General features: G+C 39.7%; 5 protein-coding genes across 18 annotated transcripts; 4 read left to right on the forward strand and 1 right to left on the reverse strand.

Moving 5' to 3' along the window:
• Positions 1-20216: 20216 nt before the first annotated feature.
• Positions 20217-25239, reverse strand: RMI1 (RecQ mediated genome instability 1). The gene is made up of 2 exons (XM_074857312.1): positions 25113-25239; positions 20217-22987 (listed from the first exon to the last, which is right to left on the reverse strand). Exon 2 carries the CDS (start codon positions 22967-22969, stop codon positions 21086-21088), a length of 1884 nt encoding a protein of 627 aa, XP_074713413.1. The 5' UTR covers positions 22970-22987; positions 25113-25239; the 3' UTR covers positions 20217-21085.
• A 49-nt stretch (positions 25240-25288) lies between these two features.
• On the forward strand, positions 25289-46720 carry HNRNPK (heterogeneous nuclear ribonucleoprotein K). Of its 8 annotated transcripts, none has more exons than XM_074857316.1 (15): positions 25289-25407; positions 28341-28420; positions 29320-29417; positions 30787-30843; positions 32327-32370; positions 33270-33342; positions 33907-34020; positions 35039-35167; positions 36253-36560; positions 36910-36964; positions 40629-40679; positions 43886-43907; positions 43985-44067; positions 44542-44711; positions 45501-46720. In XM_074857316.1, exons 2-15 carry the CDS (start codon positions 28372-28374, stop codon positions 45532-45534), a joined length of 1287 nt encoding a protein of 428 aa, XP_074713417.1. In that variant the 5' UTR covers positions 25289-25407; positions 28341-28371; the 3' UTR covers positions 45535-46720. The 8 variants fall into 8 exon arrangements, with proteins under 8 accessions (XP_074713417.1, XP_074713420.1, XP_074713414.1 ...); XM_074857319.1 differs by having other exon boundaries at positions 45562-46720; XM_074857313.1 differs by having other exon boundaries at positions 28341-28419; positions 29307-29417.
• A 972-nt stretch (positions 46721-47692) lies between these two features.
• On the forward strand, positions 47693-55455 carry QNG1 (Q-nucleotide N-glycosylase 1). The gene is made up of 5 exons (XM_074856453.1): positions 47693-47773; positions 47926-48273; positions 49257-49516; positions 53527-53722; positions 55103-55455. Exons 2-5 carry the CDS (start codon positions 47940-47942, stop codon positions 55333-55335), a joined length of 1023 nt encoding a protein of 340 aa, XP_074712554.1. The 5' UTR covers positions 47693-47773; positions 47926-47939; the 3' UTR covers positions 55336-55455.
• Positions 55456-55893: 438 nt separating this feature from the next.
• KIF27 (kinesin family member 27) lies at positions 55894-87747 on the forward strand. 3 transcript variants are annotated; one of them, XM_074855526.1, is made up of 19 exons: positions 55894-56271; positions 57605-57999; positions 59864-60064; positions 61364-62322; positions 71886-72029; positions 74378-74584; positions 75091-75266; positions 75628-75761; positions 76309-76464; positions 76755-76892; positions 77466-77671; positions 78532-78729; positions 79080-79193; positions 80221-80397; positions 81046-81261; positions 82770-82976; positions 83776-83974; positions 84448-84612; positions 86858-87747. In XM_074855526.1, exons 2-19 carry the CDS (start codon positions 57690-57692, stop codon positions 87316-87318), a joined length of 4368 nt encoding a protein of 1455 aa, XP_074711627.1. In that variant the 5' UTR covers positions 55894-56271; positions 57605-57689; the 3' UTR covers positions 87319-87747. The 3 variants fall into 3 exon arrangements, with proteins under 3 accessions (XP_074711627.1, XP_074711625.1, XP_074711626.1); XM_074855524.1 differs by lacking the exon at positions 76755-76892; XM_074855525.1 differs by lacking the exon at positions 76755-76892 and having other exon boundaries at positions 71889-72029.
• A 1667-nt stretch (positions 87748-89414) lies between these two features.
• GKAP1 (G kinase anchoring protein 1) lies at positions 89415-114843 on the forward strand. Of its 5 annotated transcripts, none has more exons than XM_074855528.1 (12): positions 89415-89434; positions 96529-96792; positions 98944-99087; positions 103895-103972; positions 105538-105661; positions 106715-106737; positions 107405-107557; positions 107952-108053; positions 110046-110109; positions 111622-111692; positions 112586-112663; positions 114535-114843. In XM_074855528.1, the coding sequence occupies exons 2-12, from the start codon at positions 96574-96576 to the stop codon at positions 114580-114582; spliced, it is 1104 nt and encodes a 367-aa protein (XP_074711629.1). In that variant the 5' UTR covers positions 89415-89434; positions 96529-96573; the 3' UTR covers positions 114583-114843. The 5 variants fall into 5 exon arrangements, with proteins under 5 accessions (XP_074711629.1, XP_074711631.1, XP_074711630.1 ...); XM_074855530.1 differs by lacking the exon at positions 89415-89434 and adding an exon at positions 89964-90073 and having other exon boundaries at positions 110046-110103; XM_074855527.1 differs by lacking the exon at positions 89415-89434 and adding an exon at positions 89965-90073.
• Positions 114844-121896: the final 7053 nt, after the last annotated feature.

The following is a 121896-nucleotide window of genomic DNA, read 5'->3' on the forward strand; positions in this document are numbered from 1 at the left end:
CTCTGGTGTTTACAAGTGGTCCCAACACCCAGTCCAAAGCCCAACGCCTGGTGTCATGTTGTTGCCCCTTGGTTCACATCCCTCCCACAAGGCAACAGCAGCTGTGATTAGTTAGTAAATCTATACTGGGCCCATACTGGTAAAGAAAAACATAGTGAGACCTTGAAGGACTAATAAATTTAATCAGAATCTGAATCCTTTGTAACAGACCTGCCAGAAACTTCTGCTGCCTGACTACCAGCTGAATTATTTATCTTCTCTTGAGTATAAGAGTAGCTCACAGGAAATTCCAGACCTTTTGTCAGAAAAGTCTGCTGACTGAATTATTTGGAGAATTAATTTCCTAAGGGTAAGTTCACCAATGTGCTCCTCCTCTTCTCTGCATGAGAGAGAGAGAGACTGGAAAATATGATCCTTTCTGATTACTGCTTTTTCATGGACTCCTAGGAAGGCATAGACTTCTGCGTGTGAGATCAGTGTGGAAGACTGGAAGGGCATGGTCGCTGCTCAACAGCCAGCCCCTGTCAGCTTGAGTCTCCAGCCAAGCCCTAATTAGTTTCGGGGTTTGGGAATCAGATAAAGAGTCACAGACACAGAAGCACATCTGCAGTCACTTCTGAGTGGAAGCTACGTGGAACGTAGCTTGGTTTCAGGTACAGTATGTTGAAATGTATGTAAAAAAGCTGCTGATTTTCTTTATGAGGTGATATTAACCTAGGGTTGTGGCTGAGGTCTCTAAGAAAGAAAACATGTCACCCTTCCTAGAGGTTGATAGTCACGTATCAACAAACAGGTAAATAATTCAGTTCCATAACTCTCCTGTTTTTCTGGAACAAATGGAAAAATGTACACATCTGTATTTATATAAATATGTACGCACCTATACACCCTCCTGCTTTTATGTACAGAAATCCACACTTTCATGCTGATAAATGTGGTGGCAGCTAAGCTAAGTCTACATCCCTACTTAACATGAGTTTCAAAAGATGCAGTAACATTCTTCAGAGCTCCCATACTACTGGTACTAAGTCCTATTGTCTTCTACCTACCTACCTGCTTGCTTTTCTTGACCCACCTTATAATATACAGGTCCAATATAATGTAGACCTGCAGTCTTCCACCCTGGTGCAAGGAATGCTAATATCACCTTATTTACATTCCAAATTCTGTTTCAGCTCCAACCAACCCTTTATCTACACTCATAAACACCAATGTTTACCAAATATTTCTGAAAAATCCCTTCCCACACTTATAAGCAATATAGTATCCTATCTGGAGATGCAGGTGCACTCATTAAAGGACAACAAACAGTATTTCTCAACTGATGTTTGAGACCCAGATTTGGAGGCTGTGTGACATAACAAGAGAGCACCATGACAAATTTTTGGTAACATGACTGACTGCTCAGTCCACATCCCTTCTCCCAGCGTTCTGGAGAACCAAACAGACACATTCTCTAACCACAGCCAATCTTTAGGAATACTGTAGAGCATGAATGGCAACTTTTATCAGTATTAGATATGAGACTCCACAGATTAGAATCTGTTTTTTCCCAAGCCAGCTTGCACTGGCTGTGAAAATAAGCTTGGAGTATATAGAAATTCCTACCGTTGTTGTGGGACACCTTCACCTAAAAAGGCTAACTCACCATAAAGTCCCATTCTAATCAGAAATTTGCCCTATAAAACTTCCAGCACAAACTTTCTTTCTGATTGCGTCCAAGAGACTTCCAGTCTATATCTTTTAGCCTTAAAGATTCAACCTGGAAGTTATGAATTTGGATTTTTTTTCCTTTACTTGCATGCTGTTGGCCAAGCAAACCCTGCAACTGAAATATGAATTTTGGTTGCCCATATCCATCTACAAGTTAGGATGGAACCTGTTCTCTTGCTCACTGCTCAGTTCTCCAGTGGCAGGAGCAATAAGCTACTGCAGGCATTAAAATCCACACAAGCAATTTTCACACATGCTGTACAGAATGATTGCATTAATTTACTTCTTAAACAGTTACAGAAGACATCTACCTATCTTAATGGACTTCTAACTTTCAAATATTGTTATTGCATACCAATAGGAATATTATGACATTCTGAATATGATTTATTGGCAGTGCCACTGACTTCAGCAAAATTAAAAATGGATACAGAAGCCACAGTTGAACAACCTTAGATCATAACTTCTTTGGGAATGTGTGCAGGTACATCACAAGTAGGATATAATTGATCAGTAAATATTTAAATCAGTAAATCTGGTTGCAATGTTTTCAAAACACATTTTTGTGAAAATATCCTGATTGTCCAAGCTGAAATGTATGAAAGACACTAACTTAGCTTTACAGAGTTTCTGTTGGAAAGGTTTCATAGTGTCCTAGGTCAGACAGTTATTTCAGATGAGAGGATGAAACTGAAAATCTGAATATTTTATCCAGAAATTGATATTTCAATGCAATTTTACTTGTGAAAATGCTTTAAAAGTTTTGCGTTTACTCCAGTGTATAACAGAAACAAACTTTAAAAGCTTGACCGTTACAATGAAATTGAATTCTCATCTTTCACCAACTCTAACAATTTTATTATCTTCCAGAGGATTACAAAACTGGACTCAAAATATTCATACAGACAACAGTAGTTTTTAGAGCCTCTTTCATCAGAGGATCTCAAGTGTAATTAGTTAAGCCTTCCAATACTCAAGCCATGAACATCATGCCTACATACTACAGAAAATACAGCACAGAGATTAAATAATTTCCCGCTGTCAAACTAGGACCCTGTCTTGGAAATCATATCTCCTGATTCGAGTCCTTTTACCTGAACATAATGATCCTGTCAAGTTGTGGGAACTAATGACCAATCCAAAATATTAGTGTCTGCAAAAGCAGAAGTCACACTGTAGGTCTCAAAGGAGACAAAAGCTAAAAAGAACCTGTATTTAGTAAGTGACTTGGTATCTGTCAACACAGAAAGTTCAAAAGCATTTATTTTCTTTTTCAAAAAATAAGCTATTTCAGTATTATTGTCATCAAGCAATGCATCATTTATTTATTAGAGACCACTATTACATCTGAACTGTGGACTAATTATTCTAAAAGCATTAATTAATTTGTTAAGAACTCTTTGGTAATAATATAGTCTCTCTGTTGCTACCATAGTAAGATTTACCTCACACAAATATAATCTGCTTACTGATACAAACACCACCTCCTTTTAGTTAGTTTCAGGAAAACATTTTAGAAGTGCTCTAGGCTGAAAGGGATGATAAATAATTTTTAGACTGAAAGTTGAAGTGGATTGATTAGGAGCAATTTTTTATGTTTTTCACAATAAAAAAGATGAACTACATGGTTCATGGACCCAATTTGCAGAGCAACCTCTTCTCTCTAATTGCTGCTAGACTAATGTAGAAGCACACTCCTAGAAAGTAGAGAAATCCATTTACTCAATCATGCCTTTTAAGTAGCGAACACAAGTAGTGGATTTTTCCATTACCTTTCATATTAGCCTTGCTACATTCCACCTGTAACCCTCATTCTAAGAGTGCAATGCTCTTTTATACAATTTTGTAACCATAATAAAGGTCCACTTCAAAATTTTTCAAAGTAGGCTAAGGACATTTTAAAAAAAACATGATTAGGGACATAACCAATCTCACTAATTCCTGGTAATGTATTGTAAAACCAAATTATTTGCTAAAAGGTCTAATAAATTCCCATCTTCAGGAGTAGAAAAGAACATTTCCTCTGTTTCCTCTGGCACGAGAATCTAGTGACTATTCTCTTCCGACTACTTACTCTGGTTGTCCCAGCTACTGCAAAATTTATTTTAAGAATTGTTTGGAGTTTTTTTAACAGGAAATGGACAGACTCCTATTTAAATCAAGATAGGATTCTTTTTTAGTAATGTTGACATCAAAATAGGTAGTATATTGTTGTTGGAGATAAAAAAAGCATATCCTTAACTCTGCTCATTATAGCAAGTCAGAGTACATGGAATAATTAGCTTTATGTTCCAGGTGTCTCCTCTAAGGACCATTTCTGTTAATTGCTAGAACTGCATCAAAAAAAATAGCATAAGTAAAAACAACCCCAGGGAGCAGAAGTTGGTTCTGTGAAATGCTTCTAAGTTTATTGAAATAAGAACATGTTTTAAAAGTTATTTTCATAAATACCTAGAAATGAAATGCAAAAATGTTTGAAGAAATTATTCTTCATTATTTCATAATAAAAGCAAATAACGTCATCGACAGTGTTAGGTTATAGAGAGTTTCCTAATAGACTGAAATACTTTTACACAGTGTTTTCTGAACTTTGGATGAAATGTATTAAATAAGTCCGAGGTGTGGTGACACTGTTTCCACAAAATATTTTCTGTGTTATAGCAAGACTAACTAAAGGAATGATTCAGGAATAACTGCTCTAATTCTGAATCACACACACAGAGGTTCCAAAATCTTAAAAACTGTTACAGCTTTTGCTGCAGGATACAAATAAAACAACTGGAAATGCCAGCTTATCTCTTTTAATTACAAAAGTGCAACTTGTAACACATTAATACAGGTGACAACATTCTCATTGCTTAATGCTCTGCTTTAAAACATAAAGAAACCTGCCGCTTCCTGAAATCCGTGTTGACAACATTAACTGCAGTAATTCAAAACAAACGTTAAATATCTGCTACTTGTCTAAATACTGACTTGAATGTATTATTTAGATACCATAACAGCAAGGCTAGCATGGATACATTTGTGTTGTAAGTATTTCCTGGTTTCCAGCAGCACTTGGAGTTTTAAGGCAGGCATCGCAATGACCTGGCAGGCATGTTTGGGAAAAAGAAAGGAGTTAGTAAATACATTTTTTACAGAGGCACATATTAATGAATATACTGCACATACTGATAAAGACAGGGCATAATGCTTTTAAAATGATTAACATTTTGAAAAAGGGTCAATAGTCACAGTCCGCCTGCTGTGTGCGCTGGTAATCCCACTACAGATACAGGATTTACTGAACATTTAGATAAAATGAGCTAAGTAACCCAATCTTCAAAAGAATATGAGTTCTCCAAACCATACACAGTTCATGACCTATTCTAGGGAAACCAAGGAACAAGTGAAAAATGGGCTATGATGTCCTATTTGAAGAGCAGGAACTGAATTAGCAAAGGCTGTTATGGCCAACATCTACAAATTACCTGGAAGCACAGCTGCAGGTTCAGCTTCACCATGTAATAGCAAAGTGGGATATAGACAAGATGGCTGTAATTTTCTGCCGGTGAATTCCTTCTAATGGCCCTTCTCTTCTGCTCTTACCTGAAACCCTTCCTAACAAATGTTTAATATTGAGTAGGGAAAGTTGTCTCCTAAAATATTTACTGATTTTTTTTTTTTTTAACTCTGTTGCAGCAGCATAATTTCACTGTCTTTTGTTAGATTTAAAATTGATTTTTATCAGTAAAACTGGGAAGGGAAGTATTCAAGCATATTTACTTAGCATTAATGTAAAAGTCTTAAGCAAGAACAAACTTTGCTTCTATGGTAAAAAAAGAATTCTGATAACCAAGGTTTCAGACTTGCACGGTGTAGATAATATAAGCATTTTGCCTACTGATTTTTAAAACAATTTACTAAATAAGCAACTTTTGCAAAATAAGACATATAGTGTTTTAAAATCAGATTGTGATTTTGAAAAATGGAAACCCTCCAGTTTTCTAGTGGAGAAGGTAGTCATCAGCAGTTAGCTTCTTTGTGAATTCAATTCTAGGTATCACAAACATTTCCCTTTCTGCTAAGTGCACATCTTTTTTACCATTTCTCGCTAATGTATTGCAGAGTTTGCAATCCTAAAGTTAAAACTACCCAAATAAGCCCAGTTTATATCAGAGATGCCTGCCGTACGCGAAGTGGTACAATTGCTGAGTGACAGGAGTTGTCCCAGCAGAAGTCGCTAGCATAAATAGGACTCCACTGGCAAAACTGCACTGACGATTCAAGTAGTAGATACAGAAAGTATACAGCTGTGAATAAGCAAAGATGGCACACTTGCAGATTACAGTTCACTTCTGTTACAACAAAAGCAAGCCTTTTAAGATAAGCCCACTTTTCCTACTTATAACTGCATCCACCGCTGGGACAGCTTTAAGAGTATTTTAAGCATTGGTACTTAAGCATCAACAGAAAAACACTCTGTATTTTAATCCTAAAAAACTTTACAGCTGCTTATAATTTTACAGTCACAGGAAAATACATTTGAAGGGATCTACCTCTGTTCTGTAGCTCCAAACCACACAGCTGTGTTCAAAGCTTTCCCAACGGATCAGGTCTAACCTGTTCGTAAAGGTCTCCAGGCCATGGAGCCCACCACCTCCCCAGGTTCAAAATAGATCTATTTGTCTGCAGATAGTACCTTAAGAAAACTTTCTTCTAATCTGAATCTTTTCTGCAGTAATTTAAGTCTATTACTTCTTGTCCTCCTGCAGACACAGAGAACAGATTAATTTCTTTTGGTGTGTAATAATCTTATGTAAAAATCTCATGTGTATTTGAAGACTATCATGTTTCCCCATTCCTCCCTCCAATCTCATTTCAGGTAAACAGCCTGATTTCTTTCAACCCATCCTCACCACCCATTTTCTCTAATAATGATCATTCTTGCTGTGGCTCAGCTGCCCACCAGGGTTAGCCTACTGCATGCGTCTTTCACGTTTTAACCCTTTTCTTATTTCCCTGTCCAACACCTGTTGCTTTCACAGTCACAAGAGGCTGTGGCTCACCCACTCTGTGGTCCACTACACCCTATAACTCCCTTCCTGTAGCGCTGCTGCCTAACCAGTTATTGCCCATGCTTAATTTGAGCAGTCTGTTGCTTCTCAAGTGTAACACCTTGTAGTTGTTCTGATTGAATTTCATTGTTGGTTGTTTTACAACTATATATCCAACTTGCCAAGGTTGTTTTGAGTCATACTTAAAACATTCAAGTGTTATCCTAGATTCCTACCCCAGGCTAAATTCAGAGAAATTTTAGCAGAAATGGTTAAGTAATTTCTGAGAAGATGACAGAAACAACACACTATTTTGGAAGTGACTTGAAGGATGTTTTAGAAATACTGGTGCATATTATCCCACCTCTCTTATCTCTATGCTCATAGGCGCTATATCCCCAAGCTGACTGCCTGTCCTTTCTGCCCTACCATCAACTTCTTTTCTTTCCAGCTCTGTAAGTTTCCAGTGTCCCAACTTTCAGCTTCTGCTCATCTACCTTCATCTTAGAGTTCATGCTCAGACCCTTTCTCACATCTACTCAAGTTTCTTACTTTAGCTGTCTTTTCCTTCTGCCTCTGCACACCTCCACATCCCTAATTTCCTTTTTCTCTATCTACCTGACCCTTGGCTCCATCCTACATGTATCTCCAGTTTTTGCTTCCTGTTCTTCTGTCCAGGTAGTCAGAAACTCAGGACTGTCCTCTGGCCCTGGATATCCCATTACAAAAATATGATTTGCTGCACCTTTCGTGCTTTCACTTCCTCTAGCCTCTGCCTTTCCCTTACTTTCTGTCTTCTGAAAACTCAGTCCTCTCTGCTGCATTTGCCCCTTTCCCACTCACAGATGTTGAGGTCTGCAGGGCAGGAAATACTCTCAGAGGGTGTGTTAAGTGCCACAATGCCACTAGCAGCCAGTGACTGCAATTAAAGGGGAAAGTCCTTCAATGATTTCAGTTTTGAAAGGCAGCACACAACATGCAGTTCAGTTAAAACAGCCTCTAAAGGGAGGGGTTGTGTGTGTAAAGTGGCTACTATCAGACACTCTACTTTTAATAGTGTATCTACAACTATAGGGGGTATACTACTAAAGTGAGATGACTCACCCAAGGGTACTGAGAAAGTGGGCAGAAGTGCTCACCAAGTCACTTTCAGTCATTTATCAGCAGTCCTGGCTAACCAGGGAGGTCCTAGTTGACTGAAGGTTAGCAAATAAGATGCCCATCTACAAGATGGACCAGAAGGAGGATCCAGGGAACTACAGGCCTGTCAGTCTGACCTTGGTGCTGGGGAAGGTCATGGAGCAGATCATCTTGAGTGCCATCACATGGCATGTACAGGACAACCAGGTGATCAGGCCCAGTCAGTATGGGTTTATGAAAGGCAGGTCCTGCTTGACAAACCTGATCTCCTTCTATGACAAGGTAACACGCTTAGTGAATGAGGGAAAGGCTGTGGATGTTGTTTACCTGGACTTTAGTAAAGCCTTTGACACCGTTTCCCACAGCATTCTCCTGGCAAAACTGGCTGCTCGTGGCTTGGACAGGCTTACTCTTTACTGGGTAAAAAACTGGCTGGATGGCCGGGCCCAAAGAGTTGTGGTGAATGGAGTTAAATCCAGTTGGCGGTCGGTCACAAGTGGTGTTCCCCAGGGCTCAGTACTGGGGTCAGTTCTGATTAATGTCTTTATCAATGATCTGGATGAGGGGATCGAGTGCACCCTCAGTAAGTTTGCAGATGACACCAACTTGGGTGGGAGTGTTGAACTGCTTGAGGGAAGGAAGGCACTACAGAGAGATCTGGACAGGCTGGAGTGATGGTCTGAGGCCAACTGTAGGAGTTTCAATAAGGCCAAATGCCGGGTGCTGCACTTGGGCCACAACAACCCCCAGCAGCGCTACAGGCTTGGGGAGGAGTGGCTGGAGAGCTGCCAGTCAGAGAGGGACCTGGGGGTGTTGATTGACAGCCGGCTGAACAGGAGCCAGCAGTGTGCCCAGGTGGCCAAGAAGGCCAATGGCATCCTGGCTTGTATCAGAAATAGCGTGGCCAGCAGGGACAGGGAAGGGATCCTGCCGCTGTACTCAGCACTGGGGAGGCTGCACCTCGATGACTGTGTTCAGTTTTGGGCCCCTCACTACAAAAAGGACATTGAATTATGTGAGCATGTCCAAAAGAAGGGCAATGAAGCTGGTGAAGGGTCTGGAGCACAGATCTTACGAGGAGCGGCTGAGGGAACTGGGGTTGTTTAGTCTGGAGAAGAGGAGGCTGAGGGGAGACCTCATCGCCCTCTACAACTACCTGAAAGGAGGTTGTAGTGAGGTGGGTGTCAGACTCTTCTCCCAAGTAACAAGCAATATGATGAAAGGAAATGGCTTCAAGTTGCACCAGGGGAGGTTTAGATTGGATATTAGGAAAAATTCCTTCACCAAAAGGATTGTCAAGCATTGGAACAGGCTGCCCAGGGAAATGGTTGAGTCACCAGTCCTGGAGGTATTTAAAAGATGTGATGTGGTGCTTAGCCACATGGTTTAGTGGTGGACTTGGCAGTGCTAGGTTAATGGTAAGTTTTCTGTGTGATTGAGATACTTGTTCTCAGCAATATAACTAGTTCTGCATATTTATTTCTCTAACCTAATGAAGATTTTCCTTAGAATGGCTCTATCTACCCTCACTGAATTTAACAGTTCTCAAAAAGATCTTTCAAACAAATACTATCATTACTATTTCATATAGCATTGCTATGAATTCCAAACAATTATTAATTCATATTATGATTAATCTAATGCTACTTACAAATGTTCAGTTAGTGGTTTAAATTAGTTGGTTTTCATGCTTAGACAGATTAACTTGTGTGGAGGTTTTTGGTGGTTCTTGAGGTTTTTTAGGGTTATTTTTACAGTTTAAGAAATACTGCCGATATGTAGATTATGGCATTAACTGTACTTCTGTTAGTGCCTGAGCATATCAGATCTTTTAAAACAGATTATCCTGAATAAGGCCTATGTTATAACAGAAATGAATAGCAATGCCAAAATACTAAGGATACATCTTATATTGACAAAATATTTGTTCTTTGAATATAATTTTTGCAGTCCCTGAATCAGATGGTAGACAAGAATCATATTTTTAGCCAACATTTGATATTCACCAAACCTTCTCATGTAGGGTAGTCCAATTATTGCATTGTCTTGATTTTCACCATGGACTATTATGTGCAAAGGTACACCCTCTGACTGAAGGGGTCCATGAGCCTAAGACTGCTGAAAGAATCAGGGAGGCAGCACTATATGCTTTCCATGCTACCCTCTGTACCCAGTACTAGACATTTTCAGGGACAAAATACTGAATTACATGGGTTACTGATGTCAACCTGTATTTTTGTTTATACAAAAAAATGGATTAAAAATTTCATGTAGTTGCCATAGTATTCCAATATAAGTTAATATTTGAATTCTTGCATATGAGTTTATTTTGTTTTCTACACAATGGAGGTATGGAAAAATCACATTTTGTGTTTACCGTATCATTTATATATTTTTAGTAATGTATTCCGAGAACTCATTAGGACACACGGGTGGAAAATTCTCATTTAAAGTCGAACAGTTGTTAAGCAACTTTAAAATTTAATTAGAACCCTTTGCTGCATTTCATTATGAGGTTATTTCATAATTACTCAGCAGGTCCTAGGTATTTACTAATGCAGAAGTGACAGTACATGATACTGCTGAATTATAACTGCACAGCTGGAGAAGATACTTACAGAAATGAAGAACAGATAAATGCATTGTTTAAAAAGCATCAGGGGAAAACTCAGCATTGAACATCCTTCCTCTCATTCCTCCCCCCAACCCCACCCTTTGCAGTTGTAAATAATGCTACAAAATTCAGTATGATTGTCTCTCTCCTGATGACTTAAGGAGCTGACCACATAGAACCAGTTGTTTCTCTACTTATGCAGTTTACAGGAATTAGGATATTAGTACCTGGAAGAAAGCTATGCTCCAAACCAGTGGAGATAGGGGCAAACTGCTGTAATTGGCCCTACACTTACTGTGTTGAATGAAGTGCAGTGAGTCAACAGGATGGGGTAGATTTTGGTGCAAAATATGCTGAGACACACTACCTCATCACACACCCTCCCAAATTCTGCCATGAAAAACGAAGCTACCACCAACCATTCAAGACTGTTTAAAGAATACAGTAATATGTTACTACTTCTGAGAGAGATAAAGATGTTATTATTATGCAGACATTATCTGTGCACTCATTCACAGAAGTACAGTTTATATTTTAACACTTCCAGACATAAGAAATTAAAGTTTAATGGAATACTTATGAGAAAATGATGATTCGCTGTGCCTTCCTTTCTCTTTTGACTAGGAAAATTCCAACAGGAAACACAGTGTAGATACTAAAGCCCCTCAAATTAAGCAATTTCTTCCAATTATTTTGCGTATCTTCACTCATACCTTTAGTATAAACATGTATGGTTTTCATTTTTAGCTTCTCCTGCAGCTGAGTTCTGCAATCGCTTACTCTTTTTCAACGTCCCGGACAGCTTTGAATTTCCCTTTCTTCACTCCTCCTTTGTTCATTATTCTTTACTGCTTCTAACAAAGTCATTGTTTGATTCATGGAATAAAACAGGAAAAAATAAAACATGGAATAAAACAAGAGTAAACTTTTTCTCATTGTGATATTCAAAGCTCAGCTTCCTTCCTTTCTGTTCTTAACTTGGCTTGTTTCGATATTTTCATCCTATTTTCCTCTTACTAGTTCTAAAGGATGCCTGTTGCTATCCATCAGTAGAATTGCAGCTGTGGCAGGGGCTTTACATGTATAAAACCAGCGCATGAAGCTTTCCATGACCCTCCCCCTGCTTCTTTCCACCCCTGCATCATTTCCTCCTTTGTACCTCAGGGAACTGATTCAAGCTAAAATCCAACTCAGTAACTAAAGAGAATTTTTAACCCAGCAGCATGATGGTGATGTTTTTGACAGTTTTTAACCCAGCACAATGAAGATGGTGTGCAAGCATGAAAACAGGGGCAGGAAAGGTCTAATAGATTCTTTTAATGGCCAAGCTGTTTCATACGGATCTAAAGCAAGTGCAGAATTACCATGTATGAAATGATCAGGTCCCTAATTTTTTTCAGTGAGCCAAATTCCACCTAAATCTTAAGGCACAATTTATTAACTGGGGTTATTACACAGCTTCTTTATACCAGTTTAAATATCTTTATACCAATAACACAATGTCCAATGATTGTCAGTCTGTGTCACACAAGTAATGTAGTAGCACTGAACCCGTCCCCCATAAAAACCACACAAATTCACTTTCTGTGTCTGAAAGGCATCAGGTTAGCCCAGACATCTGAATGGTTTTCAAGCTTCCTCTGTAGATCAAACATTCAAGTTTTTGCTTCCAACAATACGCTGAATGAGACAGCACTGTCAAAAAATACAAAGCAGCCTTAAGTTTTGACACACAGTTTGTAAGTACTATGGGAAATATTAAGGAGTACTTCTTGTAGACGAGTTCTGCTATGAGAGGGTCCAATAAAAATTTTGCTACTGATTGCTCTAAGTACATCACTAGCACAATATCAAATACCATATGTGTAAAGAACATTGGTTCCTTGCCTAGAACAGCAACCTTAGTTTAAATATATTTTTCTACAGAAATCAAATTAAATTAAAACCAGCAAATGATGCTTTGCTTTTTTAATGCCATTTTATTTAATCTTTTGGTTTTTTCTCTATTTAAGGAAACATCTTGCTACAATACACCGCCTTTAAGATACCTGACTTTCTCATCAACCACCTCTTCCTTTTCCACTAACAAATTCTCTTTCTCTAACAATTTTACACTCCCAAAATGAACTCAGAAATGCAGACAATTTCCCAATATCAGACCAACACAACTCAACATCTTAGCTGACAAAATGCCTCTGATAAATGAACATGTCTCTGATAAAAATTTGGTTTGCTTACTTCCCTCACAGAACATCTTTCTTAAACTTTTAAATCCTTAGTATAATACAATATGAACAAACTGAATGTATTTCTCAGGAAGATCTAAAGTGGTAAATTACACTGAAGACATAACACTGGATTTTTAGATTCAAAACTATTCATTTCACAAAACAGTGAGACTTCATAAATAATGCTGAACTGCACATTTATATCAGTTTGTCAAAACATTAATATTTTTTCTTATCACACATTTTCATATATCTGCAGCTGAAAAAAGACTGTTTTAAAGAAAGCTTCCCTCTACAAAGAAGAAGCAACAGAGGCTGTAATAAATTCCTATCTACAAGACAGTGGTTTTGTAAGAGCTCCATCAATATATAGTATACTGTTGAAGCATATCACATTCTGTGTTACAAGAATAAACTACTATTAGAAAAATATGTTTAAAATGGCTAAATACATAGCCATGCTGCATTTTGTACATTTGCTTCTGACTATGCAGACTAGTAACTCCACTTACATATGGATAAACAGTACTTAGCTATGAGTATTCACAATTATTTTTAATTTTTGCACATGTACCCAGGGCCTAATTTACTGGTTATTATAAAGGCTCTTATATAGATATCGTTAGATCAAACTAATTCCCAGTTTTGTTTTTTCAAATAGCAGAAATGGAAGAATGATCACTGAATCAGGATTGGGAAAAGAATAAGTCACCTAACTGGTATTACCTGACAGAAGAAAATCAGACTTTTTTTTTTGTCTCATGATTAGTCACCTAACATCACCAGTATTAGAGACAGTAGACATAGTATTTTGCTAGAGATAGAGGATTATTTCACATCGCTCTCTCTTATTTTACATTAAAAAATATTATAACCTATGTTCTATAACACTAGTATTAGAAAATAAGGTCATAAATAAAAGCTAATGTAGTTACTAAAACCATCATGTAGCATCAACCTTGTGTCCTTTCATAAACAGCAACAGACCCTATAGGTAAGACATCTGTTTTTCTCCTATTTTGGTTTTGCCTGGACTATCAGATATGATCACATTATAGTACTTAACAGTTGATGCCTACCAGCTTTGTATCGAATCACTTAGGAAACAAAAAGTAAAACTTATTTCAGTGTTCTTGCATACCTTAATGTATATTTTAAAGTGGTGTAACATTTATTTTATATAGGCCCTGGTTGCACATATACTTGGTAGCTTAGTCTTGGCAGCTCAAGGGTATTTTTTATCAATATTTGCATTTTAGTAACCTATCTGTAAGCAAAAGCTTCCAGGCAATACACATATGTTTTCACAAAAATATATCTATTGAATGATTATTCCAATGTTTTAAGTTACAAGTAGATCCTTATTTACACTTTCTATTTAATGGCATTTTCTAGTTTGGAGAAACTGTATGAGAGCAATTACAGTAATAGCTGGTACCCGAGGGTAAATAACCTAAGCAGCACTGGGGCTGCTAAGTCTGAGTTTGTTTACAATAAAAGCCAGATTTGTGGTTTGGTACAAACAATGTTTGCCCACATTTTATATATATTACACATCTGTTAAATGATGATGTAAATATTGAAAGAAGTTGTCTTAAACACAGAAAAATCGGTTATGAGTATTTAGCTCATAATTACATTTATTTCCTAAATGCTGTTAGTAGAATAAAACATTTCCTCTTAATTATTGTAAATCACACTCTTTTCCATTACTGATTCTTTGAACATATGTATATTTTCACCTCAGCATTTTTTTTTTTTAATCCCTGTGCAGGCTGTGCAAGGAGTTAAGTGCTTCTGAAAGGCTAAATCACTGGGCAGGGAGATGCTCATTTAACTAGTAAGAAGCATTAAGTACTGAATGTCTCCCAGCTCCCACCTCCGCCTGCAGACAAGGTTCTTAACAGAGCTGAAAATCAGATGCTTTCAGCCACTTGGACTGAAATTCCTACTGCTCTTTGAGTAGCCACAGAATTGAGGCAAATCTCTTTTTCTTTGCTGCAATGACCTTGGGAGAGCTCCCTCAGGAAATGGGGAAATACCCTTGCCCTGAAAGGCCTCTAATCTGTAACTCCTTGTATGAATGTCTCTCTCAGTTCATATCCCTGTTTCATGCTGTATTACCAATACAAATGGTTTTCAGGCAGCCTGCATTTTGCACTTTTTCATATTAGTGGAACTCTGTTGAAATCAATGACAGTTTTGTCCTTGAAAATAGTGTAAAAGTTAATTTTTTTTTGTATTCATCTGCCACAAAACAATAGGCTGTACACTGCCATTGCTTTTTAAGCAGTATTGTCCAGTCAAACAAGTCACATTCTTCCACCATCCACACTGCCAATATAGTAAAACATATAAAATATTTTAAAGCCAGCACCAACTGTGACTCGTATTACAATAGGAAACCTATGATACAGTCCTTCTCCTAAATAACTTAGATCTTACACAGGCAATACAGATACCAAAAGATGATGATGATCCATGAGCAGATGACAGGAAAAACTCTGCAGGACCTGCCATTGGTAAACAAGAAACACCTAAAGATGGAAAGGCTGAAGGCAGACTTGGCTGCAGTGATCTTGACATTGTGTTGTTTTAAATGCTCAGAGAAGTGAGCAAGTTAAATAACACATCTCTGAGCTTTAGGAGATCTGACTGCAGTTTATTTAGGGATCTACTTGGATCCAACAGGAGACTGCCCAGGTAGGCAGAAAAGCCCAGGGCAGTGCATTACTTTTCAGGATAACCTCTTTGTAGCACACAAACAGTGGACAGTGCAGAAAACCAAGCTGGCATGGCAGGACACCAGCACAGATGGGCAGGCAACCCATGACTGACCTCAGATGAAAAAAAGGAAGTACATAGAAGGAATTTCAGTAAGAACATAGGGACACTGGTCAAGCATATAGGGATGAGAAGAGCAATAAACAGGGCATCTGTAAGTGCATCAGGAACAGAAGGAAGACTGAGGAAAACGGGGCTCACTGTTCAGTGAGAGAGGGCACCTACTGACAAAGGAAATGGGAAAGACTGAAGTACTCAATACTTTTTTTCACCTTGGTTTTCACTGGTTAGGTCTGCTTTCTGGCCTCCCATTTCCCCAAGCCTACTAATAGGATCTACAGAAAGGTAGTACAACCCCTCCAGCACAGGGAGTGCAGCGATCCTGACCAGAAGACCATCACACACGGAGCAGTCAGTGATCCACGCCACAGTTAAGCTGAGCAGGCACAGGCCCAAGCTCTGCACACCCCGTGCATTCCTTGGGCTATGTTGGGCACACAAATCCCTTGGCTGCAGGACAGGCTCTGACAACACATGGTGTCAGAGGAGCCAGCAGGCAGCTCCCCCTTGGTGCCAGGGATTGTACTACCTGCATGGCCTTGCCTTTATCCAAACGTGTTAGCTCTAATAACTAGCATTTTAAATGGTACTTTACAGAGTCTGAATGTCTTCCTTACTGACATCATAAGTACCAGCACCTCCTGGCAAAAACGGAGTACTTTACCCCACAGACACACATAACTCTCCATGGGACCAGGCAGGGTGCTGCTGAGGGTGCTGGCTTAGGTCACCACAACACCACTCTCTATGACATTGCAAAGGTCACAGCAATCAGGAGGTTCCTGATGACTGGAAAAAGGCAAGTGTCACACCCATCTTCACGGAGGAAGATCCAGGGAACTACTGACTGGGCAGCCAGACCTCAGTCCCAGAGGTTAGAGCAGATCCTCCCTGAATCCATATCTAGGCACATGAAGCAGATGGTGACTGGGAACAGACAGCATGGGTCTACCAATGGCAAGTCATCTCTGCTCAACCTAATTCCCTCTAGGAAGAGGTTGCTGATTGCATAGATAAGGGACAAGCGAGGAAGATGCTACCAGACATGGCAGGAAGGGGCAGAGGGAAGAAAAGGAAACCAAGCAGTCAGTGCTAAAGAACCAGCAGTGCATGGGCTGGACACATGGACTGACAGAAACCTCCTTAAGTTCAACAAAGGCAAATGCAAAGTCCTTTATGTTAGCAGAAATAACCCCATTCAACAGTATGGCTTGGGAGCCAACTAGTTAGAAAGCTTTACATAGTAACACCTGTGTGCCCTGATGGACAGCTTCAACATAAGTCAGCAGGGTGACCCTGCAATGGCAACGACCAGCCACATACCAGGCTCTATCAGAGCAGCAAGCAGGTCCAAGAAAGCACGCTGCCTTCTGCTTTCAGCACTGGTGAGACTGCAAGTGGAGTACCGAGTTCTCTAGCACAAGAAAGCCACTGACATAGTGAAGTAGGTGATCAGCAGATGTCTGCCAAGGTAGTCAGGAAGCTGGAGCACATGCCACTCCCTAGAGAGGACAAGAGAACTGGGTTTGTTCAGCCTTAAGAATGAGAACCAGGACAAATACTGACAGCAACACACCACAATTTTGCCCTGTTAGAAAACTCGGTGTAAACAGGAAAAAAAAATCCTTAAGGAAAAAAGATGAAAAAGTGACACATTGATATAAAAGTATACATTTAGATGAGAAGCTGATTTGTAGAAAACTTCTAGGTGTTGAATTCAAAAGAGTTGCAATGTCAGGCTGCCTTTAACCTCTCATTTGCTGTCATTACTGTTGGCATTCTGTTCCTTCTAGGACCATAAGGCAGAGAACTGGATCTGAAATGAGAGATACTATTTACATTTTTAAGTTCTTTTTGACCCTTCCTCCCAGGTAAATATATTTAAGTTTGCCTGCTTCCAGATAACTCTGGTGTACTGTACTACAAATCACTCTTCCCTCCCTATAGCAAAAAGCTTAAGAGTTACTGCCTTTTTATTCTAAACAGAAATGTTTGATATTATTATAGCAAGACATTAAGAAACAGGGATTTATATTTAGAAGCAAGTGTTATGTTTACTGTTCTAATCATGTTCCATACTCAGCCACTGTGAAAATCTTTCCTACTGATACGACCTGAAATATATAGTTCTTTTAGTGTTAAGTCACAGTACTGGAGCAGTACAGCACACCCTTTAAGAAATCCCTTAAAATTCTTAACTGATACTTTAAAATTACATTATCTAAACTAGCTGTTGCTTCCTTAGGACACTGCCTTCATTCAACAAGGAAGTTGCTGGGTTATAATGACATGCATCGTTGTGGCCAAACTAGTATCCCATAGGATTAGGCTAGTCCTCAAGTTGTGCTTGCCAGCCTCGTTTACTTGGAAACCTGCCACATTCTTTGGTCTAGCCACTGCCTTGTTCTACAGTTTGAGAGCAAATACCTTTAAAGGAAGTAGGGCGCAGCAAAGTTTGAGAACTTTCTTTTTTCTACAACCTTGTCTTAGTGACAGTGCTTTTAAATGGAATATTCTGATGCAGCTACCTGGCACTGCCATAGCCAATTTATTGTTTTCATTTTCTTTAATAGCTGTAAGAAAGGCAGGAAGAGCAAATTTTCATTCACTAATATAATAACATCCAAGCCATTGCGTGAGAATGTTGGTTTCATACTTTAAAACTGTATTAGTTGGAAGTTTCCATTGTTATCAGCAATGAAAAAATGCTGTTTATTTTTGCCATTAATATAAAAACATTCCTGAAGAATACAGCTTCTAAAACTGCACACAGATACACTGCAGGAGCAGAAATCTACTTAGCAGCCGAAACAGTGTTAGCAAGAAAAAGTGAGTTTGTAAAATAGCAGGAGATGACAGAAAGAGCAGGAACTGCTTTCTCCTAGAAGGCTACAAGTAACTTGTGAGAGCAGCTGCCATGACAATTGCCTTCAGCAGCTGGTACAGGAATTCTGTTGCACTTCCCAGCAGGAGTGGGGACACACCTCTGCTCCAGATCACTATCACAGTCAGTTGGGGTTGCAGCCTGTTCTCTGAATTCAGCCTGTAATAACTCTGATTATCTGAAGTACTGTGATATGCACCACTGCTTGGCAAACTGAGGCAATATACACACACAATACACACAGCACAAAAACATTAAGACTGGTAAATAGAGAAGTTGGTGCTGAGAGCCAATAAAGTGGATAAGGCATGAACCATGCAGCTACATATGCCATTTTCTGTTTGATATACAGATCTTAGAGTGATTTTGAGAAAGCATGTTTAGTTATTTCATTCCTTTTCTTGTCTGAAAAACTATGCAATACTTTTCATTAATCCTAAAAGCTTAAACATGTATCTGGAACCATTATACACCAGAAAATTGCACCGAACTATCTGCAGAGCAGTCAAGCTCTGAACAGCTAGCAGTACTCAGATTTACCTTCTTGCTTGCACTGAAGAACAGGCATAGGAGTAGCCTTCCAGGAATAACATCCTGAAAATGAAGACAAGGACAATGGGGAAGAGGGGGAAAAGAAAGAGTCAGACAAATAGCAGTGCCTTTAAGGTGGAGGGGTGGGGGAAGAGGATGGAAAACACCTGAACTTCTTTTAGCAGAGATGACTAAACCTTAACACAAATGAAGAAAAAGAGGGGCAGGTGTGACTTCATCAGCTGAAACAAAGACAACACCTATGTGATTCCATGCTTTGAATGACATTCCTCTTGCTTTGCACAAGTAGAATAAAATCTGTGGATTATTTGTTTAGCTTGAATTTAACAACTCCTATCCTTTTACATTGTAAGGCTAAAACTTCAAAGGAAGTTTCAGTAACTCATCATAAAACTGCACTAAAGGTTTACAGTCAGCTGCATTACTTTTACAGGAATTACATGAGATGAAGCTTGGTCAGTTTCTTACTAACAAGCAGTCTTTTCTGAAACTGTAACTAAAGATGCGGCAATATAGGTTCCACACAAGCAAACGCTTTTGTTGTTACTGTTCTAAATGATGCACAATTCCCAACAGCCTCAGAAAATAAAAACAAAGATGACTCATGGGGTTATGGTTTGCTCAGGTTCTCTTCAGAGCGGGGAGGGAAAGGAGAGGAAGGAAAAGGACACAGGAATTTATGCATTTCTAAACTGTGTAAAACAAAGCCTGAAAAAGCTCAAGATTCCCCCTCCTCCACTTTCCTCCATTTTTACCTTACTTAGCAAATTACCTCTGGTTTTCCTTAGGTCACCTGAAGTCTCAAAGGATGCTTCCCAACTGGATACAGGGCAGTAGGGCAATACTGACAGTCTCTCACAGCAGTTTCCAATGATCTAACAGACGTTGTTCAGGGAAAGAAAATGCCCTGAAAAAATGATACCGACAGTCCAACTGAAAAACTCCTCTCCTACCAATTTTATATTCTTTGCAAATACTATCAACACTGTGCATACTTCTCCTGTCACTGGTCCCCTAGCCCTGCCAGAATTTTAATGCTTCTAATTTCAAATTAAAAAAAAAACAAACAAAAAAAACAAGAGAAGGGAAAAGGATAGGAAGAAGGAAAAAGAGGAATAAAAAACCAAATCAAACTATTTATGATACTCCATACATTCAACAAGGTGTATATTTTTCTTTTAAAGTGACTAAACAGCTTCCGCCAAAGTTTAAATGAAAACTTTAATATATTTTTATACATTCTAAAAGCAGAAATTAAAAAAAAAAAATCAAGACCAACATTAAATATACATATACAACAGATTTGTAGCACAAGTATTTGACTACTCTGTGAAAAGGCTAGACAAGTAATCATAAAAGTTAATGAATAAGGTTGTCTGTGGGTTCAAAACTAGTAGCAGTGATTAACATTAACATTAACATGACAAAAAACAGGTTCCCCATACCTCATAATCGTTCTATTCTGTTAATATAAGATTGTTAAATATTTGGCTTTTTTTTTTTTTTAAATATACAGCTTTTTATCTTATTTACGTACAGGGCTGTTTCCCCCCACACCTGAACATTTATAAGTCTTTCATTTCTCTACACTTCAGGTTTTTGCACACTGAACACGTATTTGAGTTTTCAGGTTGGTATAGTCAGAAGTGACCGTTTATTACTCAACTGCTTTCCTCCAAGAAAAGACTGACAGTCTCCTATAGCTACCTTTTAAAAATCAGGTAAGTATTCATCCTTGAAAAAGTATAATAATGAGCTGGCTTGTTCGTTGTTATCCATTTCCTAACAAATTCTGCTACTCCAGATCACCAGTCAAGGACACGGAGGGCTTTGCAGAATGAAAATGTTACATGAGTATTTTAAATCAAGACAGAAATATTTGAACACTTATTTCAATACTATCACCATAAGAAACAAACTATTTCACTCCAACAAGTCATCTCCCTCCTCTCACTTTTCCATTATTTTTCCTGAGAAAAGACACAAAACTTTAAAATTTAACTTTCAACAGTCCTTCAGGAGAAATCCGACTTAAATGTTTCCTAATATACAGTCTGTAAGTTTGCACACATTATTCATTCAAACGTTTCTTCAATTGTTCTAGATGCCTTGCATCAGCATCCTGGAGAATTAATACAGTGGCTTTAGACTGAAGTGGATTAAACTCTATAGTCATCAAACAACAGAGATCTATCAGTTGTTTCTGACACTTCTCTAAGCCATCCTTAAGCTTCAGATGTAAAGCTGGATCCTTTTTCAGCTTATTCATTTCAGGCACCGAAAAGCCAATCAAACTTGTTAGAATATCATCAGCAAAATCTACTTCAAGATAAGCTGAACCATCAGAAATTTTTGCCTTTATACCCCAGGACCCATTGTTGCTTGTGAGGTTTCCAGTGAGAGTAACAATAAAACACTTAACTTTCAGAATTGTAACAGCTTCTGGTTTTTTTGCAAGGAGAAGGGAAATATATGTGAAAGGTGGAGAATCTAAATCTAAATGTGCCTGTACTGCTCTGAAAGGAAAGGTCTGTGAATCATGCTTCTGCTGATCTGCTTCATGATCCGTTTTTGAGAAAAATACAGGATCATCATTTAACAGTCTGCTGTCAGAAGTGTGCTGGGATTTACATCTGTTCTCATCTAGGTCTGTATCATTCTGCCCTTCTTCAGGAGGATTTTCCAATGGAAAATCTGCAGAACTGCAGGTCTGATGTACGTTCTTGTGCTGTGAAAAGCTACTCATACTATTTCCATCTCCAGCAAATACCATTCTTCCAAAAGTCTCTTGCTTGCTGGTAGCTTCTACAGGCTTATCTCTTTCATTCACATCATCTTTTTCACAAGTGCCATTTAATGATGAATTACAGGAGCTTGCAGATGTATGTGGAGATCTCTCGGTAATTAAACCTATGTTTCTGTTTGTGACCACTGGTGGCACTTTTTCCAGCTCTTTTCGCATCTCTTCTTCCAGAAGAAAGTCATCTTCTAAAGGAAAGTCATTTAAAGAGCCATCAACATATTCTATGGGAGGTGAAACTTGTTCATCTGAATGAGGCAAAGGACTTCCGGATTCCCACAGCAAATCATTCCCATTGTGTGCAGTCAGTGAACCTGAGGCTGTACTAAAATTGTTGCTTCTACTGCCGTATCCACTTTCTAAAGATCTTTCGTTGTTTAAAGTAAACTCATTATTTTCATCAAGACTGGCTAAAAGCTCTTCATCTGAAGGGCCTAGAGTTTGTTCTAATTCATCCACAGGCCTTGAAACAATTTGGTCATGATCAGCTTGTTGGAGAGAATTAGGGTTTTCAGTTTCTCCAATTAATCTAGCAAGGACTTTTTCCTGAGAATATTCCTCCAGAAGAGCATCTACTTCACCCCCCAACAATTTCACATTTTCTGCTTTAAGCAGAAGGACTCCAAGACGATATGCAATATTACCCTGTACAGTGATTTTTGTTCCAGGAGGAAGATTACTGTGGAGGACGGGCACTGGTTGATACTCCATGCCCTGAATTTCATGTATCCCATCAGTTAGTTGCAGCATCAGCATTCGAGTAGACTTTGCTTCCCAGGGCTTCTGGAATGCCTGAGTACTGGCTGTTACTTCTTCATTTACAGTATTTTTCCCTCTTAGCTTCTGCAGCTGAGAATATGCTGGCTGGCTAATATCAACCAGTGAATCAATTTGTATGGAGTAGAAGCCCGACAACTCTCCTTTTGGAGCAGCTAAGATGCAGTCAGGCAAAACGGGATATTCCAAATCTCTTAGATCAGTAAGAAGCCATTGCTCAAATACCTGCCTGTTAACCTGAGCTTGACTTAAATTACTACCACTGTTTTCTTCCTGGATCCAACTAACACATGCTTCCAGCCATGTCAAAGGAACTTTAACATGCCACGTGGATGAAAGCCAAGTTTCCACTCTTGCTGCAATGTTAGATGTAGACATTTTAAGAGAGCGAATTTCCTAAAACAAAACCAGAAAGACATATTCACTCTTCTGACAACAGCTGAAGTTACGACAAGTCTCTCGCTTGTATTATATAGAAATTTGCTCTCAGTTAAAAGTTCTGCTATTCTAAGTGTGACAGCACAGAAACAATTTAAATTAAAAACAGGTCTACAGATACTAAAAATGAACATGCATTTCCAGTATTTAAAGTTTCAGTCAGCATAAAAACTATGTGCAGTTTACTCATCTTGGAGTATCATGAAGGTATGGAGACATCCACAAGCAACCCTGCTTGGTGATTTCTCCTTTTCTATTGATTTAATTAGAAACATATAACTGAAATCCTTTTTCTATGGATGAAAAGCAAATGGCCAAAAAAACTCCAAACAGAAGTAGGTTGTTATATATATGTCTTCTTTTTTTTTTTTTTTTTTATTTCTATGGGTGCTGCTGTTAACACCCAGTTTACTTTAGAAATTGACCCGAGAAGTTATTCCCATATTTCATCTGCACTGTTATGAACAGAAGAGACTCCATCTACAAAAGAACCAAGCTGGAACTTGTCAGCACTTGTATCACAGGGGTGACTTTTACACTGTAACTGGGTGAAAGTTTCAGGTAACTTTGTACCCGAAAATAGAAAGCTAGCTTGATACATCATTGTTATCTAGAGACCCAGTCCAAGGTTTGGCTGCAACAGTGCCAAGTCTTTGTAGTCATCACCTCAGGAACATCAGTGGCTGGAAAGTTCTAGCTTCTTGATACTTTAAGAAGTAGCCATGCACATATAGAATAGAGTAAGGACAGAATAAGCACATTTTAATTGGAAGGGGTCTACCATGATCATCTAGTCCAACTGTCTGACCACTTCAGGAGTGACCAAAAGTTAAAGCCTGTTATTAAGGGCATCATCCAAATGCCTCTTAAACACTAACAGCCATTGGACATCAATCACCTCTCCAGGAAATCTGTTCCAGTGTTTGACCATCCTCTCAATAAAGAAATGCTTCCTAACGTCCAGTCTAGACCTCCCCTGGTGCAGCTTTGAACCTTTCCTGCATGTCCTGTCACCAGATACCAGGGAGAAGAGATCAGCACCTCCCTCTCCACCTCCCCTCCTCAGGAAGCTGTAGAGAGAAATGAGGTCACCCCTCAGCCTCCTTCTCTCCAAACTCAAACTTCTTAGCCACTCCTCACAGGACATGCCTTCACCAGCTTTGTTGCCCTTCTCTGGATAATTCAAGGACCTTCACACTGTTCTTAAATTGTAGGCCCAGAACAGCACACAGCACTCAAGGTGAGGCTGCACCAATGCTGAGTACAGCAGGACAGTCACCTCTTTTGCCTGGCTGGTTATGCTGTGTTTGATGCACCCCAGGATGCGGTTTGCTCTCCTGGCTGCCAGGGCACACTGCTGGCTCACACTGAGCCTGCTGTCGACCAGCACCCCCAGATCCCTTTCTGCAAGTCAACTCTCCAGCCACTCCTCTCCCAATTTGTACTTGTGTCTGGAGATACTTTGTCCCAGGTGCAGAATCTGACATTTGTTCTGGTTAAATTTGATGCCATTGATGATTGCCCAATGCTCCAATCTATCTAGATCCCTCTGCAAGGCCTCTTGTCTCTCAAAAGAGTCAACAGCTCCTCCCAGTTTGGGATCATCAGTAAACTCGCTAATGTTGCATTCAACTCCTGCATCCAGATCATGGACACAAATACTGAAGGGATATTTGGCCGCCTAACTGTGTCTGGATCATGCTTAACCTCTTAGAAAGAATGACCAGGGAGCTCCACTTCCCACCGTAAAATAGTTAAGAAGCACCAGGTTTGGAGTTTTTTTGCCACTGTAACCCGCAGCAAAGAAAAAAAACACCCTGCCTCCAAGTTCTCCCCAAAGCTCCACCACTCATCAGGCACCATGCAGTTACTTAACAAAAGTAAAGCGCCAGGCAGCCACTCGCGCGGCGCTACCTCAGCGGGCCGGGGCCCTGACGGGCGCTGAGGGAGGGAGACGAAGGGAGGCGAGGCGAGGCAGGGGTGTGTGTCGGACTCCACAGCCCCTCGGAGCGGGTCGGGCCGCGTCCCGTCCCGTCCCCTCGCCGCACCGCACCGCACCCGCAGCTGAGCCACCCGCACTTACCGAGGCGAGCAGGCAGAACTGGCGGGGCGCGCCGGCTCCCGCCACCACCGGCTGGGAGAGGCGGTGGCCGCCCTCTCCGCGCAGCTCCCCTAAACGGCGCGCGCATCAGCAGCCAATAGGCGTCGCGCGCGCTTTTAAAGCATCGCGAGAGCCCTACTCCCCCGGCGCCGGGCCGCGAGCACAAGGCGGGGTTTTCCCAAGCGCCATTTTCTCTTCTCACGGCCGAGGTTGCTCTCGCTCTCCGTTGCCGCCCCCCGCTGCCTGCACCGTTTTCATCGCGGCTCTCACCGGGCAGGTAAAAAGACCAAGCGGCCGCAGCGGTGCGGGGCGGGCGGCGCGGGCGGATGGCGCTGCCCTCCTCCCGGCGGTCGGGCCCGTCTGGCCCCGGCCCTCACGGAGGGCGGGGCGGATCGGGGCGGGGGGGCTGCTCCCCCCGCCCTGACGGGCAGCGGCCTTGCCCAATGTGTCGGCAGAGGGCCCGCGCCGGGGGTAGGCGGCGGGGCCAATCGTCGGGTGGCGCTGGTGGATGTGCGCGTTGGCGGCGGGGGCTGCTCCCCTTTCTTTCCCGTACTCGGTAGGGCCGGCGGCGAGCGCAGGTACGCGCAGCCCACAGCGAGGTGTAACCGGGCCCGGCGAGGAGGGGGCGCTGCGTGCGCGCTGCGGGGGGGTGGGGGTGGGGGGGTGGGGCGGCCCGGCACGGCCCGGGCCTTGCTGGGGCTACCAGCGCTGCTATCGTGCCCTTCTCAGCGCTGTTGTGTGACACAGCGATGCGGGAGGTCCGCGCCTCCCCGGTCGCGGGGCTTTAACCACGTCCGGGAGCCGCCACCGCGCCTAGGGGCTCCCGTGGGCTCCCGCAAGGACGGTGGTGGAATGGGGTGAGCGCTGCGTGGAGAAGACCGGAGTGCCGCCGCCCTCAGTTGATGCTGGGGTAGCCCTTCAGGCGGCAGAGGGCAGCCTGCGGGCCCCACAGGCCTCTCCCGCCCCCGAGGGGAAGGCGAGAAGGGTGGCCACTGTCCCCGCGGGCGGCCCTGGGCTCTGTGGTCCAGCCAGCGTGGCTCCCGGAGGGGTGGTGCGGTGGAGGCCGGCAGCGCTAGCGGGTGCTCTCTAAGGGCGGGGGAGCGGCCGCCGCCTTCCTGCGCCCGCCCTTGGTAACTCCGTGCCCGGGGCGAGTTGTCGGAATTACGGGCGGAGGGGAGGGCGCTGTCGGCCACGGCCTGTGCGGAGGCGGCCGCGGGAAGCTGATGGGGTGGGGGGACGCCCCGTGTCGCGGGCGGTAGCACCCTTGGCGGCGAGGCTGCCCCGCTCCGCCGGTTGCGCTGGGGCTGGGGCCGGGGCCTCCTTTGTGTCTCCCTGGGCAGAGCAGGGTAAATCTCCCTGCGACCGCGTGGTGGTGGCGGCTTTTCCGCTACCGGCTCCGCCTAGCAGCGGGCAGGCGCCATTACAGCGGCCGCCATTTCTGCTGGTGCCCGCCGCCGGGGCGGAGAGGCCAGGGCTGCGGAAGTTATGTAACGCGCCGCTCCCCCACCCGGCAGCCAGCCGGGATCGCCGCCGCGGGCGGGCGTCCGGGCCGAGAGCGAGAGAGGCGGGCGGGAAGAGTCGCTGCGCCCCGGAGGGAGCGGGGCTGAGGCGTGCCGGCGTTTCCCAGCTCTTGTCTCGTGTCTGTGGTAGCCGGTGCCGCCTCCTGCCTTTCGGTGCAGGTTTATCCTTTCGGTGTTTATTAAAACATGGCATTAGTTTAATCCCGCGACCTCGATTTACCCAGCAGAGCGCGATAACTGAGAGCGCCTTACCTGCACGCGGCTGGGGAGGTTTGACTAGGCGGGTAAATACACGCGACTAGGGGAGACTAAGCCCTGAACAGTACGTGACAGTTCATTCACTGCTGCCCTAAAATTCTTGGATGGTTGGAAACAGAGTAACCGGGGTCCGAAAGGGCTATTTAAAACGTGTAAAAATCTGCCCGGCCCCTCCCTAAACTCCTTCACATAGCAGCGTTTCGAGAACGTTTGCCTGAGGTTTCGCTATCATTGAATCTGTGTGTGTCCGTTAGCTCACTTTTAAGTCCCTGCAGAGACCGGCTGGGAAGGCAATGCCTGCTGTTAGCCTGTACAAGCAGGGCAACAATTGCAAATTAGCAGCTGGCTGACAGTATGTTACAAAAGTTACATGCACCTCATTTTTTTTTCTCCTTTGTGGATATCAGAATGAGTGGCCACCATTTGTTGAGGCAATGGATATGATTAAAATACAGTTCTGATTTGCTGTAGTTTACAGTTCTGATTTGTTATCTGTAGAAACACATTCTTGAAGAGAGTAAGTTGCAAAATTTTTTCTTTTGTCTAGACTTCTCTCTAATGTGATTTACTAGTGCTCAGAGATTAACTTAACAAAAGCAGGTCACAAATAAGATTCCTATTTCAGAAAATTCTAGTGAAGTTCAGCTGCTTTTGAGGTTCTTGCTTGCGTGTGTGCAGAGGATTATATGTAACTACCGAAGGGGGTATTTCTAAAAATCTTGTTTCCCAGTGTGGCTAGAAGTTGTAATTTGTGTTTTGTTCATCCATTATACTTGAATGGAAAGCATGCTAAAATGCCTTCTAGTACATTGGTAGCGAATTTATAAACCTAATGCTGACAATGACCATAGCAGGACTTTTTTTAGTTTAAATTGTTTAGAACTAAACTGCAGGAGCAGATTGTTATGTGTAGTGTCCTTTAAAAAGTAAATCCAAGGCATGTGCCATATAACATATTGAAAACTGGAGCTGGATGCATATTAATTTTAAATATCTGAAAGTAATTTTTAGTAAATGTGGCTGCTTAAGACTGGCAGTGTCTAAAAACTGTAATTCAGACAGTAATTGTTTGTCTGAAGGTTTACAGACTTATCTTTTATTTCCTCTTAGTGGTGTGTTTGGCCTGGATATGCTTTCTCAAGAAAAACTTTGCAGCAAAAACTCAGGTCAAACCTCTGTTTTTTAGCTGTAGTGAGAATCAGAGCTGTAAGTGAGCAGGGTCACAACTGATAAATGCTGTTTTCATAGGCTCCTGAAGCAATAGGCTGCTTGATTTTGATCCCGCCCAGCATACTTGAGTTTTTCTCTGCAAGGATATATAATAGGGGTAGGTTCTAGAAGCAGGCATTTCTTCTCGCTTTTTCTGTTTAGCACAATGTACAGTTTGCCTTTTCTCAAAATAGATGTAATAGTTTTTTTACTCTTCCAACAGGTTTTGCCTGCCCACTTAAGAAAATAAGGCAATGGAGACTGAACAACAGGAAGAGACCTTCACCAACACAGAGACAAATGGTAAATTTTTTAAAGGAATATTTCTTTTTAGAAAGAACCTCTTTAAATTTCAATGTTTCTAAATATTTTGTAATGCTCTAATTGTATCAAATGTTTGTATCGGCAGTAGTTTTGCATTCTGCATTAATATTTTCTTTTTTAATTAGACCATATAATTACACAAGCTTTTGAAGCATAAATGAATAATCTTTCTGTAGGCATGTTTTAGACATGGGATAAGTAGCTGAAAGTTATGACTAAGGATTTGAAAATATTTCATAATTAAATATGTAGTACTTGTGTGGAGAGTGTGAATATGTAAGAATACTATCAGGCATATCCATTAATTGCATTTTGTTTATTGCAGTGTTTACATGCAGAAGTATAAATATGTAAAGTACCTCTAAAGAGCTTCATGAAAAACTTCTTGGGCATAATTAGTGGGGAAGTTAGGGTATTAGTGTGGTTGTTTCATGCCAGTTTTTTTCCAAACGGTATTTGAAGTGCTACTTTACTGTTATTCCACCAGTATTTCGGTGTTGGACAAAACTACATTTAAGCTTTCAGACTGAAAGGTTTTTCCCAGTTGTAAATTGTAAATAAATACTAAGTGTGTGATGCTGCACTGCTTTAAACAGCATGTCATGAATTTCTCACTGGCTGCATGCAGCATTCTCATTTAAACCATAGTTTGTAGATCTTAAAACAATTTTCAATAGTTAAATCGATGCATAAGCTGATGAAGTGAAGACCTGTTTCCATGCTGTGGATGCTCAGAGTACACATCAGTAATTAGTGTTGGGCTAATAGGAGAGAATGCGTTAAGAATACAGAGCATAACTTTGGCATGTGTTCCATTTTATTATGACTTAGAAAGTTAAATAAATGTTTGTGTTTCTCCCCTATGGACCTCTCTACAGGCAAACGTCCTGCAGAAGATATGGAGGAAGAGCAGGCCTTCAAAAGATCTCGGAACACAGATGAGATGGTTGAATTACGCATCCTGCTTCAGAGCAAAGTATGCTTTTTTGTTTTTACTGGTTTTGCTTATAGCATTGCTCAAGATGGTGGTGACAAAGTGTATGTTGGTTATATGTTTAGAAAGACCATGGAATTTATTTAATAAGAGATAACTTACTAGGAATAATTTTAAGTGTTTGTGAATGGTAGTAAAAGTGTATTGTGATGGAATTACCTTCAGTGGTTCTTTTAAAGGGTAAGTCCTTAAGAATCAACACAGTTATTTTAAAAAGATGTACTAGCTGAACACATAGAGCAATAGAAATTATAAGGTGTTTACACTGAGTGGAAGGTTGTTATTTTAAGGGGAATGACTGTGTATTAGTCTTTGGAAAGGAAGCAGTTTAGAGAATGATCAGCTAGTGATTGTAAATTAAATATGAGAGGTAAGATGAGAAATTCCTTAGGATTTTGGTAACTCTCCCAAAGGGATTTACTAAACTTCTTCAAATACAACAGCAGGAAGAAATGTGGGATTGCAGTGGTTTCATTAAGTGTGAACAGTTACATTAAAGTTGCTATGTATGAATTTCCTCTGGTGTTTCCAGTTGTTACAGATGATTTGTACTTTCTGAAGTATCTCAGTCTTGTGTGGGCATGGGAGAATGTTACTTTAACTCAGTGTGACATTTCTGATCAATAGTCAAGTTACATGGGCTATGGTTAAATGTTTTGCATGCTGTTAGCATAATGTATGATCTGTGTAATAAAAGTGTTACTTTTGCATGTAATCTTTGAAATAACCTGGTAAAAATATAGTTTTGCAATTACTCTTCTTGACTGTCTGCCAGTTTATTCTAGTTGATGTTAGAAACTTGAAGTTAGTGGCTGTTAATATTGACTTTAACCTTTTTCAGAATATACTGCCCTGAGAATTCGGTTAAGTTAGAGGTATAAACCAAAATTAGCACTTGAAATTATCAAGAAATGTTTGGAGTGCAAAAGTGGAATTTGCAAACATATTCCATAACAGAAAAATTAAGGGGGGGGGATTAAATTGGGGAAACATTGACCCACATTACATTCATACAGTTCATTTTTTTGAAAGCTGTAGTCTATGAGATTGCTTTAACACAGGCAGAATTGCCTAGAAATTTCCATTTGGAATTGAAGTATTAATTGCAACACTGGATATCCTTCTCTTCCTAAATTCAGTGGTAAAAGCTGTTGGGTCATTTTTTTCCATGAACAAACTACATCAGTTTGTTTCAATTTGATTTGAACCTTTCAAAAGCCGTGCCTGCCTCCCCCCACCCCCCAGGCCAACAAGGTAGTGCAAAACTAGATTTACCATTCTTAGTCTTGAGTTCAAAAATGTAGTCTTGTGCTGTGTTGGCATAACATAACTTCTGAAAACTATTTTCCAGAACGCTGGAGCAGTGATTGGAAAAGGTGGCAAAAATATTAAGGCACTTCGTACAGACGTGAGTATATATGAGTTTGAACTAATTTAACACCAATTCTTTCAGAGCACTACATCGAAAGCTTGATTGAGTGCATTTCTAGAAATGGGAGCAATTCAACTCTAGACATCAGTAGTCTAGTTACAAGCCATTTGTAATGATTGTTAGAGTAGATACCTTAGTTCTTCAATTTCTATTGTAATTAAAACCCAGCTTGACTCATGTGGGAGGAGAGGTTTATATTAAATCTCTTCACTTCTGAATAGGATTCCGCTAAATTACACACTTCAAGTGAGTTAACATCCTAATTAGAAATATCAACAAAGCTTAAAACCCTTAACTGTACCATTTCCCATACGTGTGAATCAATTATAATACTAAAACCATTGCAGGTGGCTGGCTTAACCCAGTAATAGAGGAATTCTTTAACTTCCTTTAAAAAAAACAACCAAACAAAACTGTCCCATCTGTTCTTTAACAGCTTGCACATGAAGCACAAAAGCATTATTGTTAAGACTGCTTGATGTAAATATGGGTATAGAACAGTAAAGGAACCTTCTGTTCCATTACTTGGAAGCATTTTTAAATGATCATGACTTACTACCTATTCACATTTTACAGTGGGTTGACTCTTGTGATTAGACACATGCTCAGCGTTAATGTTGTGTATTTATAAAACTTGGCAACGCTTCTTAAATATCATTTGTTTACACTCCTGTACTTAACATCAACTACAATTTCAACAGTTTTTCCAATCAAGACTGTTCAACAAAGATTTGGCAATATATCATTATAAATCAGTTCCAACTAAGTTCATAAACTACCACAACTAGAATTGAGGCTTAAGTTTAAATGGTCAGGAATCATACATATGCTCACTAACTTTGGCAGCCAGTTGGGTTTTTTTAGGGTGTTTTTTGTTTTTTTTTTTCTTTCTTTTTTAAGTAAATCAATACGTCACCTAAGTCCAGATAATTTAGATTGGTCTGGAAAACTTAACTTTCCCGATTTGCCCAAGGTTCTAGTGATACCGATCTTGACAGGTTTTGTGTCTAACCCTCATGAGCCAGCCTGCTACTGAAACATATGTTAAAAGTAAAAAGTAGTTTAGTCAGCTCAAGTGACTCTTTTTTAAGGTCCATACTGTTAAGCCACAGTTGGTGTAGCAATCCGTTATTGTGTTAGTCTTCAGAACAACTTAAGCTTGTTTCATTAATTGAGAGTAATGAGTATAGTTTGTATTAAATTAAAATTTATTGCTTTTCCCCCTTTTCCCTCTCCTTGTTTTTTTGGCCATATATCTCCGTTGCCCATGTACTGGATCGACTTGCCCCTGCGTTGCCCACCATGACGTTGGCCCATCCGCCCCTGAACGCCCATGTGAAAACCCTGGTTGGCTATGCCCAAAAATGTGCTCGTTGCCAAACGGGTACCATACTTGACAACTTCTGATTGAATGCCCATGCCCAATGCCAACATCCACGAACGCCAATGACCAATGCAGTACAATGCCAGTGTTTCAGTCCCAGACAGCAGTGGCCCCGAGCGGTATGTCCCAACAGTTTATGCCTCACTGCCTGATTAGAAAGAGAGAAATGTATTTTATTACCTGCCTTTGATATAATTAAATAGTATCCCCTTATAGACGGTGTATTGTTTTTTTTCAAGTTTTCTGTCTTATTTTCCCCATTAAGTCTTTTTGTCACTGAACTTTTACGTGAGTTGCCCACCCAAACAATCCACTAATTTTATTTCAATGGAAGGAGCACAGCTTCAAGTGTTGCATATTTGCTGCATTGTAAATCAAATTGTTTCAAAGTAGTCTCTCGCTCTGTCTTTGTGGCCCACCTTGCTCCCCTCAACATTGCCTGTTCATAATTATTTCTGATGAAATGCTAACTCCGGTTCACTTTTCTTCACTTCTCATTTGTTTTGTCTTTTTTTTTGTCTTGCATTTGTATTTGTTTTCTTGGAGAGCCCATTAGTAATCTGATTTCTAACTGGTCTCATAACCTTACTCCAGATACAATGTTCACCACTTGCATATCCCCACTTTTTCTATGAGAAGGTGTGCCAGTTTTACCAACGTAATAGCGAGGGTATCCTAAATTAGTGGTGGCGGGGAACATGAATATTCACTACTGCTCTCAGTTCTGCCTCAATTTCTTGCCCACTTAATCTGAGCCCTTCCAAACGCCAATTCTTGTCTTTCTTTCTCTCTCTCTCTGCAAGACCTACCTAATCTTAAATTTATCATGCATATATTGGGCATAAACAAAGATGCATGTGTTGTAAATTGAGCAAACAGGTTTACTTTAAATGGGGAATATTAATTGTAAGCTCTTCTGTGTAGTAAATCTTGTTAGAATATTGTGTGATGAAAAAAATTTACTTCTACTTCTTTTTTCCACCTTCTGCATATTGTCTGGCATTATGGCCTCCAACAGCATCTTGAGTATAAGTGCAGATATAGAGACAATTGGAGAAATCTTGAAGAAGATTATCCCTACTTTAGAAGAGGTATGTCTCTTAATGTTTGTTTCTTTTTAGATGTAAGAGATTAGCTTTTGAAACACGATGGTTCTAGATAATTTATTGCTTTTTAAATATGGTAAATTAGAAAATAAAACCCAAAAGCCTTTTAAAGAAGAGTTATGACTCAAACTGCTTGTTGGCATATTTTTTTTGTAGAGGATAGAGTCAGTTGCTATTAAAGTAACGTTTCAAACCGCCTCCCCCCCCTTCAGAATACTTGCCTCCTGACTTGTTTTGTCCCCATTTTGAAGTAGTTGTGTTATGACTTGTATTCTGCATTGACTTTGTAAGTAAGAGTATTGCACTTGTTTGTATCTTCTTAAATCTTTGTAGAAAGTTGTGCTGTGTAATGTAATAAGTAAGGAAAACTGATTTGACATCAGTTTATGTTGAGGTGAGGTGCTTATCGAAGGAAATACAGGATTACAATTTAGCAATAAATCAATTCATACCATTGCGTTTAGAGAAGAAACTTAACAAAACCCCAAATATTTTAAACTTCTGTGTGAATAATTTTTTATCTTTCTCCTGTATGCGTCTTTCTTACAGTATCAACACTACAAAGGCAGCGACTTTGACTGCGAATTAAGACTTCTCATTCACCAGAGTTTGGCAGGAGGAATTATTGGTGTCAAGGGTGCTAAAATTAAAGAACTAAGAGAGGTACTTGTTTCCTGTTCTTCTGAAATTTGGTTTTTGTTCAATAAAGAACTTGATGTTTTGTGTTCATAAGGGGCAAGTTAGCAATCTTCTGTGCAGTAATTCATTCAGAACGTACTGCATACATGATTTTGATGTTCTGAGATGGATCTGTGAGTTGCAACTTTCTTGCAAATGCTCAGAAGTAAAGTTGTTCGTGATAAAGCCTAGGACTTCTTACCAAGCATCTAGGCAATATTTGTGGTAGAGTAAGTTTTTTTTTTTTAAATTAAAATGGCATCCATCACTCTTAGAATGAACTGCTGCATAGATGAGATTTATTCATGTGGTTGGATGTACGTAATGGTTTAGGGTGAATACATCTCCACAAACTCTTGTGATGACAATTTGATAGATGTCTGAATTTTACTGTGGAAGGCCTTTATTTTTATATATAAATTTTTTTAATTCTACCTCCTAGAAGACCATTGTTTTCTTTCAGTGAAGGAATGGGATTAAAAAAAGCTAATGGTCTCTATGAACTTAAAACACCTCTGTTTTCGGTCCTTGGCATTGTGTTAGAGGCAGTTTCAGCTCAGTTCAGATATAAGCTGAGACCTGTTTGCATGGGTTGAGAAAGGCAAGATAACTAGACATAATCCTAGCAATATCACTGTCTTGCATCCAAAGCGTGTTTTCTTGACATGTGTAGGTTAGTACAACCTATAAGCTTGCAATGGATGTGTGGTCCTTTTGCTAGTATTTAGTTCAATGATGGTGTAAACAAGCCATAATTGAAAGAGAAGATTGCAACTTTTTTCCTCTTCATACAAAGCTATGTCAGCACAGATCTTAAAAAAAAAAAAAAAAAAAAAGTAATCCTAAAATTAAATTTGTGATAACTCAGAAACAAGCATGCACTTAAAATGGCTAGGAATTTTAAATGGTTTTTTGATTGTTTCTTTAAAAATGTTTTAATGGGTTTATGAAATTATTTAAAATGCTTACATTAGACAATCTTGGGGTATTTTTTGTTCAACAGAACACTCAGACCACCATTAAGCTCTTCCAAGAGTGTTGTCCTCATTCTACTGACAGAGTGGTGCTTATTGGTGGAAAACCTGATAGAGTCGTTGAATGTATCAAGATTATTTTGGATCTTATATCTGAGGTAATGTTTATTAAATTCATTTTATTCTTTCATTGGTATACATGAATGTTAGGGAATGTTTGGGTGAAAAATGGTATCTTTCAGTTCCTGTTTTGAATTCAGTACCTCTTACTTTCCCAGTAACAAAGTGATTGACTGTTATCACCTTTTGAAAGTATTTCAGTTTTCTAGAATTGAGGTGCCCCTTATGGGTGAGGGAAGCTATTTTTGGTACTAGTGAGCCATTATTCATGCTTTGCATATGGCATGGTTAAATCTGGCTGGCAGCTAAACACCATGCAGCCGCTCACTCACCCTCCCCCTGTCCTAGAGCATGGGGAAGAGTTGGAGGGGTAAAGGTAAGAAAACTCATGATTGAGATAAGAACAATTTAATAGTTGGAATAAAGTAAAATTAAATTAATAATAATAGTCATAATAGAATATACAACTGAGTAATGCATAGTGTGACTGCTCACTACCCACCGACCAATGGTCAGCTGGTTCCTGGCTAGCAATCCCAGAGGAGAGAATCCTAAAACCACAATCCCAGAAGAAGGAGAGTGAGCTTCCTGGCCAACCCTCATCTGCATACTGAGCATGATGTTGTATGATATGGAATATTTCATTGGCCAGTTTGGGTCTGTTGCTCTGACTGTGCTCCCAGTTTCTTGTGTACTGCACACTAGCAGGGCATGGAAAGTTGCAAAGTCCTTTATTCCTTAGCAACAACTAAAAGTATCAGTGTATTATCAACATTTTTCTCATAATAAATCCCATACTGAATCCAAAACACAGCACTATTTTAGCTGCTAAGAAGAAAAATTAGCTCTATCCCAGCTGAAACCAGGACAGCATTTCATTAAGAAGCAAAAGTTGAAGAGGAAGGGAGACAAAATATGTTTGCCACTGATCAGTAACAGTAGTTTCTCTATCATAGTTAAGTTCACAGAAAACACATCGCCATCTCCTCCCTTCTTACCAGCACTGTGAAATTAAGAACATTCCAAATGCATACATTAACGTTTATACATTTAACATATTTATTTAAACATGCCAATTGTAGTAGTTCTAACTGGTTTGGGGGGATTGTTCTGTTTGTTTTAGTCTCCAATTAAAGGACGGGCCCAGCCTTATGATCCCAATTTCTATGATGAAACATATGACTATGGTGGCTTCACAATGATGTTTGATGATAGAAGGGGACGTCCAGTAGGCTTTCCGATGCGTGGAAGAGGAGGTTTTGATCGAATGCCCCCTGGTCGTGGTGGACGCCCTATGCCTCCATCGAGAAGAGATTATGATGATATGAGCCCTCGCAGAGGACCTCCACCACCTCCACCAGGTCGTGGTGGGAGAGGTGGCAGCAGAGCTCGTAATCTTCCTCTTCCTCCTCCACCACCTCCTCGAGGCGGGTGAGTTGTTGCGTAAATGCATTCTACAAAACTTAGTTTGTGTATAATCTCCTGATTCATGTTCATCTTTGCAGTGTTTTTTTTGTACTTCCATGGTGGTAGTGATTATGCAGGATTGAGTGCGTGTTAGACCAGAGTATCTTGAAAAGTACTGGAATTCAATTACTTGCTGCACTTTAATATAATCTACCAGGACTGTGGTCAGTAGTTCTGAAACTTTTATGTCATTCAGTACTTGGTTAGAGTAGTTTAAAATTGAGTTGTGTGTGAACCATGAAGTGAAAACTTAAATTAGAATAGGTAAACTATTTATAATGCAGTTCACATTCTGCTGCTTTTTACATTTTAGAGATCTTATGTCCTATGACCGAAGGGGAAGACCAGGAGACCGTTACGATGGCATGGTATGAGTTTAAAATTTCATTGTTCTGTTTCCGTAAGCACAGTTAGCATGCATTTAAGTGTGGGGCATGCATGGTTCTGATGATACAACCGAATGTTTTGTCCATACAAATGGTCCCTCCTGTGGAGGAATGTTTGGAGTGTAAGTGGTATCTGAAACATGATCTGTTTTCTTTCTTTCCTCCCTGCCATCAAAAATGATACAGAAAATTTGACTCTGCTCTACCCTGTGCATTTGCTTGAATTGACTGTCTTTTAGATGTCGTTTTAAGTCAGAATGACAGAAATAAGAATTGATAGGCTTTCCAGATAAAGGAAACACATCAGAACAACATTCTCTGAAATTCTTGGATTCATATAAGCATTCTTAACACTAATGTTGGAAAACATGAATATAGATAGAATAATACAGATTATGGAATAGTATCTATGAAGTGCTCTAGTTGATCACTCTAAGGTGATTACCCTTTTGATCAATTCTTGTCTATTTGCTGCTTCTCTGTCCGCAGAAAATCCACTGTAATTCCAAATGTTTTGGAACTAGGGCTGCTGCTCAGCTGAATCCTAAATTAAATTAGGTGCATTGAGCCGTATTAATGCTAATACTTCCTGAGGAAAAAAATCTGTCACAGTATATGGAAGCTTAAAAGAAGGTTTAGAGAGATTCTTCGATGTTGCATTATGAAACGTAACTGCCCAGCAGTCATCACCTGTGGTACTAGATTCCTCTTTCCTGGGAAGAGAAATCATATGTATCTGGGAGTTAAATCTCTGTAGTAACGATCTTGTTTTCTCCTCTGGCTTTGGTTGGCACCTTCTTTAAGATGACAGGTGAGGCAAGAATTTTTATTTTTTATTTTAAATGAATGGAAGAGAAAGGAGTGGACAAGAGCTGTGAAATGAGCTACCTAAATGGGCTTTACACATTTCCTTCCTCCTCGGGAGTAAGAGTTACTGGAAGTACATATGCAAGCGTGTCACTTGCTTACTACGCATATTAAAAGGAAATATTTACACAAAGTTACAAAAAAGTGTTACCCATGCTACTGTACATGTTAAGAAACTGGAAGAATTGGGAAGTACACTTCCCAAGATTCCATATTTGTATTTACATGTTTTCAAAGCTCAGTCCTTGTGTTCTTGTATTTGCAGCTGATAAAGCCAGTGCTAGAGTGCATAAACTGAGCAGCCTGCCCTTCTTTGGGTATCTGATTGAGCACAGTCTTACTCAGCTTGACTCTTGGGCAGTAGTGTGTTCTATTTTTATTCCATTCCAGCTAGAATAGAAAATCCATTTTGACTTTTGCTTAGCCTGACTTTTGTCAGGTTGGCTTTTGCTTTCTTGACATGAGTTTCTACAAGTAAGTGGAGTCATGTCTGTTATTTTTTTTTAATTCCAGAAAGCAATTTTATTTCTTCCTCATGGTGAAGGTGCTCATGGCTTTGGCTCCTTCATGACCAAGTATCATGGACTGCTTCCCAACAAAAACTGTATTTAATTTCTAGTTTTCATTAACTCTGATGCTAGTATCCTAAGTTGTGTAAGCAGATAGGAAAGTCCTCATGTGGAATGTGAGGCTAGAGCGGGAAATACCATGCCAGAAATAGAAAGTCTTCCTGTGCCACCCTTTGTTTCATATAGAAACCATTCTCTAGTAAAACATTCAAACTAGAGTAAACCAACGTCATTGTGGTTTGTGAACTAAGTAACACATGGGAAAGGCTGTTCTCAGAGAACAGAAGCGCTCTTTCACGCTCTTTCACATAGATCCTATTTTACATAGATGCAATAAAAGGTAAGAATAGATGCTTTTCTCAGATGAACATCTCAAAAATCATGGAAATGTTGAATGGATAGAAATAGTCTTATTTTTTTTGTTAGCCAGCTTTCTTTCCACTAAAGGCAGAAAGATTGAGTAGTTCAGGACCTTTAAATTGGACACTGAACTGTGAATTTTCTGGAATTTCAGAGATATGACGGTATTGTTAGCTGTGTAAATGCCGAGAAGAACCCAGTTTGATTTTAAAAGATAGGTTAATTCCCCTTGCCTATGCATTGTCACCCCATTAAGATACTCGTCTGTTAGCCTGGCGTACGTTGTTTAATTATGCACTGCTGTTGAAAGAGTTAATTTGGTTTATAATCTCTCTTCTGAAGCTTTTTCCGGAGGGACAGACTTGTATTGTTTCTCTGCTAACAAAGCTATATATTTCAGTATGTAACTACTCCAGATAAAATGCCTGTGGACCACAAGGGCTGTTCTGACAGTTGAAAAGACCTGAATGTATTTCCAGTATTTCTTTTTTAACACCTTCATCCTCAGGGGTCTTTCAGGTACAAAAGTACACACCGATAACAGTGGGAGGGGTGGAAAATAAAGTAGAGAAGCATATAAAGTCATTTTATCCCCTCGCCTCTTTTTTAATTAACTGAACACATACTAAAATTTTCAATGTACTAAAAATTTTTAAAATCTGAGTTAATAGAGACTTAAATCAGAATGTCCCCTGCTAAGTGGACTGTCTCTTCACAGACTAATGTGAGTGTCTTCAGACTTCTGATGTGCTTTTGCTCCTTCAAATGCTTCCTAATTCTTGATCTGTATTTTAACATATACTTTTATGTGTATGTACATGTGTCTTGATGTATAAATACTCAAATAAAGGCACATACACTTCAAAAAACATAAAATGTTCTTCATGTTTGAGGTGTGACGTTAACATGCATGTAAAAAGTCAGTGAAAGAAGAGTGTATGACAATTCCTATGTTTATACATGCAGATGCTGGAAGAAAGTTACAAAATTTCACTCTTCTAGGTCACTCTGTTAAAAAACAAGAGAAAACTATGATGAAAGAATTTTTGACATCAGTTAGGACTGCATGCATTTTCTTTTAATAGAAGTTAAGCTCTTTGCTGTATCCAGCCAGTGTGTTATCTGCTTTCTATTCTAGTACCAGTAGTCACTAGCAGAAATGAGTCTGTAGAGTATTCTGTTATGTATGTTAAGATACCCTGTTTGAGTAGCTGGTTTTAGAGTGCACAAATGAACATCAATTGTTGAAATTGTAGAATTTTGAAAGATGCTATATGTCACGTTTTAAAAACAATTAAATTTCTAATATAATTAGCAGTAGATTGTTAGTCTAGTTATTGGCTGTATGAGGTATATGGAAATGAATTGGTAGAATATGAGAAGTGGTTCTTTTCATGCTTGAGCTGCTGTTGGCATAATCACTGACAAGTTATTCATTTCAATCTTATTAAACCTTCATTTTCTAACACATGACAGAAATACAAGATTTTTTTGAACACATGGCAGAAATAAAAGATTTTGATACATAATAGCACTTGAAGGTGTTCTAAAAGAAGTGGAAGAAAGCTTGTTTGAGCTTTGCTTTGCCATTAGCTGTCTGACCTTTGTTAGAGAAAAAATCTGTTTACACCACAGAAAGGGGAAAAAGTGTGACCACTTACAGTTCCCTCAGAGTGAAATTAAAAGGGAGTGAGTCTTAAAAGTGGTCTAAATCACGTAAACTCTTTGTTCTGGTATAAATGTTTCCCTGTACCAGTATGTTACCTGTACCAAGTTACCTATAAGTCTGCATGACATTAACTTAATTTAGATTTCTTCCTCTTTTCCTTCCATTATTTTGTATTTGGCAGATGATGCAGTGTCATGTCGATGCGTGTGATGACATGCAGCCACCAGAGTTGGTGAGTGTGCTTAACCATTTTTTTAAAAACTGCTTTATTGAACAGGTTAAGTGATAACAGGAATTTCTTGATCTTGAGTGTAGTTAGTGGCAACTTGCACCTGTTGAAAATCATAAAGCTATCCTTCTCACTAAGAATTTATTGGCAGTTTGTCTTAACAGTGTGTCCTGTGCAGGCAGGTAATGTTAATAGAAATGTGGAAGTATGCAGTAGTACAGCCAAAAGAGAGAAGCTTTTCTGTGCCTATTTCTGCCTCTTTTGCCCCATTTTCATGTTTTAAAGAGTAACTTTCTCCATAACTCATGCACTGTAGATGTATCATTTAGGATATATTGTATTAACTTCATAATGTTGGGTTTTCTCATATTTCAAACAGCAGATACTAAAAGTAGCTTCTTAAATTTGTGGATAAACTATTAAGCTTTAATTATTGATATATTTGAAAATATACCATTTGATTGGATAGGTTTTGGAACAGGAGGTTAGGTGTTCTTCAGGTGTTCATGCTGTCTAAAAGATGGCAAAGTGCTGCCAAATATTAAATGTCACTTCTTAGCTTACATTTGCTGTGTTTATGTAATTGCCTAATTCATCTGCTGTCTGGTTCATTTGCTGTCCTGTAGTCTGGGGAGGCAGAAATGATCAAGGATTGTTCTTTAAAACAGATCAGTGCACAAAGGGATACTTTGGCAAATATCAACAGGAATATGTCTGTGTATATGCAGAGGCTGATGAAAGCAGTATACTGAATTAAGTCTTAAGCAGAGTCCTTCATTCTTTTGTATGTTGGAGTCCACTACAAACTATTACGTTGTATTGCTGAGTAACGTGATTACACAATATAAGTTGCTTGGAGACGGAGGATAAGATCAACAGTTTGGTCCAAGTAGCTTCCATTTTGATCTTCCAAAAAGGTAGCAGGTAAATACCATTTTGGGAAAAGTTGTTGTATTACAGTTCTGTGAACAAGTAGTTGTGGTTGGTTGAACTTGGCTGGCTCTCAGGTGCCTACTCAGCTGCTCTCTCACTCCCCCTCCTCAGCAGGATGAGGGGAGAAAGTAAGATGGAAAAGCTTGTGGCTCAGGATAGATAGGGATATCACTTACTAGTTAACCATCATGAGCAAAACAGAGTTGACTTGGGGAACATTAATTTGTTGCCACTTAAAAGTAGAGTAGCATGGTAAGAAACAAGGAGGAAAACTAAAAGCACCTTTCCCCCACCCCTCATTTCTTTCCAGGCTCAACTTCATTTCTTCATTTCCTACTTGTTGGAACTAGATGATCTTTTAAGATCCCTTCCAACCCAAACCACTCTGATTCGCAGCTCGATGACTGTGTTCAGTTTTGGGCCCCTCACTACAAAAAGGACATTGAATTACTCGAGCGTGTCCAGAGAAGGGCAACGAAGCTGGTGAAGGGTCTGGAGCACATGTCGTATGAGGAGCGGCTGAGGGAACTGGGGTTGTTTAGTCTGAAGAAGAGGAGGCTGAGGGGAGACCTCATCGCCCTCTACAACTACCTGAAAGGAGGTTGCAGAGAGCTGGGGATGAGCCTCTTTAACCAAGTAATGAGTGATAAGACAAGAGGGAATGGCCTCAAGTTGCGCCAGGGAAGGTTTAGACTGGATATTAGGAAGCATTTCTTTACAGAACGGGTTGTTAGGTGTTGGAATGGGCTGCCCAGGGAGGTGGTGGAGTCCCCATCCCTGGAGGTGTTTAAGAGTAGGGTCGACATAGAGCTGAGGGATATGGTGTAGTTGGAAACTGTCAGTGTTAGGTTAATGGTTGGACTAGATGATCTTCAAGGTCCTTTCCAACCTAGACGATTCTGTGATTCCTCTGCCGTGAGTGGTGCAGGGGGGATGGGGAACGGTGGGTTGCAGTCAGTTCATCACACTTTGTTCCTTCTTCGTCACACTGTTCCCCTGCTCCAGTGTGGGGTCCCTCCCATGGGATACAGCTGTTCACAAACTGCTCAAATGTGGGTGTTTCCAATGGACTGCAGTTCTTCAAGAACTGCTCCAGCCTGGGTCCTCTTCATGGGGTATAGTCCTTCAGGAACAGACTGCTCCAGTGTGGGTCACCCACAGGCCACAGGTCCTGCCAGGTGCTTGCACCTGCTTGGGCTCTCCACAGGCTGCATCTTCCTTCAGGGCATACCTACCTGCTCCCAGCATAGCATCTTCCATGGGCTGCAGTGTGGCTGTCTGGTCCAGTGCAGTTCTCTCCATGGGCTGCAGGAGAATACCTGTTCCAGCACCTGGAGCACCCCTTACACTGTGGTGTCTGCAGGGTTGTTTCTCTTACTTTTTTCCCCCCATCACTTAGCTCTCACAATCAGTGCACACAGTGGTTTTTTTACCCTTTCTTAAATGTTATCACAGAGGTGCTACCAGCTTTGCTGAGGGTCTCAGCTATAGGCAGCAGTGGGTCCATTTTGGTGTTGGCTAAAACTTGACTAGCTTTGTCTGGCACAGGGGCAGCCCCTGGCCTGTTCTCACAGAGGCCGCCCCAGCCGTCTCCCAGAAGTTGAATTTGGGAGAACTGCACATATTTATTCTCTGCTTCTATAGGAAGGGATAAAAATGGGTTCTTGAGCACTCAGAAGGCATTAGATGAAATGTAGACCAGTATTTGACATCAAATGCTTCAAATCCTAAAATTAAAAGAGGCCACGAGTGCTTGTTGCAGTGATTTGGATTTGGTATATAGTGGTTTTAGCAGGACGGAAGTAACTCGTGCCACGATTATCAGTTCAAACGATTATTATCTGTATGAAGGATTGTAGTATAGTCTGAATTGAGAGGTTACAGAGCTATTCTTAAGACCTTTGGTTTTTTTCCCTGAAGATGTGGATGAAGTAGGAGAATTGACAGTCACCGGTAAACTTTTTGTCCCAAAAGTGGAGACTTGAGTCTCTCCTGAGCTGATCCTTTATGCCATCTTACACCTTACTGCTAGGGGTTTTGACAGGGCAGGGTAAGAGGTTAGTGAGACTTCCCCACCACCACCCCTTTTGTTTCTGGTCTACCCTCTTTGCCTCAGTATGCCTTTGGCACAACACTCTTCTATTTATAGGAAGGTTGGTGGTTGAAATTTTTGTTAACTCTGAGTCTGTTTTATGCAATATGATACTTAAGATGAAAATATGCTGATGAAGCATGGCTATTCACTATTTAAGGTTTTTTTTCTCTTTCTCTTACAGTTTGAGGGTGGATCTGGATATGGTAGGTGTTTATATAGAACCTTTACATGTACTTCATTATGTAGTTATTAAAGGACTTGATGCATACATTTAAATCAGACTATTCTTATGCAGGGGGACGCGGTTCATACGGAGATCTTGGTGGGCCCATCATCACCACACAAGTAACGATTCCCAAAGATGTAAGTAAAGTTGACTTGTTTTCAACTAGTGTTTTCTCTTAAAAAAAGAAAAAAAGAAAGTCACAGCCTTTTCTTATACTATGTAAGTAAATCAGAAGTATTTAGGGTGCCTGATAAGTACTTCTAATACAAACCAAGTGTTTCTAAATCACCAAAAGTCTATTCTTTGAGTGTTTGTTTTGCCTTTACTTTAGAGACGTACTAAACAATTTAATTAACTGTTAATATTGAGTAATAGAGGTGTCTGTGCAACTTGGTTTTTGCAAATGAGCAACTGGTTCTCCTAGTTTTATCCTACCTGTGTTTATACAGTGGATGTTGCAGGGGATGTTTTGAGGCTGTAAAATAGTAAGCTTCCACTGCAACTCTTAAAACTAAGCATACAGAAGCTACTCAAACACTGCTGTGATTTTTATAACTATTTTTGAGAGTGAAAGTTGTATCAGGAAATGAATGCTTTGCTTTCTCCTCTAGTTGGCAGGATCTATTATTGGAAAGGGAGGCCAGAGAATCAAACAAATACGTCATGAGTCAGGAGCTTCGATCAAAATTGATGAACCGTTAGAAGGCTCAGAAGATCGGATAATAACTATTACGGGAACACAGGACCAGATACAAAATGCACAGTATTTACTGCAAAACAGGCAAGTTAAAGTTCATTGTTGTCCCTAGTGTCAATTTTAAACTGACATGTATGTTCTAAAGCTGCTCTTTTCTGTGATACAGTTTTTAGAAGGCAGGTTTTAAGTAACTATTTGAATCTAACTTCTCCAGTGGTAGTTCTGCCTTGATTTTCTTCTGTTCTCCATTCTAATTAAAATGAAGACACGCTCAAAACTAATCTTGCTGGAAGACGCCTTAACCAAGCAGTCCTCTCATTTCTCTGGTGAAAACTGCTGCAAAAAATACTTGTAATAAATTACATAGAGCCTGTAGAAAATATAGAAGATTTCAGTGGATGTTGGCCTAGTTCTGTGTGGAAGACTAGTGATTTTGTTGTTTTTAGATAACTAAATTGACAACAAATCACAGTCTGCCATATGGCACAGACCATGCCTCTACAGGACAAGTTGAAATCGATTTGGTGCTGTTATGCAGCATTTCACACCTTGCTGAGATTACTTTGTCTTTTCTGCCAAATACTAACAGCTTCAGATTTTAATTTGCTTAGTTTTGGTTTATTAACATGTTAGCTGTCATAGCAGATTTTAATGCTTTAACTTGAATGTTTGGCTTTAGATTACTAATATTTAAATGTGCCTAAAATAAATCAATATACCTATAATTATTAGCCATTAATCTTTTAAAATTATTTACTTTTAAATGTATTAGGAATTTGTAATTTAATCTACTCTAAGAATGTCATTGTGAATGTTGATTCAAGATGTATGGTCCATCATTCTAATACATGCTTTTTTCTTTTTCTTTTATAGTGTGAAGCAGTATGCAGATGTTGAAGGATTCTAATGCAAGATTATTTTTTCTTTTTTATAGTGTGAAGCAGTATTCTGGAAAGTTTTTCTAAGCCTAGTGAAGAACTGAAGGAGTCCTGCACCCTTTTTTTTTTTTTTTTATCTGCTTCTGTTTAAAAAGCCAACATTCCTCTGCTTCATAGGTGTTCTGCATTTGAGGTGTAGTGGAATCTTTGCTGTCCACCAGATGTAATGTTTTGGTTCCTTACAAATACATGGGGGGAGGGAAAGGGCGCACGAGACTAACATTGAAATTTTGAAGCAGCAGCAGAGAGATTGAATTTCATTTTTGTTCATTGTTGGTGGTAAATTGTAATGTTTTTCTGTAATTGTTGTGAACACCCTGCTTCTATGTACACTGTATCTTTTTTGGAAGGAGGAGGATACTGGTAGTCCACATGTCCCTGGCATCCTTTGAGAGCAGTGAGCAGAATGTAATGCTCTTTTGTAAGAAACATTTATGATTTTTTTTAAAATAAATTTAGTGGACCTATCCTTGGTGGCAATTTTTTTTTTTCATACATAAAGTAATACCTAAAATGGATATACCGTTTTTTCCCCCCCCTACATAAATGAAAGTTCCTTTAAGTTTGCTCTTCTGCTTCTTTGTTATAAATACAATTATGTGGGTTTTTTGTTTGTTTTTAAATTAAACCGTGTGAAAACAATGACTGCTGTGCTGTTTGGGAAAGAATGCAAAAATATTCATGCAAATGTTGTGTAAAACTTTTTTGCAAGTGTTTGGCCCTTTTTGCAGTACATATATATATTGGTGACAGTATATAAATAAAATACTTTAAAACTTTGTGATGTCACTGAGTAAAACAGTGGTAAAGTACACCTGGTTATAGACAGCTTGCTTAATGCAGATAACACTGTTAGAAGTGAATTGCTGTACCGTTACTGAATTATAGTTGTTTCCTGAGCTTTCATTTGTATGAGGTAGAAATTCTTATAAATTGGCAAATTGATGGTATCTAACTCTGTAACTTGTTTTTTGTTGTATGCAAAACTTAAACTTGTTTGGTTCCCTTGTATGTTGAATTTCCTAGGAATTATTTGTGAGAAATTAAAAAATATAAAGCCTCTGGATATCTCATGTAAGACCTTGGCATTTGTATTTATAGTTTACAAGTTCTAATTTCACTTCCTGAATAATAAAAATGAATTTAAAAATGCAAGAGCCTGTTGCACATACAGATACGATGGGTCCAGACTAAGTATGGATTCCTTTACTGTGTTTTTTGTTCTTCTTTTGACCTTGGGTTGTAGAACATTTCACTTTGCTTTTTTAATGGTTTGGGGTAATTCCTGGCCTAGTATGCAGCTACTCTTAAAATTTCATGGGAAAGGCAGGGAGCTAGGAAGTTATGTGTTGGGCTGACCTGCTTGGCAGAGCCACCATCCACCCCTCAAGTGCTCACGGCCTTACTCTTTGTGTGCGGGAAGGGAGGGCGGCAGGTGCAGCTACATGGCACTGGCTTGGGAAAGGCTGAGAAGTTAAAGAAATCTGCAATGGAAGCAAAGGTTTTGGGCAAAATGCAAGTGAACTAAAACACGAGGGCTGAATGTTTCTGTGTGCTTCCAATTTGTGCAATGTGCAGAAGGATGGTGGTGTGGGTGGGGGTTTGGTGGGTTTTTTTTTTAATCGGGTGGAAAGCTCCCCAAGTACCAATATGCAAACTTTTTTTTTCTTTTCAACGATGTGGATCTTTTGGAAAACTTTCTTATCAAGAAGGATGTCGGTGGATTTTCTTGGAACAACTGCCGATTGTTTTGGATGCGACACGGGGCCCCCGCCGGCCAAGGCGCTCCCGCAGGTTTGGGGTCGGCGCGCACCCCCCTCGCGCCCCCGCTCCGCCTCGCCTGCTGCCCCAACAGCCGCCCGACACCGCCGAGGCGGGGGCGGCGGCGGCGCGCCGGGCCTCACCGCACCGAGCTCGGGACCGGCTCCGCCGCGCCGGCTGAACCCGCGTGTCCCACGCGGGGCTACTCTTTAAGGGCTGCCTCCCCGCGCGGGAGCCGCCGGGCGGGAGGCCCCGGCCTTGCGGAGGGCGTCTTTCCCCGCGCCCGGGAGGAGGCGGGCGGCGACGGCCGCTCCTGGGCCACTTCGCGCGGAGCCCACCGTGGTGCACTGCCCCGCCCCGGCCCGTGCGCCTGCGCAGTGCGCGGCGGCGGCGGCGGCAGCGGCAGCACGGGCAGGGCCTGAGGGGCGGCCGCGTTCCCCGGCGGCGGTGAGTGCAGAGCGCCGGAGCCTGGTGGGGTGGGGGGCCCGCTTGCCGCCGAGCCGCTTCCCGTCGGTGCTCGGCGGGCGGGCCGGGGCCGGGGCCGGACGAGGCGGGACGGAGGGGCTGTCCTTGAAAGTGTACGTGTTTCCTGCCCACAGGGAGGCGGCCGAGCATGGAGTTCCCGTGCCCCCTGGAGTCCGCCAAGTTTATAGCCGCCCACAGCAAAGATGTGTCTGTGGACGAGGAGGAGGTGCGGCGCGTGGCGGAGAGTTTGTTTGACAAAGCCTCGGCGAAGGAGTTCGGGTTGGCGGGGTGGAAGACCCTCCACGAGCTGAACCCCCAGGCCGCCAGCGAGGAGGCCGTGGACTGGGTGTTCCTGGTGGACACCCTCAACTTCTCCTTCTGGTCCGAGCAGGAGGAGCAGAAGTACCTGGTGAAGTACAAGGGTAGAACGTACAGCGGCTACTGGTCCCTCTGTGCCTCCGTCAACAGGGCCCTTGACGACGGTTAGTGAGCGTCAGAGGAGGGAGCTCCCCTCGTCCGCCGGTCGGCGGGCCCCCGGCGAGCAGCCGGGAGGGGCGGGCGGGGCGTTAGAAACTGAGCGATGAGTATAAAGTAAAGGAGGTACTCAGAAACAGGAGCCCTTTCTGCAAACTGTTGCTGTGCTGATAAATCTGGATGTGCAGGCCGTCCCCTAGAGCTTGGGGGAGGTAACTGGAAGTACTTTAATAATACCTTGTACTGAAACCGCATAACTTGCGGCTCTAATTTGGTTATCTCTTTTCCATTAAAAACATTTTAAGGAATGTCTGTAGTCAGCCGTTCATGACTTTTGTTATTTCACCTGTGTTTTTAAGAGAAATTGCATATTTTCCATGACAAAGGAGAAAATGAGGCCTAAACTGAGAATCTTCTAGTATCAAAGTGGCTCCAGTAAGTCTGAAAACCCATATGCCTCCAAAACCAGTATTTTAGTGCTCACTCTTGTTGCTGTCATCCAAAAAAAAAAAATTATTTGTAGGTATAGATGGAATTTTTAATTAGTTTCCTATATATTTGTTTGTAAGCTAAAGAGAAGGTTTGCGTGCAGATAATTTTTGTGAATGCACAACATGGTTAGGAGTTAAGGCAAAACAGGGCTGTGCTGACTATATACTAACCGTATACTAGCTATATTTGCTAGTGTACTACATAAACACCACTCTCAAAGATGATGGCTAAGCAGTTGGGAAAAATTACATATACAAAGTTAGAAAGGTTCTGTGGTTGCATGTTGGAAATTATTATCTGTAGAAGGTAGCACTGTGTGCAAACACATTTAGTTTTAAGCAGCTGTGTGAGTGCGGTTATCACTGAACACTCAGGTGATTTTAAGAGTTGATACTCTTTAGATCTTACTGTATAAATATTCTCACTTGTAGCAGGCCACTGCATTAGGTCTCAGGATATGTTATGATAGCCTAAACATCATCTTTTTACTTTTCTGAAGGAATACCTATTACCAGCGCCTCATATTTTGCCACTATGACGCTTGATCAAGTTAGGCATGTATTTCGCTCTGACACAGAAGCGCCCATGCCTTTGATTGAAGAAAGACATCGGGTGTTGAATGAAAGCGGAACAGTACTGTTAGAGAAGTTTGGAGGCTCTTTCCTCACCTGTGTTAAAAAGAGTGAGAAAAGTGCTCAGAAACTACTACGTCTAGTACTGGAGAATTTTCCTTCTTACAGAGATGAAGCTGTGTTTGAGGTAAGCTAGTTCTAACATTGAATTTCTTATAATAAGAATTTACCCCTTATTGATTGCAACTTTAAAAGATAGCTCTTAGGTTGTCTGTGTAATTTTTTTCTGAGAGGATAGTCAGTTCAGAATTCATCTAATATTTGTGAATTGTTGGGGTTTTTAATCCAGGAAACAGAAGGTGACCAGAAACGTTTCTGTGGAATTCATTGTTTTCAAAAGTAAAATTTAAGGGAAATAGGAAGGGAAATGAGGGGTTTTAAAATATTTTTGCCTCAAATCAGTGAAAGTATTGGTCTGTATAATGAAAGGAAAATCAGACTTTGAAGGAGTTGATCTTAATTATGAGTCATACAGACAGGGAAGAAGTTTTTTAAATAATACTCTTGGACCACGGTATACATTTTTGTTAAGCTGGGGGAAAATTACTGAGATTTTATTTCTCTTATCAGTCTAAACCTCTGAAAACAAAATCACAGAATTCATTAACAGTAAAACAATCTTGACTGTCTTAAGTCCGTAACTAGTCAAGAATGTATTTCTAATTACAAGAGTCACTTTTTTTCCCCAGAGGAGTAATTTTTTGTCATACACTGTCAATGTCTTCATCACTTTGTTTTAATTTATTTAGGTATACAACAGGTGTTGCACCAATGACTATAGGCCAGAAGTAACCCATGCTTCTGTCAGGGTTGACAGTATACTGAAGCGTTTTGGAGTTGTTTTCCTGAAAGAAACCGATGGAAAGTAAACAGAGACAATCTGGTATTTTCTTTGTCTCTGGTTTTGCCTATGCAGGCATGATCTTTGTTTAGCATCAGTGACATATGTAGCTGCTCCTGTGCTCAGTTCCATCTACAGTAGTATTCAGCTGTTACGGCATTATGTCCAGAAGACTTTATTCTAGCAAGAGTGTAGCCTGTACTAATTGTGCTGTTTTTCAAGGTAACTGCCTCAAACTGGAACTTTGAACCTATTGCATTTATCACTTAATCTGCCCTTCGGCAGGTGGCACGATTTTATTTTCCTTTGTGTCCTGCTACGAAGCAAGATATGTTTGCATGAAAAATCAGAGGTTCTTTCTAACTAATCTTTGAAGCTACTGGTTTGATTTTTGGGGATTTTTTACATATAAAGTAATTTTTTGACAATTTTCATTATCAAAAAGGAAATATTTTCCACGTAGAGTGATAGAGTATTTTCTTATCTTTATAGTGACTGTATTCACTGATGTAATGTCTTTCATGAGGTGATGCTGAGTGCTTTGTAAGGCAAGTCTCCTTAAAAGCAGCAGCAGACTACAGAATGAAAAGATGTTCTAAAAATGATCCCAGACTGTAAGCACTGAGATGGTGTGCATATGAAAGCTGTTTTTCTGCTTTCACTAAGCAAGATGTGTATTTTGAAGGTGGGTGAAATAATGTAGTCCAAGTTTACACCCTAATTGTTTAAAAAAAAGAAAAATCGGTGTTAGCACCTAATGCGAGGTGACATGGATCGCGTTATCAACATCCTTTCTATGGCAGCAGGTTCAGCTCTCACAAATAAAGACTTTTGCCTTCAATAAAGGGCCACAGGGAACTGAAAAGGTGGTGAGATATCCAATAGCAAACCGGTGTTTTTCAGCAGCTCTCCATAGTAGAAATATATATGATTATAAAATAAATTCTACGGTAGAATCATACTATCACAGACTACCACAGCTCTCCTACGTTCTGACCGTCTAGGGGAACTTCTAAATTTAACACAGTTCTTTGGCTATATGTTCTTCCAAACTCATACACAAAATATTTTCCATAATTACACATTACTGACTGTAATTATAGAAATTGCCAATGTTCTTTTGATTCTGAAATGTGAATTGCAAATCAAAGCCAAAATCCCTGAAACCTTGTTGTCCTTGGGTGGACAGTTCATATTCAGATGCTATGCTGAATTTTAATCCTGACAGAAATTTAAATTTTAGACTATGTTATAGTCACATATCAGAGTTTTCATGTTCTGACATAGACATAGTGGAGTCCTTTCCAAGCTTCCAGTCATTGACATTGTGTATGTTTATCTTTTATTGCCCATCACCTGGGACTGAGGTGGTAAAATTTCATGATCCTCCTGTTCTTTGGTTTTTTTTACTAGCTGTGCTATCACATTTTGCTCTTTGCCAATGCAATACTCCTTCTTTTAATATCAGTAGGTCATAATTAGTTATATGTCCTGATACTGGCTCATTGTAATGGAGAGGAGACACAAGTCTCGCTATATAGGGTAGCTTTTTCTGAAAAGTGAGGGTGTTGCGGCAGAAAAGTGTAGTTGTATTGCCATCTGGTAACATGTTCTGTTTCTGGACAAATGATACTATCTTTGAGACATAGTATCATCCACCTCATGCTTTCCTTGCTTTCTGTTGAAAAGAATAGTGGGAGAATTTACTAGAAATGCCTAATAGCCTTTTTCATATTGAGGATATTTCATAAACTTCTGAAACTGTGCAGCATAAAAATTAACAATAATAGAAACAATTAAATTATAAATTCATCAGCTCAATGACAAGTCCCAGACACTATTTTTCTTCCAAATTGCATTTCAGCATGAGATGAAAAGTTCTGTTTGAATTCTCCTGTACTCTGCTCTTGCAAAATGGTGTGGTGCTGGAGACTATCTGTTCTTTACTATATTGGAAAAATCTTAATGCTATAAAAGTGCGATGTCCTTGATTTCCATTATCTAGCAGTAAGAGCTATGATGGGATTTGGTCTGTTAATTATTTACTTCCTGTTGTGATGTTTCAAATGGCGTTTTATTATTTAACATACAAAACTGTGTATGCTCTCTAGGAGTAAGTTTGTGAATCTGTGTCAAGTATAGAATGAAGCACAGGGAAAGGAAGGAGTTTTCAGGCTGTTTGGCCGCAGTTGTTCTGTGAAACACAGTCGGACATCTTGTTTTCAGTGGTTTTGGAGAATAGCATTTAATGACAAAAATATGCTTTGCTCTCAGGAATAGTTGTAACGTCTTGGCAATAAACTAAAGTTAAATTAGCTTAAAAAATGACATTTGTAAATTGTGGTGATACAAAGGGTGGCAGAATAAAACTGGAGATAAGTCGAATCCCCACCTACTTATATTTCAGATTAGCCATTTCAGTTGCCTATTGTTGTTTAACGCACATTACCAGAAGTCGAAAATCTCATCTAGCTATAAAGGGAGGAAAAAACCACAACCCATTAATACATTTTTTTCTTAAAGATGCGGATTTATGTTCACACATTATGTTCACCATAAAGTAAAAACCTCAACAACATACAGATTGTAGCATATCTTTAGTTTTTCCCCTTCTGAGTAGTCACAAGAGCATGTGAATCTTTGCAGGATTAGCACCAGCAAAAAAGTTTATGACAAAAATAGAACCATGCATAGCATTTTAGAAAATCTCATATTTGTCAATACACCTTCTACTGGAATTAATTTTGCTCTCTAACTTTCAAGATACACTATACAACAACACAGAGGAGCATTCGCTAAAGTTTTCACTAGAATTTTGTTTCCTTAATGGGTAAATTGATTAATGAAATGTTTTAATTGTCTGATCTGATACATGCCTTTTACACTTCTCACCTTGAAATAAAAGGTTGGATGAACTCCAGGGTTTCTGAAAGAATGAATGTTTGCTGGACTTCAACTACAGTATTTGCCAAGTGGAAGTAAACCAACATTAATGTGTTCTGAGATCCAGGCGGAATCTAAACAATTTTCATTCCACTGCTGTGACTTCTATTTTTCTTTCATTTCAATTTATTTATGAGCATTCCATATGATATTTGTTTGTGGTATGATAGTGTTTGGATTTTAAGGTGTTTAAGAGTGTTGCACTTTTATTGTGTTTTAGCTAACTAATATGTTTGCTTAACTGAATGATAGTTTAATAGAACAATGTAATTCTTGCCTGTCTCTGTACATGTAACTTGCTGTAATTATTCATCTTTCAGGCACTTAAATAATTCATAAATTTCTTTCATCAGAAAAAAAAGGTGTCTTTCTACAAACGGGCACAAATACTTGTGGCTGATACGTGGAGTGTATTAGAAGGCAAAGGAGATGGCTTTTTTGATGACATTTCTACTCTGACTATATTTGCTGACTATAGAATTCCTCAAGTTCTTGTTCACTTAAAAGCAATGAAGTATTCTGAAGAACTAATGAAGAAACTACGTGAAGGTTTGTTCCTCCCTTACTAACATCAAGTAATCTTACCTCTTGATATTGTAGACTAAAGCTACTTTTAAAATTTAATGTTTTGTCCATGTAAGGGGTTATGTGTATTTTTTTTTCTCCAGGGAACAAGGACTTCTTATGTAGTGATGAGGGAACAGGAAAGAACTTACTCTCTTAACAGTGATCTTGAATGAGATCTTAAGGTTATGTTTTTGTAAAGATCTAACTTTCTTGGATTAAACATTGGTAAGGGAAGGATTAAAGGGACTCGAAGCCAGTTGATTTCTGAGTTTCTGAAGGGTTGCTGTTGCCAAAAACTTTTCAGCATGAGTATAGTTGTGACTTTTGAGGTTTAGATAAAAGAAGCAACAAGATCTTCCTTAGTTCAAAGATGATGTAAAAGCATGGGGATTCCTCTTTATGTGTACTGAACTGCTAATGACAAGCAGGGTGATTGATATAACCATCCATTAGAAAAAAAAGATTGCTTTAAGTGAAGTTAATTGCATAAGACTAGAGTCTTGTTTTTAAGCATGGCTCCATCTTCCAGTACTTATTAACTACGAACTTCAGTGAGTAAAACCATAAACCAATCCCTTTTCCACTGTAAAATTACTGTATTTAGAGGTAGGACTACTATTATGCAATTTTAAAATTACACAGCAGGATAAACAGATGAATGCAGTCATCCATGAATCTTAACAGAATGGCCATTTATATATATGCGCCTAGATATATATATCTCTCTATATATTCGTTAAAAGAAATTTCTTATACTTGTGGCCTAAGGCTTTAGTGAGTTTTTCCATTAATGCTGTACAATGGATTATCCTTGAGCTAGGAAGTGACTATACAATAGATTCTGTCTGAGCTACTTACAATATATTAAATAGATCATGTAGACGATTCATCTTTTTCATGAATCCCGATAAGGACATTACCATCGAAGTCATTCAGATAAATGGGTGCCTTTATATTTTTATATATATAGTTTTTTGGTTTTTAATTCTTAAGTCTTAGTTATCCTAGCAGAAAGTATACTATTGGAATTATGTTTGACTATCTTTTTTGTTTCCACAAGCAAAGAAATAGTCATGTAATGTGCAGTATAACCCAAACAGCTGTTCTTTTCTTAAACCACTTTCTTAGAATACAGGATGTTGTTACGATTGAATGGGAGTACACTTACACGTGCCTAGGCGAAATTAAAGTAATCAGTAGAAAATGTATAGCAACGTTGTTAGCAGTTGCAGTCTAAGTCATGAAAATAGCAGTTCTAGACTAAGTGTGCAGGGGGAAAAAAAAAAAAAAAGGCAAATTCAGGCTGTCCTGGGGCTTCTGTCGCTTGAATGTAATTGGATTGCTGTCTCTTGTGTCCTGCAGGAACCATTTTCCAATCTGGAGATAAAGAGGAGGTAGAGATCCGTGGCTGTTCCATTTGGTGTTGTGCATTGATTTGTCAGCACCTGCTGGAGCTCTATGAGAAGAAGGGTCAGGACATGCGTGACAAGATCAATGCGGTTTTACTCGATTATCATCTTTGGGATTATGCGAGGGATCACAGGGAGGAGATGAAAGATACTCCGTTTCACCGAGTACGGTGTATATATTACTAAGTCCAGTCTGATAGCTATAGCATTGGTGCATTATCTTTTGAATCGCCATTAGTCTTTTCGTATGATGGTTTGTCACATACTCCTTTGGAACTGCTAAATGAAATGCTTATTTTCTGATGATGTGTTCGCTACTTGCTTTTTTTTTTCTCTGAATCTTCCCGTGGCGGTGACGAACTGTGTAAGCTTTGCTGGACGATCCGTGTTAACAGAGGTTTATTACTCTCGCCCCGAGGTCTGTGTCTGTGTACACACACGTGTTCGCACACATCTCTGACGGCGGCGCCGGGCGAGCTGACCCCTGGCTGCTCAAACCGCCGCACATCGCGGGGGGCGTGTCCGACGTGTCACGGGGGGTGCCGCGCGGGAGCCCTGCCTGCCGCACCGCCCGCCTCCCGCCGTCGGGGGGCGCTGTGGGCGGCGGGGCGCGCGGCGGCGCCGCTCTGCCGCGGAGGCCGCCGCCGGGCGTTGCCGCCGTTGCCTAGCGAGGCGCCGTAAACAACGGGGAGAGGCCGGCCGCCTGCCGCCGCCGCCGCCGCCTGCCGCCCTCCCTGCCGCGCCCCTCCGTCCGCGCCCGGCGGCAGCCGTCCGTGACGCGGTGCGGGAGCCGCGGGACGGCGGGCCGCGCCGGAGCCGTAAGCGGGGCTCCGCGGCCCCGCCATCCCGGGCGTCTGGATTCCGCGGCCCCGGGTGGCTCCCGAGACCCAGGCGTGATCCCGTTCCCGGCTCCTTTCAGGTTTGGAGTAAAAGCACTGCGAGACACGGCAAACGTGGAAGATCTCTCGGCCCGCTCTCAAAATACCGCTGCCAGCAAAAAGCCTTCCAGCGTTACTTGTTCGCGCTTTCTGGCAGCCAAGAGCATAAGGTGTATCGACACCAGAGTATTTCTGTAGCTCTGGTATACATCTATTTCATATTCCCGCATTCTTTTATGAATTAGTGAGTAGAATTTCACGCTTTGTCTTTTTTTTTTTTTTTCCCCTGTGATTTTTTTAAATACAATTTTAAAAGGGAGGGGGTAATGTCAGTGCTTTAAAACAGTAATTGCTAGGGGATAAAAATAATGCACTTGGATAAATAAAACCAGAAATAGATCAAATGTAGTTTGATTCTGTAGTTAGTAAGTATATATAGCTGGTTTTGATCACCATGTCCTTTATGATATGAGTCTGATTTCAGTCTCATGCTTTACTACTTTGTTTTATTTCTGTTCTGTGAATAACATGGGGCTTCTTTTTTTTTCAACCTCCAATAGTTTCTTAGCTCTGGATGGCCAGGTTCTCAAACTAAATAGAATCAAATGAAATGAGAAAGCTCTTCTCTTTGCAACCACAACAACTGTTTAAAGCTGTTTGTTTCCAACAAACTTGAATTTTGGGCACTTAGCTGATGAGTTCTGCCAGTTTGGCAATACAGCTTTCTTAAAGGCAATGAGTGGGAGTTCAGCAAGCGGGAAGTTCAGCAAACTTTCCCTTGCACTGCAAAGATTCTTAGACCAGCAAAAAACCCAAACAACAATGTGTTTGGGATCCAGCAGTACCTGTGAGGGTTTTTGAATGGTCATGAAAGACAGCCGTAAAGAAAGGCTATTCCTTGATATTTACAGTTGTGGTACTGCACAATGCTTACGCTGTAAGAATGAATATGCAGGGGGCAGTATAAGGAACCATGGTTGCTAAAATATATAATTAATGAAAAATAATTACATACGTGCTGAAAGATGCAGATTAAAATCAGAGGAATGCTTTATGTGTGGTAATTAAATACATTTAAAATCACACCTCCTTTGTAGGTAACAGCTGTTTTCTCTGTGCTTGTCGAGTTACAAATGCTTGGCACTTCATATGTGGAAGAGAATTTAAAACGCGTGTGTGTATATGCAAACAACTTTTGGAGAAAAAGGTTTTGTTTGACTGATTTATGTTGCCTGAGCAGCATGAATGCAAGAATAGGAAAATTAGAAGATTCATTGTAAGCATATGCTTTATCAACAGTGTTTATTAACAAGCTCTTACGATATTGTTGCTTCCTTTGGCTGCATTATGTTCAAATACAAAATCAGGCAACTTTCAGACTTGAGAATAAGTCCACTAACTTGGAAAATAAAGAGGCAAAATTCATGAATTAACAGTTATTAATACAGCTGCTTTTATATCAGGTATTTTTCATGAGTGTAATGGTGATTATGTATTCTTTAGGAAATGTCAACTTTCTACTTCAGCAAGAAATTAATTCCTATTTATTATATAATGTGGAAAACTTTTTTTCTTAGTTGCAGACAAGAGCAAGTGAGGTGAACACAGCAGTGGTAACAGATTTCTTGTTGACTCTGTGAATACGGAGTGGGGAGCACAGGAATGGAGTCTGGCATGGAGGAGATCCCAGTTAAAGTTGCAGTTCGAATCAGACCTTTGCTTTCCAAAGAAGTACTTCATAACCACCAAGTGTGTGTGAGATTAGTCCCAAATACACAACAAATCATCATTGGGAAAGACCGTGTCTTCACTTTTGATTTTGTATTTGGCAAAAACTCAACCCAAGAAGAAGTTTATACTGTTTGCATTAAGCCTCTTCTAGTGTCTTTGACTGAGGGATACAATGCTACAGTGTTTGCATATGGACAGACAGGATCTGGGAAGACTTACACCATTGGAGGTGGCCACGTTGGTAGGTTGTAGAAATTTGGGGGGTTTTTTAAACTGGTGAACAGTGTATTTGTGCAAGTTAAATACTTAATACATAGTACACGATGCTGCAGCATTTTTAAGGGCTAATGAAAAAAGGTACAGTAAAAAAAAAATGCTTCCAAAGTGTATGTGATAATTAAACTGTTCTAAAGACAAATTCTCCATAAATTAAGCTATACTAAAAATGTCTAAGAAGAAGAAAAAAATATAAAGTGCTCTTTCTCATTTCCCCTTTTAACACGGAACTTAAACTAGAATTTCTTCCTGATCTTGCTAGATTTATCTTACCTTGAAAGTGTCTGCTTTAGGAATTAATTGTTTGCTTGCTCACTCTTTGCCTTTTTTTCTTTTGAGAGACATTTCTATGACATCATAGAAATTTATGATTTAAGTCTTCCAAATGGATATAAATATGTTATTCTAAAACTCTTGGTAAGTATTAAAATCTTGCTTTTATTTAGAATCATAGAATTACAGAATTATTTAGATTGGAAAAGACCCTTGAGACCATTGAGTCCAACCACTAACCTAGCACTGCCAGGTCCACCACTAAAGTGCCACCACCCTAAGTGCCACATTTACATGTCTTTTAAATACCTCCAGGGCTGGTGAACCACTTCCCTGAGCAGCCTGTTCCAGTGCTTGACAACCCTTTCAGTGAAGAAATTTTTCCTAATATCCAATCTAAATCCATACCCCCCACACCTGGTGCTATTTGAGGCCTTTTCCTCTTGTCCCATCACTTTTTACTTGGGAGAAGAGACCGACACCCACCTTGCTACAACCTCCTTTCAGGTAGTTGTAGAGAGGGATAAGGTCTCCCTTCAGCCTCCTCTTCTCTAGACTAAACAACCCCAGTTCCCTCAGCCACTCCACATATCACCAGCTTCATTGCCCTTCTCTGAACGCGCTCCAGCACCTCAGTGTCTTTCTTGTAGTGAGGGGCCCAAAACTGAACACAGTCATCAAGGTGCGGCCTCACCAGTGCCGAGTACAGTGGCAGGATCACTTCCCTGTCCCTGCTGGCCACACTATTTCTGATACAAGCCAGGATGCCATTGGCCTTCTTGGCCACCTGGGCACACTGCTGGCTCATGTTCAGCGGGCTGTCAATCAACACCCCCAGGTCCCTCTCTGACTGGCAGCTCTCCAGCCACTCCTCCCCAAGCCTGTAGCGCTGCTGGGGGTTGTTGTGGCCCAAGTGCAGCACCCGACATTTGGCCTTATTGAAACTCCTACAGTTGGCCTTAGCCCATCGCTCCAGCCTGTCCAGGTCTCTCTGCAGAGCCTCCCTACCCTCGAGCAGATCAACACTCCCACCCAACTTGGTGTCATCTGCAAACTTACTGAGGGTGCACTCGATCCCCTTGTCTAGGTCATCAATAAAGATGTTAAACAGGAGTGGCCCCAAAACCGAGCCCTGGGGGACAACACTTGTGACCAGCCGCCAACTGGATTTAACTCCATTCACCACAACTCTTTGGGCCCGGCCATCCAGCCAGTTTTTTACCCAGCCAAGTGTGTGCTAATCCAAGCCACGAGCAGCCAGTTTTGCCAGGAATAATAAGTAGGAATAAAGTAGATACCATATTTTTCATTACTTTTGTGACTATAACATTATGTAATTTAGAACTTAACTTTGAATCCTATTAATGTATGCAGACAAATATTCTGAACACCAGAAAAACAAGTATTTACCAAAATCCTTGGGAACACTAAGCTCTTCAGATTCCTTAGTATAATGAGTAGTAAATCTCACAGACAAACAAATTGCAGTCTTCAGTCTTTGTAATTTATGCAGCAAATGACTGCAAGCTTCTGTGATATCTTTGCTTATATTTTAGCTTCAGTTGCAGAGGATGAAAAGGGCATAATCCCACGGGCTATTCAGGAATTATTTCAGCATATTTCTGAAAACCATAACATTGACTTCCATGTGAAAGTATCTTATATAGAGGTTTACAAGGAAGAACTTCGAGATTTATTGGAGTTGGAGACCTCTGTGAAAGAATTACATATCCGAGAAGATGAAAAGGGAAATACAGGTAGAATTTCAGCTCTAAAATTTGATGTGGTGGGTTTCAGTTGTGTGCTCAAGTTATTCTTGCCTTCTCTTGAAATAGCTTACTCATTACTAATACTAGAAGAAAGTTAAATTTTCAGAACATAAACTCAGTTTAGCTTATTTGAAGCAGTGTGGGGTTTAGATGCTTGTGGACAATATAGATGTTCCATCAGAAATGGCAGCAAAAGGTCAAGTGGGAATACAGTTACTGCTTCCACAAATTCTGTCTAGAATTTTTACCTCCCTTCAAAATTATAATTGTTAAGCCACTTATACTGTAAATATCTGCCCCCCCTTCACTATGAAATGAGCGGAAGAGAACATTTCATTAAGAGTAGCATCTGATATTTTTTGGAGGCTTTGAAATTAACCCTTATCTCATGGTTCTGTACACTACATGAAAATGTTGGAAGAATCTGCAGCAGAAGTATTTTGTTATGAAACTGTATGATCCAGTGTAGTGTGGGGTTTTTTATTTATTCTTTATATTCTAATTGTTGTGTCTGCTCTAATATTAATATACTGTTGCATTGAGCTGACATGGTTTTCTTGTCTGTAGCTGGAAGAAGTCCCCAATTTAGCACAAATCTTACAGACAATATCATTGCTTCATAAGGATCCCACGAAATATTTTAATCTATTTCTCTTCTTCAGTACAGTTCACGTCAGCTTCAGTAGGTTGTGCTAGGACATCTTCCATCCTTCATTAAAACAAAGGACAAAAAATATGCTTGGTAGGAGTACTTGGTAAAAGTACACTTCCATATTATTAGATTACCAATAGGTACCTGTGCAAGAAGCCCACTGACCCAAGCTATATAGAACAGAAATTCTGTTCTTACCATAGGCTAAGAATCATTTCTACTACAAAACTTTTTTCATTTTTAGTCTTTTTAAATTTTTTTTAAAACTGGCAAAATATCCTTTGAGCTGACTTTGCTCATACTTTTTCTAGATAGCACTAGATTGCAAATTGCATATAGCAATGCGTAAATGAGTAAAGCTGTGTATTGTGTTTAGGATACTGTTTCAAATACTATGACACAATACACCCATATATTAAATATCTGCAGGTTTCAGATGTGTTGTACCTCATGCTTTGCACATATTGATGTCGTATTTTTCTATAGCTTACATGCTGTGACCTCATAACAATGCAGGCTTGTATGTTTCTCTAATATGTGTTTATAGTTTGACTATTCCTAATTGCTGTAAACTTTTGCTGAAGAGTTTAGAATTAATTGAATTATTCTTACTTTCTTTGGTTTGGTGTTTGCAGTGATTGTCGGTGCTAAGGAATTCCAAGTAGAATGTGCAGATGAAGTGATAAGCCTGTTGGAAAGTGGCAATGCAGCTCGTCACACAGGCACAACACAAATGAATGAACACTCTAGTCGATCTCACGCCATTTTTACCATCAGTATTTGTCAGAAACAGTCTGCAGAGTCTCAGAAAAATACTGATGCTGCACAGGATTCATCTTGGAAATCAGTCCAGATGATTGCTTCAAAGTTTCATTTTGTGGATTTGGCAGGATCAGAGAGGGTGACAAAGACTGGAAATACTGGTGAACGCTTCAAAGAATCAATTCAGATCAACAGTGGTCTGTTGGCCTTGGGAAATGTCATCAGTGCGCTGGGAGACCCAAAAAGGAAAAGTGTACATATTCCATACAGGGATGCTAAAATCACTCGTATTCTGAAAGACTCCCTTGGAGGAAATGCCAAGACTGTCATGATAACATGTATAAGTCCATCCTCGTCAGACTTTGATGAATCTCTAAATTCCCTCAAATATGCCAACAGAGCCAAAAACATTAGAAATAAACCAGTTGTAAATTACAACCCCAATCAAGACCGGATTGATGAAATGGAACTTGAAATCAGATTGCTTCGAGAAGCTTTGCAGAACCAGCAAGTTAGTAATCAGTGTTCACACAACTTAAATCAAGAAAGAACTCGTATCAGTTCACTTGAGGAGCAGCTCACCCGGCTTCAGGTTCAGTGTTTCAGTTATAGAAACTGTGTAGATGAAGCCTTCCCATTTCTGGTTCATTTGAATGATGATATTAGCTTAAAAAGAAGTCAGCGCGACAGGTTGCAGAGCTGGATCGCTATGGTACAGAAAGTAAGGAAGGAAGCTCTCACTATGCAGGAAACTGACACAGGGACTGGGACCAGCCAAGAGCCACATCACATCACAATTCTTCAGCTAAAGAGGGAACTAAAGAAATGCCAGGTATTTAATTATAAGTTGATTATTTAAATATCTGTGAAAGAGCAGTCTGCTAAGACTTGAACTCAATTTTGAAAGATGTAAAACTGTTAGATTTACCTGTACTTAATTTGACAAATTTAATTCACAGTCTTATATAATTTTGTTTGTCTAATCCCTGGGATATTGCTTTATTTTAATGGATGATTGAATAGATAACCATCTTAATCATGATAGAGATAAGTAGAGTAATGTTATATTTTGGCTAGTCAGTTTCAAGATGATTCTATGAGACTGAGCTGTTTAAACTGTTAGATTTTTAGTTTTAGCTATGTTAGAGTGCTAGGTCTGGCTGGGATGGAGTTAATTTTCTTCATGGCAGCTCACAGTGTGCTGTGTTTTAGATTTATGACCAACACAATGCTGATAACACACTAACATTTTAGATCTCGCGGAATGGTGTTTGCAGAGCATCAGGCCTTCTCTGTTTTCTTCTTTTCTGTTTCTTCTGGGAGGTGCACAAAAGGCTGGGGACGTATGCACACACAGCTAAGCAGACAACCTGAACTAATGAGAGATATTTCATGCCATATAACATCATGCTCAATAATTAAAAGGGAGAGGAGGATGTCCAGGGAGGTTAGCCATATTTTGACTGGGAAATGGCTAGGCATCAGTCAGCCTTCGGAGGTGGTGAGGGATTGCCTTTGCATGATTTATTTTCTTTCTCTCTTCTTCCACTTCACCTTTACTTACTGAACAATTTCTATCTCATCCCATAAATTTTCTTGCTTTTACTCTTCCTTTTCTCTTCCCCCATCCCACTGGGGTTGCAGGGGGAAAGTGAACAAGCTGCTATGTGTGCTCTAGCTGCCTACTGGGGTTAACCCACAACAGTCCTTTTTTGGTACCCAACATGGGACTTAAGGCCTTTGAAATAATAACAAATTTGATTAGAGTGTGCTAGATTAAATGTCTAGCTGTTATACCTGTTAAGTTGTTATTTGAGTGGCTGTCGCAGATCATGACACCGGCATATTTACTTTGGGTGCTGACTTACATGTTTCCTTGAAGGTTCTGATGCTTGATTCCTTTCTAGCTCTACAACAGACTCCCAAGAATCATTAATGACTGTTTTCAGATTTTGCTGTTTAGTGTATTGTTTTATCACTTTGTTTTCCTTTGCTTGGTAGAGCTCCGATAAAACCACTGGCCTTCAGCCTAATTTGGTAGTCTCACATCACTGGTGTCCCAGTACTCCAAGAACCATCTCATGGACAAACCCAGAAACTATAACTTTCCCCTTTTCTTCTCCAAGGGATGTTTTGTGGAGAGAGGAAACAATGACACCTATCCTTCCCTCTCCTCCAGGATAGGCTTTTATAGCCTTGAAGCAATGACTTCTCAGTTCCCTCAATATCCTCTTGTAATCAGTGTGTTGTGGTCCTGGTTTTGATTATTGTTCATAAGGTTAAACAACTAATTGGGGATGCCACACAGGAACGTGCTTTAAGGTGATTGATTCCTGGGGTAGCAGGGTGTATGGGAGGAGTTGGGCAGGTGCGTAGGGCCGTTATTGCCTTCAGTAGCTTGGGATTTCATGCCTGAAAAGGCTTGTAAACCCAGCAAGCTAATACACCATTTGAAGGAGGCAAGGTGAAACACAATGACTTCTAAGGCTGTGTTGGGACTTAACCCATGCCTATCAAGCCACTGTCCAGGGCCCTCAGAGATGCAAGATGGTCTCTGGATCTAAGAGCCCACAGACAGGCACTGAGAAGGTCTCTTGCTCTGAGGCCGCACAAACAGAGACTAAACCAGAGACCAAACCCTCAGCTGTAATAGTTGCGCTTGTAGTCAAGAAGAAACAGTGGAAACAGGCCAACTCAGTAAGAGAAGAAGCAGCATCTCCTGAGAGTGGAAGAGAGGAAGAATCAGAAGAGGCAGCCTATTCTGCAGCAGGACAGGGGAGGAAAGAGATAGAAATCATAAGAGGCGGAAACTACCCAGTCCCTATCCATGACCAAGTTGCAAGATAGGCGGAAAGATTTTGTCCGTCAAGGTGAGCGAATTGCTACCTGCTTGCTCCTGTGCTGGAATAGTAGGGCTTACAGTCTGGAACTAGGAGGTAAGGAAGCACAGCAGCTGAGGTCCATTACTAGGGACTGTGGGGTTGACAGAGGGATCAGAGGAGGGGCAGCCATCCGCAACTTCCAGAGGTGTCTCTTACCAAGCATGAAGACAAGGTACCCTCTTAAGGAAGATATTGTAACCCACTGAGGCAAGGGGAGTACCACAAAGGAAGGTAGGTATCCAGTGTCTGAGGGAATCAGCAGTGGTGGAGGTGGTCTACAGTGTCATGGACAATCAGGCCCCCAGAGATCCAAATGGTGTACAGTGCATATGATCTGTGTGGCAGAAGTCTGTACAGAGCACACCAACATCATGCACCAGCAACCTAGCAATGATGGATTGGGCTGACATTGAGGCACCAACTTTGTATAGACTGGTCTGCCAGCTCCGGCGATTCTAAGAGAATCTCTGTTCCCCCTCCCTGCTATGGGCCTGCATCTCAGCTGTGGAAAGACTGTTCCACAAGGTCCAGCAACTCAAAGAGAATGTGGATAATCTCTCTCCCTTCTTGCCCCTATAGCCCAACATCTCAACTACCACAAGTCAGCCTTTGTCTGCTCAAAGGAAAGGGAATCATGGGCACACACCCTGTGCCACCCTGTGGTTCTATCTGTGTGACTGTGGGGAGGATATGAGGAAGTGGGATGGTGCACCTACCTTGGTCCTTCAAGTTTGTGTACGTGAATTGTGGGAAAAAGCAGTGGTTAAAAAGGGTCCTTCCAGGAACATCACTGCTCCGGTTGCTGTCGAGCAATTCCTGAGATGCAGTAGATGGGCTGAGGACCCCTCTTCTCTTTCTGATACTGACCCAGTGGACTTATGTCCATGTGGGTCTGAACCCCATGCCTTTTACCATGGAAGGACCGTGCCGGTCTGCAGTAGGATCACACCTGTGAATAGTTCTTGTACATAGCCTGGGCAACAGAGAGACACATGGGCTTCTTTCATGGTGTAAAGACTTCTGTTTGCAATTACAGGAGTCAGGTAGTAAATGCTCTTGTTGGGAATAGGGTGCCCTCCTTCCGGCCAAGTGGAGGAAAGGGATAATTAGATTTATTTTGGTTTTGGTGAACACCAGTGCACAGCGTATCCTAATGCCATCAGGGTACAAGGGGGCAGAACACATCTGGATTTCTGGAGTGATGGGGGACCCCAGTTGTTGTCTGTGTTAGAAGCTGAGGTGAGCCTATCAGGGAATAAGTAGCAGAAACATCCTATTGTCACCAGTCCAAAGGCCCCATATATCCTTGATATTTGCTCTCTCAAAACAGGGTACTTCTGGGATCCAAAGAGGTACCATTAGGCCTTTGATGTAGCCACTGTGGATTCAGAGAAGTAATCAGCTGTCTACCTTGCCTGTCTTCTTGGATGATCCTTCTGTTGAAGAACAGCAAGTGCCAGTTGCTACCATGATGGTGTACTGGCATCAGTATAATCCTAGCTGTCATTCCCATCTAGGAGCTGATTCGTCGACTCAGGAGCCAACAGTTGATTAGCAAGACTCACTTGCTCTTTAATAGTCCCATAGGGCCAGTGCAAAAGTCTGACAGAGCATGGAGGTTTACAGTGGACGGTCATGGCCTGAATGAAGTCATGCCACCATTAAGTGCTTCTGTACTGGACATGCTAGAACTCCAGGATGAACTGGAGTCAAAAGCAGCTGAACGATATGCCTTAACTGATATTGCCAATGCATTTTTTTCAGTCCCATTTTCAGTAGAGTGCAGGCCACAGTTAGCTTTGATGTGGAAGGGTGTCCAATTTGGAATTGACTGCCGTGGAAGGGTAGAAGCACAACCCTACCTTTCGCCATGGACTGATCCAGACTGCACTGGAACACGACAAAGCCCCAGAAAGCTTGCAATGCATTGATGACATCACTGTGTGGGGCAACACAGCTGAGGAAGTGTTTGAGAAAGGGAAAAGAAAATTCAGATTCTTATGAGGTTTTGCCATAAAACAAGGTCAAAGGATCTTTAGGAGAAATCTAGTTTTGGGAATGAAATGTCAAGATGGGAGTCATCACAACCTAACAGATGTGATTAGTAAGGTAAGAGCCAAGTCCTCAGTAGTTAACAAAAAGGCATTCCTAGGCACTGTGGGATTCCGGCGAATGCATATTCCAAGTTATAGTCAACTTCTATGTCCTCTCTATGGAGTGACCTGAAAGAAGAACTGTTTCAACTGGGTCCCCAAGCAGTGACAAGCATTTGAACAGATCAGTTGGGAAATTGTTCGTGCGGTAGCCTTTGGGCCAGTCCAGACAGGACCAAGTGTGAGAAATGTGCTTTATGCTGGTGCCAGGGAGCATGTCCTCAACTGGAGCCTCTGACAGAAAGCACTTGGAGAGATCCAAGGTTGACCTCTAGGGTTTTGGAGCTGTGGGCACAGAGGATCTGAGGTGCACTACACCCCAACTGAAAAGGAGATACTTACTAACAGAAGATGGTAGAAGGGATGCAAGGCGCTTCAGAAGTAGTCCGTACTGAAGCCCAGCCTCTCTTGGCACCACGACTGTCTGTGCTGCATTGGATATTCAAAGGAAATATCCCCTCTACCCATCATGCAACCAGTGCTATGTGGAGTAAGTGGGTAGTGCTAATCACACCATGGGCCTGAATGGGGAATTCCAACTGCCCTGGAATCCTGGAAGAGATCATGTACTGGCCAGAAAGCAGAGACTTCGGAGCATTGCCTGAGGAAATGACTCATGCTGAAGAGGCCCCACTGTGTAATAAATTACCAGTAAATGAGAAACAATAGGCTCTGTTTACTGATGGGTCCTGTCATATCGTGGCAAACCACTGGAGGCAGAAAACTGCTGTGTGGCGTTCCATATGACAAGTTGCAGAAACTACTGAACGGAAAGATGAATCAAGTCAATATGCAGAAGTGAAAGCCATCCTGCTGGCCCTAGATATTGCTGAACAAGGAAAGTGGACAGAACGGTACCCATACCACCACCTGAAACACCATATGGTACCCGTACCACTGCCCGAAACACTGTCCTAGGTCTTGAAAAGCAAGTTCTGTGGTGACATGGCACCCCAGGAAGCAATGGTACTCATTTCTGAAACAATCTCATAAGCACCTGACGAAGAAATATGACATTGATTGGGTGTATCACATTCCCTATCACGCACCAGCCTCTGGAAAGATTGAACAATACAATGGACTGTTAAAGACTACACTGAAAGCAACGGGCACTGGAGTGTGTCAGCAGTGGGATGCAAATTTAGCAGAAGCCACTTGGTTAATTAATACCAGAGGATTAGCTAACTGACCTGGACCTGCCCAAACAAAACGCCTATGTATTGTAGAAGGAGATAAGGTCCCTGTAGTGTGTGGAGCAAACTGGCTAGGAAAGACAACATGGGTTATTCCTCCCTCAGGAAAAGGCAAACCTGTTTGTGGGACTGCTTTTGCTCAAGGACTTATGTACACTTGGTGGGTAATGTGGGAAGATGGGAAATCTGATGTGTACTTCAAGAGATTTAACCATGTGGGGAAATAACCCATTATTTGAGTTGTATATTTTAGGAAGTACACAGCAGGAATCACCTAAACCAACAGAGAACAAGCCTCGCAAAAAGCAAGGCAAATGCACCAGTGACCCAGCCTGAGCTGGTTTTGATGTCCAGTAACTCAACGCATCGTGTCTCTCCTGTCCTGACTGATCATCGTAACAGACAGAACCCAAGTCATGGACTAAATTAACTCAGCGGACCTTTTAGGAATATTTTACAGGAATGGCCCATAGACTAAGGGAATGATATCTGTGTATAAATCAAAGGATGAGAAGGGAGGGATGGTTAATGAGGTTGTATTGGATAGCATGGGACTTGAGCATGACATAAATGGTATGGAGTATGGAGTGGAAATTGTACTGGGTCTCACTGGGATGGAGATAATTTTCTTCATAGCAGCTCATAGGATGCTGTGTGTTTGATTTATGACCAATACAATGCTGATAACACACCGATGTTTTAGGTCTTGCTGAACAGTGTGAGCACAGTGTCAGGCCTTCTCTGTTTCTGCCTCTGCCACCCCAGTGAATAGATTGCAGGGGTGCACCAGCAGGCAGGGGGAGGGCCACAACCAGGCAGATGACCCAAACCAACCAAAGAGAAATTTCACCCCATATGACATACTCAGCAGTAAAAAGGGAGAGGAGGAGGGCTTGGATCTATTAGCTATTTTTTGCTCAGAAGCAGGCTGGGCATCAGTCTACCTGTGGAAGGTGGTGATTGGTTTTACATTAATTGCCTTTGCATTACTTTCTTGTTTTCTTTCTCTCTTCTTCCACTTCACCTTCAATTACTGAAAACTTTCTATCTCAACCCACAAGTTTTCTTGCTTTAACTCTTCCTTTGCTCTTCTCCCATCCCACTGGGCTTGAGCAGGGAGAAGTGAGTGAGTGTCTATGTGTGCTCAGCTGCCTACCGGGGTAACCCACACCAACTACTTTCAGTTGACCTGTAAACTCAGAAGTTTTGAATCTTGCAAATTAGTCTGTCAAAAGCATTATGGGTATAACTACAATGCAGATATTTGCACAGATACTAGTGTACTTACAGATAACCCATGGGATAGGTTTTGCAACTTAATATTATCTAATACTATGTTTGTAGTATACTGGTCTATCTAATACTAGGAAGTTGCAAATAAGAAATTTCCTAACCTGTATTTTTTCAGCAATGTTCTTACCAGGAACTCCTGCATTTCCTTTTCATTATCATGCCTTTAGCTAACTGAGTTTCTAAACTATTTACAGATTTCTCTGTCTCATCACTTTTCTAATAATGCTTTTGTACTGTATATCAACTTTCTGCTTTTTGGTGGCATCATACTTCTTAATTTTCTAGCTGAGGTGAGAATTTCAAAACAAGATATGGTATTCTTAGCATGCAGATATCCCATGAGGAAGCTGTCATGCTCTTTCTCAGATAGCAGATAATAGTGCTAGACAATGACCTATGGGGAGAAGAGCTCTCAGCCTTCTCAAGCATGATAATGTCTCCTCACAGAACTGACACATGATCAAATAAATATTATTTTTGGGAACATCCCCATATACATTTAGGAAGTGAGTATTTTGGATGGACTGAGTTAAAATGTTGACTACAAATAACAAAACATCTAATGCAGATTATTGTACAATAAACAGAGCCTCAAATTAAAATTAATTTTGTAACTTTACCTGTAGACTAGTTTAAAACTGAGTGAAGTTCTGACATAAGATGAACAGCTCAGAAAAACCAGTATGAGTCTCTTGTAGTAGAAGGAGACAGTGCTGCCACAAGTTAGAATTTTATAACATATAACCGATTTTCAGTTTGCACATCAAACTGTGATAAGCCTGTAACTTGTTATCAGGCAATTGCATGTACAAATTCTGTCTTGTCTTTGTTCTCAATCAATCTAAATCACAGCTTTTTTCTTACTTCTTGGTTTTCTTCTGTAGCTTATTTTAAACCTCTGTTTCCCAGGTTCAAACCAGTGTAAGAGCTGAGTTTAAACTTAAATTTCCCCTGGTGAGCATGCCATCCACAGCTAGGAGGAGATGGTTAGGGAGAGGCTAAAATAAACAAGACAGTACAGGCTCTAGAGCAGGACTTGCATATGGACAGATTTAATACCTAATGGTGGACAAATTCTTGTGTGTGTGTGTACATACATTATTTCTTTGCTAACACCTATGATTGCCTGCATAATGCCATCTTACACAAAATAAAAATAATGGCATAGTGGGTTAGCCATAGCTAACAGCGCAACTCCCACCCAGCCACTCATTCACCCCTCCATCAGCAAGACTCAGGGAGAGAAATAGGAAGAACAGGAATGAGAAGGCTTGTGCGTTGAGATAAAGACAGGGAGATTGCTTACCAGTTAAAAAACAATCTCGAATTGGGGAAAAATTGTTTACTTTATTGCCAATTAAAAGAATAAAAGTTAATTACTTGTTTGGGTAGTGGGGAACAAAAAGACAAACACTAAAACAACACCTTTCCTCCCCAGCTTATCCAGGCTTATCTTCACTCCTTCACTCCGTACTCCTCTCCCTCACTGCCTAGTGCTTCCGTGACATAGCAGGGTGGTTTATGGTCAGTACATAGCAGTTTCTCTCTGCTGCTCTTTCCTCCTCGCACCTTTCCTCCTATTCGGCTGGGCTCTGCATGGGCAGCGGTTCTTTCAGGAATATCCATCTACTCCAGCGTGGGTCCTCCCTAGGCTGCAGTTTGGGTATCTGCCGCTCCACCATGGAGCACCTCCTCCTTCTTCTCTTCCTGGTGTTCACTCTGCTCTTTCTCACTCTTTTGGTTCCCTCCTTTTCTGCCTGTCTCACAGTTTGTGCCCTTTCTTAAATATATTATCACAGAGGCACCACCATCTTGGCTGAGGGGCTCAGTGGTTCCCTGCAGTGGGTCCACTGGAGTTGTCTGGAACCGGCTGTGTCCAGCATGGGGAAACCCTGGTCTCTTCTCACAGAAACCTCCCCTGCAGTCACCCCCACCAAACCATTGACACCTACACACAATACAACTGAGAAAACATATTCTGATTTTAGTTTAATACAATACGGGCAATATACCACTTAGTTTTTTGTCGCTTCATCCTGCCCCACTCTGTCACCATGCTAACATCTGTGGAAGCTTCTTTTTTTTCTGTAGTTGGCTCACTTTGCATAATGATATAGCAGCAGTGGCGGACAGGATAGCCTTACCAACTACGTTTAGTAGAAACATTTGCACTGGTACATAGACTTTGCAAAAAGTTCTATTCTCTAAAGAAACCTCAGGTTCTTGAGTGCATTCTTAAAAGCTATTAAAAGTTGTCTTTTCTTGGAAGAAAGGTACAGAAGTATCCAGTTTTAGAACAGTAAGACATGATGCTTCCATACTTTGTATTTGGCTTCTACAGACTTTCTGGAAGATTAACAACATTTGGAATTATCCTTCCATCAATATGGGATTATTTATCCACAAGAACATCTGAAGAAGCATTCTTATGGTTTCTTTAAATCTTTAGACTGTTACCTGAGTTGCAGAATGTGGACAGCTGTCCTTATTTTTTAATTTGAAAAGCGTAGTAGTAATCTTATGGTTGATGCTGAGATCTTGTGGCTACATCTCACAGCACCCTAAAGAGAATAATTGGGTTTAGATATATACTTCAATAAAGTAGCTTTGATTATGGGTACATTATTCCCTTTGGAAAAAAGAAACTTGTTGGAAAAAAATCAGTAGATGAAACAGAAGTGAAGAAATAACTGGTAGAAACCACAGATAACCACTTAGACAATTTTCCATACATACCTCAAAACTTTGCAGTTCTGATCACATCTTTTAACAACAAATGAGGTTTTGGGGTGTTGTTGGTTTTTTATCCATTTTCCAACTGTAAGAATAAGAATTCCTCCTTTTCCCCACCTGAACTTTTCTTTTATTATCTAGCAGGCCCTAGTTATGGATGAAGAAGTATTTAGCCAGAAGGATCATGAACTGCAGATGCTGCAGAATCAGATAAAGACATTACTACAGGAAAATGAAGAACAACTGGAATCTTTAAAGGAGGCTCAAGAAACACATAGATTACAGGTATTTTTCCTCTGGTACACACTGTACTGAACCATTCTTCCAGTGTATGAATGCATTCATTATTTCAAGACAGGTCCCTCAGGGTTTTTTTGGACATAACTACCTGTCAAGTCTTATGGGCATTTTGTTTGAGTTATTGCTGTATCACTTGATGAATTGAGCTCATCTAGTGGATGAAGCACAATAGTGTGATTCCTGAAATTTGTGTATTAGCCTAGCTGTGCCACAGTCTTCCGGTGTAACATGAGGTGACTCATTCACCCTCTCCATGCTTCCTAAAGCATAACACAGATCCCTCTCCCCACATGTGTATTATTGCTAAGTAGTTTCAGGACAATTAATGAATTAGGATTTGAAAGGCCTTTAAAGATTCTTTAGAATCTAAAAAAATGACTATAAAGATCCTATAGAATGCTTTAATTGAAAGGCTGTATAGAAATGTATCTTGTTACAGCTTTATTAATAATTACTATTACTACTTTTGACTTTATAAGACAGAATTTCATCTTCATTTTCTGAGCATTTACTCTTACAGAAAACTGAATGACATAGTGGAAACACTGCTTGCCTCCTTCCTTTTCTAGATCTTGTGCTTGCTAATGAAATTATGATGGGTAGTAAGTGTGTAACATTTGAAGATCCAGGAGACCACACATAGGATAGTTAATATTATCCTAGCGTTGCCTGTCATGTGGATAATAGATAAATTACTATCTGACTTTTAAAAAGAGAAAAGCATAAGCATGGCTAGCTAGTACTCTTCTCCTTATTCTACTTTTTCTCCTTTTTCCTCTTCTTTGCTGATGGATTGGGGAGAGTCAATGAATGAAAGGTAAGTATATTAGTCATCATCTTTTTCCTCCCTCTGTCACTTTCTTTCTTTTCTGTCACCTCTGGTTAGTTTGATTTTTATTTTTAACCTGTACAGCATAGTGTCAACTTATTATACTGAGATAATGCTTATATAAATTCTGGGGGATACAAGATAGAGGTAATGAACAGAAGCAGTCACAGTGCAGGTAAAAGATCATGATTGTTTCAGTATCAGAGACAGGAAAGAAGCTTGAGAGCTCTCAGGCACCATTTTGGTACTTAATCCACTATACTGCCACTTTTATGTAAAAACATATAAAATAAGTAGAATAATAAAAAGCTAACACTTCTGTCAAATATTTTAAGTTGTATTCACAGGAATATGTAATTTAGTGATATGTGATAGAATAAGAACTTTAAAAGTAGCAGGTACTAGGTAAATGTTAAATGTTTATACACATAGGTATTTATGTAACAGGTGTGTTGCACTGTGGGATTGTATGTACAAGGGTATCAGGGACAAAGAGATTTAAAAGGCTTAAATAATAGCTTCAAGGTGGATCAGCTGGCCTTTACTGCTTCCAAAATCATAACAAGTATGGTATTCATATATATATTCTATTTGCTATGACACAGGAATATTATGTATTGTATTCCAACAAAATGTCAATTTCCAAGACATTGTCTATGTGTGTTTGGAAGGAACTTGCAGTCTAAGAAAACAAGACATACAGAATCAATAAAAATGTAGTAGTCAAAGTAGGAGAATGCAAAATATATTTCACTGAATACTTTCTGTTGACTATCACCAACTATTCTTCAACATTCCTGTTGTTACTAGACCAGATGTTAAAGGTACTTTGAAATGAATTGAAAGGAATAGAGGGAGTTGGAAATGGATATAATCTTGGCCTTACAGATGAATCAGTTTAGGTAAGATAAGTAGTTTTGAACAATGTGTGGAGACTGCTGTAGGAGAAGCAGTAAGTAAGTTCTCCAGACTAGCACTACCAACAAAGTTGAGGCTGGGTAGAAGAAAAAGTAGCCCATACAAGGGATCCTGGGATCATGTACATATTTATTAATACAAATAATCTTTAAAGTGAAACTGCTCAAAGAGGAAGAGGAAGCCTGTATACGTGTTTAATTACTTAGACTCAGACCATGTGTTTCATTTGAACATTTTTGTTGAATTCCCATTTTATTTCTCCATAAAGCAAGCACAGGCTGATAAGTATGTCATCTACTTCTCGCTAGATGCCTAGATAAGCTAATGTAACTTACCTGGAATAGGTCTTTCTGGACAAAAATGTGTCTAAAATTTATTGAGGTTGGGGTGTGTGTGTTAGATTGATGATATGTCATAGAATTTTCAGTTTGTTGCAGAATTTCCCTGTACACAGCAAAAGAATTTTGGGTCAGTGAGTGATTTGCAAGATTCTTGACCATTTTAAGGAATTTAGAAATGGTGTATATGATACAGAGCTCATGATCAACAACAGTTTTGCATTGGTTTTTTTTTTTTTCCCCATGAGAATGAGAAAATGGTGGAACAGCAAATGCTTATTGGTCAGCTAAAAGAAAAATTAGAGAAGTTTACAGATGTGAAAACTTTGGACTTTTCAAATACTTGTGGAGATGGGCCATCTGTTCTGGCATCAGCAAGGAGGCCGTACAGTGTCCCACTCACGAAGAGTCTGCTACACTCCCTTCATCCACCTTCAGGGACAGAGACCCGAAAGGTAAGGTTTATCCAAATGTTAAATTTTTCTTTCTTTACTTGACGTGACAAATTATGGTGTCTTTCTCAGATGCTGTTTACCTTCTCATTGAAGACTCTGAAAAATTACTTTTTAATGTCTTGCAACATATGCTATGCCACAATTGTCCAAAATGTTCAGGCTTAAAATCAGCACTTACAAGTGCTGGTGTTTTCCTGGGGTTTCTGAGGGTTCAAATATGAATCATTATCAAAAATGAATGATTATTCTTACCAATATATTGAATACGTTGCATAATGACTTGTTAACAGTGCCTTCTTTCACATTAGGAATAAGTGCTCCAAGTTCTTGAAAAACCTTTTGTTACAAAGGTATTCAGAGTTATTATAGAAAACCTCTGTAATTTTGCTTAAAAGCTCAGGTGATGACAGACTTTCAAATTGAAATATTTTAAAAATATCAGTGAAGAATTGCTAAATAGTTGCAAGTGTTTTTAACCATCACGTTTTTTGTGTGCTTTTTGACAGCTGTATACCAGCCCCCCTGCCTTCTGCTTGGCTCGGGTAATGGCAAAATTCCGTGCTCGCAGCCAGATGATACTGAGCAACATAGAAGATCAGGATAAAGTCCTTCACTGCCACCTCTCTGATCAGAGTGATGAAGAGGAGGAAAATACAGGCAGCAAAAAGAAAACCTCTTTTAAGTAATTTTTTGTTATTCTTTAATTTTTGTTACAGACAAATGTATAGCAAAGGTAGTATTACTGTCTAATCCTGGCATAATATGAGACTGTTTATAATGTTACTTACAATTAACATATGGGACCAGCTGGGCATAGACAAAGGTTTTTGATTTAATAAAGATTGCATAATCGTTGTTTTGGGGCCAGAATCTACCATGAAGATCAGGGCGGGTAGTGACGTGGAGAGTAGATGGGAAAGAAGGTACAAATGCTTATGTGAGTTTGGGATTCTTCTCTGTTAAGATCATGTACTTTTCATGAAGCTTAAAGGAAAAAAAACCCTATGTGTTTGTAATGTAGCATGTTATTCATTCTTCCTTAGGCATTCCATAAACCTAACATGGACACGGAAACAGGCTTCTCTGTGCTTTCTTCCTGATCTAAGTGACATGAAGTGTCAAGTACACGAGTCTGGTTTATCCAACAAATCTGTACTACAAACCGACACAGCCACAGGTAATATGGAAGTCATGAGAGAAAACCTTACTACAGTGTCAGAATATGCAAGAGTGTCTTTAGCACATGTAATTATTTTTCCCAGCCAAATATGTGTATTTGACAAAAATATTTTTTTTGGTTATAGTTCAACTTAGGCTTTTGAGATTCTCTTCTTCTTCCCCTTTCTGAAACTGATGTCCATGATCTTAATGTTTAAATAATACTTACTAGCCAGAAAGCAGTTCACACATCAAACAGCTGTTTAGGTATAAATCCTGAGGACTGCTTCAGTAAAAGAAAACAGATGCTATTATCTTATCAGAGAGGCACTGAAATTATTTCAGGAATATTTTCCCTCCCACTTAGGGTCTTGAAATGCTAGTGCCTACCATCTTTTCCTGTTTAGACACACGGCAGGGAAAAGACTCTCTGTGCTATTCTATCCTTTTGATTCTTTTGCTTCATGTGGAAGAAATCCACACATACAATGTTCCAGAGCACTATCTTTTGGATACAGAGTTTATTCCAGATTTTTGATCTCCATATTGCTTTGTTTTCTTTCAAGGTGAAGAGATTGACAGCCTCCAGAAAAGTCATGTTTTTAACATGCAGAAGTTAAAGAATTCAGAGTTGAGACTCACTGAGGCCGAGCAAAAAATGAGAGAACTTGCACTTAATATCAAAATGAAAGAGGAACTTATTAAGGAATTAGTAAGAACAGGTAACTGGCTACTATAGGGAAAATTAGAATGAAGAAGTTTAGAAACAAAAGGGACAAAACTTCTGAAGCCCTGCATGTCTTAGTTTTTATGTAATTATCTTATGCAAGAATACTTCTAATTTAAAGATTAATAACTTTCATTAATTACTTGCCATGACTGCAATGAAGGCTGTAAATTTTGATTACAGCCTACTCTGCTATCATACACAGATGTGTTTGTTAAATATTTTTTATGCTTTGCTGATTATTGCTTTTACCCACCAATAGTGTAATTTTTCATGTATATTCAGTGCTACTGATCCCTTCACGGACATGCATTTGTCACATGGTGTCTGGGATAGGAGAGAAGATACATCACTGTGCTAGGAATGTAAGAATTCCCAGCACTGCAGTAGAGAAGCAGGAGTCAGAAGTGGGTGAGGGAAAAGGTCAGTGTCCCTGTTAGCCTACATCCCTTACACAGCTGTCCTGGTATATATATGCCTGCCAGAAACTAGCCTTATGATGACAGTAAGGATCTCTTTGCTCAGCCCCTTCCATCACACTCTTCTCCTGTGCATACCTTCTCTTGAGATTGTCTTTTGGCACTGAGAAAGATTCTGTACCCCCAAAAATATTACTTTGGGAAAGATCACCCAAATAGGGCTAGTTAGAGAGTGGAAACACCATCCAAAGTTGTCTACTATTTATTAAGCTGAAAGTTGAGTAACAAATAAATGTCATATTCTTCTGGAAAAAGCAAAATTTGTGAAATACAGGAGAGCCATTTTGGCAAAAACTGCAGTAGGCAGCAGAATTTAACTGGTTTTGATGCTCAGATAGCACTTTATTTGGTGACATCACATGACTCATGAAGAATTCAGGTTTAAGACTTCTTTATTTCAGAGTTAGAAAGGAACTGTATGTTCCTTTAGGGTTGGAAAATGTTTCAACTACAGAATTATTACATTCCAACTGATTATCCTGCTGTTTTTAAACTACTTGGCTATGGTGTCTTTAAGGTAGGGATGCTCAGTCTGTAAGCAGGCAGTATTCTTTGAAGATAACTAAACTGGAGCAAGAATCTGAGCAGGCCAAAATGGAACTGGCTGAAACACAAAAGCGGCTTCAGGAGCTGGAGACGAAGGAGCTGAGAGACATTCCTGACAAAGCCAAGTTACAAAAAGAGTTCAGGAAGAAGATGGATGCAGCTAACCTGAAAGTGCAGGTATTTCTGATCTGACCATTAAGATTTTCAAATCTCTGTCTCACTACCAACTTTGAACTCTGCTTGTAAAACTCACACCAGTTTCACACATTGGAAGCTGATTAGATTGAAGTAGCTGATGAGAAATTTAATCCTACTCTACTCAGAATTCTATTAAACATATATGTGGTTACATACATACAGTATTTTCTTGGTAGGTAAGAAACCAAGAAAGAGGTGGTTGATATGAGATGCTCATACACCATTGTATGTAGTATAAAAGAACCTACACAAGAAGACTATTACAAATTTATTACCTGCCATAAATAAAATGGATGTTTTATGAAAATACTATATAAATTCTATCTCTAAGCAAATCACTGTGATGATTTGCAAGACCAGGCCCAATACAGTCACATTTGTTTGGTACTGACCCTATGCTTTTAAGTTCTGCCATAACTAAGTTTAAATTCTCTACAGGGCCAGTTTAGGTGCTCTGTGCTTCTCAGTCCTGGAATGGTGGATCAGACAAGCCCCATACAGAAAGAGGTAGTTGGTTTATTGACTTGAGCTCAGGACCAGCATTGTGGCACTGTTATGTCTCTGCACATTTTCCAGAGCTGTGATTTCTGTTAGATTTTACTACTTTCATTGTATTGCCAGGCATGAGCTCTATCTTTACCTTTTCATGTTGCTTGAGATTAATTCTGTCTGTACCAACTTTACCAGATAGCTCAGAAACCACAGAAATAATGAGTGATTGTTTGGGCAGAAGTTAGTAAGTCTTGCTGACTCTTAAGAATTCAGTGAAATAAAGAATGAAGTTGAGTCATGTTTTAAGTTTTCCTGCTATTAAGCTGAAATTTGCCCTGAACATTCAGGCCTTACAAAAGAAGCAGCAAGACACTAAGAATCTGGCTTCATTATCTAACCAAAATGAGAGACAAGCAACAGAACTTGAGCAGAATGTGGCTCAGATGAAGCACCGGCAGACTCAGCTACAGAAGAGACTGTGTGAGGAGAGTGAAAAAAAGAAGCAACTAGAAGCAGAGATTCAGCGGGACCAGCAACAAATAAAAGTAGGATTCTTCCTGTTTCTTTATGACAAAGAATGAGATGAGCCAGTTTTGCCTTTGCTTCCCCAAAGACTATAAACTATACTGCCAGACTTTCCATAGTTTTAAGCAATGACTTTCTTGACCAATGCACTGAATAATTGTCTATAAACATTTTCACAGAAATCATCAGTTTGACTTTCTCTTCAGCTTTTTTTTTTTAATTATATGCTGTCTAGCTTTGAATTGCAAATTTACATGTAAATTTAGGGTCAGTATTTCAGATTATATACTTGTGTGGACTCCGACATTAAATGCATTTTAAAAACAGACTGACTGAGGCAAGAAGAATGGGACTTCTTGTTTGTTTATAGGAACTTCAACTAAAGATGGAGCAACAACAGAAGATCCTTAAACTTAAGGATAAAGAGATTGCTGCATTTAAAAAGAAGAAAAATAACTCAGTGGGAACTTCACAGAAGCTACAGGTAGCTAATGCATTCTGAATCTGTGTGGGCCCTGAAAAAAAAATTCTTTCTTCATCCGTAGTCATCTTTGTAAAGTGTTTGGAAGAAGAGTTTTGTCTTCTTTTTTGCTGTAGCAAAAATTGGGAGTATAGTCTAGCAGCTCTTGTACTGTTTTTGAGTGAAGGAAAGGAGAGGCTTTACTGTCTTTTCTTTCTATGATTTGTCGAAGATGCTGATTCAGAGACCTGAGAATTCAATATGTTTGGTTGACTGGTAGGTTTGAGGGTGATCCCGATGAGCTCTGTTATAAATGTTCCATGTTTTTTTTGGGTTTGTTTTCTCCTTTGACATAAATGACAGAGATCTGTGGTTTTGGTTGTTCCTAACAGGGTTAGAAAAGTAGGTATCCTATGCAGCAGTGCCACATACATTATTTCAGATGTGGACATTGAAACATGAGAGTTTCATGAGTTAGCCAAAGTCTTTAAAGGTGAAAAGAAATTTTAAAGTTAAATAAAGGCAACTTTTTAGACTTACTCAGAATATATCCACTGATAAACTGTGGCTTCAGAATAAATTTATAATGGACTGGATGCTGGCAGGATCAGAGCTCTCGTTTACTGTCTTTCAACATCATAATTTCTTGTCAATGTTTTTCCACAAATAGTTGGTCTAGGGCAGCTATAATGCATTGAGGATGGGCTAGCTGAATTCTTGTGGTACCTTCCAAACCTAGTTGCTGTGATTCTATAGAAGACATCTATTTACATAACTGTTCTTAGAAAAAGAATACATTTCATTAGAGGCATCTGATACAAATTAATTTATGCAAGATGTAGCAATATAACAATTCTGAGCCCCTTTTTAAGTCAGTCCAATTTCAGTATTATTCTGAGTCAAGATTTTGTTGCAGAATTAATGTTAACATTAGAAATGTCAATTTCTTCTACATTTTTATCAGTTATTCTAAAAAAGGAAAAACATAATAATAAAATTCTGACCCAAAAAGTCCTGGTTAATGCTCTCTGGATCTCTATTTAAACTTTAGAAATTAGAAGAGCAAAAGAAATGGCTGGATGAAGAAATGGAAAGAATTCTCCAACAGCACCAACAGTTAGCAGAACTAGAAGAAGATTTAAAGAAAAGGGAAGCTATTGTAGCCAAAAAAGAAGCATTATTGCAAGAGAAGAGCCACCTGGAAATCAAGAAACTGAGATCTAGCCAGGTGATTTAAGAAAAACCACAAAACTCACCACAGTTAAGAGTGCTGACTGAAAGATGGTGATGGTTTTGGGCGGGGGGGGTGCGGGCAGGCGGCGCAGATTGGTAGCAGAAGATGCTCAAGCCATGTGACCTGCGTCTCTACCAGTGCCATGAAGTTATTGTGTGGCTTGGGCAAATCAACATTTAACATATGAATAACACAGAATAATTTTTATTCACTTTTTCTGCCCAAAATTCCAACAACAAAACAAAACAATCTGAACTATGGAGTTCTGTTATTGCAGAGCATTAAATAATATGACATCTAAAAATTACTCGGTCCTTTTGCAAACTAGAGAACATGACAGGGAAACATTTTGCATTATTTATTTTTCAGTAGCAAAAGTGAACAGAAATTTAAGTATCATTGTCACTTATAATGACTAGTCCCTTTAATTTTTAGCGTGTAGAAAACTGCACATTGAGTGTTTTTGTTTTCTTTCATCTTTTGAGTAAATAGTAGATTTTAGGGTAGATGTCTACTCAAAATAGAGGTCCTATTGTAAGAAGCAGACAAGTCTTTCACTGCAGAATATGAGTCTCACCTACATTTTTCTTACTGGAAGGAGTATCTCAGTTTTTTATCTATGGTTGCTGTGGTTTTTTTTAGGCTTTAAACAAAGATAGTATGAAATTGTCTACTCGCTTAAGTATGCTGGATCAGGAACTGTGTGATAAAGGTATGCAGCTTCAGGGCAGCAGCACTGAAGATAAAACAGACATTCTGGAAAAAATTCAGGCTCTCCAGATGGAAAGGGATCAGCTGCTCAGAAGAAGAAATAGCGTGGATGAGAAACTGAAAGATGGTAAAGTGTTGTCAACTGAAGTAAGTAAGCACCTTTGAGATAAATATAAGTTTTAGGTAGTGTTGTATAATAAAGTGTTCCAACCTGAAATGTTAGATAAGCTAAATATTAGGTAAGCTAAAACCAAGGAACGGAGGTTGGGTACTTTTGTAAATAGCAAAGTTAAAATACTGCTATGATAGCACTAGTTACTTATCAGTGAATAAAGTTTATGTTCAGAGGGACTTAATTCAGTTAGTGCCTTGACAAACTCCACTGGCCTGAGGATCATATAAACAGAAATAAGGGATCTAGAAGTTCATCAGTTTATCATAGGCAGATATTTTAATGTCAGGACACAGAACAAGACTTGCATAGTGATGGCCCTTGATTTTTTTATAGGATTTTGTGAAAAAGCAAACTTCACCTGAAGGCCTCCATATTTTTACAGCAAAAATAGGTCATATTACCTGGGTGGTCCACACTTGAGTTGAAGACATAATAAACTCATATAAAATGTACAGATTATTTTTAGGTCTTGAGAGGCAGTATGGGTATGTAGCTGAGGTAATAATGTGCCAGAAACAATCCTACTTGCCTCACTACTCAAAATCTTCTGCAGTGCTTCAGGTCATGCATTTCTGCCACTTTCCTACACAAGTTTTCGTCACCAAACTTCTTGATGTCCTGATTTATTCATTAATCCAACAGAAAACTTAGCACAACCAAAAAAATAATAGCAGAAGTCAAAGTGTGGGGAGGATGAGGGAAGAATAAAAAGGGAAACATGACTTTAGTTTTTGTGATGAACCATTTGATAGACCTCTGTGTGAGATATGTTTGTCTGATTCATGCCCACGTGAGTGATAAAATGTAATTCTCTTATGTATGGAACTCCTAAATGCTTTTGTACTTTTTTTAGGAAATAAGATGTTATGCACATAGTTCTTGTTGTTAGGATCAATTGTTGTTAGAGGGGAGTTTAAATGGCCTCCATCATCAAACCAGATAGTGTCATGTCCAGACTTGTTCAGACTATGACTGCGAATACACCTGTGCTGAGTCATCCTCCATGCTGAGTCATTCCCCCCCTGTATGATGGAAACCCGAGAAAAGCCCGCGAAACTTGTTTACAACTTCACAGACCCCTCAGGGAGCACACCCATCCTCATGAATATGTATAAGGACTACACTATAAAAAGACTCGGTTTTGTTATGTAAGGTGTGTGTCTTGGTGGAGCGGAGACTCCCGGCACACCCAGCGCTGTTTGCTTGTCTCTATTCAAACAATAAATTTGGAGTTGGGTTTTAAAATCTTAATGAGTCTGAACTCATTTATAACATCTGTAGCATGGAAGGGGTACTATGGCAGAAAAAGACAAGTGTTCTAGATTTGTACTCTACCTCTTATTTTTCCATTTTCTGTACTACTCCTAGTTTGTCTTCCCCTATAGTTTCACTCTTGAGAATGCAGTTGAAGATGTCTTATGTATAGAACGGTTAATTCTACACTTTTTTTTAAAGATCTCACTTATGTGTTTCTCTGTAGGAAGAACATGTCCTTTTCCAGCTGGAAGAAGGAATTGAAGCCCTGGAGGCTGCTATTGATTACAAGAATGAAAGTATTCAGAATCGCCAGCACTTGCTTAGGTCATCTTCTCAGATTCTTTCACAGAGTGAGACTAATGTAATAGGAAAACTAGTTTCTCTGTCTGCTGCTGAGCTCAGAGCTATTCTTTTCAAATATTTCAACAAGGTTTGTTTTGGCTAGTGAATAATATTTTATCCTATTTTCTGTTACTATTCTAAATAATGAAATGGTGTCAAGAAATAAACATAAATTTAACAAACTTTTGGTGAAAATCTCTTCGGGTTACATAGATCTACTAATTCAGATATTTTTAATGTTTACATTAAGCTAAATAGCATATTTGTGTCTTAATTTTGTATATCTTGGTTTGAGGTCATTAGCTTAAAAGGTGCTGCAAATCTGGAAATTTCCTTGCTCCCTTCCAGACCTCTATGGTGCTAACTTTTGGAGTAGCAACATATTTAAACAGTAGTGTCATACTGAAATTCTTCCCAACTGCAGGCTTCATAAAGCTCAGGCTAGTATTCCTATTTTTTTTCTAAATCTGGACACTGCCTGCAGTGTGTACAACCACATGTTGAAGAATCATTCTGACATCTGGAAACATAAAAATGAAATGCATTAGGATATGGTGGGTGTTTGTGACCTTGGATGAACCCTGGGTGATTTTGTGAACAGGTTGTCTGTGGGATGCATGTTGGAAGCTTTCGAGAATCAGGAGAACACTGTTGTTTCAGTTTAAATTCTGTACAGGGTATTTAAAAAATCCACTAGTCCATTTGATCAAAATGTACAGAGCTCATTTCTGAAGTGTGAATTTGTAGCAGTGGGCAAGTCTGTTTCCAATACAAACTCATGGCCTGTAGAGACCATTGCTTTTGTATGCTTTAATCTATTAAGCAGAAGGGTAAAAGCTTTTATTAAAAGGGTTTGATAAATCAAAAGAAGTGTATTTCTTTCTTAGATGGTTGGCCTACGAGAGTCTGAACGTAAATTACAACTGCAGATTGAAGAACAGGAAATGAAGGTCATAGACCAGGAAAACATGATACGTGAATTAGAATCTGCACTTGAACACATGAAGTTGCAGTGTGACAGGCAGCTGACCCTACAACACAAAGAACATGAGAAAAAACTACAGTTAATACTGCATCATTTCAGAGGTATTTGTTTCTTGGGGGGGGATTGTACAGCAAGTAGTATCTTCAGTCACTACTGAGAAATAACTATATTCCAACTGAAAAAAAAAAAAAAAGAATAAGGTTCAGAGATATGTTTTGGCTGTCACTAATTCTGATGTTGTGTAGGATGCTGAGGAACAGACACTTGGTGTCTGTATGAACGGAAAACTGAATATTTTTTTAAAGCAGTATCAGAATTATTGTATTTTCATATTGAAGTTGCTGATAGTGGGAAGTTGAAAGATACCAGTCCTACTGATCTTGATCTTCTGAATATTCCTATTAAAACTGACAAGCAGGGTTGGCATGGCCTTTTCGATCGTGTGTCATACTAGATAAAGTGTACACACTGCAGGCAAAGCGTCAGCAAGATACAAGGCATATTCTGTCTAGTTGGGCATCTTGATTTTCCACACAGTGATACTTGGTTCTTAAACTAGTTTTACTTGTCCTAGAACAAGATAGTGAAGGCATTGCAGAAACCTTGAAAGGATATGAAGTAAAAGTCCAGCAACTGGAAAAAGACTTATTTTTCTATAAGAAAACCAGCCGAGAGCTGAAGAAGAAAGTGAAAGGCCTCTTTGGAGAGTCATCCCATCAATTATTGGCATCCACTAAATGTAAGTATATTACCTTAAAATATTTATGCAATTGTCCATAAACCATTGGAAGGGTGGTGAACACACAGAAGTGTATCAGATAGACATAAAAATCATAATTTTACTGATCTAACTGCTCTCCAGGAATATATTACACCTCTCCTCCAGTTTCAAAGGAGGGACAATGTTGGTTTGTAGCTGTAGCAGTGGTATACCAATGGTTTAAATTCTTGTTCTGTTTTCTCTGGAGTCTAACATAATTTCAGCATCTACAACCTCAAACTGTTGTTTGAGGAATTTTACTATCTGAAAGGGTCTGAATCACATTGTAACTAACAGCTCTGTCATATGCTATGCTTTTAGATAGGCTGCTCCCAGCACTTGATTTCACAGAAGTTACTTACTGGGAGATTGTCAGTGAAGAATTTCATACTTTCAGTTACTAACTTACTTTAGCTACTTACTTACTAAGGCTAAAAGAGAGGATTTATACACTTGTAGGAAAAAAAAAAAAAAGAGCTTTCTAGCGTGATTCTGTGCTTTGACACACAAAAAAACCAAAAAACCAAAAAAAACAAAAGCAAACCAACAACCAACTGCTCCTGTAAGTTTTTAATTGTTCCATGTTCTACGTGCTAGAATCCAGACCTACAACAAAGCTATTAAGGTGGAGGAGAAAAAAAACATTCCATTTCTGTCACTATTCTGGTTGTCTCGCACCTCTCGATGCCACCACCAATATCTCATATGCGCAATACAGCCTTCTTGGCCCTGTGTTTCTGCTTAAGGCTCAGCATGGCTGGTTATTCCTCCTGATGGTTGCTTCTGTTTCTTTCCACTCGGGCAGTGCGATGCCTTCCTAACACATAGATGCTGATCCCATACCTGCTGCTCCCAGAGTGAATTAAGGCTCAGCCCTTGCCCTCTAGGCAGGATGATGAGCCAACACATTCATTACTATGAAGCACACTGTCAAACTGTAAATATGAATATACCAGAGGTTAGATTATAAATGAGCATGGGAAAGGCTATTCTCTGTCTAGTATACAAAGAAGCATGTATTTCAGGACATGTATGCGTGTGGGGAAACACCCATCCTCGCCAAATTGTAGCAAGGAGAGGAGGGAGAAGGTCCTTGTGAATATCCGACTTTTTCAAATATATATGTTCATAAGTTTTATAAGAAATATTCTATATTTAGTTATTTTTATTTTGAATACATTTTGAGGCATGCTGCCATGCAGTGTCATAAAAACACTTTATAATTTGTTGCTGAACTTTAAAAATAACACCCTTGCTGTGGTTTAACCCCAGCCAACAGCTAAGCACCACACCGCTGCTTGCTCACTCCTCGCCACTCCCAGTGGGACGGGGAGTAGAATTGGAAAAAAGAAGTAAAACTCACGCATTGAGATAAGAACGTTTTAATAACTAAAATAAAATAATAATAAAAAATATATAATAATGATTGTAATGAAAAGGAATATAATAAAAAGAGAGTGAGAAATAAACCCCAAGGTAAGACAAGTGATGCACAGTGCAATTGCTCACCACCAGCTGACTGATGCCTGAGCAGTGATCCCTCCCCTGCCAACTCCCCCAGTTTCTATACGGAGCATGACATCCTATGGTATAGAATATCCCTTTGGCTAGTTCGGGCCAGCTGTCCTGGCCATGCTCCCTCCCAGCTTCTTGTGCACCTCCTTGCTGTCAGAGCATAGGGTACGGAAAAATCCCTAATTTAGGATTAAGTGCTATTTAGCAACAACTAAAACATCAGTGTGTTAACATTATTCTCACACTAAATCCAAAACACAGCACTGTACCAGCTACTAGGAATAAAATTAACTTTATCCGAGCCCAAACCAGGACAGCCCTATGTGTACATTACAGTCAAATGTGCAGAATGTGGTTTATATGTTGTGCTAGAGTAATTGTTGACTGGTTTTCAATATATGAATAATTTCATATTTGACTATCATGGTTCAGTTGTTTTAAGACTGCCTACTAGGATATAAGTTAGAATGGTGAGGCTTGCACTACCAGGATGTTGTCAGAGGAAAGTAACAGCTAGTACCTCTGATGTTTTTGTAGGTGACAAACTTTTTAACAGAAAGGACAAAATGTGAGATGCTGTTAATTTTTTACCACATTCACACGACAAGTTATTGATGTTGTAAAACTGTATTACTAATATTTCTTGATGGCAGGCACTCAGAAGAGTTGTAACTTTTATCTATTTATCTCCTGATAAATATCACTTTAGATAACAGTGCTGGTGACAAGGCATCTTGTCAAGACGAAGCAGAAGTTGCTTCTGAAGAATTCAAGTTGACACTTAAGCCTGAAACCAATAGTCGACCAGGGAAAATAAAAGAAACAGAAAGAACAAGTATCTTAAGAGCACAGCAGAGTTCATACAAGCTTGGAGATGTTTCAGAATTTGGGTGCAACAAAGAATGTTTATTGAGCATTGGTGATGACAAAACAGGAACAGATGAAGCCCAGCCTTCAAAATCTCATCCTCAGCTACCTTCCATCATCCAGAGAAGGGAGACCGTAACACAGTTTCAAGGAGTAACGCCAGTGAAACTATCTCGCCGAGAGCTACGTCATATTCCTCCCTCTGAATTATCTTTGAGACGCTCAGACCTTGGAACTGGTGTCAGTTTTATTGCTCCAGATTCCATCGAAATGGACAAAAAGTCTAGTGTCACTAAGACATAGTTACTCTTCACTGCATTTTTAGTAGCTGTTGCTACTGAGGAAACTGTATTAGATTTTTTTTGTTCATGGTCTTGTTAAGTATCAACCATGGATAAATGAGTAAGTGTTCTTTAGTTCTTATTGCTCCCCATCAAGTTGTTAGGTGTTACGGTGACCATTGCAGACTGCAAAATACTTCATTCTAATCAGATAGATAAACCACTTAACATGTCAAATAATTTTATCTTTCACAGTTATACCTAATTATTACCTATTGTTCTGCTGCTGGTGAGATAAGGATTGGGATCTTTCTTGATTGTTTTTGGATTGGGCTTGATTGTTTTACTGTCATGGAAGTACTGAGCCTTAACTAATGTTAAGTTTAATGTTAGTGTATGAATCATTCACTTAATGTATCTAGTCAAAAAGCAATAAACAGAAACAAGTAAATACAGTTTCAAATGTGTACTTATTTACCACATCTCTATATTAAGGAATTGTTGAAGGCATTTAAGATACTACTGTGCATTATCATACACCTCATACTACTCTACAAAGAAACATAAATTCCTCTTCTTTCGAAGTCTCCACAAATTAAAGACCTGATCTTTATGGATGCAAAATAAGCAAGGGAAAATGTGGGAAAGTACAACTCAATCACTCGTAGATGTCAGCTGGTGCTCTGCAGGTTTCTGTAGCTGTGTCACTCCAGATTAAGTAGTCATTCAAACATTAGATTCTGAATGGAACAAATACCCATTTCAAGACATAACTACACTGTCATCTAATGCTAAGGTAGACAAATACATCAGATACGTTTGTGATCTTCGGACCAGTGGAAGAACTGTTGACCATGAGAGGGACCTAACATAAGCAAAGCAGTGAGAAAGGCCAGCAAGGCAGTCATATAGGGAAAAGTAAACAGTGAATTATCTTCTTGTTTGTGTTACTTTGATAAAGCTAACAAATAAAATGGTTTTATCTCTCAGACAATATGTAGCTCCTCTTATTTCTGCTAATTAAAACCATGACTTTATCTGATAGGGTTTTATTCACCGGCATTTAGGGCCTCCACTGACATTTAGCTGATGTGCAATATCGGCATAAAAACGGAACTCATCTGCAGTGATCCACCCTGCTATTATTTCACTTATTAACCACTGTTTCTCCTGCTATGTCCTGCTAAAGCTCACTACAGAAAAAGCCATGCATATAATCTGTTCTGTTGCCTAGCTAGTAACTGTGAATATAAACTATCTTATGACCTGAATTCTCCATGATGATTATCTGAATACTGTGATGGCTGCATTTCTAGAGTAGACTCTTGCCCTTTCCAGTGGTGACTCTGTGTTTAGTACTGCACATTAACAGTGCAGTTACCTCATGCAAGTAGTTTGCAGAAGTTCTCTCATTTGTCTACATATTAGTTGCACCACCTCTGAGAAGCATTATCTGGCTTTTGGTATGTTAATAGAAGTTTTACTCCATCTAGACCTAAACAAAGTTTTGTTCTTTGTAACTTAAAGGTGAGATTTAACAGGTATTGGAATGCCACACTCTCTGAGAGAGTGTGTGTGCAGGTTCCAGCTTGAATGCATGCTTATTGCACGGCCAATAAATACCATGTTAGTTCCGACTTTCAGAATCAGTATGCTGATGAAGCAGGTTATTCAATGCAGGGTTTCCAAAGAATCGGAGACTATTTTTAAGAAAAGCTGTTAACATGGCATCACTTCCAACAAATACACGTTTCATGCATTTCTAACATTATGTAATTTTTACTTATCAGCGAACACTAAACACAGCGCAGCAAACTTTGTTACACTGCAAACAGTGGTCTCATTGACCTGGGTTATTTACACTGTGATCCATAATCGTCCAGCACGTGCATAGCGCACCAGCTCAAAGACGCAACGCGAAGGGACAAACGGTTTTTTTTCTAGACAGACTGGACGCCGCGGTTACGGAGCACAGTGGCGTAACTCGCCCCTGGCTCAAACCCCCCGCAGCGCCCACAACCTACAGGCCCGGTCTTGCGGAGTTTTTTTCTCCGTCCCGCGGGCGGTCGGTGCTCGCCAAGGGCGGCGCTTTGAGGCGGCTCGAGGAGACACGTCGCCTTTCCCCACGGCTGGCGCAGGTACGGCGTTCCGCGCGGATCCAACGGGAACCGAGGCACCGACCCGGTTCCCCCGCCATCAGCCCTCCCGGTGCGCCCCTCGGGTCCCGGCGGCGCGGCCCCCCTAGCCCCGCTCCCTCCTTCGCCAGCCACCCCAGGCGGGGGCCGGGCGCTGCCCCCTCCCCTCCCGCGGGCAGGGCAGCGCCCTCCCCCCGGCGCAGCGGCCCTCGGGCGGGCGGCCGCGCACCGGCGGGCGCGGCGCAGCTCAGTCCCGGGGGACGCCGGGGCTTCGCGTAGCCCCGCGAGTGGTTGCGGCGCCGCCCCGCTCGCCTCGACCTCCGACGCGGCGCCGGGGCCGCCGGGGGCGGCGCGTGCCGCGCAGCGGCGGCCCGCCCGCGGCCCGCAGTCGGTTTGACCCCGGCCGGAGCCCGCACCGACCGCCGGGCCACAGCGGCGACGCCGCGGTGACGCAGTGCCGGGAGCACAGCGCGCGCCCCTGTGCCCGGCCAACCAGCGGGCGAGAGACAGCCACGAGCCCACCGGCCAGCGGCGCGCGCCGCAGCTGCGGCGCTCGGGCCCGCCCCCGCTGGCCCGTTGTAACCGCCGGCCCCGGGGCAGCGCCCCCGCCCCGCCCCGCCGCGCCGCGCCGCCGCCACCGGAGTGAGTGTCCCGCCGGGGGCGCCCGCCCCACTCGCCGCCGCTCCTTCTCGTCCCCCAGCCGCTGCCCCTTCCGCGGCGGTCGGGGCTCCGCGCCGCGCCGCCCTGCCCTGCCCGCGGCGGGGAGCGAGCGGCCGCGGGCCTGTGGTGGCAGGGAAGGAGAGCGCCCACCCGGGGCCGGGGGCCGCGCCTCCCAGCGGCTCCTTCCGCGGGGGCGGCAGGTGGCGGCGGGCGCCGGGCAGGCCTGCCCCGCCCCGCCGCCGCTCTCGCCGAGCTGCGCCCGCCCGCTGCTGCCGCCCGCTCGCGGTGAACGTGCGGCGCGAGGCGGGCGGGGGGCCGCGTCCAACCGGACCGGGCACCGGGCGCCTCCGCCACGGGGGGGTCTGTCCGTTGGCCGCCTGCCGCGGCGCGGAGGGGGCTGGTGTCTGGGCGAGAGGTGCGGTCATGAGAGGAAAACCCGAGCGCGGCAGAAATGCCGATCGTACACTGGTCACTGGTTGTTTGTTTGTTTAAGGTTACTAGTACGTACCGGTCTCTAGTAAGAACGCGGGCATTTTTTGTTGCATTGGTCACGCACAATAAATCGAGTGTGAAGCTTCAGGTTTTGTTAGGTAAAAGTTCCTAACCTTAAAGCTTAACTAATTTCCTTTAACTTTTTTTTTTTTTTTGGAGGGGGGGTGGGAGGGGAGAAGTCAAGGGAGGAAAAGCAAGGGAGGTTACGTTCGAGCATAGGATTCTGACTGACAAAGTCAGACTTGCCTGAGTTTTAAAAATGCTTTAAAAAGCGTTCTTCCTCAAAAATACTATTTTTTCCAAAGCCCTGCAGTGCGTTCGCCATATTCCCCTTTGAAGCTGCAAGGCCCTCCGCCTGCCACAGGTTTACTGCTGCTGTGAATGCCGGTGCTCCAACTCTTGTAGATTTCTGAACCAGGTGTGGGGTTTTGGGTTGGGTTTCTTTTGGCTGTGAAGTGTCTTGTGAAACTCATTGACAAGCTGATGACTTCAAGTAATTTTAAGGACTTAGAGCAGTTTAATGCAACTTCATAGCTTTTGATCAGGTGGTATAAAACAAAAACAATCTAAGCGGAGTTTGTCCAACTGAGAGGACCTCCTGTGCAGAACTTCCTCTAAGCGCACCGATAGGAAAAAGTAGATCGAGCTTGCTGTCATAAATGAATGAACAGGCAAAGATCAATACGTGATGTGCAAAAGGTGCGAAGGTGGATTGGTGCCAGTAGGGAGCGGACATATTCCTTCACTTACAAATGTATGTTGTGTATTTTAGTGTTATTTCAATTCTACAAGCAAGTACTGAAGTCAGTCAATACTTCAGGTGTTTGCTAAGAACATATATTGATTGTAGATTATCATAAATATGTATTTTAGTGGTAGAGACAATTAGATTGTGGGAAGGAGATTTAGCATGACAACACCGTATGTGCCAAGTTTTCTACAACCTGCACCTTTATATTAGAGGTTTATTTGATGATGATAGTGGTTAAATAGGAAACAGGTTTTATTTTTGGGCCCTTCAGCATGTTTTCCTTGAAATCATAAAGCCCCACATTTAAAGCTATGTGATTGTTTCACAGATGCTTAAAGGTGTACTAGAGGTTCCTAAATTGTGATGTACTGCTCATTTCTTAGAGGTGCTTGCAGTGAAATGGTAACTCGTGCACACGCGCAGAGCTGCACACAGGCCAGGAAGCTGCTGATGCTCAAACAAAGTAAGCTTGTGGATGTGTGCTAAATACTTCTTAGTATATGTATTGGACAGTTTACACTAGAGCTTTTAAAACTCAAGTGTTTCAAAAGCTATTTCACTCGCAACGTGTGGGTAAATGTAAGTAACTGATATGAAAGGGATTTCAAGTTACAGTAATGCCAGATGAGCGTGTTACTTTTATTACTGCACTTTCTTACATCATGTCTAAAATGAGACTGAAGTGTCTCAGGGCATTGATGGATCATATGTTTCTGAGTATACTTAGTACACTTCAGGGAACTGAAGTTAAAAAAATACCTTCTTTTTTCAGTTATGACACAATTTTAACTTTCTAAATATGTCTCCTTGTTTACAAAGACCTTAAGGTAGAGTAAGCACTTTGTGCTTACAAATCACTGTATCGAACATGCTGAAGTAATACATTACGTGTTTCATAAATGGGACCAGCTTGGTATAATCTATTGATTTAGTACCGAACTCCACTGTAATCTGTTCACGTAGGCTGATATGATTTATAGAAGAGTATGACCTAGGAATGAGTAGAGCACCAAAAAAATTACTACTTGCTAGTTACAACAAATGCTTCTATGGTGCCTTGAAATTATATGGTGTCATGCTTATTTTATGTTGTTAATATATCAAGCTGAATAATATGTCATGTCAGTTGTAGGAACCCTTCTCACTGACTTTATAGTTTGAAACAGATTGCAGAGACAGTTGAACTAATAGCCTGCTAGTGATTTGCAAAGCAGAAGGTGTTGAAACTGGGTCATTTATTGGTGCCACCTGTGTATCAATGCCATAGTGATGTTGCAACTTTGAAATCCATTATCAGTGATCTTTTCATTAACATAAAAATGGAGAGTTAATAACTTTCTTGGTACATTAGAGAAAGTCTTCTCAGGAGCATGTGACTAGTGCTAATGCGTGACACGCATGGAAATGTTGTCTGAAAAGTGGGTTTGTCGCCTGGTGTGCAATAGGTCGATAATCACACACTCAGGAGAGATACTGCTTATTTATTTTAGAGTTGCTCAAGCTAGGTGCTCAGTGCTTTCCCACCATCAAGCACACCAATGGGACTTTTCATGCTATATTTATACACAAAACTTGCAGAGTTAGTAATTTTCCAAGTCCATCCTCTCTATGACGATTGGTTAGTAATTTACATACAATTATAATACCGCTGACACAATACTACTACTACACATGCTCAGGGGAAGGGTCTTCACCTGGGCAAGGGTCGTCTTGAGCTACAGGCAAGGGTTTTAGTATTATAGTGAGGGTAGTTCAGCTAAGGGTACATGGACCTTAAGTTTGCTTGCCAAGTTGGCAATGTATCCTCTTCAAGGTCTAATTACTCTGGCATGTCCTTGCTCAAAGAAGGCTGTCTACTTGTTCTTCTGATTAGGCATGCCTTTGCATATACAAAGAACATCTTTCTTGACCTAAGCATAATATTGCTACATTGTTCTAAAAGTTTAACCTTCAACAAAAACAACTCCAAGTACTGATGTTCGTTTGTTGGGCTTTCTTTAACTTGCTGTCTCACTTGAGATAAATGAGTAAAGTGTGCTTGTAGCATCTGCACAGCTTCCTTTTACTCCTTTTGGAGATTTTTGCTGTACTCCATATCGTAAGAAAAGGAATTGTCTTGAATTTAGATAGGCTTTGGCCAACTGACTGTTATGAATACGTAACATTTTTCAGACTGCAAACCTCCTGAAACCACTGTAAAGATTGAAATGATTTTTCAGATCCTAGTTTGATCTGTGGAATTACAAAACACTTTGTGGTATTTGAATGCTTTTTTTTGTGTGATCAAAAAGCCTCTTTGAGCACAACCACAAGCTCAAGAATGTCAATGCTTTAATTTTATAAGACTGTTCATATCTCTAATAATAAAGAACAACACAACTTACATTTCTGTTAAAGGAAAAAATAATCTTGTAAAATGGGTGGCAAGCATCTATGCTTAGCTGAAAGCTTTTGAGATCAGTCCATTGCTTTCCTATGGGAAGAGGAGTCAAATCTTGGAACTAAAGTATTAGGTACTTGGTAAAATTTGTCTGTCAGAATTGTAGGTGTGGTATTAAAATGTGAAGCATGGCATGGTGGTAGGCCTCAGTGAATCACTGGATCCATCTTTAAGTGTTGCAGAAGTAGGATGCTTAGATCCTGCTGTAATATGAATAGCTGTATTGAAATGTCCTACTAACTGAATTAGCCATGTTAACAGCTCTCTTAGATTGAACTGAAGAATAATCTATCTTGCAGTTTCCTCTACAAGCTTATTACTATCCATTTGTTCTGTTCTGTGGAAACAAATGTCATTCAGGAATAAAACTCTGTAAATTAATTTCATGTTGTTACTGAAGTATTTCAGTGAATTATAACAGCAGAATTCCATGGGTAGTACTTGCTTAATGTGCTTGTCAGCTGGGCACTTAATTACATGCCAGCTGCAGTCAGCCAGCAAAAGTATACCTGTTGTGTTTGTTGAAAAGGGAGACAGGAGTTTGCAGCTGTATTTCATAGTGGTGTAGAGCTTCAGCTGCTATGGCTGAGTCCAACCTCTTTATTTTTCTTTTATCTCTTGTTCAAGAGTGACTAATAATTGTATCTTGATGATGTTTTCTCTGAAATTGTATTTCCGAAGGATCTAGCTGCTATCACTGCAGCTTGAAAATATGAAATGTTTTCAAACTGCATAGGCAAAAAGAAGTATTTGGCACCATTAGCAGCTGTTAACTTAATAAACACTGTTGTGCTGTTTATATATCTATCTATATATCTATTTATATGAAAACCCAAATATATCACAGTAAGTAAATAGAGACTAGAAATGCCAAGCTTTTGGCTGATTAGAATCATCCTGTACTAATTAGTGCATTAGGTTTTTTTTTTTAAAGCCAAGTACAGCAGAGAGTTTACAAACTTCCAGCGTTAAGACTGTTGTAGTCTGGTATAGTGGCAAGAGTACCATCCAGTATTGTAACTTCATGTTACAGCGTGGCTGAGTGCTTATCTTTAGCACTGTTTTTTAGTGAAGATGTATCTAATCTTTTCTCTGAGATTCAGGTTTCAACTTACTGAATGTTCAAGTTATAAGCGCTGTAACTAAGCTCCTAAGCAGGATAACTATAGTTATTGAATATTAAAATGCATGTAAAAGCATATACACAAACCCAGGAAAATCCAAACTTACCCTATTATTTAACCATTTAAAGAGAATAACAAGTATTAATTACTTAATGTGTTTTAGATGTGACTGATAATTTTTTTTTTAGATCCGTGGTTGTGGTCTGATCAGACAATCTGAATATCAGCATCAGGTAGATTCACAATTTGATGTCAAGTTTGTTTTATTCTTGGAATACAACGAGCTTCATATGATCAGCTTCATTTTCCTTTTTTGAGAGAAATAGTGTAGGGTAATCTTTGTATGAGAAGCATGCTGTTCACTGTAACCTTTGTTTTCGGTAAACTTGAATGAGGACAGTATTAGCTTACTTGCTCATTCTCTTTAACCTCTGAGAAATAAAATGTAATACTTCTTTTCAATAATTATTTTGGGTAATGGTCACAATGGTGACAAAACATTGGTAACATAGCATTGTTTCTTGTGATATGTCTGAGCATCTTTAGAGCACCTGTACAGTTTTGTCCTTGAGAATGTTTTTATCACTAAATTCCAGACTACCTCTTGAAATTTCTGTAGATTCTCATGTTCTTCTCTAATAATAGTCAACAAGCAGCACATTTGTAGACCATCTGAGCAGGCATTCAACATCTTAGGTTAGAGTGGTCAAACTGTAAGGATTTCTTTCCAAACAGCATTTTCAAAAAGTATGTATTATTTCACACCACCTCTCTATCGTAGTACATCAACATAGCTAGATGTTTTCTATGAAATTTATAATCACTGATGAAATAACATCACTTTCAATCTTTTCTTAATTCACTAAACTTTGCATGGAAAAATTGCAATGAGACAAATATTCTTATAACAAAAATTTAACTTTTACACTAAAGAAATGATCTGTACTTTGGAGTAGTATCATGGGAATATACATGTTGTTTATAGCTACAGGGTGCAATGGAAGGCCTAAGTGTGTTTCCCAGTTCTGCTTCTCCCCAACATATCCTTAGTGTTGTGCTATAAGAACAGGTGAGCCTGATGCTTGAGAATAGTACCAGCTGCAATGCTTGGCTCACCTCCCTGTGGAGGAAACTGCTTGTTGAATTTCCAGTGGCTTGGGAACAAAGTGATGCTACTGTAAAATAAGAAATAAGGCTGCTTACCCAGAAGTGGAGCCTGCATATGCGTAATACCTAGTTGTTTCTTTCTCAAACCATGTGTTTGTCGGGCTCCAGGGATCACATCTGAAATAGTTTTGGAGCCCTACACTGTTGCTGTGTTTGTGGGTTTTTGTTTTTTCCCCTCCAGATCATGAAGGCCAACTTCTTTCAGAGCCTTCTAATTGTTTTTTGCCCATCAAACATGATCACTTGGGAACAAATGTATTAGCCTAAAATAACTGTTGTCTTACAGATTATTCTTTCCTTTTGTAGTTCTTGTTCAAATACTTAATGCAGCTTAGTAAAAATATAAAGAAATAATACTGAGTTTTGAAGGATTTTTTATACAAATCCTGCAGCTAACAGATAGGAATTACTGATTATTTGGTCAATCATTGTTTTCATTCTTATTTCTGTGCTACTTTCCTAGGAAAACTAATAACTAAAAAGAAGCCAGCTCAGTAGAATTTCAGATATGGCAATGGCATCTACTGCAATTGGTTCAGTTCCTACCACTGCATCTCGTTTTGCTTTACTACAAGTCGAAAGCGATACTGAATTGGAGCCTGGCAAAGGAGGAAGTGGCCGGGGTGCCAGTAAATCTCAGGCTTCAGGGGGAAGATCATCTACAAATGAGAAAAAAAGAAAGAAAAGGAGAAAAAAGAAAGAACAGCAGCAGAGTGAGGCCAATGAGGTAAAGGGATTATATTTTCAGTAGTGGGTAAAGTTGTTATTTGATAAATAATTTCTGCTGTCCCTGACAAGTCATTGTTTTGTTTTTTTATGAAACAAATGCTACTTAGTCACAGAGACTGCTTTTTTTCCCTTTGCCTTATTAAGAATTTTTTATATAAAAGTAGGATACTCACTACTACAGAATTTGAAAACTTTTAATGCAAATAAATTGCTAGGTTTTTCTTTTTTGACATCACCACTTCAATAATTAATTTCTGATGAAGGGTATGACCTTTCTAAGAAGTGATTGATAGGAAACAACTTGTTTTCAGAAGTTTGTAGGTAGTCAGGTCTAGTTGCCTGCTTGGACAGCCAGTATATTAAATTGGAAATGTGCTTTCAAGGTTTGTTTTTTCTTTTCAACAGACAGTTAGACCTACCTACTCTGTCTGAAGAGCTTTAACATCTGGTTTCTTAAATTGTAATTTTTAGATTTATTCATTAGTCCAGTCTCTTAATCTATTAAATCCAGAGCCCCTTTTTTTTTTATCTCCCTCTGTGAATTGGAGGGTGGAGTGAAAAACAGTGGTGATTTTCTGACATTGGGATTCTTGAGGCTCATAAATGGAAATTAAGAAGTGAGACTGAAATAACTGTTCCAAGATTCTGGGACCTGGAATTCTAGTTTGCTGTGTCTGACAACTGATCTGAGATAATCTCTCTGCCTGAAATTGTACAGATCTCTTACCAATTTTAGTATGTAAGACAAACAAAACCCCCAAACCCATTTTTTTTCTTTTAGTATCTATTAAACTTAAAATCTTTGAATTTTTAGTCATTTCAGTAGTGCTAAGCAAAGTGAGGTTTTTTTCAGCTTTGATGCTGTTCTCTTTATATTGAAGATTAAGTTTTCAATAAGCATGCCCCGATGTTTCTTTATGCCCACCTTAACACCATCAAAACTTTTAACACTATAAAAATAATTGTGTGTATACATATGCATTGCATATATCTACAGAAATTAATTTGCATGAAAATGATACTTGATGGCAAGGAGGCAAGTGAGGGCCGACTCATTTTCTTCACCCCAGCATGTACTGTTCCTGTGGCTGTACTCCACTGAAATTATACACCAGAATGGTCTGCACCAGTGTTCTTGCCAGCACTGTAATCTGAAGAAGGAAGCAGGGGTTGTAGTGCTGGGGCAGGCAGCAAGAGAGACAGTAGCCAAGCACAAGGTAGTATGGCTAGGGGACTGTTTGGAGGGGAAGGAAAACATTTCTGAAATAGGTGCATTATTGCCTGATTTTAAGTAACTTTAAGCTAAGATGAGCTGCCGTTTGAGGAAGGAGTCATGACACTCAATAAACACACAGTAAGGAGAACACTGTTACTGTACTCTGTTTCCTCTTTCATCTGTTAATAGCTTCTTTCTCCCTTCTGGGAGCCTTTATGATAAGGAGATCCCTGTCTCTAAACTGATAGTAGATTGTATTGGTGTCTTTTATTTTCACTCCAAGTAAGGACCAGAGCGTCAGTTAATATGTAAGCGTGAGCAGTGAATGTCTTTGAGCTGCCAAATTTGCAGGTTATTTGTCCACTATCAAATTCTATAATCATGTAAGGTATTTTTAAGATGGCACTGTTGTATCCATATGGTACAGCAATTAAAAATAATGCTTATTACAGGTTCTTAAACTGTGACCAACTTTAGACTGTTGACAAACTGTAAGGACTATATACGTTGTTCTTTTTCTACCTGAACCTCTAGTTCCTCTGTGTGCCAAATCCATGTATGCGACCTTTTCTTTGGCATTATATTTAATTTGGGTCAGCAGTGAGCACACTGTAATACCCGATCCAGCAGAAATCTGTCAGACACAGTTATCTGTTCAGATTTGTTGAAAGTATTTTCAGCTGGCAAAATATATTTACTTTTTCATCGGTTTATGTTATGTGGATGTGGTGTTTCTGATCCACCGTTTCCCATAATTTTACATTATGGTGTGTTACCATAAATGAATAAATAAAGATTTACATACCTACAGAGTAAGGTAAAGCACATGCATGTCTAAAAGCACATGTGTCTGAATGCCTTTGTTAATCCATTAACACTGTTTCTGTATACTTGTCAACATTTTGATTAATGTTAAAAATAACTGTTTTGCAGCTCAGAAACCTTGCTTTTAAAAAGATTCCTCAGAAATCCTCATGTGGAGGCTGTCTATCTCAGCATGAACAAAACATACACGCTGCAAGGCAGAAAGACTCTCAGGAAGAAAATTGGCAGGAGTGGAGACAAAGAGATGAGCAGGTACAGCTTACTGTATTTAGCTGTTTTTTGCTTTCCTGAAATACGTTACTCCATGAAGTTAAGTCTCATGGGTAAAGAGAGATGGCTGGAGAGGAAGCAACAAAATATTGCCACAAAGAAGGAAAGGTTTCAGTGAAAATTCAGGCCACATCTTTTGTCAAATATAGTTTATAGTTTACATACCTCATAGCTGGATTTCAACTATTTTAGGCCAAAATAGCATAGATGGACAAAGAAAGAATTTGTTTTAGTGCACGTTTCTGGATGGTGCTTAAAGAAACGTTTTGGTACACTTTTCTAGATGCCTTTTAAATAACTGTCTGCTATGCACTCATTCACTATGGATAATAGTTTGGGCTGTCTTGTTATGTTTGAAGATGCCCTTCAGAATATTTGATTGCGCAACCTTCTTCAAGGCAAATTGCTAGTAAGTGACACCAACTGGAGTTAAGTGTTTCATGAAGCTGTTGAACTTACATGCTGGTATCTACTAGGATGTTATTTTCTGTTATAGACAATTTTCAACTTATGCCTCAACAAAAAAGATAGTTGTTCTAATTAAGATGTGATACAGAAAGCCATATTGACGAAAGACTGACATTTGGATACTGGCCTTAATTTTTTTTTTTTTTTGTGTGTGTGTTGCTAATGATTTGGTATAGGTGCCTCCTTAAACAAAGTACAGCCAAGTTCTTAACTTTCCAGGCTTCTAGATGGTTGTCCTAGTGGTGGAGTAATGACCTAATAATCCTCTTGAAAATTTCCAGAGCTAATTAACTTCAGAATTACTTTTTAAGGTGCAGATTTGCTTTGCTCAGTACTTGCAGTTTTTTATTGTGTGATATAAAGCAATTATTTCAGGTAAAAAAGAATTTTGTAGTCTAATTACTGGGTGGTGAAATGGTCAGACAAAATAAACTCAGTTACAAGCCATCAATTCTCATTAATTTTGATCTTACTGACATATGGGCTGTAAAGTTACTGTAGGATTCTTTTATTTTAAAAACAACTTTAGAGCAATTATCATAATTGTAACATACAATATTTACAGTCTAAAGACATCTCTGTCCCATTTTTGTGAGAAAAAGGAATAGTCAAATGCTGTCACAGTTCTTGAGGTTGAAGAGTAGACTGTTTTGCAGCACAGCTACATATGGTCACAGTGGACAGAGTGTAAAGAATGAAGATACAGTGTGAATGGTGAATGTTTTTTTCAACAAATCCTGTGTTAACTTTGCTACACTAAGCATTTAGTGAAATGGTTGACACTGTCATGATCACTGTTAGATTGCAGTTTTGATATTTTGTAAACATGAAACAATTAAACTTTGTTTCAAGTTACTGGTATGACTTTGACACTGTAGGTTTTGAGGCAACCATAGAGGTTACAGTGAACTTGTTTGGTTCATAAATGGTTTAGAGCATTGGTGTTTAGACCTCAAAGTGCCAAAAAGTTGCCCTAAGTGCTTTAAACTTACTTTTAACTTTACCCAGACACTCTTAAATTATGTGAATATAGGAATCTGATGAGTGGAAAAAGAAATTGCTACTTGTGATTCTTGTCTTAGAACAACAATAAAAACATTTGCCATGGCTCAAAGTATATAACATGGAGTACATGTCTTGTTAGGATATTCTCAATAAAATATGTGTAATCAATAAGATTCCTTTTAAAACTGTTACTTCACTGTTATTTCACTGTTTGTAGATGCTGCTGATGTATTACAGCACTGGCAGGCATTGAATTAGCTTGTTTTTTCTTATATGAGAGGGGAAAAAGGACACGAGTGAAAATGGTGAGGAATTTAGTTTGATTATGGTGTATTCATTTTTAGGCTTTTAAGGAGAATTATTAAAAGCCTGTGAGTCCCCACTGATTTCTGCAGTAGCCTACTAACAAGGCGGTAAAGGACTTGTGACCCTGAGATGAAAATTAGGAAGTAAAGGCCAGTATCACACAAAGAACCATGAGCCTTCAATATTCACAGCTCTGCTTTATTATTTCTATTTATCACCAGCAGTTTCAGTAATAACTTGTCCTCTTGTCTGTCATCTTGTTGCCCAAATTGTATAACAGTTCCATTTCAGGATATGCATTCAGTGGTACTTTTTCGAAGTAATGAGTTAGTGTTTGTTTATCAATTCTGTTAAATTATTAATTTGTTATGTTCTGTAAGGCTATAATTTGAAGAATCCATGGATAACTGATTTCAAGAATTGTAGTCTTGAGGTAAATCTGATTACAGACACAAGGTACAAGTATTGGAGACTTGATGCTTTGAGCACAGTATTGAGTGAAGAAAAGCATAGGCTTTGGAGTAGGTCTGAGAAGGCAAATCTGCTGAGCAATAATCTGTCTGCTTGATCTGAGGGACTCAGAACTGATACATTACTGAGGGCCACAGGTAGATTTTCCTCACACTTGTTCAAAACTTGACCCATTCAGTTGTATTCTCTGAACAACCCAAGAGGAGATGGGGCAGGCACTTGTCTAGCTTCTCTGTAGTTTAATTGTTAAATGACCTGAAATAAAATTTGGAATGTTTGTGCTCCAAGCTCTTCTCTTTCCCTGCCTATGACTGTGCCAAAAGCATGACTTCAGGGTGATTTACATCTGACTGTTCCATCCCACTGAAGCTGCCTTACTTTTATTGGGGAATGTTGCACAGTACACATTTGTGTATGCAGGGATTACCCTTAGGAGTAGCAACCTTTGTATAGCCAACTTCAAACATGCAGTCTTGCCCCAAACTGAATGACTGCTAGGTAAGTAAATTATGATAGGGTGTCGTACTAGAGATCACATAATGCAATTTTTGTGCAATTTATAATAGTTACAGCAACATTGTGGTAGTATTTAATAATTATTAGGAGATTGTGTGCTAAATTAGCACTTTCAGACACACAGAGGCAAACATCCTAAATTCATTTCTTGTGCGTTTACGTTATTTTTGTGTGTTAATTGTTCTCTTTTTGGTAGTCTGGGTGTTTTTAATCCCCATTCTCTCCTTTTTCATCATGTTCATGTTGAGTTTTTCAGTGTAGTAGACTATAAGGCCTAAATTTTGGTAGATAACTACCATTGTCAGATTGGATTCAACAGCTGTGGGCAAAAGCAGTTCACTGATTTTTGGGGCATGTCAGTCAATTTAATTTATTGTCAGTTATCGACCCTCTAATTGCCGATCTAGCTACTGAGAGAAACCCACCCCTGGCCGCTGCGCGGCCCCTCCTCCCGCCTCTTTGTCGCCAGCCCCCCACTCCTGCCCCCGGCCGCGCTCCGGGGATGGCCGCTGCGGCCCCTCCGGGCGGGGCGCTGGCCCTGGCCCCCCCTCCCCGGATCGAGCCCGCCCCGGGGCGGCCCCGTGCGACCGGCGCTGAGCTCGAACCACGAGCCAAACGCGCAGCGAGGAACGACAGCGCCCCGAAATCTTGTAGCAGTATGTGGTGAGAGCGCTATTTCACTGTGTTTCAAATAACCGCTCAAAAGGGAACAACTAGAAGCGGTGCTTTGGTCTTCTCTTAAGCGAGACTGATCAGATGAATTGTTGAACAATTAGGAAGAGTGTGTGTGTGCTTCTACACTGTGTAATTAATCACTCTTAGGCATATGTAAAGCATGTACATGAGAACCTGTAAGGTTTTTTCAGAACGTGGTTCCTGTAGACAAAAAAGCTAAGGTATTTCACACAGCCCAGTTTGAGCAAAGTACATTAAGACCACTTAAGTAATTTATTCACTTTAACAGCTATTGTAGTTTATTCAGGAATGAATGAAAAGGACTTCAATTGAAATTCAAAGAACAAGAAAATTATAGATAATTAATTTTACTAATTAATATTTTGGTTAAGCGCATGAGGAGAGCGCTATGATGAAGCATAGACTTCTATTTGGCAGCACATCACACAGGGGATTGTAGTGGTTCCTTAAGACCATAGACCTCAAACGAACAGAGTTTTGCATTCAGAACAACTTAATCTTGGTTAACTTTGCTGTAAACATATTATTAGCTATTTATACATTTAGATTATCCACCATCTACCTCGACTATAGCATCTATCTCTTCTAGGTAAATCTCTTATTTTTGCTCCATTGAACTGTTGCTGGTACTGGTCTTCTCAGCTCAATCCTTGAGCCTTCTACGCAGCAGAAGCTGGACTTCCCTGCACCTTCCTATTTTCCTAGAACACAAGAAAAAAGAGAGAACCCATCCTTCATTCCTGTTCTGTGGTTCTTGGTTCTTCATAGCTCACACCTAGAAAGCTTCAAATTTTCTTTGCATCTCCCAAGAAGACCTACATACTTCGTTTTCTCAGAAATGAAAGAGAAAATATCTTGAAATAATTCAGGTTTTCTTAGTTCTGCCTTCCTTTTAAGAAAAAAATGAAGTGCACTTAACCTGATCTTTTCTATGCAATGGGTGAGCGCTTAGACTTTCTGGTGGTCTGCAATGACCATTTTCATCCTTTGACATCCTCTGGCTTTCATGTTTCAGACTAAAAATAAATATTTTAAAGATATCACTAAACAAATCATTGAGATGAAAACTGTATTACATAAAGATATGCACAACTTACTTATGCTTACATTCATTGCAAAGTTTGCTGCAGCAAGATACTTTATTACTTATGGTACAAAAAGGTGTATTAACTTAATAATGCCATATGTCACATCAGTGAAACTTAGCTTTTTGGCAATTGTAGTGATACATGTATTGAAATTGACATTTAGGGTGGTCTTAGTGGTTTTATCTGCCTTTTTTTTTAATAATCGAATCACATAAAATATGTTAATTTTGTTTCTTCAGCTGACATCTGAAATGTTTGAAGCTGATCTTGAAAAAGCATTGCTGCTAAGCAAACTGGAATATGAAGAGCACAAAAAGGTATTTGCAGGATTCATCCTAATGTAAAAGCTGTGTAAGTTTGAGGCTTGAATTTAAAAAAATAAACCAAAAAAACCTTCTAAAAGTACCATTCACATAAATTGTTTGCTTACACTGTTCAGATGTTTAAGAGTTCAGAGAAATATTGGATTTGAAAGAAACCATATATAATAGTATTGGCTGATTGTTGGTTTTTAATTCTTTTTTAATTGTCCTGTAAAGGTAGAAAGTTAGTTTTACTTTTTCATTTTCTGGCATATAAATGCAGTGAAATTTTTTAAGAGTACAACAAGAGACCCTGACCTTCCTCAGAAAAAATTCGGCACGCTTGAAGAGTAAGAGAATCAAAGCACTGGCTTCTCCTTAGGCCTTAAAGTGTTAGTTACAGTTGAATCATCTGCATTTTTACTAACATTTTACCTGGTTTTGAGTGTAAATATTTTAATTGTAATAAACTGTATACGTCAGGATGCTGTTTTCTGAATGGTTTTTATGGAACACTGAAGAATTGTTCCGAAAAAGTATGCTTAGATGAAATTTTTATTTCTAACAGAAGTTGGTTCTTACTCGCAATAAATCAGGAGCTAATGAAATGTTATGAAAATATGTACATTTAAATACAATTATGCATCATAAAGAAATAAAAATTGCATGTGCACTTTTGTGCAAATATCTCTGTATAACACTTCAGTTTTTTGAGGGGTACCCTCAAAACAGTACCATAGTTCTTGAAAACCAAGCATAAATTTTTAACTTGCATACTAAAAGTTTTCATTAAAGCGAAGACAATCTTCAGGCATAGCAGCATAGCATCATTTGTAGACTTTCTGAGAATTACCTCCAAATAGTTTAAAATATATACTATACAAAATATACCGTACATGTGTATGCTGAACAAATCTTGTTTCTATGGAAAAAGCACTCCATTTCTATATTTGCTTTCTGTATAACAATTTTTTTCTTAAGATTATTTAACATTTAATGTATTTTTAATCCTAGTTAAAATATTTAATTAGTGCTTAAGATCATTTTTAACAACTGGAACATTAATAATTTGCTAAGAATTTTTATGTAGATGTGTGGGGAGGTGAGACTGCAGTTCAAATGGGTGATTTCAATAGGAGTAAGGTCAAATGGTAGAGCATTGCTGCACACTAATAGCACTCTGACTTATACTGAATGAATAAGCATATTTTGAGCGTAAAAAGAAGGTAAAAAGAAAGTACTAACCTGCATTGTGTAGCACTCTGCCTTCCTGCATTTGACTACTGTATATCCTCAGTTTATGAGTTTTTGGATAAAATTTGATGTAGGTGATTGAGGAAGTACTAGGCTGATTGTTCATTTGCTGTTCAGTGAAGAGCAATGCTCTGCTTCAGAGAACAGAATCGATGCTTAATTGCTGATATGTCTTGCACTCTTTAAACCAATCTGAAGCCTTCAAATTACTGTTAAGGCTAAAATCTCCTATAGTACATGATCATTATTTTTTTCCTTCATAAAGCTTCAGGAAAAAATATTTGGGTATTGAAGAAAATTATACCAGTGGGACTTTATTCTTCTAGGAATATGAAAACGTTGAAAGTACTTCACCCCAGTCAAAGTCTGTGAATAAGAAAAAGAACCAGCAAGGAAAAGACAAACCTCTCACTGTGTCTCTGAAAGACTTTCAGTCAGACAGTAATATAGGTATGCCTTATCATACCATACGAGCTGTTCTACTTGGAATTTTCTTAGTGTGTGTGCTAACAGCAAAATGCCCTTCTGTCTCTGTTCATTAATATTGTGTTTAAACAAACACTAAATGAGTTTCAGTTAGTGCATCCTACTGAGTCTAAAAGCTAAGTGTTCTTTATATAATAATGGGCTAGTTAGATTAGCAGGAAGAAAAGGAAAAGTTAAGGAAAGCATAATTTCACATATTATCCCGGGGGTGGGTGGTGGACTGAAACACTCTTAACGTCACCTTTTTTTTTAAATCTAAGTGGGTTTTTTTACTAAGTTTGCACTCCTCAGGCAACTGAGTTTCTCCGTTTCCTGGGTAATAGCAAGTCATTGTTTGCCTTTCTTCATGATACTGGCTTTTATTAAGATGAGTAAATCTTGAAATAACTTATATCCACTCATTATATGCATTATTTATATGTTGAAAATTAGTATGTGTCTATAGAGCAGAGATTCTGAATTTTAGTGAAGAAATCAAGGTAGATTCTAGAAAAGGAAGAAAGTAATTTGTTTTCTAACAAATTTCTAATTTCTTTTAAGGATGTTTTTATCTAAATCTACAATATTTATTAAACATGTTATTTCCAGATAATCTGAATAGAGGAAAATGCTCAAAGGCATGGAAGGCATTCATGTATACAGTGAGATACATGCTATAGAAGTCTAAATAGACTTAAAAAGAAACAAACCAACAAATTCCTCAAGTGTCTGTACCAAAGACATGCCTTCCACTTCAACTGAAGCAAACAAATATGGGATGCTGCTTTTGATTAAATAGTCTGAAAGATTTGGGAGAAGATGCAAACACAGGGATTGATGTACGACATAGTTTATAACCATGGCTTCTAATGCTTTAGTAATGATTTTTTTAAATTCTGACTTTGATAGGAGAGTTGATGTTGAAGAACTTCAATAGATGGGCTTTTACCCCCCACTTTTCAAAATGTCTTGTTTCAATAGCTAGCTGTACAAGATTTGATTAACCTACTGATGTCATTTTTTTCCTGTTCTTTTCAGATAACCTTGCTAAAAAACATGAGGTGAGTCTTAGTCAAACTAGTTTAATTAAAAAAAACCCCAAACCCTCTTACATTTAGTAGGTAATTATTTTGGCACTTTCTGTAGTGACAATCAATTATACATTCTGAAACTGAGCAATTGCCATTTGGAAAATTTTTACAGATGCATAATAGAGATATACGTCTGCAGTTCTTTTACCTTGAGAACTGAGTATTGGCTTTCTTAGAACTACCTCTTGCTTCTTTAGTTTTCAGATAGTCTTTGATGCAAGTTGCAGATTTAAAAGCATGTTAAAAAATACAAATTGTAGTACAAAAAAGCAATTTAGATAAAGTACTGTGATGCTACTATGTTGTGGTACTGTCCACAAATATTAAAACTCTTGGAAGAATAGTTAACAGTGAAACAAAACATAAATCAGTGTAGTCATAGTGCAAAATTATTAAATTCCAACTTCAGGCTTTTGTGTAATCTCATAATTGGCTAAATGTTAACTGTTAATTAATTTCCAGGCTCCTCAACTGGTATCATGCTCTCTAGGTGGACGTCACAGTATTCCCAGGATGTAAAACATAAAACAATATCTGGATACAATGCTTTTCCATTACTTTTTTAAACATGTTGATTTCTAGCTCAATATTAACTTATACATAAAGGAAGATATGTTATAGTACTTACTTTTAACAGGAGCTGAACTCCTCCCAGTCTTCATTGCATGATGGAGGATTTTTCAACAGGCTGGAAGATGATGTTCACAGAATACTTGAAAGAGAGAAAAGGAGAGTCCAGCTCACTGATTACAGTGAAACAGATAACTGCACATCTCATGAACAGAACCAGGCATGTAAAACAGCAGTCACTCTGAAGTGAAGAAGCTTGCCTAATGAAGCTTATTCAGTGATCAGAAGGGAGCACCTGAGTAGAAGAAAGCACAGATCAAAAGCATGATAATCTTAAAGAATTAAAAAACCCACAACACTGTAATATTTTATCTATCTGGAGAGGTATTTAAATGAGTTAATTTTTTTAACATGAAACACTTGTGATTGAAATAATATTTGCTCCTCAGAAAATGCCAATATTTATTACTGCATTTCTTATCCTTTTGGTATCTATTCACATATACCTCTTTAGTTTTGATCAAAAACTCTCTTCTCTAACAAGTAAGTTGCCTTTCCCAAAAATCAAATTCACATGACTAAATTATTAAGAAGTGACCTTTCCTTGCTTATAGGAGAGTGTTTTGAAAGATGGAAAAACAGAACGACTAAAGCTCGAGCTTCAGAAGAAAGATGCAGAAATTGAGCAACTGAAAAATATAATAACTCAGTGGGAGGTATGTAGCTGATACTACTTTCAAATAGTAGACAAAATTTAACGTTATTATATATTTGAAACAAAGTAGTTATTAAAATGTGACCGATCTGCAGAGATGCTTTAGACTGGCCACAGATATGTATTTACAGAGCAAATTATTCCTTCAGTACCACAGAAGTGGTCTTTCTTGGTTAAGTTAAGCATCTAAAAATAATCAAAATAATCAAGACAAAGCATCCACAAATAAACTTCATATCTGACATATCAGTCACTACTTGTTTTCTAGTATTGCTGTTTTCATGGTCAAAAAAATAAAGATGTAATCTAAGACTAGGCAAGATCTTGAGCAATCTGATCTGCCTTGGAAAATTAGCTCTGCTTTGAGCAGGAAGTTGGACTTTTTTGGGTCTTTTCCAACCTATTTTTTTAAATTCTACTCAGCTTTTCTTGCATTTAAGAACTACTTGTTGTTGGGATTTTTTTTTTTAGATTCAGTCCAAGCGGTTAAAGAAATAAATGAATATTTTATCAGGTTTAAGAGAAGTTCTTTTGAAGCTGTAGTGTAACAAGAATGGAGTCCTGTATTTTGTTACATCTTTTCCTATTTTGTTACACCTTTTCCTACAAGTGTAACTGGAAATCAGATTCACCATATGCTAAAACACACCAGGAAAAAAGATTTGCTTATTAATAATTACACGGTATTGCTATATACCAGAGTAGCTCCCTGTTTCCAGCAGAGTCTGATTAGTCTGGATAGTATCTAGAGTAAAAAGGGCAAAATTTCCATGAGGAACTGGCATTGTAACAAAGTACAGTAAAGCAACATAGAATTATTTTAAACTATTTTATTACTATTTTTATTCATTGTTTAAGGTAGACTGAGCAGGTTGACAGATTGGGAGTTTTTCGATGCTTCAAAGAAATACTTGTAGTAATAAAGACATGAACTTTGTTAACAGCAGTTTTCACTGTGTACAGAAGTTGGAATGCTCAGGTGAAATTTTAAAGTATTAACTCATTCATATTTACCATTATCAGCACTTGATCACATTTGACAGAATAAATACAATGCAGAAGGATACTGGTGAGGTGATGGATGATGGTACAGCTGTTTAATTTTATGAACTTGTCCAGAGACCTTAATAGAGTTTTAGGTGGCCATGAAAGGTCTGGCTTAAATGTAAGTTAATTATCCTCAAGGACTGGTGTCATACTCAGAGTGGAAGATAGTAGCTTCTTCATTACAGAAAAAGTAAATCTGGAATTAAACTTCTTGCAAGAGTGTACAAGAGCAAACTGTATGAAGAGACTTGTGACAGGAAAAGTAAGTTTACAGGTGAGATAAATGACTAGAACTGACATAGGTGGCCAGTTAAGGAAAAGACTGACTTAAGAAAGTTGTGGTGGTATCAGATAGATTGGAAAAAACAGCAAAAATAGGTTCCTGAGTAGTAAACTGTAGGGAATTGAAAAGGAAAGAAACTGTAACGTGATAACAATAACTGCTGAGTAACACAAACTGTAGAGCAGTGGGGTCTTGTCCTACTTATCAAGTAATACGGCAAACTATTTATATTATCTTGGTATCTAAAAAGTGCATTATAATTGTAATTTTTCAGGGGAGAAACCACAAAGCCCTCGATGCAAAAGGCCTGTGTACTTCAGGCAGACCTGAATGGCTGTTCCTGCACTCACGATGCACTGACCTAACTTTCTTATTTTAACTTGCTCTAAGCTTTGTGCTTGCCTTTTTTTTTTCCTCAACTGAGTTATTGATCCACTTCTCCTGTTGTGTATTCCTTACTTTGGCTTTGGTTTAATTAAGACATAGGTGATCATAATGGCCTTTTCCAATCTAAATGATTCTATGATTCTGTGGTTCTGTGATTAGATTCTCTGCAGAAGTTGTAATTTTAAACTCGAAGTCTGACTCTTAAGTTATGCTTAGTTTATAAATTTTTTTTTTTTAGTAGGGTATACATATAATAATTGAATCTCTTTAATACAGGCAAAGTATAAAGAAGTAAAAGCAAGAAATGCACAGCTTCTGAAGATGATGCAAGAAGGTGAAAGTAAGAGTTTTATCAGGAAACTGAAGTGTTAATTTTAAAACATGGAAGGAACTTTCAAAGCACATTTTTAAAAATAACTTGACTCAATGACAACTATAAAGAACTGAGAAGCTATTAGTTTGCAGTGACTCCAGTGAACAGCATTTGGTAGACCACACAGTACTGCATTTCTGCTATTATATAACGCAATCAGCTGCATGTTGAGATCATTCTTTGAAATATAAACTGTTCGGTTACATTTTAGGTACAATGATTCTTCAAGTTAGGCTCTCTTTTGCTAGTGACAGCTATCTGTTCTGGACTGGTATCTATAATATTTATTCAGACACACTTAAGGAAACTTCAGTTCTTGCAACTTTGCAAGCTGTGCTTTGAACTGTTGGAAACATCGTTCCACAGCTAAGCAAATCTTTTGCCACACAATGAATAGGGATAGCTAAACCACAGGATTATATATGCAAATGTGTGATAATTTTCTTCTATTACAAAACTATTCAGAGTTTATGATTTGGAGTTTATTGTCAAAGTTGAGGAAAAAATAATTTATATATATACACAATATAATGATACTAGGATATTTACATGCATATTTCTTATGCATAGTTATCCTTTAATATTCCTAATCTTGCCTGATGAAGTGGTTTGAGTCTGTGATGCCAGCCACACTAATTTTGTTACAAAATTGCCTTTGCTTTTCAATCTCCTAATTTAGATCTTGGATGTAGTTTCTTCTCAGGGCTAAATTTTCAGCTAAAAAAACCCTCAATTTTCTTCTTGAAAGTTTGTTTACAAAAACTATGTCTAAACTAGTTCAAATGTTCATAATGTGATTGATCATTGCAAATTTCAACTTGGAACTTTACTACTTCAGGTTGGTGTCTGAGCCAAGATGATATATTTTTCATTTTGAAAGCAAAGAAGTAAAATTCTGGAAGTTTTTTGTTTGTGGAATAGTAACATACTATAAAATGAGCAATTTTGTGTTTTTCTGCAGACTGAGTATTCTGTATTTTGGTGAGAAGAAAGTTCATGGCAGAATTGAGCCTTGGAAAAAACTTCATTTCTTCATATTAAGAATTTTAAGTTATCCACAAATATTTCAGAGAAACTGGCTAAATAATTTAAACGTCTCCATATTTGAGTAAATAGAAGTTTCCACAGTTATGACTGAGCTCATATGTGAAACTTATGATCCCAAAATCTCGATTCATCATCAATATTCAGTTTTCTAATGGACTTTGTTCACCATAGATACCTCTCAAATCCATGCTGCTTACAGGGTTAAGTGTGGGGTAAGTAGTGCAAGGTTGGGGTTTAATCTCCAGAACTTTTGAAGCTGCTACTAATGGCACTGGTAGCTAATGGTTGATTTTGATTTACAACATCTACCTTTGAAGATGGCATTATTTAGAGGTAACAAAATAGTGAAATAAAGTGATGTCACGGTGCTATTGCAGATGAAGACCTGTAAATCTAGAAGGATCCTCATGCTGTATTTTTCTCTCTCTGTAGTGAAAGACAAAGCAGAAATACTCCTACAGGTTGATGAATCTCAAATTATCAAAAATGAATTGACCGTACAGGTAAGCAAGGATTTCTAAATGTAAAATTTCATGAGTATTTCAAGGATGCTATTTATTTAAGGCAGTGATAGAGGCAGGGGAGGGAGGAAACTGAAACAAAAGCTTGTTAGAAGCAAAAAATGTTACATTTCATCCTTAGCCCTGCACTGTGTGTGTCAGAGGACACGTATTACGTAAATCTCCAGTATGACTCAGAACTCTTTCTGGAAAGACAGCAGACCTCAGCATGCCTGAAATTATTCTGCCCTGAACAGCACTTTAGGAATATCGTTCTGTGGTAACCCAAGCTACGAAGCTCAGAAGGGTGCTTCAGAAGATGCTTCTTTCCTGGGTGGTGTGTTGTGGTTTTTTGTTTTTTGTTTTATTTATTTATTTCTAGTCTCAAGTTTACAACACAAGTGAGCTACAGATTGCTTAAGACATGTCAGTTGGCAAATCACTGTACTAGAGAGCATGCAAGACTTTTTGGTTAGTTTTTGGTCTGCAGCGACTATTAGTTCTAAGCCCTTGACTTGTCCAAATGTCTTACATAGAACAGTACTATTTTTTGAGGGTGATGTAATAAGCTTATCTGTGTTGCATAATACTACATCCGTGAAATGTTTTATGCAATGAGCTAGTGCAGAGTCCAAAAGTTGGAAGAGTTTCTAACTTCATAGCTTTTCTATGTCAGTATACAGGTAAACCAGTAAATGTTGCTTGGGAAATAAGTCATTAAAGAATATTTTACTTGTACTTTCAGTTCATGCACAGTGATAGTGGTAGTCACTCTTGAACTCAGCATGTATTTCTTACCTGTTTGTCCCACATGGTACTACTGGAGAACAACACTGACTTCATAAACTCACAGATGTTAAGGATACTTTATAAATTCATATTCTGTATGTTTTTAGGTAACTATACTTCATGCTGCATTAGAGCAAGAAAGATCCAAAGTGAAACTACTGCAGGCAGAATTAACAAAATATCAGGTAGTTATTTTCTGTGTTTGTAAATTTACTTGTTCTTGATGTAGCTGAGACAACTATCACGAGGTGAAGTGCTCTGAACTGACCAATTAGCTCTAATTCTTCCAATTTAAAAAAAAAATGCAGTTCATATTGTAGGAAAAAAAAACAGTAGCAAAACTAAAGCACAGTTTTGGCAAGTTGAAGTCTACCACCTGTTTGGTACTGCAAAAATTCTTGAAATATGCTAGTCAATAAACATTCTTCAGGCAACAAGTTGGTTTCACTGTCTAACTGTGTGTAACTGGACTAACTGTAGACTTTCTTTGGTTCTGTATCTTAGTTCTGTCTCTAGCCAAATTTTTGTAGTAGATTCACAACAAGTTGTGTCAAAATATGAGTGATAAGCTCAGCATCTTGCTGACTGTGTATATGCTGTTTTGTTCAACTTGGCTACTAACACAACTCAGTGAATTTCAGTTAACTTTTGCATAAATAGTATGCTGCTCAACATTCTTTTTGAAGAGTGACAGTATTTGCAAATAAGGATCTGTACTTGTGCATGACTTGACACATTTTGGGTTCTTTTTTTTGTTTGGTTTTGGTAGGTTTTTTGTTTGTTTTGACTGTGAACTTTTGCACATGTTAGAAGGAGAGCCTGTAGTACATAATGGAAACTTTTAAGGTAGCCATGTAGTCTTTGGCAAGCTATCCTATTTCAAGTTGCAACACATTGTGTTGGAATACTGTAATTTTGTGAAAACTGGCTCATTAAGCCATAATTACTCTTTCTGAAGCTACAGATCTTTTCTGACTACATCAAATTCTTTGGCTAGCATTCCATGGAGTTCTGTATGTAATCTCTTGTCTCTTTCTGTGGTCTTTTTTCCCTTGTCACTTTACCTCAAGTGAGCAAGTTCCTTCTTAAAATTTTCTTGCAGCAGTTGACAAATACATGCTTGTTCAGTCCCTTGCAGAGAAGCTGAGTGCTCATACCACTAACTGAAACTAAAGTAAATCTCTTGTCAAATTCAGTCATTCACATCACTGTTCTGACTTACAACTTCAGTCTTTCTGTTTTCCCCTCCCATCCATGCTTTTGCTAATGTTTTTTTCTCTGTAAATAGAAAATTTTGAATAAGATAAATTTATCTTGTGTTTAATTGTAATAAACAGGTTTAAAAGAGTAACTACAAAATTTACAAAAAACTGTCTTTGTTTTACTGCAAAATCACCTATTCCGTTGCTTTTTTTCTCCTTCCCCCCCAGTCTAATATGCTTTTACCTTTTTACATCCTGCTGTATTTCTTGCTTAATTCATCACCCTGGGTTTTTTGTTTGGCTGGCTGGTGGGGGGGGGGTTTTAACTTTTTTTTTTTTTTTTTGCGCGTGTGTGTTGCTTTAGGAAAATGTTCTCATCTGCCTTGCAGGGATTATTGTTTCTGCGTTTATTCTCTCCTGTAACCTTGCAGGCTGACCAAGACAACCCTTCTTGTATTATTACTTTTTGTGGCATTGTGTTTGATAACATGAGGCCCAGTTTTTTTATAGAATACTGCTTTGAAACATAGCATGCCTTTCAAAAAAAAGTAACCCAAATCTGTGGATTAAAAACAAAGAAACAAACAAAAAACAAAAAAAGGTTTTATGCCTAGATGTTAACATCTCAGTTCTGTATTCTATAAGTGCCTTGACTGTTTTAATTTATATAGCAGTATTTTGTGTTCAGACAAGTTTGCATCCCATAATAGTTGTATAATTTAACAAAAGTATGCAACTTAACTCCTGAGTTTTTTCTTGTTAATTTATACTACTTAAATATACAAAATAATTGCAGATGTAAAATGTCATGTTTAGTATATTAACTAAACATTTGTTTTAATTCTTTCTTACAGAGTGGGAAAAAAGGGAAAAGGCACTCAGAATCTGACCAGTGCAGGTGATCTCCTCTGCCACCAGATTCAAAGCAAAAAAACATCCAAATCTTTCTTCAGGGTTTTGCAGAAATTTATATATTTGTTGCACAACTGCTCAACTATGCAGTTTTTGAAGAGAAATTAACAATTACTAGTTTTAACAGTCTGAATAACTAATTTGTTGCACTTTCTGCTACAGAAAAATCAGAAATCTAGTATTGCAAGAGAGCTGAAACTTAACTGTAATGCCATTAGTTTTTCATCATTCAATAAAATTTACTCTTCCATTTCTATGTTTGAATTCTTTCACAGAATTTCTCAATTAAGAAGACTTCACTTAATGACCATCAGGATCCAAATTCATTAGTATGCAAATCGTCAAAGTTTTACCAAGTCAAAACTGAAAATGAGACAGCTCATGCAGAAGCATCTTGCTCTTGTTCAATCCAGGTCTTGTTTAAAAAAAAAAAAAAGAGGCCACAGTCATTTCCTCTCCTTGTATAGGACATCCTGAGGTTCAACAAGGCCAAGTGGAAGGTCCTGCAACTGGGTCAGGGCAGTCCCCAGTATAAATACAGACTGGGGGATGAAGGGAGTGAGAGAAGCCCTGTGGAGAAGGACTTGAGGGTGGGTACTGGTGGATGAAAAACTGAACATGAGCCAGCAATGTGCGCTCGCAGCCCAGAAAGCCAGCCTTATTGTTGGCTGCATCAAAAGAAGTGTGGCCAGCAGGCTGAAGGAGATGATTCCGACCCTCTGCTCTGCTGAGATCCCACCTGGAGTACTGTATCCAGCTCTGGGAACCTCAGACATGGACCTGTTGGAGTGGGTCCAGAGGAGGGCCCCAAAAATGATCAGAGGGATGAAACACCTCTCTGTTGCATTTAAGGTGATGAATTAATTTGGTAAGAGAGGAATCCCCTTGCGTTCTAGCCAGCCCTCAGAGATTAGAGGGGCCAGGGGTGACTGGACTTATCTCTTAATAGATACGCCAATTATGGCCGTAACTATAGGCCTGACACCAGATGCACGAACAGCCCGTGTGCTGTGGGTCCTGTTGCATTCAAGAGAAGCAGTCAGGTTCACAAATAGTACAGTTTATTCTTACGCAACATCTACAGATTCTTTAAGATCGCCTGCGATAAATGCACAAACTGCAGGTTGGCTATATAGCACTACACACAAAAGAAAAACGATTGCAATCACACACACTTAATTCCCAGGTAATCGCTCGGCGTAGCCGAGGGCTCAAAACTTACCAAAAGGCACCCCTTCTGGGGGGGGGCGAGGAGCACAAACCCATCGATCTGTCCCCCTGATTTGGTATCAGATTATCGTCCCTCCGAGTTAGATACAAACTCGGGGTAGTATTTATCTAAGTACGTGTGAGTGGGTGGGACTGTGGTCAAGACATTGTTTCTTGAGTAATGACACAGCACGTTCCTTGGTGCGAGGGGTGCGCTGGTTTTGTGGGAAAAGAGGATGAATGAGAGACAAGGTCGGCAGAGTACTGCAAAACAGTCCCTGAGAGAAGGGGAAGAGCAGGAGATAAATCTGTCCTTGAGGTAAGTAAAAGAACGGGACCGCACAGCCTCCACCTCGCTTCACATTCCTCCTTGGCGCCACGGCAACACGAATCACTGGATCTCCATCTCGTCCTGTGTTTGTTCTGGGCACCATGTGTTAAGGAAATGTGTGTTTTGCAGATTTTTCACTGTTTTTGCTTTTCCCACACTCTCCTATGGGGAAAGGCTGAGAGAGTTGGGGTTGTTCAGCCTGGAGAAGAGGAGGCTCCGGGGAGACCTTATAGTGGCCTTCCAGTACTTGGAGGGGGCTTATAAGAGAGGGAGAGAGGCTTTTTAGCAGGGCCTGTGGTGACAAGGGCAACGGATTTAAACTGAAAGAGGGTAGATCTAGATTGGACTTAAGGAAGAAATTCTTTCCTGTGAGGGTGGTGAGGCACTGGAACAGGTTGCCCAGAGAAGCTGTGGCTGCCCCCTCCCTGGCAGTGTTCAAGGCCAGGTTGGACGGGGCTTTGAGCAACCTGGTCTAGTGGAAGGTGTCCCTGCCCATGGCAGGGGTGTGGACTTACATAATCTTTGAAAGGTCTCTTCTGACCCAAACCATTCTGTGTGTGATTCTGCAATTCTGTGATCTGTATCCTTTTCATACTACATGGGTTTCTGCTGCAAAATGTAGAAGCTGGTATGTGCAACTACCATGTAAAAAGAGCTTTCTTACCTGTTAGCTTTGAAAAGTGCCCTATGTCAGGGGGCTCTTTTCTTACTAAGCAAGCTCTTCAGAGCTTGCTTAGTAAGAAACTCCTGGTTTCGACCAGGATGGAGTTAATTTTAATTGGAGTATTTCATACCATGTGATGTCATGCCCAGGGATACAGGTGGGTGGGCTCTCTCCGGTGGGCTTTTCCCTCAACTCTGTTCGCTGTCTGCTCGTCGGGTGGTGTTGTTGCTGTGGGGGGCGGTCGCCGCACTCGGTAGCCACTGCTGCATTTTACCCGTTTCTTTTTGGACCCACTATTGTTACTGTTGTTCTCTTGTTATATTTAGTAAATTCTTTTTATTCAACTTACAAATTCTCTTCTTTTTGTCCCTCCCCTATTTCACCGGGGAGGGGGAGGTGAACGGCCGGCCACGTGGCGCCTGGCTGCCGGCTGAGTTCAAACCTCCACAGAAACAATTCCTCTTGTGCTAAGAGACAAAGCTCAAACGTTTTTTGTTTGTCCCATGCTGTCAGTGACTGCAATATGGCTATAAAAATGCAGAATTGTTTGTGCAGCACTGAATGTAGTACTAAATCCTGTGATCTTACTTATTTTGGCATAGGTGTTGAAGTGGAATGTTACAGAAGTACAAGTAGAAGCTAGCTGACTAGAAACAGATTAGACAATATCTGTCAGTTACCTAGGAAATCAGCAGAGAACACAGAAGTTGGAAGGAAAGAACCAGTGAAGAGATCAAGGAGACAAAACAAAATACCCATAGATCTAAAACTAGAAGACTTTTAACTGAGTATTTTTTTGAACACACTATAGCACTAAGCCACTTCCAAAGCAAAGTATGTGCAAAGACAGCCCTGCACTGGGAGGCAGGCGAGGAAAGCAGGACAAAGGTCTATCAATAAAGGTTCTGTGAATCTGTAAAGTTCTTCCAGTTAGCTGTGACTTCTGAAAACTAACACCATGAAGATGCTAATCGTGGAATAAGACTTTTCTAAGAAATTAGACATTGTGTAGCTAATAGTCCATAATTCAAATTTTATAATAATACTGGAAGTCTTACTGTACCTTCGCTGATTTGATTGTCCTACCTTTTTTTTTTTTTTTTTTTGTTCTGGTCAGCTCTTTGAAAATAATTTCCAAGTACCACATCCTCAGGATGGGACCATCACCACTTTTTCAGAGAACTGTGAACCCTGCAACCACTCTTAACTTCAGCATCTTATCCTAACAGATAAAACACTACTGGGTGGAACAAAGTAATCTGTCTTGTTACTACTAGTCTGATTCAAACTAAAACCCCTTTATTTGGGGAGGTGGTATGCTTTTTCATTATCTGCTGCCCCACAGCAAATATTTACCGGAAGAAGACCAAGACTTTTTTCTAATCAAATCATTTGTGCCTGTAATTTTAAGGTGTGAGTTCTTTTCCAACATGTTTGTATTTGTATGCAATTTTGAATTAGAAAATCCAGAATATATATCTTTTCCCAAAATCTAATCTGTCTGTTTCAAGATGTCACTAAATTGCTAAGTTATATTCAGAGAGAATAATTCAAAGTTCTATTGCTTCAGCTGCCTAGAAGCCAAAATCCAAAAGACTGACTACCTGCTACGATATAAATGTGCCTTTCTTTACGTTTTCATTTGCCTTTTTGTCCCTATTTGACATAGGGGTTTTTTTGGTTTGGGTTTTTTTTCTTTTTTTCTTTCAGGACTGTCAGTAAAAGCTTCCTCCCCCTAACACTGTACAACTAACCTGTGTTGTTTCTTGTGCTATTAATATAAATGAAAATAAGTTTGTGTAATGCTTGCTGTTAACAACAGAAGGAATTCTGTTAAAATGAAACATAAGTTTTATTCTAAAAGTGGATGTTCATGTCCTCATAAAAAGAACATTCTGTTTTATGTGCTAAAGAAATAGACACACATTTCTAATTTGGGCGGTGCTGAATACAGCTCTCATTATTCAACACAACTTTCCCTATTCACCACTTGGTGTATTAGCCCATCCAGTATAAATTACCAGAAATTCTTCTGTCAGCTGATTTGTTCTCCACTATGTTGCTCTTACTCATAAATTTTTCTATGACTCTTGGAAAAAAAAGTAAATTGTATTTTTTCTTATCTAATTCCTTTTACATTTGTAATAACTGAATGTTCATAAAGACAAAGCTTTTTTATGGCTGTTACAGGCTCTTTCAGGAGGGGATACTCCCAGTATACTTTCTTCTGCAAATTCAGCAGTTGTCTTGCTGTTACTTTCCCACAATGAGTCACTTTAGACTGAGTGTATATAACTTGGCAATAGCCAGTTTTGTCATTCTTCTGATTTCCTGTACAAATCTTCAACAGTATTCTTTATCTGTCCTAGTTACTTTGAAATAAGCTGTAATTTGTATATGTAGCAACCTAACAAATTTTTTTAAAAAAGGGTTCATTTAAAAAATTAAAAAATCATCAGAATCTCATAACCAAAGGTCAGGTGAGAAAGCCAGAATAAAGAGAAAGAGGAAAAAAATGTTTCCTATTTATGGAACATTGGAAGGAGTTTAGACTGCACATGTGCTGTACTACCTTTAATTAGGCAGTTAAAGCAATACTATAGATACAAGTTTCCCATGCTGAAATTAGGAATACTAACTTGTTTTGGGAAAGAAAATCTGTAATGAGGGGAACTGTGGTGTCTTTGCCCAAAGAAATGAAAAGCTTCACACAACAGATGTTAGGGAGACCAAGAGTTTGTTTGAAAGACCAAAGCACAGGGTACATGCAGAGTGGAGCTGGAGAAAAAAAATGCTGGGATGGTGTCGCGGATGAAAGTATTGACACAGTAATGATTTAGTAAGAAATCTAGGTTTATTAATAACAGCAATTTATTATTACAAAATAATTCAGAAATACTGAAAGAAAGAAAAGCGACTTATTCACAGATTCTAAAATGACAAGATTCACACTAACTTACTTAACGGTACCTTAATTTATACATATATACATGTGCATACACAAAACGGACAAACACATAGAAACAAAGGTGTTTGGATTCAGTAGAATGAACACAAAATGGACAAACACACACAGAAACAAGGGTACGTACCCCCCCACACACACAAACAGAGAAAGAACGGGTGAAAGAGAAGCTAGCTCAAAGAAAATTTCCCTCGAGTTTAGAGCAAATACTCACAATGCCTTGGCATTCCTCAACGGGCGATAACTGAGACTCGAGTGGGTGGACTTCGCCGTGGCCTTCCGTCAGCTCTGGCAGCAGACGACACCTTAAGGGTTTGGTACCTGAGAGGCATCCCAGCTCAGGGGAGATGCTGGTCATAGGCCCACTTCGATCCACAAGAGCTCAAAGGGTCTCCCTGGTGGTGGCAGTTTATAGGGTCCAAGATAATTGACTGTTGTTAGACACCATCTGGTGCCTTCCAGCATTTGCACAAGAACTTGATGAATGTGCAACTCTGTTATTGTTCCCATTTCACCACATCCCAGGCACAGGTGTGCCAGGTCATTTGGAGAGGATGGGCTGTTATAGCCGTTTCCGAGCAATCGGCAGGGGGCAGGAGCCAGGCTCGTTAACGTTATCAGTCCTTATTCCACAGATTGGTGTATAGCTCGGAATCGCATGTAGCAGCCCAACAAAGAGGGGGGGGTGGGGTGGTAAGAATCACACCACCACAGATGGATATGACTAAATACAACTGCAAAACTTTAAATGCTATTTTTGTGAATCAAACCTATCAAAAATAAGTAGGGATAGGGCTTAAGTAGTAGAGTACAATTGGAAAATAAAACAGATCAGGATAACAGAAGTGATGACTTTTTTTCCTAGACTTCTGAATGTGTGATTCTAGCTAAGAACTAGCAGCCACAGTTCAGAAGCTCAGGACCCTATTCCTGTCTAATGCTACTTCTATGAATATCTTTAGTGTCTTCTAAAGAGTAAAGCAAACCTCACTGAAAGTGAAACAGCATTTCACTTATTAGAATTACTGATGAGCTGACAACAATGTTGCAATCTGGTTCAGATCTAACAAGGCATTCTGCTTGTGGCTTGCTATACTAAAGGCAGACTACCCACACAGTGAGCACCATATCCACAGCAGAAGACAACTGCTGCCTATACAGTTACACTTTAGCATGCAGTTGTTTAACTTAACCCCTTTAATTGTGTCTAAAACAAGAGTCCTAACCTCTGTCCTGGCAAACCAGAAACAGGATACAATATATAGAATATATTTTTAAGGTCATGTATGTCCTCATTTGAGTGAGTGGCAAGGATTTATGGTAGCAGGGGAGGGGGCTACAGTGGAGGCCCCTGTGAGAAAATTCTCAAAGCTCACCCAGCTCCAAGTCTGACCTGCCTTTGCGCCAAGGCTGGGCCAATTAGTAACGGTGGCTGCGCTTCTGTGATAATGAACATAAGAAGGGGAACCTGGGAGGAGTGGTGGGAGTTGTGAGGAGAACATCTGTGTGAACACCAAGGTCAGTGGAAGAACAGAGGAGAAGGGGGGGAGGTGTGCCGAAGCAGAGACTCCCCTGTATCCCGTGGTGAGATGGCAGGGCCGCCCCCCTGCCACCCATGGGGGTCTGTGGTGGAGCAGATGCTGACCTACAGCCTGTGAGGGGCCCCACGCCGGGACAGGTGACTGCACCCGAAGAAGGCTGGGACCCTGTGGGAAGAAGCCCCCCCTGTTGTAGTTCAGCACTGGGAGGATTGCAAGGCAGGGGTGACCCACACAGCCGTGGGAATGACTGATGTCAGAGTTGGTTTGTGGAGGACTGTCTCCTGTGAGAGGGGGACTGCACTAGAACAGCGGAGGAATGCTGAAAGTTCCTCCCTCTGCTGCCTGAGGTGGAAAAACTGGCTGGACTGACTGCACCCCCCATTCCCCGTCCCTTGTAATTCTGGGGGAGAGGAGGTAGAGATATGGGGGGAAAAGCTAAGCCTGGGAAGAAGGGAGGCGTGGGAGGAAGGTGTTTTCAAGATGTGGTAAGGCTTCTCACCATCCTACTCTGTCTGTTAAGTGTTGCTGCTCTTAGTGTCTGTGTTAAATTTATGTTCTTTTTTTTTCTTCACCTAATGAGTCTGTCTTTTGCTT

The sequence above is a fragment of the Strix uralensis genome, chromosome Z (assembly GCF_047716275.1).
Source record: "Strix uralensis isolate ZFMK-TIS-50842 chromosome Z, bStrUra1, whole genome shotgun sequence".
NCBI classification, from domain to species: domain Eukaryota; kingdom Metazoa; phylum Chordata; class Aves; order Strigiformes; family Strigidae; genus Strix; species Strix uralensis.

Excerpts from the sequence above, each read along its gene's own strand:
- GKAP1 (XM_074855528.1), top strand. The coding sequence starts at position 96,574 with ATGGCAATGGCATCTACTGCAATTGGTTCAGTTCCTACCACTGCATCT. Across the intron at positions 103,973-105,537 it reads AATATGAAGAGCACAAAAAG|GAATATGAAAACGTTGAAAG; the intron begins GTATTTGCAGGA and ends TTATTCTTCTAG. Across the intron at positions 108,054-110,045 it reads ATATAATAACTCAGTGGGAG|GCAAAGTATAAAGAAGTAAA; the intron begins GTATGTAGCTGA and ends TCTTTAATACAG.
- HNRNPK (XM_074857313.1), top strand. The coding sequence starts at position 28,372 with ATGGAGACTGAACAACAGGAAGAGACCTTCACCAACACAGAGACAAAT. Across the intron at positions 32,371-33,269 it reads GACAGCAGTGGCCCCGAGCG|CATCTTGAGTATAAGTGCAG; the intron begins GTATGTCCCAAC and ends GGCCTCCAACAG. Across the intron at positions 34,021-35,038 it reads AAATTAAAGAACTAAGAGAG|AACACTCAGACCACCATTAA; the intron begins GTACTTGTTTCC and ends TTTGTTCAACAG.
- QNG1 (XM_074856453.1), top strand. The coding sequence starts at position 47,940 with ATGGAGTTCCCGTGCCCCCTGGAGTCCGCCAAGTTTATAGCCGCCCAC. Across the intron at positions 49,517-53,526 it reads GAGATGAAGCTGTGTTTGAG|AAAAAAAAGGTGTCTTTCTA; the intron begins GTAAGCTAGTTC and ends TTCTTTCATCAG. Across the intron at positions 53,723-55,102 it reads AATGAAGAAACTACGTGAAG|GAACCATTTTCCAATCTGGA; the intron begins GTTTGTTCCTCC and ends TGTGTCCTGCAG.
- RMI1 (XM_074857312.1), bottom strand. The coding sequence starts at position 22,969 with ATGTCTACATCTAACATTGCAGCAAGAGTGGAAACTTGGCTTTCATCC.
- KIF27 (XM_074855526.1), top strand. The coding sequence starts at position 57,690 with ATGGAGTCTGGCATGGAGGAGATCCCAGTTAAAGTTGCAGTTCGAATC. Across the intron at positions 58,000-59,863 it reads CATTGGAGGTGGCCACGTTG|CTTCAGTTGCAGAGGATGAA; the intron begins GTAGGTTGTAGA and ends CTTATATTTTAG. Across the intron at positions 83,975-84,447 it reads AATACTGCATCATTTCAGAG|AACAAGATAGTGAAGGCATT; the intron begins GTATTTGTTTCT and ends TACTTGTCCTAG.